The following is a 144,179-nucleotide window of genomic DNA, read 5'->3' on the forward strand; positions in this document are numbered from 1 at the left end:
GACAGTGTATGTCAAAGCAAAAACCAAGCCATGAGGTTGAAGGAATTGTATGTAGAGCTCTGAGACAGGATTGTGTGGAGGCACAGGTCTGGGGAAGGATACCAAAAAATGTCTGCAGCATTGAAGGTCCCCAAGAACATAATTTCCTCCATCATTCTTAAATGGAAGAAGTTTAGAACCACCAAGACTCTTCCTAGAGCTGGCTGCCCTGACAAACTGAGCAATCGGTGGAGAAGAGCCTTGGTCAGGGAGATGACCAAGAACCCCATTGTAACTCTGACAGAGATCCAGACTTCCTCATCCATCCAGAATGAAGCACTCTGCAGCACTCCACCAATCAGGCCTTTACGGTAGAGTGGCCAGACGGAAGCCACTCCTCAGTAAAAGGCACATGACAGCCCGCTTTGAGTTAGCCAAAAGGAACTTAAAGGACTCTCAGACCATGATAAACAAGATTCTCAGGTCTGATAAAACCAAGATTGAACTCTTTGGCATGAATGTCAAGCGTCACATCTGGAGGAAACCTGGCACCATCCCTATGGTGAAGCATGGGGGTGGCAGCATCATGCTGTGGGGATGTTTTTCAGCGGGCAGGGACTGGGAGACTAGTCAGGATTAATGGAAAGATGAACGGAGCAAAGTACAGAGTGATCCTTGATGAAAGCCTGCTCCAGAACGCTTTGGACCTCAGAATGGGGGCGAAGGTTCACCTTCCAACAGGACAACGACCCTAAACACACAGCCAAGACAACGCAGGGGTGACTTCGGGTCTCTGAATGTCCTTGAGTGGCCCAGCTAGAGCCTGGACTTGAAAATGATCTAACATCTCTGGAGAGACCTGTGCAGCGACACTCCCCATCAGACCTGACAGAGCTTGAGAAAATCTGTAGGGAGAAGAATGGGAGAAACTTACCAAATACAGGTGTGCCAAGCTTGTAGCCTCATACCCAAGAAGACTCAAGGCTGTAATCGCTACCAAAAGGTGCTTCAACAAGTAAAGGGTCTGAATACTTATGTAAATGTGATATTTCAGTTTTTAAAAACCTGTTTTTGCTTTGTCATTATGGGGTATTGTGTGTAGATTGATGAGGAAAAACAACTATTTAATCAATTTTATTATAAGGCTGTAAAGTAACAAAATGTGGAAAATGTCAAGGGGTCTGAATACTTTCTGAAGGCATTGTATAGTATAGTTCTGAAAGTTATGTAAGCGCTTTAAGTTATAAATAAGTTGAGCTGTGAGAGATAGGACAGAACTAGAACACCTTGTTCCCTTTCTCCTTCCAGCGCACTGCCTACGATCTGCAGTACAGTACTGGGCCTTATTATCTTCTGCATAGCCACGAAGAAGATCTTACTGCACCATCGTCACATGGTTGAGTCTCAGTCTCAGATAAGATTAAACTTGTACACCTATACCTTTCCTGTTTTGTAGGCTACTCCTACTGCAGTTTCACCACAGTTGTGAGTAAGGATCAGAATAATTCAAGCAGCTCGAGGCAAAAGCAACGGAACATCTGCTTAGTGCCACGCAATATATATCCTCTGTTTCATTGTTCTTAACTCAACTTACTATTGAGAGTTAGAATAGTAGAATACACCAGGTACAATTTAGAAAATGTAGTTGTGCATCATTCAGTCACTGAATTAGTCACCCAATTCGCCATGTCATCGAACAATAATCACGGCTGCATAACGATTTGGGCATGCTGGGCACATGCCCAGGGCCCTGACCTCAAGGGGGATGCTATTGATTTTGTTAGTCTTTCTTACTTCGATGTCATATTAACAGGGCATAAGTCGTGGCAAAATGGATTGAATTACAGGAAAATACTTGTAAAACTGCATATTTCTTTTCTCTGACCCAAGGCAGAATTTATAGAATTTCATGAAATTTGTTATAAAATTGCTCCATTTTCTCTCTGACCAATGCCAAAATGTGTATCATTGCATAAAACTTGATTTAAAATGGCAACATGTTCTCTGCACCCCATATTAAAATGTGTAGAATTGATGGAACTTTAAAACGTTTTTTTATTTTATTTCTGCTGTTAAGGGGGGGGGCTTGCCGCAAGGTGGAGGGGCCCATCCCAAAATATTGCTTAGGGACCCCAAAATGCTAGAGCCGGCCCTGGTTTCAAGGAGGACCCAGGTGCACACTGTTCAAGGACAGTAACTCACTTACCTAACTAGCTCATAGTGTGAAGTGTAGGAGTTACGTGTGGCCATTAGATTGGTCAACATTTGATTATTTTTTTTTGACTTTTATTTAACCAGGCAAGTCAGTTAAGAACAAATTCTTATTTGGCCTGGGAACAGTGCAGTTCAGGGGCAGAACGACAGATTTGTACCTTGTCAGTTCGGGGGTTTGAACTCTCAACCTTCTGGTTACTAGTCCAACACTCTAACCACTAGGCTACACTGCCGCCCAAATGGCAAACTATTTCCAGAGATGTAGACTACAGCTATTCCAAGAAGTACAAAATCAGGAAAGTCTCATTTTCTGCAATTGTGTTTAGGAGACTTTTAAATAAACTGTCCAGTGTTTCCAGAAATATTATATATAATAAATTACAATATGAGTGAAATAGTTCTCCTTAAAAAAAAAAGTAATTAAATATGTTTTCAAACAGCTTTTCTGTGTTTGAATGGTATGGCCATATCACAACAACAGAATGGTCTGGGCATATACTGGTCAATAAAAGTATTACTGACAAGTAAACAGCTGATTGGGCAGCTCAGCCAATGAGACGTCTCACACAAAAACATGACGTCATCCGCTATGAGGAAATAGAAAGCAAGTTTGAGGTGGGATTTTTGAAGTGTTTTTTTTCCCTCTCATTTATGCTTTTGTCATAAATACAAGTATAGGACGAGTCAACCACATTTTGGGGTATGAGTAACATATTATGAGCTTTTAAAAGTGAGATTTTCTTTGCACAAGATGATGTGCCAAAAGGAAAGAGATCCATAACCCCAAGCATGAACTGATGACATATGAAACATTTGTATCTTGAGAATGACATAGTATTACCTCCTGTGACTTTTCATATGCGGTGCATAAGAACTATAGGCCTAAACCGAGAAGACACGGACGGTGCGTATTTGGCTTATCAAAATCATGGGAGTTTAGCAGAGCTTTACTCACAGGTAATAACAACCAATAGGAAGGCAAGCGAGTGTTCGAACACGCTCACTCACGAGAGAGGCGGTCGCTACGCAGTCCCAACATATCACACCTTGTGGTTTGATGAAGTGCTGACTGCAGTAGGATCTATTGGGCAATAGAGTTGTCTTCGAAAAGGAATCCGGCGGTACAGCTCCAATTGTCGGCTCGCAGAAGAGGAGGCAGGTGACCGTCTAGCAGGCAGAGCCACCTCCGCTTGGCAGTCTGAACGCAAGGCACATCGGTGGAAAACGACTGTATATTAGACCTTTATTGTCGCAATAGATGTTCCATATTTAACTACATGCCTTTTAATTTAATTGTTTAGTTAGTCTGTTCTCCCTCCGAGATGGATAGCGCGCACACGAAATCCGCATCTGAAGTTTTAGAGAACTTCAGTGTGAACGAAAACACTGGACTCACACTTGAACAAGTGAAATCTAATTTTGAAAAATATGGACCGAATGGTGAGTAACATGTTTACTGTTATTCAGTTTACCTGGTTGATTGGTAAATGCCATTTTTCCACAGTCACGGATATAATTGAACGGTTTAGGGAAGTTGTAATTTTACCACGGTCACGGATTTCATTGAGTAGTTTAGGGAAATTGGTTAAATTATTTCCCCGCGCCTTATTGAAAAACACGAATATCTGTCGCATACATCCTGCAAATGTTCCTTCCACCCGACATCTTTTGACTGATCTTATGTTTGACGCTACTGTCCGTTAATTTTTTTTTTATCACACTTCACTGAGCTACATAGAGTTTCTCGCTTTAAACAAAGTTGTGTGTAAGTGGGGAAACAACGCACTGAACCCGAACGCTCCTTATCACGGATACCTTTTACAACCTTCAACCAGATTCATAGAATATGCTACTATTGTAACACCTGTATTTAGGCTGGACGTCTATCGCATCGGGTTTGTAATGCATGCATGTATTTATTTATATATATATTTTTTGGGGGGGGGGGGTAGACTAGTATTATGTCACGTTCATCAACGACATTTATTAATTAAGAATAAGTGCAATACTGTAACAATTTAATTTGGGGATATAGTCAACAATAGGAATAGCCTTTACACATGACGGTACCATCTTGCTTATTGATCATGACTCAGTTCCATTACATTACACATTGTTCCTTAGTCCAATGACTTTCTATACGGGGGTTTGTTCGATGCTCGGGTCTGGACATTAACATGCATCGCTTGCAATAGAAGCAAACGTACCTTATATTTTCATATCAGCGATACATAATTCTATATATTTTTAAAAGGTAAAAGTGAACCATACCTTTTCTATAGGGTTAGGGTCCCACGTAGCCATATTTCCACGTTACAGCGCTTTTCTACGGAAAACACTCAGAGGACCGTGGACTACCTGTGCAAATGAGCTTTCTGGCTCTTCCGAACACCTGTGTGTAAACGAAAGATGGACGCCACAAACGTGTTGTCACTGAAAAATACTGTCGTCTGCAACCTACGTTAAAACAGTGTACATACAGTAAGTGTGCGTTTTTGCATTAAAAAATCATTTTAATGTGATATTAAAAGTACAGGGATTTATGTGTCTAGACCCGTACCTCATTTGGTAATCGATTCCCGTTTATAGAGGGGCGTATTTGGATATTTTCACTTCCGGAGCCAATTCGCTCTTTTAAACAGAACATATAAGGTCCTTGGACTAAGGAGTAACTTTAGTCTTGAGCTAATTGGAGAACAACTATTCAGCCTTTCATTTAAAGATAAATAAATAACATATTATTACATGTCATTCCTGCTATAGACAGTCTACTATTTCATGTGAATGGATATTTCACATGAGAGGCGGTCAATCATGTTGATAAGGAGGAAGTGTTTCTGTGGGATATTCTGTAACACAACTGATAGAGAGAACTTGATTTACCTGTTTCCATTTCAACCCCATTAGTTGTAATACGCATGGTTAATACTCTAGGTTTGAAGTTACACACTCATGCCATGGTAGGCTACTGGATCAGTAGGCTACTGGATGACACTATGGCACCACCATTAATTCCACTGTGGCACCACCATTAATTCCACTGTGGCACCACCATTAATTCCACTGTGGCACCACCATTAATTCCACTGTGGCACCACCATTAATTCCACTGTGGCACCACCATTAATTCCACTATGGCACCACCATTAATTCCACTATGGCACCACCATTAATTCCACTGTGGCACCACCATTAATTCCACTGTGGCACCACCATTAATTCCACTATGGCACCACCATTAATTCCACTATGTCATCCCCATTAATTCTGGATTCCACTATGGCACCCCCATTAATTCCACTATGGCATCACCATTAATTCCACTATGGCACCACCATTAATGCTGGATTCCACTGTGGCACCACCATTAATTCCACTGTGGCACCACCATTAATTCCACTGTGGCACCACCATTAATTCCACTATGGCACCACCATTAATTCCACTATGGCACCACCATTAATTCCACTGTGGCACCACCATTAATTCCACTATGGCACCCCCATTAATTCCACTGTGGCACCACCATTAATTCCACTATGGCACCCCCATTAATTCTGGATGCCACTATGGCACCACCATTAATTCCACTGTGGCATCACCATTAATTCCACTGTGGCACCACCATTAATTCCACTATGGCACCACCATTAATTCCACTATGGCACCACCATTAATTCTGGATTCCACTATGGCACCCCCATTAATTCCACTATGGCACCCCCATTAATTCTGGATGCCACTATGGCACCACCATTAATTCCACTATGGCATCACCATTAATTCCACTATGGCACCACCATTAATTCTGGATTCCACTGTGGCACCACCATTAATTCCACTATGGCACCACCATTAATTCCACTATGGCACCCCCATTAATTCTGGATTCCACTATGGCACCCCCATTAATTCCACTGTGGCACCCCCATTAATTCTGGATTCCACTGTGGCACCACCATTAATTCCACTATGGCACCCCCATTAATTCTGGATGCCACTGGCACCACCATTAATTCCACTATGGCACCACCATTAATTCCACTATGGCACCACCATTAATTCCACTATGGCACCCCCATTAATTCCACTATGGCACCCCCATTAATTCCACTATGGCACCCCCATTAATTCCACTATGGCACCCCCATTAATTCCACTGTGGCACCACCATTAATTCCACTATGGCACCCCCATTAATTCTGGATGCCACTATGGCACCCCCATTAATTCTGGATTCCACTATGGCACCCCCATTAATTCCACTGTGACACCCCCATTAATTCTGGATTCCACTGTGGCACCACCATTAATTCCACTATGGCACCACCATTAATTCCACTATGGCACCCCCATTAATTCTGGATGCCACTGGCACCACCATTAATTCCACTATGGCACCACCATTAATTCCACTATGGCACCACCATTAATTCCACTATGGCACCCCCATTAATTCCACTATGGCACCCCCATTAATTCCACTATGGCACCCCATTAATTCCACTATGGCACCCCCATTAATTCCACTATGGCACCCCCATTAATTCCACTATGGCACCCCCATTAATTCCACTATGGCACCACCATTAATTCCACTATGGCACCCCCATTAACTCTGGATTCTACTATGACACCCCCATTAATTCCACTATGGCACCCCCATTAATTCCACTATGGCACCACCATTAATTCCACTATGGCACCACCATTAATTCTGGATGCCACTATGGCACCACCATTAATTCCACTGTGGCACCACCATTAATTCCACTATGGCACCCCCATTAATTCCACTATGGCACCCCCATTAATTCCACTATGGCACCCCCATTAATTCCACTATGGCACCACCATTAATTCCACTATGGCACCACCATTAATTCTGGATTCCACTGTGGCACCCCCATTAATTCCACTATGGCACCCCCATTAATTCCACTATGGCACCACCATTAATTCCACTATGGCACCACCATTAATTCCACTATGGCACCGCCATTAATTCTGGATGCCACTGGCACCACCATTAATTCTGGATTCCACTGTGGCACCCCCATTAATTCCACTATGGCACCCCCATTAATTCCACTATGGCACCCCCATTAATTCTGGATTCCACTGTGGCACCCCCATTAATTCCACTATGGCACCCCCATTAATTCCACTATGGCACCCCCATTAATTCCACTATGGCACCCCCATTAATTCCACTATGGCACCCCCATTAATTCCACTATGGCACCACCATTAATTCCACTATGGCACCACCATTAATTCTGGATTCCACTGTGGCACCCCCATTAATTCCACTATGGCACCCCCATTAATTCCACTATGGCACCACCATTAATTCCACTATGGCACCACCATTAATTCCACTATGGCACCACCATTAATTCTGGATGCCACTGGCACCACCATTAATTCTGGATTCCACTGTGGCACCCCCATTAATTCCACTATGGCACCCCCATTAATTCCACCATAACCCCTATTAATTCCACTATGGCACCCCCATTAATTCCACTATGGCACCCCCATTAATTCCACTATGGCACCCCCATTAATTCCACTATGGCACCCCCATTAATTCCACTATGGCACCCCATTAATTCCACTATGGCACCCCGTTAATTCCACTGTGCACCCCCATTAATTCCACTATGGCACCCCCATTAATTCCACTATGGCACCCCCATTAATTCCACTATGGCACCCCCATTAATTCCACTATGGCACCACCATTAATTCTGGATTCCACTGTGGCACCCCCATTAATTCCACTATGGCACCCCCATTAATTCCACTATGGCACCACCATTAATTCCACTATGGCACCACCATTAATTCCACTATGGCACCACCATTAATTCTGGATGCCACTGGCACCACCATTAATTCTGGATTCCACTGTGGCACCCCCATTAATTCCACTATGGCACCCCCATTAATTCCACTATGGCACCCCCATTAATTCCACTATGGCACCCCCATTAATTCCACTATGGCACCCCCATTAATTCCACTATGGCACCCCCATTAATTCCACTGTGGCACCCCATTAATTCCACTATGGCACCCCATTAATTCCACTGTGGCACCCCATTAATTCCACTGTGGCACCCCCATTAATTCCACTGTGGCACCCCCATTAATTCCACTGTGGCACCCCCATTAATTCCACTATGGCACCCCCATTAATTCCACTTTGGCACCCCCATTAATTCCACTATGGCACCCCCATTAATTCCACTATGGCACCCCCATTAATTCCACTATGGCACCACCATTAATTCTGGATGCCACTGGCACCACCATTAATTCTGGATTCCACTGTGGCACCACCATTAATTCTGGATTCCATAGTGGAATGATAACATTCATAAGTTGAGGAAACTCTTTTCATCTACTTCTGGGAGGAAGGGGAACAACAGCGCTGACTTGTGTGAAATCTGCACTGAGAACAAATATCCAGGACCATCCCTCAATGTGCTCAAAGGGGTGTTTTCTATAGGCTACAACCTGTTGATGATGCAGTATAATGGTTCACGTCTTTTCCTCTGTGGACTTATTGGATCAAAGCCTTCCGCTGAATCCTCAATCAGATGTAGATGTGATGCTGCTTAATGGATCTTTTACTAAACTTGGCACTTTTACAATGGTCCTGAGTCTTTGGCCTGATTTATTTTTTGCATGGTGGCTGGAGCCTTTTTGCTATAGAGGAGGGCTGCTGTGCTGTATCATTAGAGAGAACCAGCAGTCCTTTGTTGCACAGAGCGAAACCTACCCAGAGATCTGTGTGTTGCTGTGACGACTTCATGGAAAAAGAAACATCTGGTTACACATCTTTCGTTGCTAGTTGTGAACTGACTTCCTGTGTGTGCGCTCGTAGATATGTTTGCTTAAGGGAATACCCTTTCCTCTCTTGGCTGTAAACCAGGGTTGCGTTCAGTAGGGCACAACGTTGTGGAATGTTCAGATATAAATATATTCTGTGGAACAAACATACCTCTCGGACATGTAGAAGAAGCAATCTTGTCAGTTCTGTTCATGAAATGTCTATCTGCAAAGTTCAACTGTGTATTTCCTGCTGAACGTGACCAACGTCCCGCTCTCTAATTCCTCACAGCCAACAACACAAGGAAAAGGAAGTGTTATTTTAAGTTTTAATAGCTACATCAGCTGAGTGGTGTATGTGGCACACTGAACGGCTCATTCCGCTCTGAAGACAAACCCACAACAGCCTGCCTTTTGTAGTTGACAGCAACGACTCATGGTACTTGGATTACCAAGTTGGTTACAACGACTCACGCCAATGAGTTCGGTGATGGTTGCAGGGAGGGAGCCGCTGTTCAAAGTGTGTAGGTGGCATGCTTTTCTGTTACAAACTAGAGGTCGACGATTAATCGGAATGGCCGATTTAATTAGGGCCGATTTCAAGTTTTCATAACAATCGGAAATCGGTATTTTTGGGCGCCAACTTTTTTTTGTTTGTGGTATTTTATTCTTTTAAAAATGTTTTATACCTTTTATCTAACTAGGTAAGTCAGTTAAGAACACATTCTTATTTTCAATGACACCCTAGGAACGGTGGGTTAACTGCCTCGTTCAGGGGCAGAACGACAGATTTTCACCTTGTCAGCTCAGGGGAACTAATCTTGTAACCTTACAGTTAACTAGTCCAACGCAATAATGACCTGCCTCTCTCTCTCGTTGCACTCCACAAGGACACTGTCTGTTACGCCAATGCAGTAAGCCAAGGTAAGTTGCTAGCTAGCATTAAACTTATCTTATAAAAAACAATCAATCATAATCACTAGTTAACTACACATGGTTGATGATATTACTAGATATTATCTAGCGTGTCCTGCGTTGCATATAATCTGACGAAGCATACAATTATCTAAGTATCTGACTGAGCGGTGGTATGCAGAAGCAGGCGCGTAAACATTAATTCAAACAGCACTGTCGGGCATTTTGCCAGCAGCTCTTCCTTGTGCGTCAAGCATTGCACTGTTTATGACTTCAAGCCTATCAACTCCAGAGATGAGGCTGAAGTGAGATGAAGTGAAATGGCTGGCTAGTTAGCGTTCGCTAATAACGTTTCAAACGTCACTCGCTCTGAGCATTCTAGTAGTTGTTCCCCTTGCTCTTCATGGGTAACGCTGCTTCGATGGTGGCTGTTGTAATTGTGTTGCTGGGTCGAGCTCAGGGTGGAGCGAGGAGAGGGACGGAAGCTATACTGTTACACTGGCAATACTAAAGTGCCTATAAGAACATCCTATAATAACTACAACCTAAAACTTCTTACCTGGGAATATTGAAGACTCATGTTAAAAGGAACCACCAGCTTTCATATGTTCTCATGTTCTGAGCAAGGAACTTAAACGTTAGCTTTCTTACATGGCACATATTGCACTTTTACTTTCTTCTCCAACACTTTGTTTTTGCATTATTTAAACCAAATTTAACATGTTTCATTATTTACTTGAGGCTAAATTGATTTTATTGATGTATTATATTAAGTTAAAATAAGTGTTCATTCAGTATTGTTGTAATTGTCATTATTACAAAAAAAAAAAAAAAATTGTCCGATTAATCGGTATCGGCTTTTTTGGTCCTGCAATAATCGGTATCGGCGTTGAAAGAAATCATAATCGGTCGACCTCTAGTACAAACCCTCCATGATTACTTCTTGTTCTCTGACACCGAGATGGATTGTTTTCATAGGGAGAATACAGGAGCTGTTCTGTAGTTCGTTTATTATTATTATTATACCTGTAGACAACATGACCACAAACAAACAAGTCCTGCAAACTAATCTGTTACTGGTGAACACAAACAGGACTAGGTAGGCTATTGCTGTATGGCAGTACTTTTGGGCTCAGGGAACTCGTAAGGCCATAAGCCTAATTATCAAAGAGAATATGTTCTCAGTCAGTTTACCTGTTAAAAAAAGGTGAATAAATAATCTGCTGTGCATGAGGGCAATATTTCTGAATAGTTATAATGTATTTTAGGAGTAACTAAAAAAAAAAGAAAAAAAAGGTTACGAACTAGGGAAGCCCCTTGTTCCTTCAAGTGATCTGCTCGGCTGTAGCAGGTACTGGCAACATTCCAGGGGAAGATATATATCGGCCAGTTTCTTAGACACAGACATAACATTCCTACGCCAGTACAGGATGCGAGGCCTGTTTCACACTTTGTCTGGCTCTGGAACTCCTGGATGGAGGGTTCGTTTGGCACTGAATGGAAACCTAAAGTGGACTATCTGGATTTATAGTTGTTTTCTATTGGAAAATATATATTTTTTTCTACGGTATTCTCAGATCACGACCATAGGCAATGTAAGGGAGACTCCTCCGTTTTAGATGATACATTGTCCCCGTTGGTAGTGTCAGAGGGGCGTTGTGCCTTGGTGTTACTGTTATCCTAGCATAGCACACACATTCAGTGGCCAACCCACATAGCCTGGTTCCTCTCTAGGTTTCTTCCTAGGTTTTGGCCTTTCTAGGGAGTTTTTCCTAACCACCGTGCATCTACACCTGCATTGCTTGCTGTTTGGGGTTTTAGGCTGGGTTTCTGTACAGCACTTTGAGATATCAGCTGATGTACGAAGGGCTATATAAATAAATTTGATTTGATTCAGTAAGGCCTGTCTTACCCCCTAGTCAAAACCTGTGGTGTCATTATGGAAGCCATGTCTCCTTTTATTCTGAAACTGATGGGAGGGGGGGGGGACATTTTGTTTTATGACCGCAAAATTTTTAACCCTGTGTTTTACATATTTGGGTGGGTTGATGACATTTAACATGGTCAAAAACATTAGTTGTCACTTAATGAGTTGGTTTTAATTGTTACAAACATTGACAAACACTAGCACGCAGAGTGTTTTTCAGTTCTTTCCTTCATGTTAAGAGGACCTTCTGTCCACACAGACCATTGGGACTCGTGCTTAGTGTCCTTGCTGCTTCAGGACACACCACACGCACCCACACCCATCCGGTAATATGTAGTGTGTCATTCACAAGAATATTTACAACTTCTCTTTTTGTCTGCTGGTGTTACTTGTGAAGACCGCGACTCTGAGCGTGTGTGTAGTGAAAGACAGATGGGCCCCTCTGCACGCTGAACGTACTATGACAAAGGATGTTGCTTTGAGAACGCGTGTGAGTGGTGACTTGTATTTTCAGCTCGCACCCCCACCCACATGGAGGGTGGTTTCAAAAAGGCTTTTTTTGTACCCCTGTGTTTGTGTAAGAGAGATGGGCACGCTGACTCTGTCGTCTGGCTGGGGCTTCTGACTTAATGTTTGTAGAGCACAGACCCTAACGCTATGTTAAACACAGACCCTACTACTACGCTATGTTAAACACAGACCCTACCACTACCCTACGTAGAACACAGACCCTAACGCTACGTTAAACACAGACCCTACCCTACGTTAAACACTGACCCTAACACTACCCTACGTTAAACACAGACCCTAACGCTACGTTAAACACAGACCCTACCCTACGTTAAACACAGACCCTACCACTACCCTACGTAGAACACAGACCCTAACGCTACGTTAAACACAGACCCTAACCCTACCCTACGTAAAACACAGACCCTAACCCTACCCTATGTAAAACACAGACCCTAACTCTACCCTACGTTAAACACCGACCCTAACCCTACCCTAGGTAAAACACCGACCCTAACCCTACCCTAGGTAAAACACAGACCCTAACCCTACCCTAGGTAAAACACAGACCCTAACCCTACCCTAGGTAAAACACAGACCCTAACCCTACCCTAGGTAAAACAGACCCTAACACTACCCTACGTAAAACAGACCCTAACACTACCCTACGTAAGACACAGACCCTAACACTACCCTACGTAAATCACAGACCCTACCCCTACATAAAACACAGACCCTAACACCACCCTACGTAAAACACAGACCCTAACCCTACCCTAGGTAAAACACAGACCCTAACCCTACCCTACGTAAAACAAGACCCTACCCCTACGTAAAACACAGACCCTAACCCTACCCCTACGTAAGACACAGACCCTAACACTACCCTACATAAAACAAAGACCCTAACACTACCCTACGTAAAACAGACCCTAACACTACCCTACGTAAGACACAGACCCTAACACTACCCTACGTAAATCACAGACCCTACCCCTACGTAAAACACAGACCTTAACACCACCCTACGTAAAACACAGACCCTAACCCTACCCTAGGTAAAACACAGACCCTAACCCTACCCTAGGTAAAACACAGACCCTAACCGTACCCTACGTAAAACACAGACCCTAACCCTACCCTAGGTAAAAACACAGACCCTAGGTAAAACACAGACCCTAACCCTAGGTAAAACACAGACCCTAACCCTACCCTAGGTAAAACACAGACCCTAACCCTACCCTAGGTAAAACACAGACCCTAACCCTACCCTAGGTAAAACACAGTAAAACACAGACCCTAACCCTACCCTAGGTAAAACACAGACCCTAACCCTACCCTAGGTAAAACACAGACCCTAACCCTACCCTAGGTAAAACACAGACCCTAACCCTACCCTAGGTAAAACACAGACCCTAAAACAGACCCTAACCCTAAAAACACAGACCCTAACACCACCCAACGTAAAACACAGACCCTAATCCTACCCTCGGTAAAACACAGACCCTAACCCTACCCCTAAAACACAGACCCTAAAACACAGACCCTAACCCTACCCTCGTAAAACACAGTAAAACACAGACCCTAACCCTACCCTAGGTAAAACACAGACCCTAACCCTACCCTAGGTAAAACACAGACCCTAACCCTACCCTAGGTAAAACACAGACCCTAACCCTACCCTAGGTAAAACACAGACCCTAACCCTACCCTAGGTAAAACACAAAACACAGACCCTAACCATACCCTAGGTAAAACACAGACCCTAACCCTACCCTAGGTAAAACACAGACCCTAACCCTACCCTAGGTAAAACACAGACCCTAACCCTACCCTAGGTAAAACACAGACCCTAACCCTACCCTAGGTAAAACACAGACCCTAACGCTACGTAAAAACACAGACCCTAACACCACCCAACGTAATACACAGACCCTACCCTCGGTAAAACACAGACCCTAACCCTACCCTCGGTAAAACACAGACCCTAACCCTACCCCTAAAACACAGACCCTAAAAACACAGACCCTAACCCTACCCTCGGTAAAACACAGACCCTAACCCTACCCTCGGTAAAACACAGACCCTAACCCTACCCTCGGTAAAACACAGACCCTAACCCTACCCTCGGTAAAACACAGACCCTAACCCTACCCTAGGTAAAACACAGACCCTAACCCTACCCTAGGTAAAACACAGACCCTAACCCTACCCTAGGTAAAACACAGACCCTAAAAACAGACCCTAACCCTACCCTAGGTAAAACACAGACCCTAACAGACCCTACCCTAGGTAAAACACAGACCCTAACCCTACCCTAGGTAAAACACAGACCCTAACCCTACCCTAGGTAAAACACAGACCCTAACCCTACCCTAGGTAAAACACAGACCCTAAAACACAGACCCTAACCCCCTAGGTAAAACACAGACCCTAACCCTACCCTAGGTAAAACACAGACCCTAACCCTACCCTAGGTAAAACACAGACCCTAATCCTACCCTACGAAAAAACACAGACCCTAACGCTACATAAAAACACAGACCCTAACACCACCCAACGTAATACACAGACCCTAATCCTACCCTCGGTAAAACACAGACCCTAACCCTACCCTCGGTAAAACACAGACCCTAATCCTACCCTCGGTAAAACACAGACCCTAAAACACAACCCTAACCCTACCCGGTAAAACACAGACCCTAACCCTACCCTCGGTAAAACACAGACCCTAACCCTACCCTACGTAAAACACAGACCCTAACCCACTAAAACACAGACCCTACCCGTAAAACACAGACCCTAACCCTACCCTAGGTAAAACACAGACCCTAAAACACAGACCCTAACACTACCCTACGTAAGACACAGACCCTAACACTACCCTACGTAAATCACAGACCCTACCCCTACGTAAAACACAGACCCTAACACCACCCTAGGTAAAACACAGACCCTAACCCTACCCTAGGTAAAACACAGACCCTAACCCTACCCTAGGTAAAACACAGACCCTAACCCTACCCTAGGTAAAACACAGACCCTAACCCTACCCTAGGTAAAACACAGACCCTAACCCTACCCTAGGTAAAAACACAGACCCTAACCCTACCCTAGGTAAAACACAGACCCTAACCCTACCCTAGGTAAAACACAGACCCTAACCCTACCCTAGGTAAAACACAGACCCTAACCCTACCCTAGGTAAAACACAGACCCTAACCCTACCCTAGGTAAAACACAGACCCTAACCCTACCCTAGGTAAAACACAGACCCTAACCCAGACCCTAACCCTACCCTAGGTAAAACACAGACCCTAACCCTACCCTAGGTAAAACACAGAAAACACAGACCCTAACCCTACCCTAGGTAAAACACAGACCCTAACCCTACCCTAGGTAAAACACAGACCCTAACCCTACCCTAGGTAAAACACAGACCCTAACCCTACCCTAGGTAAAACACAGACCCTAATCCTACCCTACGAAAAAACACAGACCCTAACGCTACGTAAAAACACAGACCCTAACACCACCCAACGTAATACACAGACCCTACCCTCGGTAAAACACAGACCCTAACCCTACCCTCGGTAAAACACAGACCCTAACCCTACCCTACGTAAAACACAGACCCTAACCCTACGTAAAACAAGACCCTACGTAAAACACTACCCTACGTAAAACAAGACCCTACCCCTACGTAAAACACAGACCCTAACCCTACCCCTACGTAAGACACAGACCCTAACACTACCCTACGTAAAACACAGACCCTAACACTACCCTGCGTAAAACAGACCCTAACACTACCCTACGTAAGACACAGACCCTAACACTACCCTACGTAAGACACAGACCCTACCCCTACGTAAAACACAGACCCTAAAACACAGACCCTAACCCTACGTAAAACACAGACCCTAACCCTACCCTACGTAAAACACAGACCCTAACCCTACCCTAGGTAAAACACAGACCCTAACCCTACCCTACGTTAAACACAGACCCTAACCCTACCCTAAAACACAGGTAAAACACAGACCCTAACCCTACCCTACGTAAAACACAGACCATACGTAAATCACAGACCCTACGTAGAACACAGACCCGTAGAACACAGACCCTATCCCTACGTAAAACACAGACCCTAACCCCCTACGTAAAACACAGACCCTAACCCCCCTACGTAGTAAAACACAGACCCTAACCCCCCTACAGACCCTAACCCTACCCTAGGTAAAACACAGACCCTAACCCCCTACGTAGGGTAAAACACAGACCCTACCCCTACGTAAAACACAGACCCTACCCCCTACGTAAAACACAGACCCTAACCCCTACGTAGAACACAGACCCTAACCCTACCCCTACGTAAAACACAGACCCTACCCCTACGTAAAACACAGACCCTACCCCTACGTAAAACACAGACCCTAACACTACCCTACGTAAAACAAAACACAGACCCTAACCCCTACGTAAAACACAGACCTAACACCCCTACGTAAAACACAGACCCTACCCCTACGTAGAACACAGACCCTAACCTACCCTACGTAAACACAGACCCTAACCCCTACGTAAATCACAGACCCTACCCCTACGTAAAACACAGACCCTAACCCTACCCTACGTAAAACACAGACCCTAACCCTACCCTACGTAAAACACAGAACACCTAGACACAGACCCTACGTAAACACAGACCCTAACCCCCCTACGTAAAACACAGACCCTACCCCTACGTAAAACACAGACCCTACCCCTACGTAAATCACAGACCCTACTAACCCTACGTAAGAACACAGACCCTACCCTACGTAAAACACAGACCCTACCCTAACCCTAGTAAAACACAGACCCTACCCCTACGTAAACACAGACCCTAACACTACCCTACGTACGTAAAACACAGACCCTAACCTACCCTACGTAAGACACAGACCCTAACACTACCCTACGTAAGACACAGACCCTACCCCTACGTAAAACACAGACCCTAACACCACCCTACGTAAAACACAGACCCTAACCCTACCCTACGTAAAACACAGACCCTAATCCTACCCTACGTAAATCACAGACCCTAACCCTACCCTACGTTAAACACAGACCCTAACCCTACCCTAGGTAAAACACAGACCCTAACCCTACCCTACGTAGACCATACGTAAATCACAGACCCTACGTAGAACACAGACCCTACCCTACGTAGAACACAGACCCTATCCCTACGTAGAACACAGACCCTACCCCTACGTAGAACACAGACCCTACCCCTACGTAGAACACAGACCCTACCCCTACGTAGAACACAGACCCTACCCCTACGTAGAACACAGACCCTACCCCTACGTAGAACACAGACAGACCCTACCCCTACGTAGAACACAGACCCTACCCCTACGTAGAACACAGACCCTACCCCTACGTAAACACAGACCCCTACGTAGAACACAGACCCTACCCCTACGTAGAACACAGACCCTACCCCTACGTAGAACACAGACCCTACCCCTACTTAAATCACAGACCCTACCCCTACGTAAATCACAGACCCTACCCCTACGTAAATCACAGAACCTACCCCTACGTAGAACACAGACCCTACCCTACGTAGAACACAGACCCTACCCCTACGTAAATCACAGACCCTACCCCTACGTAGAACACAGACCCTACCCCTACGTAGAACACAGACCCTACCCCTACGTAGAACACAGACCCTACCCCTACGTAAATCACAGACCCTACCCCTACGTAAATCACAGACCCTACCCCTACGTAAATCACAGACCCTACCCCTACGTAAATCACAGACCCTACCCCTACGTAGAACACAGACCCTACCCTACGTAGAACACAGACCCTACCCCTACGTAAGACACAGACCCTAACACTACCCTACGTAAGACACAGACCCTAACACTACCCTACGTAAGACACAGACCCTAAAACACAACCTACCCTACAGTAAGTAAACACAGACCCTAAACACAGACCCTAACTACCCTACGTAAATCACAGACCAAGTAAACACAGACCCTACGTAGAACACAGACCCTACCCTACGTAAGACACAGACCCTACCCCTACGTAAATCACAGACCCTACCCCTACGTAGAACACAGACCCTACCCTACGTAGAACACAGACCCTACCCCTACGTAAAACACAGACCCTACCCCTACGTAAATCACAGACCCTACCCCTACGTAAATCACAGACCCTACCCCTACGTAAATCACAGACCCTACCCCTACGTAGAACACAGACCCTACCCTACGTAGAACACAGACCCTACCCCTACGTAAATCACAGACCCTACCCCTACGTAGAACACAGACCCTACCCCTACGTAAAACACAGGGTTGAAAGGGTTGAAAGGCGGGAAAGGCGGACCCTGGTTACCAAGATTTACAACCCAAAACTACTGCCTTTTCCGAGTATAAATAACTGAGAAGCTGGTAAATTATAATAAATTATTTATAAACTCAGCAAAAAAATAAACGTCCTCTCACTGTCCACTGCGTTTATCTTCAGCAAACTTAACGTGTAAATATTTGTATGAACATAACAAGATTCAACAACTGAGACGTAAACTGAACACGTTCCACAGACATGTGACTAACAGAAATGGAATAATGTGTCCCTGAACATAGGGGGGGTTCAAAATCAAAACTTTCAGTATCTGGTGTGGCCACCAGCTGCATTAAGTACTGCAGTGCATCTCCTCCTCATGGACTGCACCAGATTTGCCAGTTCTTGCTTTGAGATGTTACCCCACTCTTCCACCAAGGCACCTGCAAGTTCCCAGTCTTGCAGGAAATCACGCACAGAACGAGCAGTATGACGAGCATGATGGCATTGTCATGCTGGAGGGTCATGTCAGCATGAGCCTTCCTGCAGGCTCATGCTGACATGACCCTCCAGCATGACAGGAAGGGTAGCACATGAGGGAGGAGGATGCCTTCCCTGTAACGCACAGCATTGAGATTGCCTTCAATGAGAACAAGCTCAGTCCGATGATGCTGTGACACACCGCCCCAGACCATGATGGACCCTCCACGTCCAATTCGATCCCGCTCCAGAGTACAGGCCTCGGTGTAATGCTCATTCCTTCGACCATAAACGCAAATCCGACCATCACCCCTGGTGAGACACAACTGCGACTCGTCAGTGAAGAGCACTTTTTGCCAGCCCTGTTTGGTCCAGCGACTGTGGGTTTGTGCCCATAGGCGACGTTGTTGCCGGTGGTGTCTGGTGAGGACCTGCCTTACAACAGGCCTACAAGCCCTCAGTCCAGCCTCTCTCAGCCTATTGTGGACAGTCTGAGCACTGATGGAGGAATTTTGTGTTCCTGGTGTAACTTGGGCAATTGTTATTGCCATCCTGTACCTGTCCCGCAGGTGTGATATTCAGATGTACCAATCCTGTGCAGGTGTTGTTACACATGGTCTGCCACTGCGAGGACAATCAGCTGTCTGTCCTGTCTCCCTGTAGCGCTGTCTTAGGCGTCTCACAGTACGGACATTGCAATTTATTGCCCAGGCCACATCTGCAGTCCTCATGCCTCCTTGCAGCATGCCTAAGGCAATTTCACACAGATGAGCAGGGACCCTGGGCATCCTTCTTTTAGTGTTTTTCAGAGTCAGTAGAAATGCCTCTTTAGTGTCCTAAGTTTTCATAACTGTGACCTTAATTGTCTACCGTCTGTAAGCTCTTAGTGTCTTAACGACCGTTCCACAGGTGCATGTTAATTAATTGTTTATGGTTCATTGATCAAGCATGGGAAACAGTGTTTAAAACCTTTACAATGAAGATCTGTGAAGTTATTTGGATTTTCAATTATCTTTGAAAGACAGGGTCCTGAAAAAGGGACATTTCTTTTTTTGAGTTTATGAATGGAATAGAACTGTTAAATGATATTTGATGTCTAAATGTAGCTTCTCTATTGCCTTGTCTCTGCATGATGAATCACCAATGTTCAGGGTGGGGACAGACCGCCCGTCTCAAAATGGAGCACAGACCTCAGCTATAAGGCCGTAGACCTATCATCTCATGGTAACTTTTTTTCTTTTGACAGGCAGGTAGGCCTGCAAGGGGGCGGAGTTGCAATCTACTGCAGCGTTCTGTCATGCTATCCAGGTCTGTGCCCAAACAATTTGAGCTTCTACTTTTAAAAATCCACCTTTCCAGAAACAAGTCTCTCACTGTTGCCGCTTGCTATAAACCACCTTCTGCCCCCAGCTGTGCCCTGGACACCATATGTGAATTGATTGCCCCCCATCTATCTTCAGAGCTTTTGCTGTTAGGTGACCTAAACTGGGACATGCTTAACACCCCGACCATCCTACAATTTAAGTTTAATGCACTCAATCTCACACAAATTATCAATTAACCTACCAGGTACAACCCCAAATCCGTAACCATGGGCACCCTCTTAGATAGCATCCTGACCAACTTGCCCTCCAAATACACCTCTGCTGTCTTCAACCAGGATGACAGCGATCACTGCCTCATTGCTTGCGTCCATAATGGGTCTGCGTTCAAACAACCACCCTTCATCACTGTCAAAACACTCCCTAAAACACTTCAGCGAGCAGGCATTTCTAAACGACCTGGCCTGGGTATCCTGGAATGATATTGACCTCATTCTGTCAGTAGAGGATGTCTGGGTATTCTTTTAAAAGTCATTTTCTCACAATATTAAATAAGCATGCCCCATTCAAAGAAATGTAGAACCAGGAACAGATATAGCCCGTGGTTCACTCCAGACCTGACTGCCCTTGACCAGCACAAAAACATCCTGTGGTGTGCTGCATTAGCATCGAATAGCCCCCACGTTATGCAACTTTTCATGGAAGTTAGGAACCAATATACACAGGCAGTTAGGAAAGCAAAGGCTAGCTTTTTCAAACAGAAATTTGCATCCTGCAGCACAAACTCCAAAATGTTCTGAGACACTGTAAAGTCCATGGAGAATAAGAACACCTCCTCCCACTGCACTGAGGCTAGGAAGCACTGTCACCACCGATAAATCCACTATAATTAAGAAATTCAATAAGCATTATTCTACGACTGGCCATGCTTTCCACCTTGCTACCCCTACCCCGGTCAACAACCCTGCTCCCCCTACAGAAACCCAAGCCTCTCCCATTTCTCCTTCACCCAAATCCAGATAGCTGATGTTCTGAAAGAGCTGCAACATCTGGACCCCTACAAATCAGCAGGGCGAGACAATCTGGACCCTCTCTTTCTACAATGATCTGCCGCAATTGTTGCAACCACTATTTCTAGCCTGTTCAACCTCTTCCGTATCGTCTGAGATCCCTAAAGATTGGAAAGCTGCCACAGTCATCCCCCCCTATTTAAAGGTAGAGACACTCTCTAGACCCAAACTGCTACAGACCTATATATATCCTGCCCTGCCTTTCTAAAATATTCGAAATGCCAAGTTAACAAACAGATCACCGTCCATTTCAAAATCCCACTATGCAATCTGGCTTCCGAGCTGGTCATGGGTGCACCTCAGCCACGCTCAAGGTCCTAAACGATATCATAACCTCCATCGATAAGGGACAATATTGTGCATTCATAGACCTGGCCAAGGATTTCAACACTGTCAATCACCACATTCTTATCGGCAGACTCAACAGCCTTGGTTTCTCAAATGACTGCCTAGCCTGGTTCATCAACTAATTTTCACATGGAGATCAGTGTGTCAAACCGGAGGGCCTGTTGCCCGGACCTCTGGCAGTCTCTATGGGGGTGCCACAGGGTTCAATTCTCGGGCCGACTCTTTTCTCTGTATATATCAATGATATCGCTCTTGCTGCTGGTGATTCTCTGATCCACCTCTACGCAGACGACACCATTCTGTATACTTCTGGCCCTTCTTTGGACACTGTGCTAACTATCCTCTAGATGAGCTTCAATGCCATACAACTCTCCTTCTGTTGCCTCCAACTGCTCTTAAATGCAAGTAAAGCTAAATGCATGCTCTTCAACCGATCAATACCAACACCTGCCTGCCGGTCCAGCATCACTACTCGGGATGGCTCTGACTTAGAATTTGTGGACATCTACAAATACCTAGGTGTCTCTCCTTCCAGACTCACATTAAGCATCTCCAATCCAAAATCAAATTCCTATTTTGCAACAAAGCCTCCTTCAGTCACCAAACACCCTTGTAAAACTATCCTACTGATCCTTGACTTCGGCGACGTCATTTACAAAATAGCCTCAACACTCTACTCAGCAAATTGGATGCAGTCTATCACAGTGCCATCTGTTTTGTCACCAAAGCCCCATATACTTCCCACCACTGCGACCTGTATGCTCTTGTTGGCTGGCCCTCACTTCATATTCTTCGCCAAACCCACTGGCTCCAGGTCATCTATAAGTCTTTGCTAGGTAAAACCCCACCTTATCACAGCTCACTGGTCACCATAGCAGCACCCACCTGTAGCATGCGCTCCAACAGGTATATTTTACTGGTCACCCTCAAAGCCAATTCCTCCTTTGGCCGCCTCGCCTTCCAGTTCCCTGCTGCCAATGACTGGAACGAATTGCAAAAATCACTGAAGCTGGAGACTCATATCTCCCTTCACTAACTTTAAGCTCCAGCTGTCAGAGCAGCTCACAGTTCACTGCACCTGTACATAGCCCATCTGTAAATAGCCCATCCAACTACCTCATCCCTATATTGTTATTTTTTGTTGTTGTTGCTCCTTTGCACCTCAATAGCTCTACTTGCACATTCATCTTCTGCACATCTATCACTCCAGTATTTAATTACTAAATTGTAATTACTTCGCCACTCTGTAATTACTTCGCCACTCTGTTTTTGTCGCTTTGCTTTATCTTAGCCAGGTCGCGGTTGTAAATGAGAACTTGTTCTCAACTGGCTTACCTGGTTAAATAAAGGTTAAATAAGTCGGTCACACTCAGAGGCCTTCTGGAGATGGATGTTGAGTCACTGAGCTAAGCAGAGGCAGCATTGAGCTACACACAGACCCTTCTACTATCTGTCAGTGCTGCTCAGTCTTCGCTGAATTAGACTTGATAATGTGGTTGGTTCTTACTGCTGTCTTGTTGAGAGGCCTGATGGTATCCCAGGTGGTAGTTGGTTGGCTCTGGTGAAGCAGCTCAACTGTGTGTGTGTATGTGTGTACCGTATTTTACTACACACACCACCCAGCCCTAGAGAACCCCCACATGCCTGAGGTACTGATGCTTTATTTGGTTAATTTGTTCAGCACATTTGTGTAGTTGTTACTTTAGATACTATTAATAGAGAAATACATCCACATCTTGAGTTTAACAACCCAAAATGGCCGCTTCTCATGCCAAGAGGAGTAGTGCGAGCCACAGTTGGACCAGGTAGGCTCTCCCAGTCCACTCACCACAACTCTAGTAACGTAACATCGCTCCAGGCCACGGGTGAGCTCTCTGCCAAATCCTCTGCCGTGTCTCTCTCTCACGCACAAAAACGAAGAGACAGGCACTCACACACACACACACACACACACACACACACACACACACACACACACACACACACACACACACACACACACAAAGACGGGGAGGGAGACAGACCCAAATACCCTTAAACACTTAGTCAGCCTCCAGCCTCTCCTGGGAAGGAAGGTGCACTCTCCGTTTATATTAAATGAGTGACATCCACTGAGTAGATACGATCATAGACTGCCCGTCAATGATACGTCTGCCACTTACCATTCACATCTAATACGTCATCTGGTTAATGTATGTCGATGTACAGGTAGAGGAAGGTGGAGCGGGTCACCAGAGTACACCTTTGTGTCATTTCTAGACCTGACCTGTTTTCACAGACCTTAGCCACAGTCAGTCCTGCTGCAAGGTCTTTAACTATGAGAGCGACCGAGAGAGAGAGAGAGTTGGAGTGCTTGCTGACTGCTCTGCTCTCTCTGGCCTTTTGCCACAGCCGCTGACTGGCTGCTATTTCTTTGACTAACTCTGGCTGTTTTTTTGAATGCAGCAGTAGGCCAACGGAGGGCATCTCCTGACCACCTGCTTATTACCCCACTATAAAAGCCAGTACCAGTTCCCTCTGTTTCAGAGATGAGCTTTTTAACTATTTAGTCTATGGGGTTACTATGCTGCACTTGCTGTTAGATGCCTAGAGAGCCAGTGCGCATCCCAACTGACCCCCTATTAGGGCTTCCGAGTGGCGGAGCGGTCTAAGGCACTGCATCTCAGTGCTAGAGGTGTCGCTACAGACCATGGTTCGATTCCAGGCTGTATCACAACCGGCAGTGATTGGGAGTCCCATAGGGCGGAGCACGATTGGCCCAGCGTCGCCCGGGTTAGGGTTTGGCCTGGGGTAGGCAGTCATTGTCAAGTAAGAATTTGTTCTTAACTGACTTGCCTAGTTAAAAAATATATAATTAATTTGTGAACCACATTTTGACCTATTCCCTTAATGTTGCTCTGGTCAAATGTAACTTTTTAACTATTTAGTCTATGGGGTTACTCTGCTGGTCAAAAAGTGCACTATATTGAGAATAGGGTGCAATTTTGATGCAGACCCAGTGTGTAGTGTCGGAATGTATCAAGGTCCTAAAATGCGTTGCTTAACAGTTATTTTGTGTTATTTTCAGCAGGCGTTGGCGACGTTACCCAATGAAACACTGTTTTCCAGTAGTTTCCACAAGCCAAGTAGTCATGGCAACTGTTTTGAAAACGTCCACCTAGTTTTAGTCTGAAACCGTTACAGCTATAAATCATTAGGCAGAGGAGAAATTTAAAGGTGTGTGTGTGTGTGTGTGTGTGTGTGTGTGTGTGTGTGTGTGTGTTAGGAAGTTATAGTGAAAGCTACTGACTCAGCACATCCCATGTCCTATTGGTGATGGATGTTATGTTTCCTGGTGCTTCTCCTGGCTGTCTGCTACTGGCCATCAGACCTGGGTTCAAATACTATTTGAAGTCTTTCAAATACTTTAAGCATTTTCAGGGTTTCCACTTTTGCAACTATTCCATTGTGCCAGGCTTGATCAAGCCCAGCTAATTTATTTCAAATTATTTCAAATACTACCTAAGCTCAGGTTTGCTGGCCATATACTTGGACATGGAACCTCTTTGTTCTGTTGGCTACTGTAACCAGGAAGTGGTTCCTCTCTGGTTGGACTGGTAGTGTATAAACAGGCTGGCTTTTGTTTTCATTGTCTCATAGCCAGGGGGAGAGCACATGATTGGTAGGGGGGGGGGGGCAGAAAATGAGAAGCTGAGAGCCTGAGAGAGAGAAACAGAGAAAGGGAGTGGAGAAGAATAGAGGCATGGTGAAGTCAGTTGGAATGTTTCAGAACAGGCTGAGGCTGACGCAACCCAGACGACTACAGTGAGGAGGAAATCCCTGGCACAGAGAGGGCTGGGGAACCCCGTTCAACCCCCCCCCAGTCCTCCCTCCCTCTTTCCCTTCCAGCTAGCAAGCCTCTCTTCCCAGCTCAGACCAGCAGAACTAGGAACTGCAGCCAGCCTGTCTGCCATAAAAACAATAGTCTGCGTCCCCACTTGTCTAGCCGGGAAAGGGGCTTTTGTCAGACTGGCAGAGCAGGGGAAAGGTTTCTGGATCTTCGGACACAGTACACAGTTGTCAAAGGGTTTTCCCATGTTCAGCTCAGAGCTCCGACAGGAACCAGCGCCTCCATACGCATGTTGCTGAAATCCTTTATTCTCATTAAACAATGAATCATCGTTGCAATACAGATTACGGTGTGTGAGGATGAGGCAAGAATGATGATGATGATGATGATGATGAGATAATTGGTTAAGAACTAAGAAGGAATAGAAAGCTGTAGGGCTATGACTGAAATGCATTCGCTGGTTGATATTTATAGGCCAGTTTGACAACGACCGTTATATCCCTGCTTCATCTTGCCTTTTTTAACATTTTATTTTACCTTTATTTAACTAGGCAAGTCAGTTAAGAACAAATTCTTACTTTCAATGATTGCCTAGGAGCAGTGGGTTAACTACCTGTTCAACTACCCTCCCACTTCCTGCTTCTTCTTGCCCTTACTCTCCTGCTTCTTCTTGCCCTTAATCTCCTGCTCATCCCACTTCCATCCCACTCTCCTGCTTCATCTTGCCCTTACTCTCCCACTTCCTGCTTCTTCTTGCCCTTACTCTCCTGCTTCTTCTTGCCCTTAATCTCCTGTTTCATCTTGCCCTTACGCTCCCACTTCCTGCTTCTTCTTGCCCTTACTCTCCTGCTTCATCCCGCCCTTACTCTCCCACTTCCTGCTTCTTCTTGCCCTTACTCTCCTGCTTCTTCTTGCCCTTACTCTCCTGCTTCATCTTGTCCTTACTGTCCTGCTTCTTCTTGCCCTTACTCTCCTGCTTCTTCTTGTCCTTACTCTCCCACTTCCTGCTTCTTCTTACCCTTACTCTCCTGCTTCTTCTTGTCCTTACTCTCCTGCTTCATCTTGTCCTTACTCTCCTGCTTCATCTTGCCCTTACTCTCCTGCTTCCTGCTTCTTCTTGCCCTTACTCTCCCACTTCCTGCTTCTTCTTGTCCTTACTCTCCTGCTTCATCTTGCCCTTACTCTCCCACTTCCTGCTTCTTCTTGCCCTTACTCTCCCGCTTCCTGCTTCTTCTTGCCCTTACTCTCCTGCTTCATCCCGCCCTTACTCTCCTGCTTCCTGCTTCTTCTTGTCCTTACTCTCCTGCTTCATCCCGCCCTTACTCTCCTGTTTCATCTTGCCCTTACTCTCCTGCTTCTTCTTGCCCTTACTCTCCCACTTCCTGCTTCTTCTTGCCCTTACTCTCCTGCTTCCTGCTTCTTCTTGCCCTTACTCTCCTGCTTCCTGCTTCTTCTTGCCCTTACTCTCCTGCTTCATCCCGCCCTTACTCTCCCACTTCCTGCTTCTTCTTGCCCTTACTCTCCCGCTTCCTGCTTCTTCTTGTCCTTACTCTCCTGCTTCATCTTACCTCCTGCTTCCTGCTTCTTCTTGTCCTTACTCTCCTGCTTCAACTTGCCCTTACTCTCCCACTTCCTGCTTCTTCTTGCCCTTACTCTCCTGCTTCATCCCGCCCTTACTCTCCTGCTTCATCCCGCCCTTACTCTCCTGCTTCATCTGCCCTTTCTCCTGCTTTGCCCTTACTGCTTCCTGCTTCTTCTTCATCTCCTGCTTCATCCCGCCCTTACTCTCCCACTTCCTGCTTCTTCTTGCCCTTACTCTCCTGCTTCATCCCGCCCTTACTCTCCCACTTCCTGCTTCTTCTTGCCCTTACTCTCCTGCTTCATCCCGCCCTTACTCTCCCACTTCCTGCTTCTTCTTGCCCTTACTCTCCTGCTTCATCCCGCCCTTACTCTCCTGCTTCATCTTGCGCTTACTCTCCTGCTTCATCTTGCGCTTACTCTCCTGCTTCATCTTGCGCTTACTCTCCTGCTTCATCTTGCGCTTACTCTCCTGCTTCTTCTTGCCCTTACTCTCCTGCTTCTTCTTGCCCTTACTCTCCTGCTTCTTCTTGCCCTTACTCTCCTGCTTCCTGCTTCTTCTTGCCCTTACTCTCCTGCTTCCTGCTTCTTCTTGTCCTTACTCTCCTGCTTCATCCCGCCCTTACTCTCCCACTTCTTCTTGTCCTTCTCCTGCTTCATCCCGCCCCTACTCTCCTGCTTCATCTTGCCCTTACTCTCCCACTTCCTGCTTCTTCTTGTCCTTACTCTCCTGCTTCATCCCGCCCTTACTCTCCCGCTTCCTGCTTCTTCTTGTCCTTACTCTCCTGCTTCATCCCGCCCCTACTCTCCTGCTTCATCTTGCCCTTACTCTCCCACTTCCTGCTTCTTCTTGCCCTTACTCTCCTGCTTCATCTTGCCCTTACTCTCCCACTTCTTGCTTGGATAACATGATCAGTGGAAACAGTGTTCTTCAAAGCACAATAACCCCTCTTTGTACTCTACATTATTCATGTACTCTACCGTGTCAATAAAAAGCGATTTCATTAAGTTATATTTTAACCTCAAATCAAATCAAATCAAATTTATTTCATCAGCTGATATCTCAAAGTGCTGTACAGAAACCCAGCCTAAAACCCCAAACAGCAAGCAATGCAGGTTAGAAGCACGGTTAGGAAAAACTCCCTAGAAAAGCCAAAACCTAGGAAGAAACCTAGAGAGGAACCAGGCTGGGGTGGCCAGTCCTCTTCTGGCTGTGCCGGGTAGAGATTATAACAGAACATGGCCAAGATGTTCAAATGTTATGACCAGCATTAATAATAACCAGTTTTAGAGCAGCAAGCACGGCCTGGACTGGGGACAGCAAGGAGTCATCATGTCAAGTAGTCCTGGGGCATGGTCCTAGGGCTCAGGTCAGTTCTTGAAACTGGAGCAGCAGCACGGCCAGGTGGACTGGGGACAGCAAGGAGTCATCATGTCAGGTAGTCCTGGGGCATGGTCCTGGGCTCAGGTCCTCCGAGAGAGAGAAGGAGAGAATTAGAGAACGCACACTTAGATTCACACAGGACACCTGGACAGGAGAAGTACTCCAGATATAACAAACTGACCCCAGCCCCCGAACATAAACTACTGCAGCATAAATACTGGAGGCTGAGACAGGAGGGGTCAGGAGACACTGTGGCCCCCACCCGAGGACACCCCCGGACAGGGCCAAACAGGAAGGATATAACCCCACCCACTTTGCCAAAGCACAGCCCCCCACCACTGGAGGGATATCTTCAACCACCAACTTACCATCCTGAGACAAAGCTGAGTATAGCCCGCAAAGATCTCCGCCACGGCACAACCCAAGGGGGGGCGCCAACCCAGACAGGATGACCACATCAGTGAATCAACCCACTCAGGTGACGCACCCCTCCAGGGACGGCATGAGAGAGCCCCAGCAAGCCAGTGACTCAGCCCCTGTAACAGGGTTAGAGGCAGAGAATCCCAGTGGAAAGAGGGGAACCGGCCAGGCAGAGACAGCAAGGGTGGTTCTGCTCCAGAGCCTTTCCGTTCACCCTCCCACTCCTGGGCCAGACTACACTCAATCATATGACCCACTGAAGAGATGAGTCTTCAGTAAAGACTTAAAGGTTGAGACCGAGTTTGCGTCTCTGACATGGGTAGGCAGACCGTTCCATAAAAATGGAGCTCTATAGGAGAAAGCCCTGCCTCCAGCTGTTTGCTTAGAAATTCTAGGGACAATTAGGAGGCCTGCGTCTTGTGACCGTAGCGTACGTGTAGGTATGTACGGCAGGACCAAATCAGAGAGATAGGTAGGAGCAAGCCCATGCAATGCTTTGTAAAACCAGTAAAACCTTGAAATCAGCCCTTGCTTTGACAGGAAGCCAGTGTAGGGAGGCTAGCACTGGAGTAATATGATCAAATTTTTGGTTCTAGTCAGGATTCTAGCAGCCGTATTTAGCACTAACTGAAGTTTATTTAGTGCTTTATTTAGCCGGAAAGTAGAGCATTGCAGTAGTCCAACCTAGAAGCGACAAAAGCATGGATTAATTTTTCTGCATCATTTTTGGACAGAAAGTTTCTGATTTTTGCAATGTTACGTAGATGGAAAAAAGCTGTCCTTGAAATGGTCTTGATATGTTCTTCAAAAGAGAGATCAGGGTCCAGAGTAACGCCGAGGTCCTTTACAGTTTTATTTGAGATGACTGTACAACCATTAAGATTAATTGTCAGATTCAACAGAAGATCTCTTTGTTTCTTGGGACCTAGAACAAGCATCTCTGTTTTATCCGAGTTTAAAAGTAGAAAGTTTGCTGCCATCCACTTCCTTATGTCTGAAACACATGCTTCTAGCGAGGGCAATTTTGGGGCTTCACCATGTTTCATTGAAATGTACAGCTGTGTATCATCCGCATAGCAGTGAAAGTTAACATTATGTTTTCGAATAACATCCCCAAGAGGTAAAATATATAGTGAAAACAACAGCGGTCCTAAAACGGAACCTTGAGGAACACCGAAATTTACAGTTGATTTGTCAGAGGACAAACCATCCACAGAGACAAACTGATATCTTTCCGACAGATAAGATCTAAACCAGGCCAGAACTTGTCCGTGTAGACCAATTTGGGTTTCCAATCTCTCCAAAGAATGTGGTGATCGATGGTATCAAAAGCAGCACTAAGGTCTAGGAGCACGAGGACAGATGCAGAGCCTCGGTCCGATGCCATTAAAATGTCATTTACCACCTTCACAAGTGCCGTCTCAGTGCTATGATGGGGTCTAAAACCAGACTGAAGCATTTCATATACATTGTTTGTCTTCAGGAAGGCAGTGAGTTGCTGAGCAACAGCCTTTTCTAAGATTTTTGAGAGGAATGGAAGATTCGATATCCGATAGTTTTTTATATTTTCTAGGTCAAGGTTTGGCTTTTTCAAGAGAGGCTTTATTACTGCCACTTTTAGTGAGTTTGGTACACATCCGTGGATAGAGAGCCGTTTATTATGTTCAACATAGGAGGGCCAAGCACAGGAAGCAGCTCTTTCAGTAGTTTAGTTGGAATAGGGTCCAGTAAGCAGCTTGAAGGTTTAGAGGCCATGATTATTTTCATCATTGTGTCAAGAGATATAGTACTAAAACACTTGAGCGTCTCTCTTGATCCTAGGTCCACGCAGAGTTGTGCAGACTCAGGACAACTGAGCTTTGAAGGAATACACAGATTTAAAGAGGAGTCTGTAATTTGCTTTCTAATAATCATAATTTTTTCCTCAAAGAAGTTCATGAATTTATCACTGCTAAAGTGAAAGTCATCCTCTCTTGGGGAATGCTGCTTTTTAGTTAGCTTTGCGACCGTATCAAAAAGGAATTTTGGATTGTTCTTATTGTCCTCAATTAAGTTAGAAAAATAGGATGATCGAGCAGCAGTAAGGGCTCTTCGGTACTGCACGGTACTGTCTTTCCAAGCTAGAAATCATCAGACTCTTTTTCTTTTGGTTAATTAATCAAAGTTGGTAGGATTCAAAAGCTCCTGATTAACTCTGTGTAATTCTAGTGGTCCTGAAATAAAATAAATGTAATTTCCCGGTGTGCGGGTGTGTGTCTTTCTTGGATATGTTTTTGGAAGGGCTCTCCTCCGTGCAAGTCACGTCATGGTTCCTCTACTTTTCGGCCCTCTGAGTGGGATCACATTTGATGACCATGTAAAACCTTCAATGCCTTAGTCATACTGTAGTTTGTTTCCAAACATGTCCATCCTGCTTTTATATTTCAATATTTCAATCATGACTTTAGAGTAAGACTGGAAATTGCAGCTATTGAGAACTTTCTGTGTTAGCAAATATGAATGTTTTGCCCTGATCTCAGTACGGTTATATAGACCAGTCTTACAGGAGGTCCTAGTTTGACAGGGGAGTGTATTGCTATAGCATGTTCAGCACTTCATTATATAATTATATATATATATAATATACACACACACAATTTAGCAGGTGCTTTTATCCAATGTGACTTAGTCATGTGTTTTACGTACGGATGGTCCCAGGAATTGAACACACTATCCTGTAAGGCCCATGCTTTACCAACCAAGCTACACAGATCATCACATTACCTGAGCTGTGACTTAGTGTTGTGCTGACCAGTATAGATGGACATGTGGTGCTGTAAAGAGGTTCTCATCACTGTGGTGGGTGTTGTACTGCCTGTCCCTCACCCCGAGTCACCCCGACTCCCCTCCCTCCACACCTCCCCCTCCCTCCACACCTTCCACTCTTCCCCCTCTCTCCACACCTCCCCCTCTCTCCACTCCTCCCCCTCTCTCCACTCCGCACCTCCCCCCACACCTCCTCCTCCCTCCCCCTCCCTCCGCACCTCCTTCCCCCTCCCTCCGCACCTCCCTCCCTCCACACCTCTCCCTCCCTCCCTCCCTCCACTCCCTCCCCCTCCTCCCTCCCTCCCCTCCCTCCCTCCCCCTCCGTCTCCTCCTCCCTCCCCCCTCCCCTCCCTCCCTCCCTCCCTCCCCCTCCCTCCCTCCCTCCCTCCCTCTCCCTCCCTCCCCTCCCTCCCCCCTCCCCCCCTCCCCCTCCACCCTCCTCCACTCCTCCCCCTCCTCCCTCCGCACCTCCCTCCACACCTCCTCCTCCTCCCCCTCCCCCCCCTCCGCACCTCCTCTTCCTCCGCACCTCTCCCTCCCTCCCTCTCCTCCCTCCCTCCTCCTCCCTCCCTCCCTCCCTCCCTCCCTCCCTCCCCCCTCCCTCCCTCCCTCCCTCCCTCCCTCCCTCCCTCCCCCCTCCCACACAGATCTGATAATGGTGAGAGCTGAAGGATAACATTTGTTTTAAATCATCAGAGTTGTTACAACACACTAATCCTTTAGTTCAGAAACACTGTCATGAGAAGCCTTCCTTTATTTCATATGTAATCATACATTTAAACTCAACTGCTCCAGGATGTAGTGGAAATGTTGACACATGTCAAAAGCATCTCAAAGCCTGTTCTAAATGAATCTGTTAATCATTAACATGTCTATGTGCTGTTCCTCCTCTCTCTCGCTGTCCCCCTCCCTCTCTCGCTGTCCCCCCTCCCTCTCTCGCTGTTCTTCATCCATCTCCCCCTTCCATTCCTCCATGGACGGCGTGATGGTCGTGTGACACTGACAGAGCTTCCGGCTGATGAAGGTAAATATTGATATTTCCAGTGAGATTCTAGAGCCCCCTCCTCTACAATGATGATTAGCCTTTTAGCCTAGGATCGTGTGTGTGTGTCCTCAGAGTACACACTGACTTGAAGCACCACCCATATAGATACACTGTCAGTAGAAGAGGGATTAATGACTGGCTGAACAGAAGTATAGACCTATAGAAGTCCCATATTATCAACGGCTGGGTAGTGCTGTTTTACTGTGGTTCCAATTCTCATGATGTACTTTCAGGCCTGGACTAAGAGTTTTTATAGGTACAGTATCTGTGACAAGATGATGTATAGCCGGACAGCCTTATATGTACAGGGCCTTCAGAAAGTAGTCACAAAAAGTAGTCACACGTCTTGTCTTTCTCCACATATTTGTTGTTACAGACAGAATTTTAAATGTATTACATTTAGATTTTGTGTCACTGCCCTACACACACTACCCCATAATGTCAAAGTGGAATTGTTTAGACGTTTTATTATAATTTTGTAAAAACAAAAATTGTACAAATTAATACAAAATGAAAAGCTAAAATGTCTTGAGTCATTAAGTATGCAACCCCTTTGTTATGGCAAGCCTAAATAAGTCCAGGAGTAAGAATTTGCTTAAGTCACGTCAGTTGCAATAATTTTACAATAATAGTGTTTAACATGATTTTTGAATGACTACCTCATCTCTGTACCCCACACATACAATTATCCGTAAGGTCACCCAGTCGAGCAGTGAATTTCAACCACAAAGACCAGGGAGGTTTTCCAACGCCTCACAAAGAAGGGCACCCATTGGTAGATGGGTAAAAAAAATATTAAAAAGCAGACATTGAAAATCCCTTTGAGCTCGGTGAAGTTATTAGTTATACTTTATAGTTCTACTTACCCAGTCACTACAAAGATACAGGCGTCCTTACGGACTCCGTTGCCAGAGTGAAAGGAAACCGCTCAGGGATTTCACCATGAGGCCAATGGTGACTTTAAAACGGCTACAGAGTTGAATGGCTGTGATAGGAGAAAACTGAGGATGGATCTACAACATTATAGTTACTCCACAATACTAACCTAAATGACAGAGTGAAAAGAAGGAAGCCTGTACAGATTAAAAACGTGCATCCTGTTTGCACTAAGGCACTAAAGTAAAACTGAAATGAACATGTTTGATTTATAAAGGGTTATATTTGGGGCAAACACGACACATCACTGAGTACCACTTTTCATATTTTAAAGCATGGTGGTGGCTGCATCATGTTATGGGGGATGCTTCTCATCGGTAAGGACTGGAGTTTTTAGGATAAAAAGAAACTGAATAAAGCCAAGCACAGGAAAAATCCAAGAGGAAAACCTGACATTCACCTTTCAGCAGGACAATAAGCTAAAACGCAAGGCCAAATTTACACTGGAGTTGCTTAACAAGACAACATTGTATGTTCCTGAGTGGCCTCGTTACAGTTTTGACTTAACTCTTCTTGAAAATCTATGGCAAGCCTCTAATGGCTGTCTAGCAATGATCAACTACTGTCATCAACTTGACAGAGCTTGAAGAATTCAGGTGTGGAAAGCTCTTAGCGGCTTACACAGAACGACTAACAGCTGTAATCACTACCAACAGTGATTCTAACATGTATTGACTCAAGGGTGTAAATACTTATGCAAGTTAGATATTTATGTATTTATTTTTCAGTAAATTTGGCAAAAGTTCTAAACATGTTCTCACTTTTGTTATTATGGGGTGTTGTGTGTAGGTGGGTGAGAACCTAAATGTAATCCATTTTTAAATTCAGGCTGTAACACCACATGTGGAATAAGTCAAGGGGTGTGAATACTTTCTGAAGACTGTGTGTGTGTGTGTGTGTGTGTGTGTGTGTGTGTGTGTTGTAGGCAAGTCCCTATGGGAGCTGGTGGTGGAGCAGTTTGAAGACCTCCTGGTCAGAATCCTGTTGTTAGCTGCCTGCGTCTCCTTTGTAAGTAACTGTTGAACCCAATACCCTGCTGCTCATCACATTCTCCTTAGTAACTGTTGAACCCAATACCCTGCTGCTCATCACATTCTCCTTAGTAACTGTTGAACCCAATACCCTGCTGCTCATCACCTTCTCCTTAGTAACTGTTGAACCCAATACCCTGCTGCTCATCACATTCTCCTTAGTAACTATTGAAACCAATACCCTGCTGCTCATCACATTCTCCTTAGTAACTATTGAACCCAATACCCTGCTGCTCATCACATTCTCCTTAGTAACTATTGAACCCAATACCCTGCTGCTCATCACATTCTCCTTAGTAACTATTGAAACCAATACCCTGCTGCTCATCACATTCTCCTTAGTAACTATTGAACCCAATACCCTGCTGCTCATCACATTCTCCTTAGTAACTATTGAACCCAATACCCTGCTGCTCATCACATTCTCCTTAGTAACTATTGAAACCAATACCCTGCTGCTCATCACATTCTCCTTAGTAACTATTGAAACCAATACCCTGCTGCTCATCACATTCTCCTTAGTAACTATTGAACCCAATACCCTGCTGCTCATCACATTCTCCTTAGTAACTATTGAACCCAATACCCTGCTGCTCATCACATTCTCCTGAGTAACTATTGAAACCAATACCCTGCTGCTCATCACATTCTCCTTAGTAACTATTGAACCCAATACCCTGCTGCTCATCACATTCTCCTTAGTAAATATTGAACCCAATACCCTGCTGCTCATCACATTCTCCTGAGTAACTATTGAACCCAATACCCTGCTGCTCATCACATTCTCCTTAGTAACTATTGAAACCAATACCCTGCTGCTCATCACATTCTCTAAGTTAGTAACTATTGAACCCAATACCCTGCTGCTCATCACATTCTCCTTAGTAACTATTGAAACCAATACCCTGCTGCTCATCACATTCTCCTTAGTAACTATTGAACCCAATACCCTGCTGCTCATCACATTCTCCTAAGTTAGTAACTATTGAACCCAATACCCTGCTGCTCATCACATTCTCCTGAGTAACTATTGAACCCAATACCCTGCTGCTCATCACATTCTCCTTAGTAACTATTGAAACCAATACCCTGCTGCTCATCACATTCTCCTTAGTAACTATTGAACCCAATACCCTGCTGCTCATCACATTCTCCTTAGTAACTATTGAAACCAATACCCTGCTGCTCATCATATTCTCCTTAGTAACTATTGAACCCAATACCCTGCTGCTCATCACATTCTCCTTAGTAACTTACCCTGCTGCTCATCAACTTATAACTGAACCCAATACCCTGCTGCTCATCACATTCTCCTAAGTAAGTAACTATTGAATCCAATACCCTGCTGCTCTTCACATTCTCCTTTGTTCACTTCTCTCCACTCATTCATATGAGTCCTTTGTTTTGTCCTTTTTCTACAGTGGCTTGAAAGTTTTATGTCTATCTTTGCAGCTTCGCCCACTAGTGACAACAAGGCTTCTCTGCCCAGACAGTGGACAGAATGTGTCTGTGATAATCTGCCCTGACAGTGGACAGAATGTGTCTGTGATAATCTGCCCTGACAGTGGACAGAATGTGTCTGTGATACTCTGTCTGCAGGCATTGCTTTGCATACCACCTCCGTGTTTTCAATAATACTGGCCTGCCGATGATGGAAGGTTCAGACTCTTGACTCCCTAGATTTTCCACTCAAAGCATTTCTCTTTACTTCAGTATTTCCAATACTCTGACGCATACAATTCCTTAAATAGTGACCCTGTTTTTGGGCCAGGTGGTAGGGTGGAGTATGTGTCACGGCCAGGGGAACCCTGTCTGGATAACGATTGTATTTCCATCTATTACAGGGCTATTCTGGGCAGTGGAAAATAATTATTAAAATGTATACGATACAAATATATCTACACTAATTGCCTTTGTGTTGATCCTGATGTTTCTAAGTGGGAGGCTGTTTGTTTTTCCTAATGTAAATTAGGCTGACCGTACTTGTAATTTAAACGTGTTAGCACTGTAACAAGACCCTGTTTTGTTCCACTGATTTACAGCTCCCACAACCTTTACTATACACCAAGCAGACTGAGCTACCTAGGCTGGTTTAACCTCCCCCACATCCTTTACTATACACCAAGCAGACTAAGCTACCTTGGCTGCTTTAACCTCCCCCACATCCTTTACTATACACCAAGCAGACTGAGCTACCTAGGCTGGTTTAACCTCCCCCACATCCTTTACTATACACCAAACAGACTAAGCTACCTAGGCTGGTTTAACCTCCCCCACATCCTTTACTATACACCAAGCAGACTGAGCTACCTTGGCTGGTTTAACCTCCCCCACATCCTTTACTATACACCAAGCAGACTGAGCTACCTAGGCTGGTTTAACCTCCCCACATCCTTTACTATACACCAAGCAGACTGAGCTACCTAGGCTGGTTTAACTCCCCGCACATCCTTTACTATACACCAAGCAGACTGAGCTACCTAGGCTGGTTTAACCTCCCCCACATCCTTTACTATACACCAAGCAGACTGAGCTACCTTGGCTGGTTTAACCTCCCCCACATCCTTTACTATACACCAAGCAGACTAAGCTACCTAGGCTGGTTTAACCTCCCGCACATCCTTTACTATACACCAAGCAGACTGAGCTACCTTGGCTGGTTTAACCTCCCGCACATCCTTTGAGACTTGATGCTGATGTATTCCTTATGGGTCAGTCGGTGCTACTGTGCATTGGTGTTCCCGAGTGGCGCAGTGGTCTAAGACACTGCATCTCAGCGCTTGAGGCGTCACTACAGACACGATGGTGAGTCCCATAGGGCGGCGCACAATTGGCCCAGCGTTGTCCGGGTTTGGCCTGTGTAGGAAGTCATTGTAAATAATAATTTGTTCTTAATTGACTTGCCTTGTTAAACAAAGGTAAAATAAAAAAGTGACATCAAATGGATTTAGTTAGTTAAATAAACACTTTTTATTATTTTTATTAAAACAATTCAGTTTTAGTGACCAACGTTGCTGCTTTAATGAATTACAGCAACATGTGCTCAGCCTACTGATGCTGGAAGAGGTGGTGAAAGTGACCATTCAGAAGTATCCGAAAGAAAGGCAATGCTAACCTATAAGGGCCAAACCTCAATGGGGGAATTACTAATTTGTGTGCCTATTTGAATAATATGTAAATGAAGACATTGAGCTGCTCTGACTCTGCATGACATGAGAATAGAGCCTTGTAACCAGGCAACAAGAGAGGAACACAGGACAAAGCTGTTGATTTTAAAGCCGTCTCCGATATAATCATTACACATGACTATTTATGGATGGAAGTCGTAGAGGAGAAGGAATGCTCAGGTCTACCACTACAGCCTCTAACTGTTACTGGGCACAATGCTTACTGTCATTTATCATATTGTAGGCAACTTTTTTTACTATTTAATTCGATCATCTTTTTACTAAGATTTGTTGTGTAGTTGAGACAACTTGATCACTCCCATCCATCTATGAGAATAGGGGTTATAGACCGGGCCATACCAAGTCAGGCTGACCCATGACACCAACCGATGACAACTGGCAACACCTGAAACAATGAATACACTTCCTAATTATGAAATAAACACTTCCTCCATTTTATTCTGTGGAAGGAGGAAAGGTTGGCTTCCTTTATTTCATTCTCCACAGCATTATGTGAGAGGTGGAGTATAGGTCAAGGTTTTGGTTTGTGCAGGAAGGGAGTGAAAAAGTCAAGTGGCCATTGAATTGGGCCCTGATGCTTTGCTTGTTGTCGTGCATGTCTTCGTGAACATTATTTTAATACGTTTTTTTATTTAAAAAATGTAGTTTTTCCTTCCATTTGTTCAAGCTGTGTTTTGGTTTTAACGTGATGTTGGAACTGTGGCCATTCAGTCCCAATAAGCCATCTGTCTGGAAGTGAAGCGTAACTCCTGTCTCCTCTCAAGGGTCTCCAAACTTTTCTAGCATGAGAACAACTTTTTAAAAGAAATGCTGTGAGCTACTCTCTTTATAGCTTTCAAAAAGGCACATTCTCTTCTCTGCAACTCTTCCCCAGGTCCTTCGTGCACTACTTTCTCTTGTACACTTTGTATTCTGTCAATATGCCTGGTAAAATAATGTTTCATAAAAACTCTGAGGGGGGAGGGACCCTACAAAATCAATTTTGTTTCCCAAATTCTGTTTGAGATTTTCCTGGTTTTCACTTTTTTTGGGGGGGGGGGGGGGGGTTCACTCTGAATTACAATTGTTGATAGAGAAACAACTAAATTGGATGTTCTGAGTCGATGTCAATGTTTTAAACGTATCAGAAAAACATTTTTTTTGGTGGGGGTCTGGTGGTTTGGTGGTCTGGAAGAAAGCATTTTTTAAAATATATATTTTGGTAGCTCGCGATCGACCTGTTGGAAATCCCTGCTCTAATTCCCGTCTACTAAAACTAAGAACACTCGCTAATTGTCAGAAATACCACAGAAGTGTGTCAGTCACAAGTACAGCCTCTGGTGGCCTCCGGTACATTGTAACGCCTTCACTTCATCTGAAATATACAGCAAATTTATGGAATATTTTATCATGTTTACCTCTGAACTTTTTGTTGTTGGTATTGTGCAGAAAGATATGACTTTGCAACTAAAATTACTGAGCATGTATGAATTGGGTGTATTGTTTTGGATATGGTGGGGCCTAAGGGTGGGCAATTCCAGTCCTCGAGGGCCTGATTGGTGTCACAGTTTTGCCCCAGCTAACACATCTTTGGTTCAGAATGCAATTTGATTAATCAGCTGGAGAAAGTGTGACAACAATCAGGCCCTCGACGACTGGAGTTGCCCCCCCCCTATGTGATCAGAACTATTGTCAATAGCAACGCGACGTTGCAGAGTACACAAGTTCAGCTTTCCCAACTTTGGTCCAGCCCTGGTTTACTCTTCCCTCGGCTATGCTTCGCTTTCCTCCGTGGGAAATGAATCGGACCTCGTTTCATCACAACATGCTAGATGGATTTCTGCTGAAAGTGGCAGACGCGTTCATCTTTTTTTTATTCGAACTGAACACTGAATAACAAAGAGAACAACCAAAAACAGTTCTGTCTGGTGCAGACAGAAAAACAGAAAGCAACTACCCACAAAAACCCAGTGGGAAAAGGCTACCTAAGTATGGTTCTCAATCAGAGACAACGATAGACAGCTGCCTCTGATTGAGAACCACACCCGCCAAACAACAAAGAAATATAAAACCTAGAAAATGAACATAGAATACCCACCCTTGCCACACCCTGGCTTAACCAAAATAGAGAATAAAAACCTCTCTATGGCCAGGGCGTGCCATCCATTTTAGTGTCTGGATTCGGTGAGGGCCCAAATGATCAAACTTTGACCAGAATGAGGCTCTCTACTACCTGTTCCTGCAGTAATGATTCTTATCAAATATTTTCATAATTTATTGGTAGATAATTGGCAAAAAGCCGAGGTCTACCAGTAGTCTATGCAAATTAGGGAGCCAAATGAAGGGCTCTCACTGATGCGATTCGGTTACACTGACTGACGAGGTGAGTTACTCACCGTCTGGCAAGCCCCGACATCCTAGGGAAGGGATGCCTAGAAAATCCTTTGGTTTATTTGTCCCGATGCGATTCCATGGTCATATAACAACGTTGCATGACTTATGATTGATTGACTTTATTCAGTCACTTCAACACATTTTACAAACTTGCTGTTCAGTTGTCAATTAAAGCACAGTAAATAGCCTACTGTGAGATTTGACTGCAACCAACCGCAGTGCACACATGTTGTATCGACCAAATTGTGCCGACAGATGGCCATAACAAACAGGTTCCCTGTCATCGCTGGCTTTGTGACTGACGGGCGCCTATCCTATCAATAGATTGCTAGAAGATGCATATCATTCATTCTTGTGGTAGAGAGCTCGATGGACTTGCGAATTGATACTTTTACATGAAAAGTAGTCATGTTTAAAAAAATAAATATATATATATATATATACACACACACACACACACACACACACACACACACACAGTGGGGCAAAAAAGTATTTAGTCAGTCACCAATTGTGCAAGTTCTCCCACTTAAAAAGATGAGAGGCCTGTAATTTTCATGATAGGTACACTTCAACTATGACAGACAAAAATGAGAAAAAAATCACGTTGTAGGATTTTTAATTTATTTGCAAATTATGATGGAAAATAATTATTTGGTCAATGCCAAAAGTTTCTCAATACTTTGCTATATACCCCTTTGTTGGCAATGACAGAGGTCAAACGTTTTCTGTAAGTCTTCACAAGGTTTTCACACACTGTTACTGGTATTTTGGCCCATTCCTCCATGCAGATCTCCTCTAGAGCAGTGATGTTTTGGAGCTGTTGCTGGGCAACACGGACTTTCAACTCCCTCCAAAGATTTTCTATGGGGTTGAGATCTGGAGACTGGCTAGGCCACTCCAAGACCTTAAAATGCTTCTTACGAAGCCACTCCTTCGTTGCCCGGGCAGTGTGTTTGGGATCATTGTCATGCTGAAAGACCCAGCCACGTTTCATCTTCAAAACCTTGCTGATGGAAGGAGGTTTTCACTCAAAATCTCACGATACATGGCCCCATTCATTCTTTCCTTTACACGGATCAGTCGTCCTGGTCCCTTTGCAGAAAAACAACCCCAAAGCATGATGTTTCCACCCCCATGTTTAGTAGGTATGGTGTTCTTTGGATGCAACTCAGCCTTCTTTGTCCTCCAAACATGAGTTGAGTTTATACCAAAACGTTATATTTTGGTTTCATCTGACTATATGACATTCTCCCAATCTTCTTCTGGATCATCCAAATGCTCTCAAGCAAACTTCAGAAGGGCCTGGACATGTACTGGCTTAAGCAGGGGGGCACATCTGGCACTGCAGGATTTGAGTCTCTGGCGGCGTAGTGTGTTACTAATGGTAGGCTTTGTTACTTTGGTCCCAGCTCTCTGCAGGTCATTCACTAGGTCCCAATGTGATTTTCTGGATTTTTTTTTAAAATTCATTTTGTGTGTCATAGTTGAAGTGTACCTATGATGAAAATTACAGGCCTCTCTCATCTTTTTAAGTGGGAGAACTTGCACAATTTGTGGCTGACAAAATTCATTTTTGCCCCACTGTATTTAAAAAATATATGAAGTGGAAGAAGTAGTTGGCTGAAAATTAGTCTGTAACCTGCCGATTAGCCAACAGACGGCGCTAATGGAAAACCGTGTCAACTGGCTAGCTAGGCTGAATGAAAGGAAAGGACCGATCAGAACGAGTTGCTCTCCTTCAATATTCTCTACACAGAGCGGAGTGGAGTGAAGGGTAGATTTGCGGGACCCAAACGGTCGTGAATGATGAGCTATCGACCGAGGCTTGAGCCGCCGACCTGCTCCGATCCTCTTCACTGCTCACTAGTCACTGTAGAGGAAAAAACACTTTTACTAGAATCTGTTATGTTAACTCTGTATTATATGCCCCTCCCCCTCCAGGTGCTGGCTCTGTTTGAGGAGGGGGAGGAGACCATCACAGCCTTCGTGGAACCTATCGTCATCCTGCTTATCCTCATCGCTAACGCTGTGATCGGAGTCTGGCAGGTGAGTGTCTCTATCTCGTGTGTGTTCACCTGATCATGTGTCAGGAGATGGTGCTGACATGCAGGATATTATATGGTGTGTCACCTTAGGGCGAAGACATTATGTAACGAGTCATCTATACAGAACCATAACTTGTGTTCTGCTTTTGACCTTCATACTTCCCAGCAGGGCTTTTATTGATGGGTAGGATAGTAAAGCCATATTCAATTGAAACATAGAATCCATGGAGACAAGGCCAAGCTTTTAAATTGCCCGGTGTATATACACGTGGCAATGTACATGGTGCTTCTAGAGGCGCTAGTAAAACAAGCCATTGATGATATAAATGCTAGTTCTGTAGGTATTTCACTCAGAGCGATCACTTACTGTCTTTGTTCATTTCACTCTGTAGACCTGCAGACAGAAATGAGTCAGTGTTAATTGAAGACCATGAACTGCAGCCTAATCAGAATTGGCCTCTGAATAGAGCACTTTGTCTTTGGAGGGATGGGTAGAAGGAGGAGGGATGGGTAGAAGGAGGAGGGATGGGTAGAAGGAGGAGGGATGGGTAGAAGGAGGAGGGATGGGTAGAAGGAGGAGGGATGGGTAGAAGGAGGAGGGATGGGTAGAAGGAGGAGGGATGGGTAGAAGGAGGAGGGATGGGTAGAATGAGGAGGGATGGGTAGAATGAGGAGAGATGGGTAGAATGAGGAGAGATGGGTAGAATGAGGAGAGATGGGTAGAATGAGGAGAGATGGGTAGAATGAGGAGAGATGGGTAGAAGGAGGAGGGATGGGTAGAAGGAGGAGGGATGGGTAGAAGGAGGAGGGATGGGTAGCATGGGGAGGGATGGGTAGCATGGGGAGGGATGGGTAGCATGGGGAGGGATGGGTAGCATGGGGAGGGCTGGGTAGCATGAGGAGGGCTGGGTAGCATGAGGAGGGCTGGGTAGCATGAGGAGGGCTGGGTAGCATGAGGAGGGATGGGTAGCATGAGGAGGAGGGATAGATAGAGCACATGTGATTAAAGTGGCGTTCGGAGGACACATTGACAGCTGAGTGAGCGAGCACTGGGTAAGGTCAGTCTATGGGTTGAATGTTCAGTTTATAGCCATTGCCTTTCTAGTAGGGGTTCATTCCAAAGTGACAGAAAGGAACAAACACTTTAGCGTGGTACGAAATGGGGCTGTTGGTACTGAACCTGCCTCTGTCTCTCCGTGTGGTCCAGGAGAGGAATGCGGAGAACGCCATTGAGGCGCTGAAGGAGTACGAGCCAGAGATAGCCAAGGTGTACCGTATGAATCGCAAGGCTGTCCAGAGGGTCAAGGCTCGGGAAATCGTGCCTGGGGATGTTGTAGAGATTGCCGGTGAGTACAGGGTGAAGGACAGACAGGTTCTTTTTCAGTGTGAAAGTATTTTTCTTTGTTCACCCTGCATTCTGGCCACACACACACACGCCAACACACACACACGCCAACACACACACACGCCAACACACACACACGCCAACACACACACACGCCAACACACACACACCAACACACACACACCAACACACACACACCAACACACCAACACACCAACACATCAACGCACACACACCAACACATCAACGCACACACACCAACACATCAACGCACACACACCAACACATCAACGCACACACACCAACACACACCAACACACACACGCAAACGCAAACACACACACACACCAACACACACACGCCAACACACCAGCACACCAACACATCAACGCACACACACCAACACACCAACACATCAACGCACACACACCAACACACACCCACACACCAACACACACCAACACCAACACACACCAACACCAACACACACCAACACCAACACATCAACACCAACACACATCAACACCAACACACATCAACACCAACACACATCAACACCAACACAAACACACATCAACACCAACACACACCAACACACACCAACACACACCAACACACGCCAACACACGCCAACACACACACACACACCAACACCAACACCAACACACCAACACCAACACCAACACACCAACACCAACACACCAACACACACCAACACCAACACCAACCAACACCAACCAACACCAACACCAACCAACACCAACACCAACCAACACCAACCAAAACCAACACCAACACCAACCAACACCAACACCAACCAACACCAACCAACACCAACCAACACCAACACCAACCAACACCAACACCAACCAACACCAACACCAACACACCAACACCAACACACACCAACACCAACACACACCAACACCAACACCAACCAACACACACCAACACCAACACCAACCAACACACACCAACACACACACCAACACCAACACACACACCAACACCAACACACACACATGAACACCAACACACATCAACATCAACACACACCAACACACACCAACACACACCAACACACGCCAACACACGCCAACACACACCAACACACCAACACCAACACCAACAAACACCAACACCAACCAACAAACACCAACACAACAACCAACAACCAACACCAACACACACCAACACACACCACACACACACCAACACCAACACACACCAACACACACCAACACACACCAACACACACCAACACACACCAACACCAACACCAACACACACCAACACCAACACACACACACACCAACACACACACAGTGCCTTCAGAAAGTGTTCACACCCCCTTTTCCCCACATTTTGTTGTATTACAGCCTGAATTTGAAATGGATTAAATGTTGTAGTTTTTGTCACTGACCTACACACAATACTCAAGTAATATCTTGAGTCAATACGTAACTGATCAACCCCCTTTTGTTATGACAAACTTAAATAAGTTCAGGAGTAAAACTGCTGAACGAGTCCCATAATAACGTTGCATGGACTCACTCTGTGTACAGTAATAGTGTTTAACATGATTTTTGAACGACTACCTCATCTCTGTACCCCACACATATACAGTACCAGTCAAAAGCTTGGACACACCTACTCATTCAAGGGTTTTTCTTTATTTGTATTATTTTCTACATTGTAGAATAATAATGAAGACATCAAAATAACACATATGGAATCATGTAGTAACCAAAAAAGTGTTAAACAAATCAAAATATATTTTAGATTCTTCAAAGTAGCCATCCTTTGCCTTGAAGACAGCTTTGCACACTTAGAATGCTGACAGCAGGACTGTCCACCAGAGCAGTTGCCAGATAATTGAATGTTAATTTCTAGACCTAGGCTATTTGGCTACTATCTACAGATACATTTTGAAAACCGTCTGAAGAATCATTACTGCAAGAACAACAGGAAGTGGAGAGCCTCGTTCTGGCGGCTGAGGAGTATTTCTGTCTGTAATAAAGTCCTTTTGTGGGGAAAGACTCTTTTTGATTGGCTGGGCTTTGGCTCCCCACTGGGTGGGCCCATGCCCTCCCAGGCCCACCTATGGCTGCGCCCCTGCCCAGTCATGTGAAACCCATAGATTAGGGTCTAATGAATTTATTTCAATTTACTGGTTTTCTTTATATGAACTGTAGCTCAGCAAAATCTTTGAATTTGTTGCGTTTATGATATCGTACATACACTTAAACAGGCATTCTGGTATCACTCGTAGGCACTAAGGGGCTATATGATGATTTTTCCCCCTTGTTTCTATAATGTTGTTGCCTTCATTTTTTTGGGGGGGGGGGTCTCTATTGATTAATGAGATGCAAATTGTATATTTATTTTTGTGCTGTATTTTGCCATTTACCTTGAAACACATTATTATTTGTTTATTATTGTCTCAATGAGCCACTAGGTTATAAATAAGAACTAAGTGCAATGGTCACTGACGTTAGTTTGACGTAGAAACGTCAGTCACCTGTTCGCATCTTGGTCAGTGAATTAAAGTTAGAATCTCTGACTTGTTTTGGGTGTTCCAACTCCATTGTACCTTGAATTAGTCCTTTTGGAAGTGTTTCCTTGGTAAGTCATTCATGTGATTTGTCATTTTGTTGTTGATCACCCCTTTTTCTTTGTATGCTGAAGAACGACCACCTGAACTCATCCCTTTGAACATTGTGAAGTTATCAATTATGCTTTGGATGGTGTATCAATACACCCAGTAACGTCAAAGATCTTTCCTAACTCAGTTGTCGCAAAGGAAGGAAACCGCTCAGGGATTTCACCATAAGGCCAATGGTAACTTTTTTTTAAACCAAGTTTAATGGCTGTGATAGGAGACAACTGAGGATGGATCAACAACCTTGTAGTTACTCCACAATGCTAATCTAAATGACAGAGTGAAAGGAAGGAAGTACAGAGCAAAAAATATTCCAAAACAGGCATCCTGTTGGCAACAAGGCTCTCGAGTAATACTGCAAAACATGCACCCTGTTGGCAACAAGGCTCTCGAGTAATACTGCAAAACATGCATCCTGTTGGCAACAAGGCTCTCGAGTAATACTGCAAAACAGGCATCCTGTTGGCAACAAATACTGCAAAACATGCACCCTGTTGGCAACAAGGCTCTCGAGTAATACTGCAAAACAGGCATCCTGTTGGCAACAAGGCTCTCGAGTAATACTGCAAAACATGCATCCTGTTGGCAACAAGGCTCTCGAGTAATACTGCAAAACATGCATCCTGTTGGCAACAAGGCTCTCGAGTAATACTGCAAAACATGCATCCTGTTGGCAACAAGGCTCTCGAGTAATACTGCAAAAAAAATTGGCAAAGCAATTCACTTCTTGTCCTGAATCGAAAGTATTATATTTGGGGCAAATCCAATACAACACATCACTGAGTACCACTCTTCATATTGTCAAGCAGAGGAGGCTGCATCATGTTATGGGTATGCTTGTAATCATTAAGGACTGGGGAGGTTTTCAGGATAAAAAAAAGAAACAGAATGGAGCTAAGCACAGGCAAACTCCTAGAGGAAAACCTGGTTCAGTCTGCTTTCCACCAGACTCTGGGAGATTAAATCATCTTTCCACAGGACAATAACTTAAAACGTTTGGCAAAATCTACACTGGAGTTGCTTACCAAGAAGACTTTGAATGTTCCTGAGTCGCCGAGGTACAGTTTTTAATTAAATCTACTTCAATCTATGGCAAGACCTGAAAATGGTTGACTAGCAATGATCAACAACCAATTTAACATCATTTTGAAAAGTATCATGGGCTGATGTTGCACAATCCAGCTGTGGAAAGACTGCCAAAGATTGCTTCTACAAAGTATTGACTCACGAGTGTGAATAATTATGTAAATGAGATTTTTGTATATAATTTTCAATAAATTCTAAAAACATGTTTTCACTTTGTGATTATGGGGTATAGTGTGTAGATGGGTGAGAGATGTAACACATTTTGAATTTAGGCTGTAACACAACAAAACGTAGAATACGTAGAGGGGTATGAATACCTTGTGAAGGCATTGTAATAGCATTTCTACTGGGCCCACAGGTGCCAGCCAGGACCACGTGTGTGTGTGTGAGAGAAGTGGCTGCGGTCGTCCCTGTATTTAGGGGACTTTAAATTTCCAAAGCGTTTCCCTTGCTCTCAGTCTCACCACCTGGTTATTGCTGCTGTGTATTCTGAGCCAGGCGTGCTGCCCTGTTCTGAGCCAGGCGTGCTGCCCTGTTCTGAGCCAGGCGTGCTGCCCTGTTCTGAGCCAGGCGTGCTGCCCTGTTCTGAGCCAGGCGTGCTGCCCTGTCCTGAGCCAGGCGTGCTGCCCTGTCCTTGCTGCCCTGTCCTGAGCCAGCCGTGCTGCCCTGTCTTGAGCCAGCCGTGCTGCCCTGTTCTGAGCCAATTGCAATTTTCCAAGGTCCCTCTTTGTGGCACCTGACCACACGACTGAACAGTAGTCCAGGTGTGACAAAACTAGAGCCTGGAGGACCTGCCTTGTTGATAGTGTTGTTAAGAAGGCAGAGCAGAGCTTTATTATAGACAGACTTCTCCCCATCTTAGCTACTACTGCATCAATATGTTTTGAACATGACAATTAACAATCCAGGGTTACTCCAGGCAGTTTAGTCACTTCAACTTGCTCAATTGCCACATTTTTTTTCATTACAATATATAGTGAATGATTTTGTCCCAAATACAATGCTTTTAGTTTTTTAAATTTTTCTAACTTATTCCTTGCCGCCCATTCTGAAACTAACTGCTGCTCTTTGTTAAGTGTTGCAGCCGTTTCAGTTGATTGGAAGATTGAACAACAACACTGCCAGTCAGGGGGGGTGGGGTGGGGTGGTGGGGGGGCTACCCACCCAAACAGCCTGTCTCTATGGCAACCATCCTCAGACTAGCTCCACCTCTACTGAAGCACAGAAATGTTGAGGTTCAACAGCACCTCTTAGTGCTGCTTCTTCTCAGTGTTATATCAGGTGTCCTACTTGAGTGTTAAGGTTGAGGGTCTACACCAGAAGTTAATGGGTATCTGTAGGAGGAAGGTAAATGGTGGGGGTCAATTAAGCTTGGAATGTACATTTACATTTAAGTCATTTAGCAGACGCTCTTATCCAGAGCGACTTACAAATTGGTGAATTCACCTTCTGACATCCAGTGGAACAGCCACTTTACAATAGTGCATCTAAATCATTAAGGGGGTGGTGAGAAGGATTACTTATCCTATCCTAGGTATTCCTTGAAGAGGTGGGGTTTCAGGTGTAGGGAAAATGATCATATGTGGCAGGCATTGAAAAGGGGGGAGAGAGTCATGGATTGGTGATGAAGTGGGTGGAGGTCAGGTCACGTTAAGGGAAAATGGACCGTTTATTTTGCACGTATCACTTAGTTTCCTGCCTAGCAATAAAGATACAATATTTAGCGAGAAGGAGGAGACTCCACCCAAAGTGGGGTACATATACCACCACTATGGTAACCATGTATTCCAGTCTGTTCAGCTGTTCGATCCTTTAGGGAAGAATAAACTTGGTTTAAAGATTTCATTGTGTCCGTTGAGTTCTTACTCTGATAATTAGAACCTAACACTATCTGGGATATATAATACAACCCCAGCCTGACACTACTAGAAGCACAAGCATTTCGCTACACTCGCATTAACATCTGCTAACCATGTGTATGTGTGACAAATAAAATTTGATTTGATTTGTATATGAGGAACCAATGAGATCTAGCCACTCCAATCCTCTTTATTGTCTCTTTGCGATCTGGCATCTTTGAGCTGAGGTGGAGAGGGGAGTGTTTTCTGTTGAAATTAAATGGGACGTGACACCCCCCCCCCCCCCCCCCCCATATCTGTAATCAGGGTCTTCTCTGTGGAAGGTGAGTCCGAGTTTCACTGCTCTCTGTCAGCAGCTCTATATAAATTAATGGGGTTTTGTTAGTCTAGCCCACCTAGTATCTGCTGAGTGGAGGGCAGAGGACCCACAGACAGAGAAAAGATGCAAGTCTGTCAGGATGTGAGTGGCCCACATAGGAAAGATGCCATTTCCTACCATAGCAGATACTGGGTAGAGAGGCTTCTAGCTTGGCATAGTGTTCTGTATGTACAGTATTCCCTGAGCAGATGAATATCTCTCTGTGACTTCATCTGGTTGCTTAGTGCTATTTAACACTAGTAAACACTCATCAGGTAAAACCGCAGTTGTTTTTTTTCTCTCTCAGAAAGTGTCTAAAAGCATGTTCAGAATGGGTGACAAGGCAAACACTCCTTTTTAATTATTATTATTTATTGTTTTACTTACATTTCTTCTCCAAAAACATTTGTTTGTGTCAAGAGTCTTCTCTCCTGTATTTTGGATTAGTGTCGGTTCAAGTTTCCATGGGAACTAGCGATCTGAAAGGAATGGAAATGGACACTCAACTACAGTGCCTTTTTGACGAGAGCTAAAATACATCAATGCAGTATATTTACACAAGTTTCCACCCTCCTCTCTGCTGCCTGCCTGGCTGGTTTCACATTGTCCCCAGTGCCAGCGTTACGCCACAGTTATGGGTGTGGAACATTCCCTGTTTTTAAAAATGATTTTCTTCACAGATAGAAACTGTCTGTACACTTGAGACAGACAGGGTTGTTGGAACTACGAACACATACAGGCTTAGATGGCCTGAAGAAATTGAACCCTGGGAAGACCTCCGAGCGGAACAGGAAGGGAGTGAAGATCGTCCCATACAGGAATGGGTTCCATGAAGCCAGTTCACTAATAAACATGATGGGTTCCATTCTCATGAATATCCAATGCCTAAGCTCCTCGGTTAGGGAACTAGAGATGGATTTAGGTGGTAATACGATCTGAGTTGAAGAAGCTATGCAGTCGTGTATTTGACTGCTGTCTATCTTCAGGAGAACTGGGACTGTGAACCTAGCAGTAGTATGATCTTAAGAGCACAAGCAGCTCTGTCAGTGTGGTACTTGCTGTGGCATGATTCAATTAAATCAGCAATCTCAGACCATCACAAATCACATCAACCAGTGCTTGGTCTGATAGCTCCTAAGTTCCAGGAATGAATATCAGACCATCACATCAACTAGAGTTTGGTCTGATGGATACTAAGTTCCAGCCAGGGGTGAACGTTAAGTTAAGCACACACTACTGGATGATTCTCCAAAGGTTCCCTCCAAGACAGTTGACAGTTTGCACTCAGTAATGGCGTAGGCTGCATTATGTTAAGGTAAGTATTCACTGTCAAATAGAACTCACTGATCCCAAGCTCCTAGTATTAGCATTTAGATGGGAGAGGAGCGAGCGAGACTCAGTCTGTGGGAGGTGATTGGAGACGTGATGGGTGAGTTGGAGGCGATAGGGCTACAGTAGGTGAGCAGGATGCTGGGAGTGGGAGTTTCAAAAGCCTCTTTTTTGCAGTTCCCACACATACACCTCCCTTTCTTTCCTCGCTCCATCTCTTTCTGGTTGTTGCAGAAGAGAGGAGGAGTGGATTGTCAGATATAATGTGAGAGATTGAGTACTCGTGATAAAGTAGGAAAATGAGAACTCTAAGGGCAATGCAGGAAAATGACATGATAGGGGTGGGGGGTGGAACACAGGAGGTTTTCTGAAATCATCAAACTAGCAGTTTGCCATAGTTCTACCAATGAATGTGATGGAAGGTTTAAAATCAATACCTTAAGTTTGGTCAGTGGTTCACTTCCTGATTAGAGTTGGAGGGGAGACCAAATAATGCGCCCACACACACTAGGTCATGGCAAATAGCTAATCACTGTCAGTTTGCCTTGCGTAATAATGATCATTCTGCACCACCAGATAAGGCAATAGACAATACACACTTTTCATGAGGGATCACCTTGAAAAGCCTAATTGGTGCATTCTGTTACTAGCCTTGTTTTAGTGAATAGCAGTGGATTAGGCTGATGTCTGAGGACAGGGTTGGACCCGTCTGGATAGCAGTGGATTATGTAGGCTGATGTCTGAGGACAGGGTTGGACCCGTCTGGATAGCAGTGGATTAGGCTGATGTCTGTGGACAGGGTTGGACCCGTCTGGATAGCAGTGGATTAGGCTGATGTCTGTGGACAGGGTTGGACCCGTCTGGATAGCAGTGGATTAGGCTGATGTCTGTGGACAGGGTTGGACCCGTCTGGATAGCAGTGGATTATGCTGATGTCTGAGGACAGGGTTGACCAATCTGGATAACATGTAGCACAGAACTGTGTTGATGTAAGTATTTACCTCTGTAAACCATGCAACTTCAAACCATTACAGAATAGCGTATTGGTTGTGTGGTTGTCAACATCAGTTGCATCATAGCTTTCAGTTAGGATATGTGCTTCATGTCTTATGTCTTGTAAACATCTTACCTTAATGATATCTTCATATTCTAGAAGTTTTTACTTAAAAAAAAAAAAACGTTTTTGTCTGGTGCTGGGATGAAGCAATTCCAGCATCACTGTCCTGGTGTGACCCACCAACATGCCCCAAAACTGTTGAATGTGAAGCTGTGACAAATATGTGCAGTGGAGCATAGTTCAAAGGACATTAAGTGCCACATGCCCACGACTCCTAAACCCTGTCATGAAATATGACTTTAATATACAGCCAGAGAGGAGAGAAATAGATGAGCGGTATTAATCCAAGCTGCTTGTTTATGGGTTCATCCCTCTGTGATGAGGGAGCTGAGTGCTTTCTCAGGTGCCCGAGCGCGAGTGTGGAATCCATTTTATAGGGATGGCAATCGTGACTCGATCAGAGTTGCATCAAGGTAGTTTTTTTTCTTTTTTTTTTGTATACGGTTGGCTGCATGTTGTTGACTTGCAAGGCTAAGCCAGGGCTCGCTGGCTGAAGTTACTTTGCTAAAGGCTTTGTTTTTTTAATGCTGCGATTCAATAGGTTGCAATTGAGTGTTTACCTGGGGAACGTGGGTGGTTGCCGGCAGTTTCACAGCTCGTCTTCCATCTTCTCATTTCCTTCGTGATTACACCTCCTGGCCCGCTGGACTCGTCACAGGTCACTACAGAGGGCTAAGATCCTCATTTTAAAATCCCACACACCTTTCTCTCATCTCAAATTCAATTTAAAGGCTCTATTGGCATGTGAAACATATGTTAACATTGCCAAAGCAAGTGAAGTAGATGATTAACAAAAGTGAAATAAACAAAAATTGACATTATACATTACACTCACAGAAGTTACAAAAGAATAAAGAAATGTCAAATGTCATAATTTCTATATACAGTGTTGTAACGATGTGCAAATAGTTAAAGTACAAAAGGGAAAATAAATAAACATATTTACATTGGGTTTGTTCTTCACTGATTCACAACAGGTCACAAATCTTATACTGTATGTACAGTTGTTTTTGTGCTATTCCCAATGGCGTCACGTGTACGCCAAATAAAAATGTGACTCAAATTTTTGAACTGTCCATTTAGATTTTCCAACAGCATTTGGGTGATGTTTTTTCCCCATTCCTGAGTATCTAGTGTTCAGCGAAATAACAATACAATGTCAAATACAGGTAGCCAAAAAGTCAAATAATTAACATCCAATTTGAAAAATACCCCACAGGAATTTTTGGAGAGAGAATTAAGATGACTTTCGAGTAGTAAGACATGTATAAAAGCAACAGATACCATTAATAAGAAGGGGCTAGAAGAGTCTTATATGGTGAGCCCCAAAAACTATACGGACAATGTCTTCATCAAACACTGTTTCACGATTCATCCGTGACATGGCAGGAGATGTTTTGAAACAATTACTGCTTCGCATACAAGCCAGTGAATTCTATGCTTTACAGCTGGATGAGTCAACAGACGTGGTGGGCCTGGCACAGCTCCTGGTATATGATGCGGCAGGTATCCTAGTAGTTAGAGTGTTGGGCCAGTAACCGAAATGTTGTGAGATCGAATCCTCGAGCTGACAAGGTAAAAATCTGTCGTTCTGCCCCCGAACAAGGCAGTTAAACCACTGTTCCAAGGCCGTCATTTTAAATAAGAATTTGTTCTTAACTGACTTGCCTAGTTAACGGACAAATTTAGTTTTATGGGGGTCAATTTAAGGAAGAAATCCTCTTCTGTAAACCACTGTAATCCAGGACAACAGGAGAGGATATTTAAAAGTCCTGGACAGCTAGTGGCTCAACGGTCTAAGGCAGTGGTTCTCGATTCTGGTCCTGGACACCCAAAGGGGTGTACATTTGAGTTTTTGCCCTGATTTCAAATGATCAACTCATCAAAAAGCTTTGATTTGCATCAGCTGTGTAGTGCCAGGACTCTCTCCAATACAACCCAACATTGCAGAGTTATGCGTATCCTTTCAAGCACACCCTTCTCATTAACCTGTGGTGATTTTGATTTGTGACTTGTCGATGAACAAATAAGGTTTTATATGTATGATGGCTAAATAAAGAGCAAAAGTATTGATTATTTGTACCCTGGTCCTATAAGAGCTCTTTGTCACAACCCGGCTTGTGGGAAGTGACAAACTCACACTCATTCTTTGTGTGTGTGTAGCATGCTTACAATGATGGCAAATGAAACGTTTGAGTGCACTGACCCTTGTGCTAGAGACAGTATGCAGCTGGAGGTTGAATTTTATTTAACCAGGTAATTTGACTGAGAACACATTCTCATTTACAGAAAGGACCTGGGGAATAGTTACAGGGGGAATGAATTAGCCAATTGTAAGCTGGGGATGATTAGATGGCCATATTGGGAATTTAGCCAGGACACCTCTCCTCTTACAATAAGCGACATGGGATCTTGAGTGACCATAGTAACGACACCCATTTAACATCACATCCAAATGACAGTACCCTACACAGGGCAATGTCCCCAATCACTGCCCTGAGGCATTTTTTTAGAGCAGAGGAAAGAGTGCCTCCTACTGGCCCTCCAACACCACTTCCAGCAGCATCTAGTCTCCCATCCAGGGACTGACCAGGACCAACCTTGCTTAGCTTCAGAAGCAAGCCAGCAGTGGGATGCAGGGTGGTATGCTGCTGACATGTTTGGGAACCGCTGCTGTAGGACAACAAATTCCATCGAATGTCTAGTTTGTAATTTGAAACACCATTATTTTTGTCTTACTGCTATTTACTGTTATTTACTGTCAGTGCCCAGGTCTGAGAGAATCTGTGCAGAAGATCTAGGTGCTGCTGTAGACCCTCCTTGGTTGGTGACAGAAGCACCAGATCATCAGCAAACAGTAGACATGGTCTCTTCCTCCCTCTCTCTTCTTCTTTCTCCCTCTGTAGAATGTTAACCCAATACTTTCGTCAAAGGACAGTTTTAAACAAACCCTCTGTCTGCTCTTCTAACCTGTTTTTGTCTAGTTGGTGACAAGGTCCCTGCTGACATCAGGATCACCTCCATTAAGTCTACCACCCTAAGAGTGGACCAGTCTATTCTCACAGGTAGGCTACAACGCTACATACTGACTGGTTAGCTGGTTGACTTTGGCTGGGTTGGGTTGGTTGGTTAGCTGGTTGACTTGGCTGGGTTGGCTGGCTGGCTGAGATTAAACCTCTGTTCCTCTTAATGTTACCTACAACATGCTCATAGTGTTACCTACAACATGCTCGTACCTATGACGTGCTCATACTGTTACCTACAACATGCTCATAGTGTTACCTACAACCATGCTCGTACCTATGACGTGCTCATACTGTTACCTACGACATGCACTTACGTACAACAGCCTCTTACCTTTACCGACAACATGCTCGTATTGTTACCGACAACATGCTCGTATTGTTACCGACAACATGCTCGTATTGTTACCGACAACATGCTCGTACTGTTACCGACAACATGCTCGTACTGTTACCGACAACATGCTCGTACTGTTACCGACAACATGCTCGTACTGTTACCGACAACATGCTCGTACTGTTACCGACAACATGCTCGTACTGTTACCTACAACATGCTCGTACTGTTACCTACAACATGCTCGTACTGTTACCTACAACATGCTCGCACTGTTACCTACAACATGCTCGTACCTACAACATGCTCGTATTGTTACCAACAACATGCTCGTACCTACAGAATGCTCATATTGTTACCGACAACATGCTCGTACTGTTACCGACAACATGCTCGCACTGTTACCTACAACATGCTCGCACTGTTACCTACAACATGCTCGCACTGTTACCTACAACATGCTCGTACTGTTACCTACAACATGCTCATACTGTTACCCACAACATGCTCGTACCTTCCACAGAACTGTTACCTACAACATGCTCGTACCTACAGAATGCTTACTGTTACCAACATGCTCGCACTGTTACCTACAACATGCTCGCACTGTTACCTACAACAAGCTCGCACTGTTAACTACAACATGCTCGTATTGTTACCTACAACATGCTCGTATTGTTACCTACAACATGCTCGTATTGTTACCTACAACATGCTCGTATTGTTACCTACAACATGCTCGTATTGTTACCTACAACATGCTCGTATTGTTACCCACAACATGCTCGCACTGTTGCCTACCACATGCTTGTATTGTTACCTACCACATGCTCGTATTGTTACCTACCACATGCTCGTATTGTTGCCTACCACATGCTCGTATTGTTGCCTACCACATGCTCGTATTGTTACCTACAACATGCTCGCACTGTTACCTACAACATGCTCGCATTGTTACCGACAACATGCTCGTATTGTTAACGACAACATGCTCGCACTGTTACCTACAACATGCTCGTATTGTTACCCACAACATGCTCGTATTGTTACCACCAACATGCTCGTATTGTTACCTACAACATGTTTGTATTGTTACCGACAACATGCTCGTATTGTTACCTACAACATGCTCGTATTGTTCCCTACAACATGCTCGTATTGTTCCCCTACAACATGCTTGTACTGTTCCCCTACAACATGCTCGTACTGTTCCCTACAACATGCTCGCACTGTTCCCGACAACATGCTCGCACTGTTACCTACAACATGCTCGCACTGTTACCTACAACATGCTCGCAATGTTACCTACAACATGCTCGCACTGTTACCCACAACATGCTCGCACTGTTACCCACAACATGCTCGCACTGTTACCCACAACATGCTCGCACTGTTACCCACAACATGCTCGCACTGTTACCCACAACATGCTCGCACTGTTACCCACAACATGCTCGCACTGTTACCCACAACATGCTCGCACTGTTACCCACAACATGCTCGCACTGTTACCCACAACATGCTCGCACTGTTACCCACAACATGCTCGCACTGTTACCCACAAGATGCTCGCACTGTTACCCACAACATGCTTGTATTGTTACCGACAACATGCTCGCACTATTACCGACAACATGCTTGTATTGTTACCTACAACATCCTTTTTTTTACCCCTCCCCCACCCCCTCTTCGGAGGACAAATATCTTTGTTTTTAATAGCTTTTTTGCTACATACATACATACATGCATACATGCATACGTACGTACCATACATACAGTGGGGCAAAAAAGTATTTAGTCAGCCACCAATTGTGCAAGTTCCCCCACTTAAAAAGATGAGAGAGGCCTGTAATTTTCATCATAGGTACACTTCAACTATGACAGACAAAATGAGGGGGAAAATCCAGAAAATCACATTGTAGGATTTTTAATGAATTTATTTGCAAATTATGGTGGAAAATAAGTATTTGGTCACCTACAAACAAGCAAGATTTCTGGCTTTCACAGACCTGTAACTTCTTCAAGAGGCTCCTCTGTCCTCCACTCGTTACCTGTATTGATGGCACCTGTTTGACCTTGTTATCAGTATAAAAGACACCTGTCCACAACCTCAAACAGTCACATTCCAAACTCCACTATGGCCAAGACCAAAGAGCTGTCAAAGGACACCAGAAACAAAATTGTACACCTGCCCTAGGCTGGGAAGACTGAATCTGCAATAGGTAAGCAGCTTGGTTTGAAGAAATCAACTGTGGGAGCAATTATTAGGAAATGGAAGACATACAAGACCACTGATAATCTCCCTCAAACTGGGGCTCCACGCAAGATCTCACCCCGTGGGGTCAAAAAGATCACAAGAAAGGTGAGCAAAAATCCCAGAACCACACTGGGGGACCTAGTGAATGACCTGCAGAGAGCTGGGACCAAAGTAACAAAGCCTACCATCAGTAACACACTACGCCGCCTGGGACTCAAATCCTGCAGTGCCAGATGTGTCCCCCTGCTTAAGCCAGTACATGTCCAGGCCCATCTGAAGTTTGCTAGAGAGCATTTGGATGATCCAGAAGAATATTGGGAGAATGTCATATGGTCAGATGAAGCCAAAATATAACTTTTTGGTAAAAACTCAACTCGTCGTGTTTGGAGGACAAAGAATGCTGAGTTGCATCCAAAGAACACCATACCTACTGTGAAGCATGGGGGTGGAAACATCATGCTTTGGGGCTGTTTTTCTGCAAAGGGACCAGGACGACTGATCCGTGTAAAGGAAAGAATGACCTCAGCTCTTTAATCCCACCTCTCAGCCCATCCCACCTATCACCATAGACCTCAGCTCCTCAGACTTCTTCTTCCTGAGTGGTATGACGGCTACGTGGTCCCATGGTGTTTATTCTTGCGTACTATTGTTTGTACAGGTGAACATGGTACCGTCAGGCGTTTGCAAATTGCTCCCAAGGATGAACCAGACTTGTGGAGGTCTACAATTTTTGTTTCTGAGGTCTTGGCTGATTTATTTCGTTTTTACCATGATGTCAAGCAAATAGGCACTGAGTTTGAAGGTAGGCCTTGAAATACATCCACAGGTACACCTCCAATTGACTCAAATTACGTCAATTATTCTATCAGAAGCTTCTAAAGCCATGACATAATTTTCTGAAATATTCCAAGCTGTTTAAAGGCACAGTCAACTTAGTGTATGTAAACTTCTGACCCACTGGAATTGTGATAAGGTGAATAAGTGAAATAATTTGTCTGTAGGGAATTGTTGGAAAAATTACTTGTGTCATGCACAAAGTAGATGTCCTAACCAACTTGCCAAAACTATAGTTTGTTAACAAGAAATTATTGGAGTTGTTGAAAACAAGTTTTAATGACTCCAACCTAAGTGTATGTAAACTTCTGACTTCAACTGTAAATATAATAAAACAAAATGTTTATTTTTTCCATAAACATTTTTTTATTAATCAGTTTAATTTGAGTTTAATTTAATAAACATAATATTTGTTCTGTCTTTTCTGGATGATAAAACTAAAATTGTAGCTTTGTATGGCTTGTTTAAGAAAGGGCGATACTTTAATAAACAAATTTTAATTTTCAATTACTCGGAAATGAGAAGTTAATCTGTATAAAGGCAAAAAGGCCATTTTTGAACGAAGGAAGAGCCATTCTTAATTTTGGGTTCAAGTATAACTTATGTATGAGTGAAGCTTTTAGTGAGTGGTTTAAAGCTTTAATATTTCATCATTTTAGCCCCCCAAACTCATATTAATTATATAAATACGCACGTTTTAATTTTGTCTGGCTTAGCATTCCAAATAAAAAATAAAAAATAAAAATTGCTCTTGATTTTAAGAAATGAATCATTTGGAGGCAATGCCATTAGTAAATAAACCAAAGAGTTAATCAATGTGATTTGTTTTCTTCCATAAATAGACAAGCATTTACCTCTCCATGGTTGCAGAATCTTGTCTATTAAAACTTTATTGAAATGAATTGTGGTAAATTGATTTATATTTTTTGAGATGTGAATACGTCTACTTCAACATTCACCCATTTTTATACGGTACACTTGTCATAATACGGTTTTAATCCAGAGAGGCTAGAAAAGTGATCAGTGTCTTCTCCGCAGGGATCCAGATTGCGGCCTTGAGAAAAAAATTGCGTCATCGCCATACATTGACACTGTTTTTATCCCCTGGATTTCTAACTCCTAATTTTATTAGCTTGCATTTCTATTGCCATAATAAATAGATATGGAGACAACGGACAACCTTGTTTTCCTCATCTTAAAAGCTCAATACTTTTTATTTGACTAGGCAAGTCAGTTAAGAACAAATTCTTATTTTCAATGACAGCCTAGGAACAGGTTAACTGCCTGTTCAGGGGCAGAACGACAGATTTGTACCTTGTCAGCTCAGGGGTTTGAACTTGCAACCTTTCGGTTACTAGTCCAACGCTCTAACCACTAGGCTACCCTGCCACACTTTGAGAAGTACCAAATATATCTACTATTTTACATCTGGAGTTGCTGTACATAATTTTAACCCATTGTGAAGGAGATTCACCAAAATTAGAGTAATCCAGGCAATTATTTATACATTCTAATTGTACTATAATCAAACGCCTTTTCAAAATCTGCTATGAAGACCTACAACATCCTCGTAGTGTTAATGGCTTGTAGGATCTTATGTAAGTGTGTACTAATCCGTCTCTACAGGCGAATCTGTGTCAGTGATCAAACACACCGACCCCGTCCCTGACCCCAGAGCTGTCAATCAAGACAAGAAGAACATGCTGTTTTCTGTAAGAACTATACTTCCTGTTTGGCGCCAGCTCTGCTTGCACGTCTTACTCTCACACAGATACACACATGGCTCAGTTCTGGTCTCAGCCTGCTGCATCCCTCCGGGGGGGGGGGGGGGTGAAGCTCTTACACTAAAAGGGCATTATTATAATTTTCTCAATTTCACAGTATTATTCCAACCTCAGTGTATAAATGTATAGAAAGCACAGGAAAATCACATTTCTGACTGCACTGGGCCTTTAAAATGTTATAATCTGGGTGACTGCAGACCTACTCAAACCTGAACAAGAGTTAGTTGAAAGTAGCAATTGCTGGTCATATATGGATGCAAAATGCATGGTTTGAATTCAATATTAACCCTGCACTGACCTCTCCCTCATACTCTTGCTCCTCCTCCTCAGGGCACCAACATCGCTGCAGGGCGAGCCATCGGCATCGTGGTCTCCACTGGTGTATCCACAGAGATCGGTAAGATCAGGAACCAGATGGCAGCCACGGAGCAGGAGAAGACCCCCCTGCAGCAGAAACTGGACGAGTTCGGGGAGCAGCTCTCCAAGGTGGGTTTTAGGATGATGATAATTGAAATGTATTTATTTATGCTTTGTGCTATCGTATCTATACAGTTTTCTGTTAGTGTTTTGTTCTGTCTGTTTTCTGTTTTTGGTGTGTTCTGTGTTCTGTGTATGAGCCATATGACTGCAAGCCCAAAAAACGAACAAAAACGTTTTGAACTTTGAACATTCCAAGGTCATCTCCCTGATCTGCGTGGCCGTCTGGATCATTAACATCGGCCATTTTAGTGACCCGGTCCACGGGGGGTCCTGGATGCGGGGGGCCATCTACTACTTCAAGATTGCTGTGGCCCTGGCTGTGGCTGCCATCCCCGAGGGTATGTGGGAGCAGTTTTATCCATCCCTCTGCCACTCTCTCACTCACTCCAAATTCCATATCAACAATATAATGAATGATCCTAATGCTGTTCATGTCTCTCCACCTGATCCAATCCTGCCTCTCTTTACTACAACTGTCGTCCTCAGGTCTACCTGCTGTGATCACCACTTGCCTGGCGCTGGGAACCCGCCGCATGGCCAAGAAGAACGCCATCGTCCGCAGCCTGCCCTCGGTGGAGACCCTGGGCTGTACCTCCGTCATCTGCTCCGACAAGACCGGCACCCTCACCACTAACCAGATGTCTGTCTGCAAGGTAACCTGGAAATGTCTGGGAATGGTTTCCTGTGGACTGTAATATTAGTGTGACTGACGGCTGTGCACATACATCAATAAGAAGGTGAAGGGTTAAGAGTCTTTCTCAAGGGCACAAAAGCAGGAGATGGCACATGGGATACCCACACTTTTTTTTCCCTGTCGGTCTTTGGATTCGAGCCAACAACTCTTTGGTTGCAGACATATCTAACCTCTAGGCTACATGTCGTTATAGTGGATGTTGTGTCCGTTTTTGTTGTTGTCAGCCCAGTATATTTAGTTCCAGTCCAGAAAGAACCCAAAGCATTGTACTGTACCTTCATATCGTCATACAGGATTGACACTTCCTTCATACTGGGAGTTTCCTTGGAAAGCCTCCAGTCACACACACAGAGACACACGTGTATATGTATGCACACACACACACACACACACACACACAAACTGACAGAGATTTTGGACGGAGAACAGGTGGGGTTAGTCGTAATGGAAAATCCCTGTGGTGTTGTAATGTTTCCAGTCCTCAGCCAGCCTTTTGAGAGCTAGCCAGGGCAGGTTGGCAGCACCACTCTGAGCTGTAGACAACAGTTGTACATGGCCCTCTCGCTCATCCTGAGAGAGCCAGGCACAGACAGCCGGCATGCAGGCAGGAAGCTGCTGCTGAATACCCCTTAGACACCTTTACGTACAGAAACTAAGAACACACACTGACACCCATATTGCCACTCTTTTGGAATCCTCCAGCCCATCGCGTTCCCCTCCACACAATCTCTGTGTCTGTGTGTGTGTGTGTGTGTGTGTGTGTGTGTGTGTGTGTGTGTGTGCTCCACCATAGAGGAAATGCCAGGATCAATGTTTGTCTTGGCTTCCATTTAGCTTCTGGAGCAGGATCTGGCTGACACCCTACCTAACACACACACTCTTACGCTCACACCTGACCTTTCAACTCTGAGAAGGGCCAAACTGTGTTTCTCATTTAACCTTTTTGAACATCAACTGCACATGCTGGCCAGAGGTCATTGGCAAGATTAGCAAATTTAGGCATGACATGCCAGAAACAAACGCCTACACTGCACATACAAATGTAACTGATCAAATTATGAAAGACGTGTATTGTATTTTTGATTTCCATAAAGTGAGTGTGGAAGAAGTGAAAAAAATGTGTCTATCAACATTGACAAGCCACTGGGGACTGACTACTTGTGTGGAAAATGACTTGGATGGAAAATGACTGAGGATAATAATATCAGATGATATTACCACTCCTATGTCTGCCCCCAGAGCTAAGGGAAGCAAAGTCATTCTGCCACCCAAGAATAGTAAAGCCCCCTTTACTGACTCAAATAGCCGACCAATCAGCCAAACTTGTGGAAAAAAAGATTTTACTGTAAACAAATTGACAAGACTTTCAGCACGCTTTTAGGGAAGGACATTCAACAAGCACGACACTTACACAAATGACTGATTGGCTGAGAGAAATTGATGATGAATAGATTGTGGGAGCTGTTTTGTTAGACTTCAGTGCGGCTTTTGACATGATTGATCATAGACCGCTGATGGAAAAACATATGTGTTATGGCTTTACACTCCTTGCTATATTGTGGATCAAGAGTCTAACATAACACAGAGGGTGTTCTTTAATGGAAGCCTCTCCAACATAATCCAGGTAGAATCAGGAATTCCCCAGGGCAGATGTCCAGGCCCCTTTCTTCAATCTTTACCTACCATTGGCCTTGAGTAAAACCAGTGTGTCTATGTATGTGGATGACTCAACACTATACACATCAGCTACTACAGCGAGTGATATCACTGCAGCACTTAACAAAGAGCTGCAGTTAGTTTCAGAATGGGTGGCAAGGAATAAGTTAGTCCTAAATATTTGAAAAACTAAAAGCATTGTATTTGGCACAAATCATTCACTAAACCTCAACTAAATCTTGTAATGAATAATGTGGTTATTTAGTAAGTAAAAATTGTTTTATTTGTAAATCGCTCATGGCTTAAAGTAGAGGAGAGATTGACCTCATCACTACTTGTTTTTGATAGAAGTATTGAAATGCTGTTTACATAGTGTACCAACTGTCATCATCAGCAGCATGGAACGAGAGAGGGAGTTCCCTCCTGTCCTGTGAGTGTATATCAGAACAGGGTAATCTCCCTGAGCTGAGCTAATAGCTATCCCTGGTCCCTACCTGCCTGCCTGGGAACATGGCTGCCTGGATGCTGGTTGGATCCCAAATGGCTCCCTATATAGTGCACTACTTTTTTTGACCCTATTTGCTCTTATCAAAAGCAGTGCACTATATATCGATCCATTTGGGACTCAACTCTACTCTGCTCTCTCTGGTAAATATTTACTCTCTGGGCCCAGGCTATATTTGCTTAGTGCAGCTGGGAGATACAGGGAAACACCAAGGGAAACACAGAGTAGAGCTCCTCACGGGTCCAAAAAGGACCCGTTTCGAAATGGACCTTGGGCTTTCCCACTCGGACCCGATATGCATATTTTGTTTAAATATAGAGACCTGTTCCGAACGGACCTGGGGACAACTAGAGCTTTTCCGAGTGAGGGAGGCGGCACAAAAGTAATTTTAAGTTAATGTACTTTATTAAGCTGATCATTTTCTACATTGTAGAATAAAAGTCATCAAAACTATGAAATAACACATGGAAGTGTTTAAAAATATCAAAATATATTTTAGATTCTTCAAAGTACCCACCCTTTGCCTTGATGACAGCTTTGCACACTCTTTGGCATTCTTTCAACCAGCTTCCCCTGGAATGCTTTTCCAACAGCCTTGAAGGAGTTCCCACGTATCCTGAGCACTTGTTGGCTGCTTTTCCTTTAGTCTGCGGTCCAACACATCCATCTCAATTGGGTTGAGGTCGGACGATTGTGGAGGCCAGGTCATCTGATGCAGCACCTTCACTCTCTTTCTTCGTCAAAAACCCTTACATAGCTTGGAGGTGTGTTTTGGGTCATTGTTCTGTTGAAAACAAATGATAGTCCCAATAAGCACAAACTAGATGGGATGGTGTATCGTTGCAGAATGTTGTGGTAGCCATGCTGGTTAAGTGTGCCTTGAATTCTAGATAAATCACCAGCAAAGCATCACCACACCATCACACCACCTCCTCCATGCTTCACGGTGGGCATCACACATGCATAGATTTTCTGTTCACAAAGACACGGCAGTTGAAACCAAAAATCTCAAATTTGGACTCCTCAGACCAAAGGACAGATTTCCACCTGCGTAATGTCCAATGCTCGTTTCTTGGCCCAAGCAAGTCTTGACCCAAGCAGCTGAGCTTTCACAGGTGTGCCCCATCAGCACTGACGACCCTTCCGCCCACCCCTCCTACTCCGCCCACCAATCTCCTGCAGGAAGTAAGCACAGCAAAACCTAGTAGACCGTCACGGTGTCTTTTGGTAGTGGTTTCTTTGTAGCAATTTGTCCATAAAGGGTTGATTCACACAGTCGCTGAACAGTTGATTTGTGTCTGCTACTTGAACTCTGTGAAGCATTTATTTGGGCTGCAATTTCTGAGGCTGGTAACTCTAACTTATCCTCTGCAGCAGAGGTAACTCTGGTTCTTCCTTTCTTGTGGCGGTCCTCATGAGAGCCAGTTTCATCATAGCGCTTGATGGTTTTTGCAACTGAATATGAAGAAACTTTCAAAGTTCTTGAAATGTTCCTTAAATCAATGATGGACTGTCATTTCTCTTTGCTTATCTGAGCTGTTCTTGCCATAATATGGATTTGGTCTTTTACCTAGTAGGGCTATCTTCTGTATACCAGCCCTACCTTGTCACAACACAACTGATTGGCTCAAACGAATTAAGAAGGAAATAAATTCCACCATTTAACAAGGCACACCTGTTAATTGAAATGCAGGTGACTACCTCATGAAGCTGGTTGAGAGAATGCCAAGAGTGTGCAAAGCTGTCATCAAGACAAAGGGTGGCTACTTTGAAGAATCTCAAATTATATTTTGATTTGTTTAACACTTTATTTTTGGTTACTACATGATTCCATATGTGTTATTTCATAGTTTTAATGGCTTCACTATTATTCTACAATGTAGAAAATAGTAAAAATAAAGAAAAACCCTAGAATGAGTAGGCGTGTCCAAGCTTTGACAGGTACTGTATGATTGGCCAACATCAACAACAAGCTACGCTCCACTCTCATGAAAAGCAAGCGCAGCAGCATACATAATAATATTTTTCTCACTCTGTACGGCCCTTCTGGATAATTCTGTTAAAATCACACATACCCAAGACCCGTGACAATCGGATCTGACCCAGACTTGTGACTTAATTTAGAATTCTGGATCTGGAGCCGCTCAGATTGGGTCTTGGGTATTAGTGTAGAGGTGGATCTGTGAAGACCTCTAACAAAGAGCCGCTCTCCCTCCTCAGTCCTCACCGTGGGGCAGGGTTTTCCCATTGTAGTTTTGGAATGATAGAAAACACCAGGGGAACCCTGACTTACTGCTGCCATTCTGTACAAGTCTCTCTTGCGAAAGAGATTTGATCTCGGTGAGACTGACCTGTATAAATGAAGTTGTATCTGAAATAAATGAAAGCCATTCTCTCTTCTCAGTTCTTGCAGTTGGCCAGGGGGGATTTTCCATTGTGTTTTGGAGTGATGGGACCTTATAAGGTCATTGCAGTCCGAGTGGCAAGGATCAGACATGGAATAGTAGAGCTTTAGTTTGCAAAATGTTTGCCTTTTCTATTTCAGTCTACTTAATCATACTCCCATTTTCCTTGGCTTGTTAGTTATCTGTGTGTGGCAGCACACATGTAATCATCAATTCAGAGCAAAGCTGTATGCAACCTGATCGTTAATGCCCATGGTAAAATTGGTTTGACTTTGGATATCCCTATGGGGCTTGCTGGGGACCATCAATGAACATGACAATATTAAAAAATGTTAATGGCTTCCAATTTTTGGACGTGTACCTGTGGATGTATTTCAAGGCCTACCTTCAAACTCAGTGCCTATTTGCTTGACATCATGGTAAAATCAAAATATATCAGCCAAGACCTCAGAAAAGAATTATAGACCTCCACAAGTCTGGTTCATCCTTGGGAGCAATTTCCAAATGTCTGAAGGTACCACGTCCATCTGTACAAACAATAGTACCCAAGTATAAACACCATGGGACTACGCAGCCATCAAACCGCTCAGGAAGGAGATGCGTTCTGTCTTCTAGAGATGAACGTATTTTGGTGCGAAAAGTGCAAATCAATCCCAGAACAACAGCAAAGGACCTTGTGAAGATGCTGGAGGAAACAGGTACAAAACTATCTATATCCGTTGGAAACCTGTCCTATATCGACATAACCTGAAAGGCCGCCCAGCAAGGTAGAAGCCACTTCTCCAAAACCGGCATAAAAAAGCCAGACTACGGTTTGCAACTGCACATGAGGACAAAGATAATAATTTTTAGCGAAATGTCCTCTGCTCTGAAGAAACAAAAATATAAATGTTTGGCCATAATGACCATCGTTATGTTTGGGGGAAAAGCCAAACACCATCCCAACCGTGAAGCACGGGGGTGGCAGCATCATGTTGTGGGGGTGCTTTGCTGCAGGATGGACTGGTGCACTTCACAAAATAGATGGCATCATGAGGACAGAAAATGGTGTGGATATATTGAAGCAACATCTCAAGACATTAGTCAGGAAGTTAATGCTTGGTCGCAAATGGGTCTTCCAAATGGACAATGACCCCAAACATGCTTCCAAAGTTGTGGCAAAAATGCTTAAGGACAATAAAGTCAAGGTATTGGAGTGACCCTTACTAAGCCCTGACCCCAATCCTATAGAAAAATTGTGGGCGGAACTGAAAGTGTGTGCGAGCAAGGAGGCCTACAAACCTGACTCAGTTACACCAGCTCTTGTCAGAAGGAATAGGCCAAAATTCACCCAACATATTGTGGGGAAGCTTGTGGAGGGTCAAATGTTTCAGGTAGCCTAAGTTAAACCATTTAAAGTCAATGCTACCAAATACTAATTGAGTGTATGCAAACTTCCACTGAGAATGTGATGAAATAAATAAAATCTGAAATAAATAATTCTCTATACTATTGTTCTGATTTCAATTTCTTAAAATAAAGTGGTGATCCTAATTTATCTAAACAGGGAATTTTTACTGGGATTAAATGTCAGGAATTGTGAAAAACTGTGTTTAAATGTATTTGGCTCAAGTTAATCTATATATACCCATTGATTCTTGAAAAGTATAACTAATAAATACCTCATGAGCTTAGTTTAGCTGTCGTACCCAATCAGAATCCAATATATAAACTTGTTTTACTCCAATGTTTGTTAACCAAGGAAATGTAAACGAACACTATATATCTTTACCATTGTTAGAACTGTAGTTCTGATATCATGGATGGTTAGTCCACATTCAAATATCTCTGTCTATAAATTTGAGTGGTTACATTAATTCTCCAGCCTAATCCCTCAGCCGGGGGAGGGATTAGGCTTTGTTTGCTGAAACCAGGGCAGGGAGCACTCATTTGCAATATGTTAGACATTTTGTTACATAAGTTTTAGTCATACTCACATTTTTCCTTTTGCTTCTTAGTTATGTGTATGAGTATCAAATTGTATTGGTCACATACACATTGTTAGCGTATGTAAATGCAAGTGTAGCGCAATGCTTGTAAACGTGTGTTTCTGTGACAGGCGATCTGTCCCTATTTCTTAACCTTGAGATGAGTCTAGCTACTCACTATGGTTCTGATAAGAACATCCATGTCCACTAGCCCAGTCATATCCTGCTTTCCCAGCCTAGGGGATATCCCAGGGTGCGGTCAAACACTCACAGAGGAGGGAATTCCCCCTCTGACGTCATACCATTGCACTTCCATTACACACAGTGCGGAGGCACACCCTCACTATGTTACTGCGGCCATCACATCATAATAGCCACAGTCCCTCAAAAATGAGAAACCACCTGGAATTGACAACTTAGACCCGGTATTGACAAGATGGGGGGGGGGGGGGTTGACAAATGAACAACATACTTTCAGCATGCTTATAGAGAAGGGCACTCAACATGTACTGCACTGACACAAAGGACTGATGACTGGTTGAAATAAATGGATAATACGAATATTGTGGGATCTATACTGTTAGATTTCAGTGCAGCCTTTGATATTATTGGCCATAACCTGTTGAAAAAAAACATATGTGTTATGGCTTTTCAACATCTGCCATATCTTGGATGCAGAGCTATCCATCGAAACTCAGCAAAAAGAGAAATGTCCTCTCACTGTCAACTGTGTTTATTTTCAGCAAACTTAACATGTGTAAATATTTGTATGAACATAAGATTCAACAACTGAGACATAAACTGAACAGGTTCCACAGACATGTGACTAACAGAAATGGAATAATGTGTCCCTGAACAAAGGGGGGGATCAAAATCAAAAGTAACAGTCAGTGTCGGGTGTGGCCACCAGCTGCATTAAGTTCTGAGGTGCATCTCCTCCTCATGGACTGCATCGGATTTGCCAGTTCTTGCTGTGAGATGTTACCCCACTCTTCCACCAAGGCACCTGCAAGTTCCCGGACATTTCTGGGGAGAATGGCCCTAGCCCTCACCCTCCGATCTAACAGGTCCAAGATGTGCTCAATCGGATTGAGATCCGGGCTCTTCACTGGCCATGGCAGAACACTGACATTCCTGTCTTGCAAGAAATCACGCACAGAACGAGCAGTATGGCTGGTGGCATTGTCATGCTGGAGGGTCATGTCAGGATGAGCCTGCAGGAAGGGTACCACATGAGGGAGGAGGATGTCTTGTCTTCCCTGTAACGCACAGCGTTGAGATTGCCTGCTGTGACACACCACCCCAGACCATGATGGACCCTCCACCTCCAAATGAATCCCGCTCCAGAGTACAGGCCTTGGTGTAGCGCTCATTCCTTCGACGATAAACGCAAATCTGACAATCACCCCTGGTGAGACAAAACCGCAACTCGTCAGTGAAGAGCACTTTTTGCCAGTCCTGTCTGGTCCAGCGTTGGTGGGTTCGTGCCCATAGGTGACGTTGTTGCCGGTGATGTCTGGTGAGGACCTACCTTACAACAGGCCTACAAGTCCTCAGTCCAGCCTTTCTCAGCCTATTGCGGACAGTCTGAGCACTGATGGAGGGATTGTGCGTTCCTGGTGTAACTCAGGCATTTGCTGTTGCCATCCTGTACCTGTCCCGGAGGTGTGATGTTCGGATGTACCAATCCTGTGCAGGTGTTACACGTGGTCTGCCACTGCGAGGACGATCAGCTGTCCGTCCTATCTCCCTGTAGCGTTGTCTTAGGGGTCTCACAGTTCGGACATTTCAGTGTATTGCCCTGGCCACATCTGCAGTCCTCATGCCTAAGGCACGTTCACACAGATGAGCAGGGACCCTGGGCATCTTTCTTTTGGTTATTTTCAGAGTCAGTAGAAAGGCCTCTTTAGTGTCCTACGTCTTCCTAACTATGACCTTAATTGTCTACCGTCTGTAAGCCTTTAGTGTCTTAACGACCGTTCCACAGGTGCATGTTCATTAATTGTTTATGGTTCATTGAACCAGCATGGAAACAGTGTTTAAAACCTTTACAATGAAGATCTGTGAAGTTATTTGGATTTTTCGAATTATCTTTGAAAGACAGGGTCCTGAAAAAGGATGTTAATTTTTTTTGCTGAGTTTATAACGTTAAACATGTGTGGGGTACCACAGTTGTCATATTGATTCAATGGTTGTAAAGATAGGTAGAGGGCTGTACTTGATAAAGAGATGCTCTGCTGTTTTTGACACCATACTCCACAAAGCAAGTCCTGTAGGCTCTATGTTTAGCTCATCTTGATTATTGCCCAGTCATTTGGTCAGGTGCTACAAAGGACCTAGAAAAACCGCAGCTGTCTAAGTGGCACATCTTGCTCTTCACTGTAACTGACTGCATCACTTCTTCTTCTTATAAGAAACATATGTTGATAATTCCAAATGTATTTGCATAGTCAATTTACACAGCCCTGACACACACTTACCAGAGGTGCAGCCAGGAGTCTTTTCACAGTCCCCAAATTCAAGAAAATGTACAGTATTATAGAGTCATGACTACATGGACCTCTATCTCAGATTGGTCAAGTGAACAACAAACATGGTTATTTAAAAAAATTAAACGATAAAGAAACACCTCACGACACACTGCCTCTCTCCTATTTGACCTGGATATTTTGTGAATATTGAGCATCTATTAATGTTGTATTGTCGTTCTGCAATTTGGTTATGTAATAACTAAATGCAGACGTTCTGTACATTACCTTGTAAATAATGGACGATGCAGCAGGACAAGGCAGAGTCCATTTTCGGAGTTCATTTTTCCTAGGTAATGTACACAAAGGAGGTGTTTACCACAGTTGCCAAAGAAAACAATACTAATGCACACATTTACATATATACATTTTTTTATAAGAGAATTCATACTTTCTCATCTTTTGGTTGCTGGAGACGTGAGCCATTTGTACCATTAGTTCGATATTTATGGACGCGACCCATTTGTTCTACAAAGTTCCGTTGCCATGGCTGCTGCTGGCTGCCAATGTTCTTGTCCTTTGCTTGCTAGCTAGCCAACTAGTTACAGCTAACACAGTCACAACCACCGCAGCCAGAATAACAGCAAAATAGCTGCATATGCATTTGTTGTTTCCATTGACATTCATTTACATAGATCCATAAAAATGAGCTGATGATGCCCGATTTTGCCTGGCATAGCTAGAAATGTTTGCCTAGTCAGGACCCAACACTTTTCATTAGGAGGAGATCACATTGCATATCAAACACTAGGCTCGAAGCTCGCTAAATAGTTTGTTGCTAGCAAACCTGCCAATATGAAAACTGAATTAAAAATTGCCAGTTGCTGGTCAAACTACAAACATGTGGGAGGATTTGACAGCATAGTGTCACTTGCATCATGACTGCAGCATGGAGGGACGGGAGAAGAGCCATGTTCCTCACTCACCACCACGTTAGGTCATCAGATGCGCCCCCAAAAAACAAGTCTCTGCAAAAATAAATCTGTTAGTTATGTTTCTTTTCTCATTGGACCCCCATTTTTTACAATGTATCCAATTTCTGTTTGTGTGGTTGTTGGTTTAGCTTCCTGTCACTTTGTAGTAAGTACAGGTAGCCTAGTGGGCGGCAGGTAGAGCATTGGGCCAGTAACCGAAAGGTTGCTAGATCGAATCCCGAGCTGACAAGGTAAAAATCTGTTTTTCTGCCCCTGAACAAGGCAGTTAACCCATTGTTCCTAGGCAGTCATTGTAAATAAGATTTTTTTTTGTTAACTGACTTGCCTAGTTAAATATAGGTAAAAACAAAATACAGGCTGCTTAAAAACAAAATACAGGCTGCTTGTGTAGGTGTGTATTGTGTCATTATAGCAAACTGTCCCGTTATCTGGTTTTGATGGCCATTCTAGAATGCCCTTCTAACCAAGTATTCAACGTATGTGTGTGTGTGTGTGTGTGTGTGTGTGTGTGTGTGTGTGTGTGTGTGTGTGTGTGTGTGTGTGTGTGTGTGTGTGTGTGTGTGTGTGTGTGTGTGTGTGTGTGTGTGTGTGTGTGTGTGTGTGTGTGTGCGCTCAAACACACATGCATGTGGGGGTCTGGGAGAGGAATGTGTCCATCTAATGAATGGGCATGTGCCTGAAATCAATTGTATACACTAATTGTAGTCTCACCCATTAATTTCTAATGACCGGTCATTTTTGACCTAGAAAACTAAATGTAAATGAAAATCATCTATGTAATTTTGTGTGTTCAGATGCCCTGTGGAACCTCATGACAATCAGATTAAATGAACTACATTTCAGAAAGAGAACTTGTAAATCGTTCCAATTCGACCAGAACACAGCAGGAGGGTTAACCTCTTATCGTTCTCTGTTCTGAAGAATATTGCACCGAAGTAGGGCTTTGACTACTCAATACCCTGGGTCCTGTGTGGCTCAGTCGGTAGAGCATGGCGCTTGCAACGGCAAGCGTCGTGGGTTCGATTCCCGCTGGGGCCACCCATATGTAAAAGTAGTGGCCCCAGCCGACTTGTAAGTCGCTTTGGACAAAAGCGTCTGCTAAATGGGATATATATTATTATATTATATTAAATGGTGAACAGGTCAATTACATTAACCCTTAGTACTTTGCATCCTCGCCATATTATCCTAGTGTTCTGAACAGCTTGTTCTTCTCCAGACCCCCATCTATCCCTAGTGTTCCAATTCAGTGTGAATTGAACAGACCCCCTCCTGTGGTGAACCAATAATAGTTCTGAGCACAGGGAAGGACAGACTGACGTCAACACGACTTGGGCAACAACTAGGCCCATATACTCATCCACTACAGTGTGTATATATACAAGCTCCGTCTATCTGTCTGTTGGTCTGTCTGTCTCAGCAAGAGTATGATTTATAGTGTTTCTGTCTGTCTCTGTCGGCATGGTTAACATTATTTACATTGCCAAAGCAAGTTAAATAGAACATCAACAATCTCTCATTAAACATTAAACTGTGACATGAAGCCAGTGATTGGCTGTATGTGGTGGGAAATCCCTGTGTTTTGTGGGTTAGGCAGTGCGGTAGGGTGTGTGTGTTCCCCTCTGCGTCAGTGGCCGTTGGGCCACATTCACCTCTCCCATGGCCATGTAGAGAACCCTGGGAAACCCTGGGACTCCCACTGAAAGCACTGTAAGAGCTTTGCTGATAGCCTAGTCTATTCTACCCTGCTTTTCTGATAGCCTAGTCTACTCTACCCTGCTCTGCTGATAGCGTAGTCTACTCTACCCTGGGGCTTTGCTGATAGCCTAGCCTACTCTACCCTGCTTTTCTGATAGCCTAGTCTACTCCTACCCTGCTTTTCTGATAGCCTAGTCTACTCTACCCTTGGGCTTTGCTGATAGCCTAGTCTACTCTACCCTGAGGCTTTTCTGATAGCCTAGTCTACTCTACCCTGGGGCTTTGCTGATAGCCTAGCCTACTCTACCCTGGGGCTTTGCTGATAGCCTAGCCTACTCTACCCTGGGGCTTTGCTGATAGCCTAGCCTACTCTACCCTGGGGCTTTGCTGATAGCCTAGCCTACTCTACCCTGGGGCTTTTCTGATAGCCTAGTCTACTCTACCCTGGGGCTTTGCTGATAGCCTAGTCTACTCTACCCTGCTTTTCTGATAGCCTAGTCTACTCTACCCTGGGGCTTTGCTGATAGCCTAGTCTACTCTACCCTGAGGCTTTGCTGATAGCCTAGTCTACTCTACCCTGCTCTGCTGATAGCCTAGTCTACTCTACCCTGGGGCTTTGCTGATAGCCTAGTCTACTCTACCCTGGGGCTTTGCTGATAGCCTAGCCTACTCTACCCTGAGGCTTTGCTGATAGGCTAGCCTACTCTACCCTGGGGCTTTGCTGATAGCCTAGCCTACTCTACCCTGGGGCTTTGCTGATAGCCTAGCCTACTCTACCCTGGGGCGTTGCTGATAGCCTAGCCTACTCTACCCTGGGGCTTTGCTGATAGCCTAGTCTACTCTACCCTGGGGCTTTGCTGATAGCCTAGTCTACTCTACCCTGGGGCTTTGCTGATAGCCTAGTCTACTCTACCCTGGGGCTTTGCTGATAGTCTAGTCTACTCTACCCTGGGGCTTTTCTGATAGCCTAGCCTACTCTACCCTGGGGCTTTGGTGATAGCCTATTCTACTCCTAACCTGGGGCTTTGCTGATAGCCTAGTCTACTCTACCCTGCTCTGCTGATAGCCTAGTCTACTCTACCCTGGGGCTTTGCTGATAGCCTATTCTACTCTACCCTGCTTTAACTATCCCAACTCTTTTTCTCTTCCCTCTCCAGATGTTTGTGGTGGAGAAGGTGGAGGATTCCAGCTGTGCTGTCCATGAGTTCTCTATAACTGGCTCAACCTACGCCCCTGAAGGACAAGTGTGAGTGTCCCATCCTACCACCTTACTGTTAGCTCCATGTCAGAGCTGTTTGTCAGACCATGAGACATCCCGAAAATTGGTATTCTCACTAAAATATCTGTAGAATCCGAACAGTTTAGGGACTCATCTGAAGGTAACCTGGTACTGGGTGAGAGGAATGAATGAATGAAAGTGAATAGAGCATTTCCATGTCAAAGGTATACGGATAATTCCATGGTAAAACATATATGACATTTTTTATTTATTTAAAAAAAATTGCTTTCTTGTATCTCTCGGATACAGTACATATGCTTCAAAACTTGACTATCTCTTTTTTCCAATGTATGAATCTGTTATTCAATGCATTTCTATAGGCTTATAGCAGTAAGGCCAAATTCAATGTTTTATCAAATCATTGTTGTATATATTTTTGATACCTAAAGGGGTCCTACAATTCTGCATCAAATAGCTAAATGTTCCTTGGTATGACCTTCTTAAAACAATCACATATGTTAGCTTAGTAAAAACCCAGCTCTGGACCTTTAGACTCAAGGGGGTTAATCTACAGAGTGCAAATTAAGTGTGATTTCAGGTTACAATTCGTAGTTTCTCTGACTGTGGAATCACAGTGTGAAACACACTTAAGTTTATCTCCCCCACCTCCCTGTAAGTCTTGTGTTGTGTTGAGCGTGGTCCATAGTGTTAACACACTGACCATCCTCAGAGGAAAGTAATGGCCAGCCATTGTGTTAACCTTCCCTGGCTCCAGACAGACACAACTATTTTTACAGGCGGCAGTGGAAAAGCCTTGGTCACACCACCACTCTCCAGCGGCCGGCCGGCTGTTAAAAGCCCCCTAACCTCCTTTTTCCCCGCATTTGTTACAAAGTGTTTATTTGAAGTCTCTTTCCTTACCCCCCCCCCAAAAAAAGTTTTACTCTGTTATCCACTGTGGTTAATGGCTCTTGGGAAGTTTAGAAAGAATGGCAATTATGTTTTCCTGAAGCATGTGAACTTCTTCCATGATAACACATAGCACAGAGAGGACAGGGAGGAAAGAACACGAATGTGACAACAACTAAAATAGTCTTACTGTGGAGAATTCCTCAAGGAATAAATAGGAGGGCGAGCGAACAAAAGTATGTGGACAACCCTTCAAATGAGTGGATTCTGATTTTTCAGCAACGCCCATTGCTGACAGATGTATAAAAATTGAACACACAGCCATGCAATCTCCATAGACAAACATTGGCACTAGAATGGCTTTACTGAAGAGCTCAGTGACTTTCAACGTGGCACCGTCATAGAATGCCAGCTTCCCAACAAGTTAGTTTGTCAAATTTCTGCCTTGCTAGACTTTTAGTGCTGTTATTGTGAAGTGGAAAAGTCTAGGCGCAACAATGGCTCAGCCGCGAAGTGGTAGGCCACACAAGCTCACAGAACGGGACTGTCGAGTGCTGAAGCACGTAAATATTGTCTGTCCTTGGTTGCAACACTCACTACCGAGCTCCAGACTTCCTCTGGAAGCAACGTCAGCACCATAACTGTTCGATAGGAGCTTCATGAAATGGGTTTCCATGGCCGAGGAGCCGCACACAATCCTAAGATCACCATACGCAATGCCAAGCGTCGGATGGTGTGGTGTAAAGCTCACTACCATTGGACTCTGGAGCAGTGGAAATGCGTTCTCTGTAGTGATGAATCACGCTTCACCCTCTGGCAGCACGACAGACGAATCTGGGTTTGACGGATGCCAGGAGAACGATACCTGCAACCAATGCATAGTGCAAACTGTAAAGTTTGGTGGCGAAGGAATAATGGTCTGGGGATGTTTTTCATGGTACGGGCCCCTTAGTTCCAGTGAAGGGAAATCTTAACACTACAGGATACAATGATGTTCTAGACGATTCGGTGCTTCCGACTTTGTGGCATTAAATTGGGGAAGGTCCTTTCCTGCATGACAATGCCCCCGTGCACAAAGCGAGGTTCATACAGAAATGGTTTGTCGATCGGTGTGGGAGAACCTGCCTGGCCTGCACAGAGCCCCGACCGCAAACCCAATCGAACACCTTTGGGACGAATTGTAACACCGACTGCGAGCCAGGCCTAATCGCCCAACATCAGTGTCCGACCTCACTAATGCTCTTGTAGCTGAATGGAAGAAAGTACCCGCAGCAATGTTCCAACATCTAGTGGAAAGCCTTCCCAGAAGAGTGGAGGCTGTTATAGCAGCAAAGTGGTGACCAACTCCATTTTAATGCCCATGATTTTATAATGAGATGTTCAAGCAGGTGTCCACATACCTTTGATCATGTACTGTAGCTTGGCCAAAGTCCTGATGTCCCAGTTCTGGACCTATAGTAGCGTGGATAGGACCTGCAGTAGAGCTGTTCTTTCTGTCAGTATAACCTGGTTGACCTCATCTCTTGCTCTCTGGAGTGCCCAATCTAGTCTAAGGCCTCAAATGACTACCTGCTCGGCCAGAAGCAGACCCAGATCTGTTACAGCATAGCTGCCGAGCCAGAGGCAGACCCAGATCTGTTACAGCATAGCTGCCTAGCCAGAGGCAGACCCAGATCTGTTACAGCATACCTTCCTAGCCAGAGGCAGACCCAGATCTGTTACAGCATATCTGCCTAGCCAGAGGCAGACCCAGATGTGTTACAACATACCTTCCTAGCCAGAGGCAGATCAAGATCTGTTACAGCAGGGGTATTCAACTCTGACCCTACGAGGCCTGCTGGTTTTCTGTTCTACCTGATAATTAATTTCATTTTAAATCAGTCCCTAATTTAGAGGGGATCCATTTTTTAAAGGCAGTGGAACTGGCTTCAAGGTCCAGAGTTGAGTTTGAGGGTGCTACAGTATACGGTCCGTTCCATAAGTATTTAGACAGTGACACAATTTGCATCATTTTGGCTCTGAACGTCACCACAATGAATTTGAAAGAAAACAACCAAAATGTGCTTAAAGTGTAAACGAAGTGTTTTATCAAAAATATTTTAAGAACTGTGTATGAATTACAACAATTTATACATAGCCCTCCAATTTTAGGGTCTCAAAAGTAATTGGACAAAACTAACGATCATACATTTAAATTGTGAGTTTTAATACTTCAATGACTGCCTGAAGTCTGGAACCCATAGACATCACCAGATCCTGAGAGACCCAGATCTGTTACAGCATCCTGCTCATTGCCAGAGCGTGTCTCTGGCAGACTTGTTTTCGAGATGCTGTGCGTTTTGTTGCCAACCTATTTGCTACCTGACAACTTTACGGTTTTTAGTTTTTAATTACAGTTTATATATTGTTTTTTTCCTCAACTTTTTCACTCCGGACGCTTTATCTGGACACGGTTCGTCAGGACCTCCAACAGCCGAAGCTAAGTAGTAACATTAACATGATGCTTTATCTGGACACGGTTCGTCAGGACCTCCAACAGCCGAAGCTAAGTAGTAACATTAACATGATGCCTTCTGATTGCAGTCGCTGTACTCATAATATACAGGAGAACGATCGCCTTACGGGGAGGACAGCTGTGCTGCAAGCCCAGCTTCAGACGCAATCGTTAGGCAGGGTCATTTCAGTGTAGGAAAGGATGAAACAGCGTCTGTGCCACCAGTAAGTACAGATAGTAGTATAAATCCCCTGGCACAGTCCCCGCAGCCGGACAAAAAAAATAATTACCAAAAAAAAATGACGTTTTCGTCTTTTGAGCTTCTCGTCATGAAATCTATGCAGCCTACTCAATCAATTTTTATAGCTACTGTTTACAGGCCTCCTGGGCCAATACAGCGTTCCTCACTGAGTTCCCTGAATTCCTATCGGACCTTGTAGTCATAGCAGATAATATTCTAATCTTTGGTGACTTTAATATTCACATGGAAAAGTCCACAGACCCACTCCAAAAGGCTTTCGGAGCCATCATCGACTCAGTGGGTTTTGTCCAACATGTCTCTGGACCCAATCACTGTCACAGTCATACTCTGGACCTAGTTTTGTCCCATGGAATAAATGTTGTGGATCTTAATGTTTTTCCTCATAAATTCTGGACTATCGGACCACCATTTTATTACGTTTGCAATTGCAACAAATAATCTGCTCAGACCCCAACCAAGGAACATAAAAAGTTGTGCTATAAATTCACAGACAACACAAAGATTCCTTGATGTCCTTCCAGATTCCCTCTGTCTACCCAAGGACGCCAGAGGACAAAAATCAGTTAACCACCTAACTGAGGAACTCAATTTAACCTTGCACAATACCCTAGATGCAGTTGCACCCCTAAAAACTAAAAACATTTATCATAAGAAACTAGCTCCCTGGTACACAGAAAATATCCGAGCTCTGAAGCAAGCTTCCAGAAAATTGGAACGGAAATGGCGCCACACCAAACTGGAAGTCTTCCGACTAGCCCTTACTGCTGCTCGATCATCCTATTTTTCTTACTTAATTGAGGAAAATAAGAACAATCCGAAATTCCTTTTTGATACTGTCGCAAAGCTAACTAAAAAGCAGCATTCCCCAAGAGAATGACTTTCACTTTAGCAGTGATAAATTCATGAACTTCTTTGAGGAAAAGATTATGATTATTAGAAAGCAAATTACGGACTCCTCTTTAAATCTGCGTATTCCTTCAAAGCTCAGTTGTCCTGAGTCTGCACAACTCTCAGGACCTAGGATCAAGAGAGACACTCAAGTGTTTTAGTATTATATCTCTTGACACAATGATGAAAATAATCATGGCCTCTAAACCTTCAAGCTGCATACTGGACCCTATTCCAACTAAACTACTGAAAGAGCTGCTTCCTGTGCTTGGCCCTCCTATGTTGAACATAATAAACGGCTCTCTATCCACCAGGTGTGGACCAAACTCACTAAAAGTGGCAGTAATAAAGCCTCTCTTGAAAAAGCCAAACCTTGACCCAGAAAATATAAAAAACTATCGGCCTATATCGAATCTTCCATTCCTCTCAACATTTTTAGAAAAGGCTGTTGCGCAGCAACTCACTGACGACAAAGAATGTATACGAAATGCTTCAGTCTGGTTTTAGACCCCATCATAGCACTGAGACGGCACTTGTGAAGGTGGTAAATGACATTTTAATGGCATCGGACCGAGGCTCTGCATCTGTCCTCGTGCTCCTAGACCTTAGTGCTGCTTTTGATACCATCGATCACCACATTCTTTTTGAGAGATTGGAAACCGAAATTGGTCTACACGTACAAGTTCTGGCCTGGTTTAGATCTTATCTGTCGGAAAGATATCAGTTTGTCTCTGTGAATGGTTTGTCCTCTGACAAATCAATTGTAAATTTCGGTGTTCCTCAAGGTTCGGTTTTAGGACCACTATTGTTTTCACTATATATTTTACCTCTTGGGGATGTTATTCGAAAACATAATGTTAACTTTCACTGCTATGCGGATGACACACAGCTGTACATTTCAATGAAACATGGTGAAGCCCCAAAATTGCCCTTGCTAGAAGCATGTGTTTCAGACATAAGGAAGTGGATGGCTGCAAACTTTCTACTTTTAAACTCGGACAAAACAGAGATGCTTGTTTTTGGTCCCAAGAAACAAAGAGATCTTCTGTTGAATCTGACAATTAATCTTAATGGTTGTACAGTCGTCTCAAATAAAACTGTGAAGGACCACGGCATTACTCTGGACCCTGATCTTTCTTTTGAAGAACATATCAAGGCCATTTCAAGGACAGCTTTTTTCCATCTATGTAACATTGCAAAAATCAGAAACTTTCTGTCCAAAAATGATGCAGAAAAATTAATCCATGCTTTTGTCACTTCTAGGTTAGACTACTGCAATGCTCTACTTTCCGGCTACCCGGATAAAGCACTAAATAAACTTCAGTTAGTGCTAAATACGGCTGCTAGAATCCTGACTAGAACCAAAACATTTGATCATATTACTTCAGTGCTAGCCTCTCTACACTGGCTTCCTGTCAAAGCTGATTTCAAGGTTTTACTGCTAACTTACAAAGCATTACATGGGCTTGCACCTACCTATCTCTCTGATTTGGTCCTGCCGTACATACCTACACGTACGCTACGGTCACAAGACGCAGGCCTTCTAATTGTCCCTAGAATTTCTAAGCGAACAGCTGGAGACAGGGCTTTCTCCTATAGAGCTCCATTTTTATGGAACGGTCTGCCTACCCATGTCAGAGACGCAAACTCGGTCTCAACCTTTAAGTCTTTACTGAAGACTCATCTCTTCAGTGGGTCATATGATTGAGTGTAGTCTGGCCCAGGAGTGGGAAGGTGAACGGAAAGGCTCTGGAGCAACGAACCGCCCTTGCTGTCTCTGCCTGGCCGGTTCCCCTCTTTCCACTGGGATTCTCTGCCTCTAACCCTATTACAGGGGCTGAGTCACTGGCTTACTGGGGCTCTCTCATGCAGTCCCTGGAAGGGGTGCGTCACCTGAGTGGGTTGATTCACTGATGTGGTCATCCTCTCTGGGTTGGCACCCCCCCTTGGGTTGTGCCATGGTGGAGATCTTTGTGGGCAATACTCAGCCTTGTCTCAGGATGGTAAGTTGGTGGTTGAAGTTATCCCTCTAGTGGTGTGGGGGCTGTGCTTTGGCAAAGTGGGTGGGGTTATATCCTTCCTGTTTGGCCCTGTCCGGGGGTGTCCTTGGATGGGGCCACAGTGTCTCCTGACCCCTCCTGTCTCAGCCTCCAGTATTTATGCTGCAGTAGTTTATGTGACGGAGGGCAAGGGTCAGTTTGTTATATCTGGAGTACTTCTCCTGTCCAATTCGGTGTCCTGTGTGAATCTAAGTGTGCGTTCTCTAATTCTCTCCTTCTCTCTTTCTTTCTCTCTCTCGGAGGACCTGAGCCCTAGGACCATGCCCCAGGACTACCTGACATGATGACTGCTTGCTGTCTCCAGTCCACCTGACCGTGCTGCTCCAGTTTCAACTGTTCTGCCTTATTACTATTCGACCATGCTGGTCATTTATGAACATTTGAACATCTTGGCCATGTTCTGTTATAATCTCCACCTGGCACAGCCAGTAGAGGACTGGCCACCCCACATAGCCTGGTTCCTCTCTTGGTTTCTTCCTAGGTTTTGGCCTTTCTAGGGAGTTTTTCCTAGCCACCGTGCTTCTACACCTGCATTGCTTGCTGTTTGGGGTTTTAGGCTGGGTTTCTGTACAGCACTTTGAGATGTCAGCTGATGTACGAAGGGCTATATAAATAAATTTGATTTGATTTGAGTGCTCAAGTGCTTCATGCTCAATTGGATTCAGGTCAGGTGATTTAATTTGCCATTGCATAACATTCCACTTCTTTGCCTTAAAGTGTTGGGTTGCTTTCGCAGTATGCTTCGGGTCATTGTCCAACTTTCACTGTGAAGTGCTGTCCAATGAGTTTTGAAACATTTGGCTGAATCTGAGCAGTCAATATAGCCCTAAATGCTTCAGAATCCACCCTGCTTGCTTTTGTCAGCAAATACAAGGGAACCAGTTCCATTGGCAGCCATACATGCCCACGCCATAACGCCACCTCCTCCATGCTTCACAGATGAGGTGGTAAGCTCTGATGATGAGCATCATTCTTGTACAAGTTGATCTTTGTCTCGTCTGTCCGCATTATTTTCCAGAACTGGACAGGCTTTTCTTAAACGAGTTTTTTGGCAAACCTCTCATCTGGTCTTCCTGTTTTTGAGGCTTACCAATGGTTTACATCCTGTGGTAAACCGTCTGTATTTACTCTGGTGAAGTCTTCTCTTGAATGTTGACTTTGACACAGATACACCTACCTCCTGGAGGGCGTTCTTGGTCTCGCCAACTGTTGTGAAAAGAGGTTTTTCTTCACCAGGGAAAGAATTCTTCTGTCATCCACCGCAGTTGTTTTCCGTGTTCTTCCGGGCATTTTGGTGTTCCTGAGCTCACCAGTGCGTTCTTTCTTTTTAAGAATGTAGCAAAGAGTTGATTTGGCCACACCTAATGTTTTTCCTCTCTCTCTGATGGGTTTGTTCAGGGGGGCCACATGTAAAACGTGCTGTAATTCTTACACCGTTCCCCCGATTTGGATGTAAATACCTTCAAATTAAAGCTCCAATTCTGCACTTTCAGCTCATATTCATTATTTAATTTCAACTCCAATATGCTGTGCTAGACAGCTAAAATAATACAAATTAGGTCAATGTCCAAATATTTATGGACCTGACTGTACCTGCCCAGACTGGGGCAGACCCAGATCTATTACAGTACACCTGCCCAGACTGGGGTAGACCCAGATCTATTACAGTACACCTGCCCAGACTGGGGTAGACCCAGATCTATTACAGTACACCTGCCCAGACTGGGGTAGACCCAGATCTATTACAGTACACCTGCCCAGACTGGGGTAGACCCAGATCTATTACAGTACACCTGCCCAGACTGGGGTAGACCCAGATCTATTACAGTACACCTGCCCAGACTGGGGTAGACCCAGATCTATTACAGTACACCTGCCCAGGCTGGGGCAGACCCAGATCTATTACAGTACACCTGCCCAGGCTGGGGTAGACCCAGATCTATTACAGTACACCTGCCCAGACTGGGGTAGACCCAGATCTATTACAGTACACCTGCCCAGACTGGGGCAGACCCAGATCTATTACAGTACACCTGCCCAGACTGGGGCAGATCCAGATCTATTACAGTACACCTGCCCAGACTGGGGTAGACCCAGATCTATTACAGTACACCTGCCCAGACTGGGGTAGACCCAGATCTATTACAGTACACCTGCCCAGACTGGGGCAGACCCAGATCTATTACAGTACACCTGCCCAGACTGGGGTAGACCCAGATCTATTACAGTACACCTGCCCAGACTGGGGCAGACCCAGATCTATTACAGTACACCTGCCCAGACTGGGGCAGACCCAGATCTATTACAGTACACCTGCCCAGATTGGGGTAGACCCAGATCTATTACAGTACACCTGCCCAGACTGGGGTAGACCCAGATCTATTACAGTACACCTGCCCAGACTGGGGTAGACCCAGATCTATTACAGTACACCTGCCCAGACTGGGGCAGACCCAGATCTATTACAGTACACCTGCCCAGACTGGGGTAGACCCAGATCTATTACAGTACACCTGCCCAGACTGGGGTAGACCCAGATCTATTACAGTACACCTGCCCAGACTGGGGTAGACCCAGATCTATTACAGTACACCTGCCCAGACTGGGGCAGACCCAGATCTATTACAGTACACCTGCCCAGACTGGGGTAGACCCAGATCTATTACAGTACACCTGCCCAGACTGGGGTAGACCCAGATCTATTACAGTACACCTGCCCAGACTGGGGTAGACCCAGATCTATTACAGTACACCTGCCCAGACTGGGGTAGACCCAGATCTATTACAGTACACCTGCCCAGACTGGGGTAGACCCAGATCTATTACAGTACACCTGCCCAGACTGGGGTAGACCCAGATCTATTACAGTACACCTGCCCAGACTGGGGCAGACCCAGATCTATTACAGTACACCTGCCCAGACTGGGGTAGACCCAGATCTATTACAGTACACCTGCCCAGACTGGGGTAGACCCAGATCTATTACAGTACACCTGCCCAGACTGGGGCAGACCCAGATCTATTACAGTACACCTGCCCAGACTGGGGTAGACCCAGATCTATTACAGTACACCTGCCCAGACTGGGGTAGACCCAGATCTATTACAGTACACCTGCCCAGACTGGGGTAGACCCAGATCTATTACAGTACACCTGCCCAGACTGGGGTAGACCCAGATCTATTACAGTACACCTGCCCAGACTGGGGCAGACCCAGATCTTCCACAGTGTTGTTCTCCTTTGAGGAAAAGTGCCCTAGTCTCTTTGCATTGCCATTGACTTGTCAATAACAACCTGTGTCGTGATATCGAAAGGCTGAGTTATTTATTGTTAACGACAATGCTCTCATGATGTCTTACTGTTCCCCTTCAGTCAGCTCAGTACCATACAAGATTAGGCTCATAGATTTTCCCTACTGAAGTTGATGAAAACCTGATCATTATATCCAATGTAATACCAAGTGATGATGTTGTGTTAATCACTATTCAGGGCTCGTATCCACAAAGCATCTCAGAGTAAGAGTGCCACACACACGACGACTGCCCCATGAGCACTGAGCTCCCACACACAACACACTGACTGACAACTTCTCCAACCTGCCAGCTGTATTGAATGTTGTGAACATTTGTTTATGAGACCTCTTAAGACACTAGTTGTGACACATAGACTTGTGTGTGTGTGTGTGTGTGTGTTTTACAGGAAAAACAGTGGCAGTATTCCATAATTTGTTATGAGAGTGAATTACGCCACTCGAGATGATGAGGATAAAAGTCCAGTCCAAGTAGGGTCTCCCGAGTGGCTCAGCGGCCTAAAGCACTGCATCTCAGTGCAAGAGGCGCCACTACAGTCCGTAGTTCGATTCCAGGCTGTTTCACAACCTGTCGTGATTGCGAGTCCCATAGGGCAGCGCACAATTGGCCCAGCATCGTCCCGGTTTGGCCGGGGTAGGCTGTTATTTTAAAAAGAGTGTGTTCTTAACTGACTTGCCTAGTTAAAACAAATTGTGTGTGTGTGTGTGTGTGTTCGCTCTTCCAGGCTGAAAGGGGACAAGGTGGTGCAGTGTGGAGATTATGATGGACTTCTGGAGCTGGCCACTGTCTGTTCCATGTGCAACGATTCTTCACTGGACTACAACGAGGTCCGTACTGACAACACACACACTATGGTCTTGTAAGTCATTAAGGGACCTTTCTGTCACTTCAGCCTGATCCTCTCTGTCCCTATCCTTTTAATCCTGTTTTCCTCAGCAATAAAAAGCCTTCCCTTTTTTTAAGCAGGTAGCCTAGCGGTTAGAGCGTTGGGCCATGAACCGAAAGCAAGTTGGAATCCTGACCAAGTGAAAAATCTGCTCCAGGGTCGTCGTCAATAATGGCTGATCTCTGGTCGTGGCCCCTCTCTGAGGGTGTTAGGGTGGCCCCACTCTCTGAGGGTGTCAGGGTGGCCCCCCTCTCTGAGGGTGTCAGGGTGGCCCCCCTCTCTGAGGGTGTCAGGGTGGCCCCCGTCTCTGAGGGTGTCAGGGTGGCCCCCCTCTCTGAGGGTGTCAGGGTGGCCCCCCTCTCTGAGGGTGTCAGGGTGGCCCCCCTCTCTGAGGGTGTCAGGGTGGCCCCACTCTCTGAGGGTGTCAGGGTGGCCCCACTCTCTGAGGGTGTCAGGGTGGCCCCACTCTCTGAGGGTGTCTCAGGGGGAGTGGGATATGGTGGCCCCACTCTCTGAGGGTGTCTCAGGGGGAGTGGGATATGGTGAACCCACTCTCTGAGGGTGTCTCAGGGGGAGTGGGATATGGTGGCCCCACTCTGAGGGTGTCAGGGTGGCCCCACTCTCTGAGGGTGTCAGGGTGGCCCCACTCTCTGAGGGTGTCTCAGGGGGAGTTGGGATATGGTGGCCCCACTCTCTGAGGGTGTCTCAGGGGGAGTGGGATATGGTGACCCTGGTTGTGGCCCCACTCTCTGAGGGTGTCAGGGTGGCCCCACTCTCTGAGGGTGTCTCAGGGGGAGTTGGGATATGTTGGCCCCACTCTCTGAGGGTGTCTCAGGGGGAGTTGGGATATGTTGGCCCCACTCTCTGAGGGTGTCTCAGGCGGAGTTGGGATATGGTGACCCTGGTCGTGGCCCCACTCTCTGAGGGTGTCTCAGGGCGAGTTGGGATATGCAAATGAAACACATTTCCAATACACAATTGTACAGGTTACACAGTTGTAGATGAGTGAAACAGGACAAATATAAGCATCCCCTATTTACTATTTACGTGCACACACACACACACACACACACACACACTGACTGATGTCGTCATCAAAGTGGAGTTGGACTAACAAATGAGTGTGGTTGCTAAGCAAATCAGACTCGTCTCTTAGAGATGGGGCTTTGTGCAAGTAAGACAAGCTGGCAAATGTCTTCATGGACTTAGCTATGTATACAAACCACCTATTACATTGCCCTGAATGCATGAATCATGACCAAGGCACGCACACACAAACACACATACAGGAAACTTCTACAATTGCCAATCCAATTTTACTCTGATATGCAATTCTGTTTTCTCACCTCTGTCATCACCATGGTGCTATGGTAACCATGCTGCGTGTAAAGGGAAGCTGAAGACATGGCATGGTCTAATTGGAAGAAACTCAAATGCTGAGAAGATTCCTAGTATAACGGAATTTGTATGTAATGCCATTTTGTGACAGTTAAGCAGTAGAATGAAACCCTGGCTTTCCCAACTAGACATGATGGAGAAAGAGCAGCTCTGTGGAGAGGGAGAGTGGTAGACCCTGATGTCGGAGGTGGAGGAGTCTGGGGGTTTTATAAACTCAGCAAAAAAAAGAAACGTCCCTTTGTCAGAACTCTTGTCTTTCAAAGATAGTTGGTAAAAATCCAAATAACTTCACAGATCTTCATTGTAAAGGGTTTAAACACTGTTTCCCATGCTTGTTCAATGAACCATAAACAATTAATGAACATGCACCTGTGGAATGGTCGTTAAAACAGTAACAGCTTACAGATGGTAGGCAATTAAGGTCACAGTTATGAAGACTTAGGACACTAAAGGGGCCTTTCTACTGACTCTGAAAAACACCAAAAGAAAGATGCCCAGGGTCCCTGCTCATCTGCGTAAACGTGCCTTAGGCATGCTGCAAGGAGGCATGAGGACTGCAGATGTGGCCAGGGCAATAAATTGCAATGTCCATACTGTGAGACGCCTAAGACAGAGCTACAGGGGGACAGGACAGACAGTTGATCATCCTCACAGTGGCAGACCACGTATAACAACACCTGCACGTGATCGGTGCATATGAACATCACACCTGCGAGACAGGTAAAGGATGGCAACAACACCTGCCCGAGTTACACCAGGAACGCACAATCCCTCCATCAGTGCTCAGACTGTCCGCAATAGGCAGAGAGAGGCTGGACTGGGGGCTTGTAGGCCCGTTGTAAGACAGGTCCTCACCAGACATCACTGGCAACAACATCGCCTATGGGCACAAACCCACCGTCACTGGACCAGACAGGACTGGCAAAAAGTGCTCTTCATTGACGAGTTCCAGTTTTGCCTCCCCAGGGGTGATGGTCGGATTCGCGTTAATCGTTGAAGGAATGAGCGTTACACCGAAGACCTGTAATTCTGGAGCGGGATTCATTTGGAGGTGGAGAGTCCATCATGGTCTGGGGCGGCGTGTCACATAATCATTGGATTGAGTTTGTTGTCATTGCAGGCAATCTCAACACTGTGCGTTAGAGGGAAGACATGTGGTACCTCCCTCATGTGGTACCCTTCCTGCAGGCTCTTCCTGACATGACCCTCCAGCATGACAATGCCACCAGCCATATTGCTCGTTTTGTGTGTGATTTCCTGCAAGACAGGAATGTCAGTGTTCTACCATGGCCAGCGAAGAGCCTGGATCTCAATCCCATTGAGCACGTCTGGGACCTGTTGGATCGGAAGGTGAGGGCTAGGGCCATTCCCCCCAGAAATGTCCGGGAACTTGCAGGTACCTTGGTGGAAGAGTGAGGTAACATCTCACAGCAAGAACTGGCAAATCTGGTGCAGTCCAAGAGGAGGAGATGCACTGCAGAACGTAATGCAGCTGGTGGCCACACCAGATACTGACAGTTACTTTTCTTTCGCCCCCCCCCCCCCCTTGTTCAGGGACACATTTATTAAATTTCTGTTAGACACATGTCTGTGGAACCTGTTCAGTTTATGTCTCAGTTGTTGAGTCTTATGTTCATACAAATATTTACACATGTTAAGTTTTCTGAAAATAAATGCAGTTGACAGTGAGAGGACGTTTATTTTTTTGCTGAGTTTACATCGTGGTGTGGTTAAGCTGGGTGGACAGACAGATGGTGTGGGCAGAGATATGCCCTATGAAAACCCAGTGGACTTCTCGCATCATAATTCCCTCTCTCCCTCTCTCAATTCAATTTAAGGGCTTTATTGGCATGGTAAACATATTTTAACATTGCCAAAGCAAGTGAACTATATAATAAATAATAAAAATGAACAGTAAACATTACACTCACAAAAGTTCCAAAATAATAGACATCACAAATGTCATATTATGTGCAAATAGTTAAAAGTACAAAAGGGAAAAATAAATAAACATAAATATGGGTTGTATTTACAATGGTGTTTGTACTTCACTGGTTGACCTTTTCTTTTTGTCTCTGTCATTCTGAATGCCGGTGTGTTTCGACTTTCCTCTCTCCTGTCCCAGGTCAAAGGAGTGTATGAGAAGGTGGGTGAGGCGACAGAGACGGCCCTCACTACACTGGTGGAGAAGATGAACGTGTTCAAGACTGACGTGTCAGGCCTCAGCAAGGTGGAGCGCGCCGGCGCCTGCAACTCAGTAAGCAACGAGGGGGAAACACTGAGGGGATGGAACGTATACAACTGTCCGTGGATGTCCAGGGTGTATCAGACAAACAACATACTGCTTGCATATTCAGAAACACTATTTAACGACAGTGTGATTTAAACAACTGGACAAGTTCAAAGAAAGTATGGTAGCTGGTACCTATTGGCTTTTAACGCATGGGACAATCTCCACCTAGATTACCTCAACCTTCTATGGTGTGATACACTCTATTGTCCCCGAGGGGAAGTTTGACATGGACAATGGAGAGTGCTGCTGCTTCCACATAGATGCATAAAGAGGAAGGCCCCGCAAAAAATGGTCAGACTCCAGTCTCCCGAGTCATAGACTGTTCTCTCTGCTACCGCACGGCAAGCTGTACCGGAGCACCAAGTCTAGTCATAGACTGTTCTCTCTGCTACCGCACAGCAAGCGGTACCGGAGCACCAAGTCTAGTCATAGACTGTTCTCTCTGCTACCGCACGGCAAGCGGTACCGGAGCACCAAGTCTAGTCATAGACTGTTCTCTCTGCTACCGCACGGCAAGCGGTACCGGAGCACCAAGTCTAGTCATAGACTGTTCTCTCTGCTACCGCACGGCAAGCTGTACCGGAGCACCAAGTCTAGTCATAGACTGTTCTCTCTGCTACCGCACGGCAAGCGGTACCGGAACACCAAGTCTTGGTTCAAAAGGCTCCTTAACAGCTTAACAAGCCCCGCACAATGAGAAGTGGTGTGTCTTTCCTTCTCTCTGTGCATGACCAATGACACTGTGACAGGAAGACATGAGAGAGAGAGACTAACTCCTTGTGTGCTTGTCAATGACCTGCGTTTTCAAGTTTTTCCACTGAACTCCATTCATATCCCTAACAGTCCCACAATGAGAAGGAAAAAAACCCTTTCACAAGTCCTCAGAGGCTAGAGAGGATAATATTTAGATAAGCCGGGGGTTTATGAAGAGGTCAGCTAAACTTTCCAGCTCTCTGTTAGGGCTTTCAACAGGAGGAAGAGGATTCCTACTAATGCACTAGTTGACGGTGAAGGATTTTTGAGGTGAAAGTGTAACTATGTTCTGCCGTCACTAGATCGACTTGTGCTCATGTTCCACGTCTTTTGTTTTTGTGATGGGACGAAGAGGAATTTTGGCTCAGCGGCTGTCTTTCTGTGAGGACATCTGTCAAGTGTCTGAGTCCCCTGGCATCATGTCTCCTGGACATAACTGTCTGAGCTGAGAGGGAGGATCGGAGGGAGGGGAGAGAAGGGGAGAGGAGAAGGGAGGGATGGGGAGAGAGAGAGAAGGGAGGGAGGGAGGCTAGGGAGAAGGGATGTTGGGAGGGAGGCTGTGGGGGAAGGGTGGGAGGGGGAGAGGAGAAGGTAGGGATGAAGTGGGAGGGAGAGAGGTGACGGTATGGGATGAAGGGAAGGGAAGGGAATGGGAAACAGGGAGATGGAGACGCTGGGTGAGGAGCAGTGGATGATATTGTTTCTAACTGACTACCAGCCTGATAACTCACATAGCTGTGTAACTGAAGCCTAGGTGACCCCTACTGTTAATATCAGAAGCCACTACACCATACAGCCATTTAAGATCCTATTTAGACTAACCTGCTATATTCTCATGTATTTATAGCGGTTGTTATTTGGCAGATTTTGAAGGGTGTGAAAGCAGCGCTGTGTTCCCTGGTAACTATACACTTCACTACAAGCTTAATTAAAGCCAAGTTGAGTTGTACCTTTTTCAAGGGTGTGTTTACACAGGCAGCCTAATTCTGATATCTATTTTTCTGAACTAATTGGTCTTTTGACCAATCGGATCAGCTCTTTTGCCAATAATTGGGCTACTTTTGTAAAGCCTAAGTGGTGTCAGTGTAACGGATGTGAAACGGCTAGCTAGTTCGCGGTGGTGCACGCTATAAATAGCGTTTCAATCGGTGACGTCACTTGCTCTGAGACCTTGAAGTAGTGGTTCCCCTTTGCTCTGCAGGGGCCGCAGCTTTTGTGGAGCGATGGGTAACGATGCTTCGTGGGTGACTGTTGTTGATGTGTGCAAAGGGTCCCTGGTTCGCCCCCGGGTATGGGCGAGGGGACGATCTAAAGTTATACTGTTACATCAGAGGACCTTTATCTCTGAATCATCTGTTGTCACTGGAGCTTCACAGACAGAGGGTGCTGTCTGGCCCACATTGATTCATATGTACACACTTGGCCAATTGTCTGTCTGGTGCCATTGGCTGACTTTTCAGACAGGATGTTAGAGCACCATCAGGGTGTTTTCATTACGAACCAAACAGGGAAGTGCCTTAATTTGCTGCAAATTGTTTTCTGTTGCGAGGCAGTTAGCTACGGTGTAGAATAATGATTATACCCCAGGTGTCAACAACAAACCTCCCAGTCCTAGTCCCCCCACCTGGTCTGAAAGACCCCTCCCTCCCTCCATCACAACAACACAGTCAAACCTCCCAGTCCTAGTCCCCCCACCTGGTCTGAAAGACCCCTCCCTCCCTCCATCACAACAACACAGTCAAACCACCCAGTCAAGAGTAGACATGGTGTTTGGTGTCTCATCCTTTATGGGTAGGTTCAGTTGGCTACATTGCGTGACGTTTCCCCCCAAAATGGTGTACACCGTTCTTCAACAGCCTTTGTGGTACATGTGCTCCTGTTTGGTGGGTGTGGCCTGAGCAATGTGGGTGTGGCCTGACCAATGTGGGTGTGGCCTGACCAATGTGGGTGTGGCCTGAGCAATGTGTGTGTGGCCTGAGCAATATGGGTGTGGCCTGATCCATGTGGGTGTGACTGTCTGAAATTGCAAAACTCATACAGCCACGCCATATGGTAATTGCCCTCTTGTGCCATCATAATCAAGTTTTTCAACTGGTCGTTCAATACAGTACTGTTTTCCGTTGAATTCAACGCTGCACGCCATTCTGTCATACTGAACCGCAGCTCATGTGTCAGCAGCCCAGCCAAGACTCCCTCCCCCGGACATCACCCTCTTATTGAGCACTATCCATTAGGTGTCAGCAGCCAGAGAAACCTCCCACTCTGTCTCCAACCTGGCCCATAAGAGCCCCCTTTATCACAACAACACAGCCAAGCCAGAGTCAAGCCCCCCACTCCCCCACAGGTGCCCACTAACATGCCTGTCTGGAATATACATCTTGGGCACCGACTTACACTGACAGGTCCACAAACAAGCCCACTTAACCCTCTCTCTTGCCCTCCATCTCATCCGCCCCTCTCTCTCGCCCGCCATCTCATCTGCCCCTCTCTCTCGCCCTCCATCTCATCCGCCCCTCTCTCTCGTCCTCCATCTCACCTGCCCCTCTCTCTCGTCCTCCATCTCACCTGCCCCTCTCTCTCGCCCTCCATCTCACCTGCCCCTCTTTCTCGTCCCCTCCATCTCACCTGCCCCTCTCTGCCCCTCGTCCATCTCCATCTCACGCCCTCCATCTCACCTGCCCCTCTCTCTCGCCCTCCATCTCACCTGCCCCTCTGTCTCGCCCTCCATCTCACCTGCCCCTCTGTCTCGCCCTCCATCTCACCTGCCCCTCTCTCTCGCCCTCCATCTCACCTGCCCCTCTCTCTCGCCCTGCATCTCACCTGCCCCTCTCTCTCGCCCTCCATCTCACCTGCCCCTCTCTCTCGCCCTGCATCTCACCTGCCCCTCTCTCTCGCCCTCCATCTCACCTGCCCCTCTCTCTCGCCCTGCATCTCACCTGCCCCTCTCTCTCGCCCTCCATTTCACCTGCCCCTCTCTCTCGCCCTCCATTTCACCTGCCCCTCTCTCTCGCCCTCCATCTCACCTGCCCCTCTCTCTCATCCTTCATCTCATCTGCCCCTCTCTCACCTCCCTCTTTCTCTCTCCCACCAGGTGATCAGACAGCTGATGAAGAAAGAGTTTACTCTGGAGTTCTCTCGGGACCGCAAATCCATGTCTGTGTACTGTACCCCCACCAACAAAACAGGCTCTGGGTGCAAGATGTTCATCAAGGTACACACAGACAGACACACAGACAGACACACAGACACACAGACACACAGACACACAGAGACAGACAGACAGACAGACAGACAGACAGACAGACAGACACCTCAATCAACAGATCAACCGAGTGCGACTCCAGAGTGGGAGAGGAGCTTGGATGGCCATTGTGACCTTTTGACCCCTCTAATACAGACACACACACACATACAGACACACACATACATACAGACAGACACACATACTGACACACACATGCACACACTAAATATATATCTATATCCCGCCCACCCCTCCACTCCCACAGGGTGCCCCAGAGAGTGTGATGGAGCGTTGCCAGTACCTGCGTGTTGGCACAGGGAAGGTGGCGCTGACCATGCCCCTGAGAGAGCAGCTCACCTCTCTGATCAGGGACTGGGGCACGGGCAGGGACACGCTGAGATGCCTGGGCATGGCCACACGGGACACGCCACCTAGACAACAGGACATGGATCTGGAGAACTCCACCAAGTTTGCTGAGTATGAGGTCAGTCAGAGACGAACAGGAAGCTGGGTGAATGCCAGACTTGTGGGCGACTAGGCAAGGAGATTTACTCACTCAAAAAAGCGAAGAATGTTGTTGTGTTTAAAAAAAAAAGTTGAACTGGTTCCTGTTGGGAAAGACCATCCACATTGAAAGAATTGATAACGATCATCATATTTGAAATGGTTTAGTTCTACGGTGACGCCGGTCACCGACCCTTCGCTCCATCCAGGTTGTATTGGAATGCTTGACTGGGTGTTTGACGTTTATCCATCTTGTGCTTACTGGTTCATTCTACTGTCTTTCCCCTCTACCCTTCCCTCCTCCGCTCTTGCTCTCTCGCTCCTCCCCGTCCTCCTCTGTCTCTCGCTCCTCCTCGTCCTCCTCTGTCTCTCGCTCCTCCTCGTCCTCCTCTGTCTCTCGCTCCTCCTCGTCCTCCTCTGTCTCTCGCTCCTCCTCGTCCTCCTCTGTCTCTCGCTCCTCCTCTGTCTCTCTCTCTACCTCTCTTCCCAGACGGGCCTAACGTTTGTTGGCTGCGTGGGTATGCTGGACCCACCCAGGAAGGAGGTGATTGGTTCCATCCAGCTGTGCGCCGAGGCGGGCATCCGTGTTATCATGATCACCGGGGACAACAAGGGCACGGCCGTGGCCATCTGCCGACGCATCGGTATCTTCGGCGAGGATGAGGATGTGGTGGGCAAGGCCTACACGGGCCGAGAGTTTGATGACCTGCCCATAGAGTCCCAGAGAGACGCTGTAAAGCGGGCACGGTGCTTTGCCCGCGTGGAGCCTGCCCACAAGTCTAAGATTGTGGGCTTCCTGCAGTCGTTTGATGAGATCACTGCCATGGTGAGAAGAGGGTTGACACACAGCTCCTCCCCTAGTCCTTTAACTGCATGGCTGTGGGAGCTCAGCGCCTCATTCCATTATAATCCTGACTTGATCTAGATTAATATTGACTTTATTTCATTATAATCCTGACTTGATCTAGATTAATATTGACTTTATTTCATTATAATCCTGACTTGATCTAGATTAATATTGACTTTATTGCATTATAATCCTGACTTGATCTAGATTAATATTGACCTTATTTCATTATAATCCTGACTTGATCTAGATTAATATTGACCTTATTGCATTATAATCCTGACTTGATCTAGATTAATATTGACTTTATTTCATTATAATCCTGACTTGATCTAGATTAATATTGACTTTATTGCATTATAATCCTGACTTGATCTAGATTAATATTGACCTTATTTCATTATAATCCTGACTTGATCTAGATTAATATTGACTTTATTTCATTATAATCCTGACTTGATCTAGATTAATATTGACCTTATTTCATTATAATCCTGACTTGATCTAGATTAATATTGACCTTATTTCATTATAATCCTGACTTGATCTAGATTAATATTGACCTTATTTCATTATAATCCTGACTTGATCTAGATTAATATTGACTTTATTTCATTATAATCCTGACTTGATCTAGATTAATATTGACCTTATTTCATTATAATCCTGACTTGATCTAGATTAATATTGACTTTATTTCATTATAATCCTGACTTGATCTAGATTAATATTGACCTTATTTCATTATAATCCTGACTTGATCTAGATTAATATTGACCTTATTTCATTATAATCCTGACTTGATCTAGATTAATATTGACCTTATTTCATTATAATCCTGACTTGATCTAGATTAATATTGACCTTATTTCATTATAATCCTGACTTGATCTAGATTAATATTGACTTTATTTCATTATAATCCTGACTTGATCTAGATTAATATTGACTTTATTGCATTATAATCCTGACTTGATCTAGATTAATATTGACTTTATTTCATTATAATCCTGACTTGATCTAGATTAATATTGACCTTATTTCATTGGTGTGCAAATGAATAAATGAATCCATCGATATGTTCGAGCTAATTCTTTGGATAAGTCACTTCTAATTCTGACTTGCCTTGACAATGAAAGAGTTCTGTGATAGGTCAACTTTCCCATCTCATGTCTGTATAACATCTTATTAACCCATAAGAGTCTAACCCTATTAAATAAAGAAATTATTCAATATTCCTCCTTCTCTCCACAGACTGGTGATGGGGTGAACGATGCGCCAGCCCTGAAGAAGGCAGAGATTGGTATTGCCATGGGCTCGGGCACGGCTGTGGCGAAGTCCGCATCTGAGATGGTTCTGTCTGACGATAACTTCTCTACCATCGTGGCGGCTGTGGAGGAGGGCAGGGCCATCTACAACAACATGAAGCAGTTCATACGATACCTCATCTCCTCCAACGTGGGAGAGGTCGTCTGGTAAGTCACACACACACACACACACACACACACACACACACACACACACACACACACACACACACACACACACACACACAGAGCGTTTACTATCCTTATGGGGACCTAAAATTGATTTCCATTCAAAATGCTATTTCCCCTAACATTAACCATGCAGTGTTGTCTCTTGTTGCGATGTGTGTTTTTTTTTTTTTGTCCTATATTTATATTGTATTTATTTATTTTTTGGAATTATCCCAGGCCCCCGTCCCCGCAGGAGGCCTTTTGCCTTTTGGTAGGACGTCATTGTAAATAAGAATTTGTTCTTAACTGACTTGCCTAGTTAAATAAAATGGACATTTTACCCTGAACCTAGCCCCTAAAATAGCCGTTTGTCCTCGTGAGGACCTGGGAAATGTCCTTGTTTTACTCTCCTTGTTGGGTCTGGGGGATTTCCGGTATCCATGACGATAGTAATGCAAGCCCACCACATCAGACAGACACACATACGTTGTCCAGTCTCCTAACCAGAGTTCTCAAGAATACTGACTCTGGTCTTTATGTCTTTCTGATGTTTTTTCCCGCCCCCCTCGCTGTCTGAAAGCATCTTCTTGACTGCCATCTTGGGTCTTCCTGAGGCTCTGATCCCGGTCCAGTTGCTGTGGGTTAACCTGGTGACAGATGGTCTCCCTGCGACTGCCCTGGGCTTCAACCCCCCAGACCTGGACATCATGGACAAGCCGCCCCGCAACCCCAAGGAGCCCCTCATCTCTGGGTGGCTGTTCTTCAGATACCTGGCCATCGGAGGTGAGACACTGTCTGGTCTACTGGACACTGGTTAGAATACAACAGGAAGTTACCCATCGGCAGCTCATTCAGACTCTCTTGTATCCGTAATGTATTCTTGTGAGCTATAATCATAAATGTCATGCTAGCTACTTAAAGAGTATCCATTGGGGATTAAATCATGATGGACTTGGATCTCCCTGTTGCTGGGTCTCTGTCTGACTGAGTGTCCTTGCAGGGTATGTTGGTCTGGGCACGGTGGGTGCTGCCACCTGGTGGTACTTGTTTGATGATGAAGGTCCTCACGTGTCCTTCTACCAGCTGGTGAGTGGAAACAAACACACCATTACAAGGACTTCATTAGGGCGTTATTCATTAGACACCAAGTGGAAGAAAACAGACTGAAACAGGGAGGGACTGTCCAATAAGAAACTGGTTTGCTACAGTGTGTCCTAATGAGCACAGTAAGACCTAGTATTGAATATGTATTAGGATCCCCATTAGTCTTCCTAAGGTCCAAACGGGGTAAAAACCACGACATCGCAACAAAACAACAGCCTACATACATAAAAACATAACATTATAAAGTTATTATTACATTATAACTCTATTACAATGTAACAATATAACTGTGTGTGTGTGTGTGTGTGTGTGTGTGTGTGTGTGTGTGTGTGTGTGTGTGTGTGTGTGTGTGTGTGTGTGTGTGTGTGTGTGTGTGTGTGTGTGTGTGTGTGTGTGTCACTCTTCACGGTCCGCGTTATACCGTTTATCTGTTGTTGTTTTTTTTAAATCTGATTTTACTGGTAGTTTGAGTTAATTGATATGGAAGAGTTCCATGAGGTCATGGCTCTCTGAGTTACTGTACAGGCCACCCTTTATCTCTGCTGCCCCTAGAAACGTTCTGGTGGAAATCACGTGTGTGTGTGTTTTCAGACCATAGTGCTTTATCACGTAGGACTGATCTGGACTGGATTTGGCTGTTCTTATGGTCAGCCCCAGGTTACCCCATCAGCTGTTTGCCGTGACTACGGTCTCTAGGGGTCATACAAACAGAGCAATAGAATTGGAGGAGAATGAGACATGTGGTCTGAGAGAAGGAAGAAGAATGTCAGAGAAACAGGAAGAAGAATGTCAGAGAAACAGGAAGAAGAATGTCAGAGAAACAGGAAGAAGAATGTCAGAGAAACAGGAAGAAGAATGTCAGAGAAACAGGAAGAAGAATGTTAGAGAAACAGGAAGAAGAATGTTAGAGAAACAGGAAGAAGAATGTCAGAGAAACAGGAAGAAGAATGTCAGAGAAACAGGAAGAAGAATGTTAGAGAAACAGGAAGAAGAATGTTAGAGAAACAGGAAGAAGAATGTTAGAGAAACAGGAAGAAGAATGTTAGAGAAACAGGAAGAAGAATGTTAGAGAAACAGGAAGAAGAATGTTAGAGAAACAGGAAGAAGAATGTTAGAGAAACAGGAAGAAGAATGTCAGAGAAACAGGAAGAAGAATGTTATAGAAACAGGAGGGAACAGGAAAGGAGGAGGAGAGGAACTGAGTCCAAGGGTCTCCTGCAGCTGCTGTGGGGTTCTGATCTGATCTGGGACCCAACACAGCCTGTCTCAGGGGGGTTAGGTCACTTCCTGTGGACACAGCACACATTCACACACACTGTGTTCTCCGAATGTTCTGATCATTTACTTGTGGGAAGTCAGTCAAGTTCATCTAAGACCATGTAAGAAGCTTTGGAATAATACTCAAAAGTGTAATTCATGAAAAGTATTCAGACTCCTTGACTTTTTCCACATTTTGTTAAAATTTCCCCCCCTCAATCGACACACAATACTCCATAATGACAAAGCAAAAACATTTTTTGAGAAATTTTAGCAAATGTTTAAAAAATATATATATAAAAAAAATCAGCGGAAATATGACATTTACATAATTATTCAGAACCTTTACTCAATACTTTGTTGAAGCACCTTTGGCAGTGATTACAACCTTGAGTCTTCTTGGATATGACGCTACAAGCTTGGCACATCTGTATTTGGGGAGTTTCTCCCATTCTTCTCTGCAGATCCTCTCAAGCTCTGTCAGGTTGGGTGGAGAATGTCGCTGCACAGCTATTTTCAGGTCTCTCCAGAGATGTTCGATTAGGTTCAAGTCCGGGCTCTGGTGTAACTGAGTCAGGTTTGTATGCTTGGGGTCATTGTCCATTTGGAAGACCCATTTGCGAACAAGCTTTAACTTCCTGACTGATGTCTTGAGATGGGCCACTCAAAGACATTCAAATACTTGTCCAGAAGCCACTCCTGCGTTGTCTTGGCTGTGTGCTTCGGGTCGTTGTCCTGTTGGAAGGTGAACCTTTGCCCCAGTCTGAGGTCATTAGTACTCTGGAGCAGGTTTTCATCAAGGATCTCTCTGTACTTTGCTCCATTCATCTTTCCCTCGATCCTGACTAGTATCCCAGTCTCTGCCACTGAAATGCATCCCCACAGCATGATGCTGTCACCGCCATGCTTCACCGTAGGGATGGTGACAAGTTTCCTCCAGACGTGACACTTGTCATTCAGGCCAAAGACTTCAATCTTGGTTTCATCAGAACAGAGAATCTTGTTTCTCATGGTCTGATAGTCTTTCAGGTGCCTTTTGGCAAACTCCAAGTGGGCTTTCATGTGCCTTTTACTGAGGAGTGGCTTCTGTATGGCCACTACCATAAAGGCCTAAATTGGTGGAATGCTGCAGAGATGGTTGTCCTTCTGGAAGGTTCTCCCATCTCCACTGAGGTACTCTAGCGCTCATTGAGTGACCATCAGATTCTTGGCCAGTTTGGCCAAGAGGCCACTGTGTTCTTGGACCTTCACTGCTGCAGACTTGTTTTGGTACCCTTCCCCAGATCTGTGCCTCGACACAATCCTGTCTCGGAGCTCTACGGACAATTCCTTCGACCTCATGGCTTGGTTTTTGCTCTGACATGCACTGTCAACTGTGGGACCTTGTATAGACTGGTGTGTTGCCTTTCCAAATCATGTCCAATCAATTACATTTTACCACAGGAGGACTCCGAGTTGTAGAAACATCTCAAGGATGATCAATGGAAACAGGATGCACCAGAGCTCAATTTCGAGTTTCATAGCAAAGGGTCTGAATACTTGTGTAAATAAGGTATGTCTGCGTTTTATTTATATATATATATATATATATATATTTGCAAGAATTTCTAAAAACCTATTTTCACTTTGTCATTATGGGATATTGATGAGGAACGTGTTTTAATTGAATCCATTTTAGGATGACAAAATGTGTGGGGGGGAATCAAGAGGTCTGAATACTATCCGAATGCACTGTATATGGGACGGTAGGTAGTCTAGTGGTTAGAGTGTAGGGACGGTAGGTAGTCTAGTGGTTAGAGTGTAGGGGCAGTAGGTAGCCTAGTGGTTAGAGTGTAGGGGCGGCAGGTAGCCTAGTGGTTAGAGTGTAGGGGCGGTAGGTAGCCTAGTGGTTAGAGTGTAGGCGGCAGGTAGCCTAGTGGTTAGAGTGTAGCCTAGTGGTTAGAGTGTAGAGGAGGCAGGGTAGCCTAGTGGTTAGAGTGTAGGGGCGGCAGGTAGCCTAGTGGTTAGAGTGTGTAGGGCTAGTGGTTAGAGTGTAGGGGCGGCAGGTAGCCTAGTGGTTAGAGTGTAGGGGCGGTAGGTAGCCTAGTGGTTAGAGTGTAGGGGCGGCAGGATAGCCTAGTGGTTAGAGTGTAGGGATGGCAGGTAGCCTAGTGGTTAGAGTGTACAGTCGGCAGGTAGCCTAGTGGTTAGAGTGTAGGGGCGGTAGGTGGCCTAGTGGTTAGAGTGTAGGGGCGGCAGGTAGCCTAGTGGTTAGAGTGTAGAGGAGGCAGGGTAGCCTAGTGGTTAGAGTGTAGGGGCGGTAGGTAGCCTAGTGGTTAGAGTGTAGAGATGAGGCGGCAGGTAGCCTAGTGGCTGGTAGCCTAGTGGTTAGAGTGTAGGGACGGTAGGTAGTCTAGTGGTTAGAGTGTAGGGACGGCAGGGTAGTCTAGTGGTTAGAGTGTAGGGGCGGCAGGGTAGCCTAGTGGTTAGAGTGTAGGGACGGCAGGGTAGCCTAGTGGTTAGAGTGTAGGAGGCAGGGTAGCCTAGTGGTTAGAGTGTAGGGGCGGCAGGTAGTCTAGTGGTTAGAGTGTAGGGGCGGCAGGTAGCCTAGTGGTTAGAGTGTAGGGGCGGTAGGTAGCCTAGTGGTTAGAGTGTAGGGGCGGCAGGTAGCCTAGTGGTTAGAGTGTAGAGGAGGCAGGGTAGCCTAGTGGTTAGAGTGTAGGGGCGGCAGGTAGTCTAGTGGTTAGAGTGTAGGGACGGCAGGGTAGCCTAGTGGTTAGAGTGTAGGGACGGCAGGGTAGCCTAGTGGTTAGGGTGTAGGGACGGCAGGGTAGCCTAGTGGTTAGAGTGTAGGGACGGCAGGGTAGCCTAGTGGTTAGAGTGTAGGGGCAATAGGTAGCCTAGTGGTTAGAGTGTAGGGGCGGCAGGGTAGCCTAGTGGTTAGAGTGTAGGGACGGCAGGGTAGTCTAGTGGTTAGAGTGTAGGGGCGGTAGGTAGCCTAGTGGTTTGAGTGTTGGACTAGTAACCGGAAAGTCAAACCCCCGAGCTGACAAGGTACAAATCTGTCGTTCTGCCCCTGAACAGGCAGTTAACCCACTGTTCCTAGGCCGTCATTGAAAATAAGAATTTCTTCTTAACTGACTTGCCTGGTTAAATAAAGGTAAAATTATATATTTTTTTAAATATAGAATTGAAGAGAATGAATTTGAACGGTGCAGCACAAAGCCCATTCTACTGTGCTGTCGTATGTTTCCGTTGTCTATATGCTGTGAAACCCGATCACATTTGTCCTCTCTCTCCTCACAGAGGCACTTTATGCAGTGCTCGGAGGACAACCTCATGTTCCAGGGCATCGACTGTGAAGTGTTTGAGTCTCGTTTCCCCACCACCATGGCCCTCTCCGTGCTGGTCACCATAGAGATGTTCAACTCCCTCAACAGGTCAATCAGCAGCCTCTCCTACTTAGAGGGAACATCGCTATATGATTGTATGTACAGTTGATGTCGGAAGTTTACCTACACTTAGGTTGGAGTCATTTAAAACTCGTTTTTAAACCACTCCACAAATGTCTTGATAACAAACTATAGTTTGTTAACAAGAAAATATTGGAGTGGCTGAGAAACGAGTTTTAAATGACTCCAACCTAAGTGTAGGTAAACTTCCGAGTTCAACTTTATAAGCCTTTTATAAGTACAGTTTATTCTATTTGCTTTAATGACCTACAGTCACATCCATGTTACTATGGGTATGACTGTTTTCCCACAGCGTCAGCGTGTTATTTCTGGGTAGTTGGAAGGCATCAGGCCTATTTCCACATCTCGAACATGGAGAGACGTCATCGTGGTGTTTTGTGATGGAGGGAGGTTGGGAAAAGTCTGACTCTCTCTCTCTGCCAGGGTTTCCTATGGAGTAGCCCTGTCAGAAGCTACCCACAAACCCATAGGCCTCATTCTCATTTCCTGCCCACGGTATCTCTCTCCCTCATTCCCCCCCCTCCCTCCCCCCCTCTGTCTCTCTCTCTCTCCCTCATGCTCCCCCTCCTCCCTCTCTGCTCCCCCCCTCCTCCCCCCCTCTCTCTCTCTCTCTCCCTCATGCTCCCCCTCCCCCCCCCCTCTCTCTCTCTCTCCCTCATGCTCCCTCCCCCCCTCTCTCTCTCTCTCCCTCATGCCCCCCCCCCCCTCCTCTCCCTCCTCCCCCCCCCCCCCCCCTCTCTCTCTCTCTCTCTCTCTCTCTCTCTCATGAGTAGGAAACATTTCTTTGGGAAGGAAATATTATTATTAATAGGTCTCGGGTCAGTAAAAAAAAAAGAAGTAAATTGTGGTTCATTTCTCCAAGCCAAAACGAGACGCTGTCGACGTTGGACCTGGAAGCCTGTTTTCACTCGGTTTTGACCTCCATCCATATGATGTACAGTGCCTTGCGAAATTATTCGGCCCCCTTGAACTTTGCGACCTTTTGCCACATTTCAGGCTTCAAACGTAAAGATATAAAACTGTATTTTTTTTGTGAAGAATCAACAACAAGTGGGACACAATCATGAAGTGGAACGACATTTATTGGATATTTCAAACTTTTTTTGACAAATCAAAAACTGAAAAATTGGCCGTGCAAAATTATTCAGCCCCTTTACTTTCAGTGCAGCAAACTCTCTCCAGAAGTTCAGTGAGGATCTCTGAATGATCCAATGTTGACCTAAATGACTAATGATGATAAATACAATCCACCTGTGTGTAATCAAGTCTCCGTATAAATGCACCTGCACTGTGACAAATCTGTTGTTCTGCCCCTGAACAGGCTGTTAACCCACTGTTCCTAGGCCATCATTGAAAATAAGAATTTGTTCTTAATTGACTTGCCTAGTTAAATAAAGGTAAAATAAATTCATGTGTTGCTCTTCTAACTACAGTAATATTATTTATTTATTATTTAATATTTACCATTTAGCAGATTTACTCAAAGTGACAGTTAATGAGTTAATAATTAATTAATTACGTGCGTTCATTTTTACATTTGATCCCTGGAATTGAATCCTGGCGTTGCTAGTGCCATGCTCGACCAACTGGGCCACACGGGACCAGCATATCAGACCTGGTACATCTGTAGTGTCCTGTAGACCATGTTTTGCCAGGTCTGGGATCAGTAGTTGTTGTAATGTGACTCCTCCTCCTCTGGACCCTAGTCTGTCAGAGAACCAGTCCATGATCAGGATGCCTCCGTGGGTAAACTTCTGGCTGCTGGGAGCAATCTTCCTCTCCATGTCCCTCCACTTCCTCATCCTCTACGTTGAGCCGTTGCCTGTGAGTACAGTGTGTGTGTATATATACAGTCTCTGTCCATCGGGTTGGCTGTCTCTGTCTGTCGGCAAGAGTATGATTTATTGTGTATCCTTCTCTCTTTCTGTCTCTGACCTCTCTCTCTCTCTCTGAGCTCTCTCTCTGAGCTCTCTCTCTGTCTCTCTCTCTGTCTCTCTCTCTCTCTCTCTCTGTCTCTCTCTCTGTCTCTCTCTCTCTCTCTCTGACATCTCTCTCTCTCTCTCTCTCTGACATCTCTCTCTGTCTCTCTCTCTCTCTCTCTGACCTCTCTCTCTCTCTCTGACATCTCTCTCTCTCTCTGACATCTCTCTCTCTCTGACATCTCTCTCTCCCTCTCTCTCTCTCTCTGACCTCTCTCTCTCTCTCTGACATCTCTCTCTCTCTCTGATCTCTCACTCTCTCTCACTCTCTCTCTCTGATCTCTCTCTCTCTGATCTCTCTCTCTGACACCTCTCTCTCTCTGATCTCTCCCTCTCTCTCTCTGATCTCTCCCTCTCTCTCGCTCTCTCCCTCTCTCTGATCTTTCTCTCTCTCTGATCTCTCTCTGATCTCTCTCTCTCTATGACCTCTCTCTCTCTCTGACCTCTCTCTATCTAGCTGATCTTCCAGGTGATCCCTCTGACCTGGTGCCAGTGGATCGTGGTCCTAAAGATATCATTTCCTGTCATCCTATTGGACGAGGCCCTCAAGTACATCTCCCGCAACCACTTAGACGGTACAACTCACAGTGTCTAAAATGAGCTTCCTGTAGAGGAATGTGATTGTTTGGTTTCCATAGAGACTGTAACGGGGCTTTGGTGAGACAACAGAGTTAAGGATAGCTTCTCTTCTCGGGTTTACTGGAAAAATCCCCCGAAGTGACTATTTCTTACTTACCCCTCTTTTTCTGCATTCTTTATTCAGCCTAAACTCTCTCCTCTCTTCTTCTAGAAAATATATTCTTTCCTTTGTCTTTTCTTCCCCTCTTCTTCCTCCTTCCACCTCTCGGAACGTACATATTTAGCTAACACCTGCTCGGTTTTGGACTTAGCTATATATTTGTTGTTAGTTTCCATGAGTTTTTCTGGCTCCGGGTTAAGCCCTATGCATGGACACATCCAAGTACTGTAGACGTTCATGTGGTATTATTATTATTGATGTTGTGTTTCTTCTCCCCAACAGACAACGATGACAAGAAGTACAGGAACAGGCAGCTAAAATATTAAGACTCTCTCTCACACACACACACACACACACACACACACACACACACACACACACACACACACACACACACACACACACACACACACACACACACACACACACACACACACACACACACACACACACACACATGTTCATGTAGGCCCAGGAAAGCATGATGAAAACTACAAAACGCACCCAGGACTTAAAAACTTTCCACTCATCGCTTTTGACTCTGTACAGTAACATAGTGGTGCAATAGGTAGACCATGGAGAGAGAGAGAGATGGGTAGGAGGAGAGCGGAGAATTGTGATGTCTACACAGAGAGAGAGAGAGAGAGAGAGGAGCATAACCTGGAGGCTACAGACAGACTTGATGGTACCAACAAGAGACTGGCATGCAGGAGAAGATGCTACCAACGGGCAGTAAGAGGAACCACGCTGCTCGGCCTGAGGTGTCGGCCCATGCCAGATGTCTGTGGCAGACTGTTCTGGGTGTATCCAGTACTCATGTGTCCATCCCACCCCAAATGAACCCCTCGGTCTGCCAAGGCTTCTGTCATTCAGATCCACAGTATTGTCAGTGGTCTGTGCTGCTCTGCCAGGGTCATGGTAGTCAGACCAACACACTGTAACTACTCTCTTTTAACTGGATCACCACATTCCTCTCTTCCTCCTTTTCCTTTCCTCCCTCTTTCTCTTCCTCTACATCCTTCCCTCCCTCTTTCTCTTCCTCTACATCCTTCCCTCCCTCTTTCTCTTCCTCTACATCCTTCCCTCCCTCTTTCTCTTCCTCTACATCCTTCCCTCCCTCTTTCTCTTCCTCTACATCCTTCCCTCCCTCTTTCTCTTCCTCTACATCCTTCCATCCCCCTTTCTCTTCCTCTACATCCTTCCCTCCCTCTTTCTCTTCCTCTACATCCTTCCCTCCCTCTTTCTCTTCCTCTACATCCTTCCCTCCCTCTTTCTCTTCCTCTACATCCTTCCATCCCCCTTTCTCTTCCTCTACATCCTTCCATCCCCCTTTCTCTTCCTCTACTCCTTTCTCTTCCTCTACATCTTTCTCTTCCTCTAACATCCTTCCCTCTTTCTCTTCCTCTACATCCTTCCCTCCCTCTTTCTCTTCCTCTACATCCTTCCCTCCCTCTTTCTCTTCCTATACATCCTTCCCTCCCTCTTTCTCTCCATATGGACATCTGCTTGCTGTATATTGAGCTGATTTCTGCTGTTTGGCTCTTCTCTCCCTTTCTCCCTTCTCTCTGTTGAAGAGGCAGGCAGGCATCTTTGGGCCTGAGTTGTGACTCATTTAGCCTTGGGCAGTGTAGTGTAGGCCTCTATCTCCTGAATGTGTGAATAGCTTTCTGCTGCTTAGCTGCTACTGGGTGAGCCGGGGTCAGCCCAGAGACAAGCCAACCAAGGTGAAATGATTTCTCCACCCACTGAGTTCAAACCCACTCTGGCCAGACTATTGTGACAAGCCTATCCAGCCTCACAGCCAACCTTCAGCCCTCTTCCCATGTCCATTCCAGAAGAACTCTGTTCCTTAATCACAGCTGTAGCTGTAGAGTGCTACTCGTACGGCTGTAGCTGTAGAGTGCTACTCGTACGGCTGTAGCTGTAGAGTGCTACTCGTACGGCTGTAGCTGTAGAGTGCTACTCGTACGGCTGTAGCTGTAGAGAGTGCTGTAGCTGTAGAGTGCTACTCGTACCGCTGTAGCTGTAGAGTGTAGCTGTAGCTGTAGAGTGCTACTACCGCTGTAGCTGTAGAGTGCTGTACCGCTGTAACTAGAGTGCTACTCGTACCGATGTAGCTGTAGAGCTACCGCTGTAGCTGTAGAGTGCTACTCGTACCGCTGTAGCTGTAGAGTGCTACTCGTACCGCTGTAGCTGTAGAGTGCTACTCGTACCGCTGTAGCTGCTACTAAGCGCTACCGTACCGCTGTAGAGTGCTACGCACCGCTGTAGCTGTAGAGCCGATGTAGCTGTAGAGTGCTACTCGTACCGCTGTAGCTGCAGAGCGCTACTCGACCGCTGTAGCTGTGCTACTCGTACCGCTGTAGCTGTAGAGCGCTACTCGTACCGCTGTAGCTGTAGAGCGTAGCTGTAGCTGAGTGCTACTCGTACGGCTGTAGCCGCTGTAGCTGTAGAGTGCTACTCTGCTAGAGTGCTACTGGCCAACGTACCGCTGTAGCTGTAGCGCTACGTACCGCTGTAGCTGTAGAGTGCTACTCGTACCGCTGTAGCTGTAGAGTGCTACTCGTACCGCTGTAGCTGTAGAGTGCTACTCGTACGCTGTAGCTGTAGAGCGCTACTCGTACCGCTGTAGCTGTAGAGCGCTACTCGTACCGCTGTAGCTGTGCTACTCGTACCGCTGTAGCGCTGTAGCTGTAGAGTGCTGTAGACTCGTCGCTACTCGTACGGCTGTAGCTGTAGAGTAGAGTGCTAGCTGTAGAGTCGGCTGTAGCTGTAGAGTGCTACTCGTACGGCTGTAGCTGTAGAGTGCTACTCGTACCGCTGTAGAGCTGTACGGCTGTAGCTGTAGAGTGCTACTCGTACGGCTGTAGCTGTAGAGTGCTGTACCGCTGTAGCTGTAGAGTGTACTCTACGCTGTAGCTGTAGAGTGCTCGTACCGCTGTAGCTGTAGAGTGCTACTCGTACCGCTGTAGCTGTAGAGTGCTACTCGTACCGCTGTAGCTGAGAGTGCTACGTACCGCTGTAGCTGTAGAGTGCTACTCGTACCGCTGTAGCTGTAGAGTGCTACTCGTACCGCTGTAGCTGTAGAGTGCTACTCGTACCGCTGTAGCTGTAGAGTGCTACTCGTACCGCTGGCTGTACTCGTACCGCTGTAGCTGTAGAGCGCTCGTGGCTGTAGCTGTGCACGGCCGAGCGCTACTCGTACCGCTGTAGCTGTAGAGTGCTACTCGTACCGCTGTAGCTGTAGAGTGCTACTCGCTGTACCGCTGTAGCTGTAGAGTGCTGTAGCTGTAGAGTGCTACTCGTACGGCTGTAGCTGTAGAGTGCTACTCGTACGGCTGTAGCTGTAGAGTGCTACTCGTACGGCTGTAGCTGTAGAGCGTCGTACGGCTGTAGCTGTAGAGTGCTAGAGTGCTACTCGTACGGCTGTAGCTGTAGAGTGCTACTGCGTACTGCTGTAGCTGTAGAGTGCTACGCGCTGAGTGCTACTCGTACTGCTGTAGCTGTAGAGTGCTACTCGTACGGCTGTAGCTGTAGAGTGCTATGGCTGTAGCTGTAGAGTGCTACTCGTACGGCTAGCTGTAGAGTGCTACTCACGGCTGTAGCTGTAGCTGTAGAGTGCTACTCGTACGGCTGTAGCTGTAGAGTGTACTGCTGTAGCTGTAGAGTGCTACTGTACGGCTGAGCTGTGCTACTCGTACGGCTGTAGCTGTAGAGTGCTACTCGTATGGCTAGCTGTAGAGTGCTACTCGACCGCTGTAGCTGTGCTACTCTGTAGCTGTAGAGTGCTACTGTAGCTGCTGTAGAGTGCTACTCGTACTGCTGTAGCTGTAGCTGTACGGCTGTAGCTGTAGAGTGCTACTCGTACGGCTGTGGCTGTAGCTGTAGCTGAGTGCTACTTCTGCTTCCAGGCAGTGCTTCACTCTACGGCTGCTTCCAGCCCCATCACTCCCCCAGGCCCCTCATCAGTGCTCCAGCCCCCCCATCACTCCCGCTGTACTCTACTTCTAGCTGTAGAGGCTTCCCCACTCACCCCTGTAGCCCCAAACACTTCCCACTTCCCAATCAACTTCCAGGCTTCCAGCCCCCATCACTCCCACTTAGTTTCACTGACAGCTTAACACGACCGCTGTAAGAAAAACTCCCAGCCAGGCGTCAGTATCCTTAAAGAATGTCCAGTACTCTACTTCCAGGCAAGTTGACTCCAGCTCATCTGCCTGATCTACTTCCAGGCTGTCCAGCCCCATCACTGCTACTGCTTCCAGGCTTCCAGCCCCCCCATCACTCCCATCCAGGCTTTTTGCACTTTCCAGGCAGGTTACCTATTTCCCACTGTAGGCTGTTTTTAAAGCCCCCCCCCCCCCCCCCATCACTCCCACTGTACTTCCAGGCTTCCAGCCCCCCCATCACCAGTAATAATGGTCTATTTAACTGAATGAATCTAGGAGGTTTTAGATTGTGTTTTTAGCTCTTGGTTCCAGCCCCCATCACTGGTGGTGGTGGGCTTCCAGCCCCCCCATCACTCCCACTACTGGAAGCCCCCCCCCGTGCTCCCACTGTGGGCTGAGGCCAGTGGGATAGCTGGAGCCCCCATCCCCCCCCCATCACTCCCACTCTACTTCCAGGCTTCCAGGGAAGGCTTCATCACTACTCTACTTCCAGGTGCCCCCCCCCCCCATCACTCCCACTCTACTTCCAGGCTTCTTCCCACTCTACTTCCAGGCTTCCAGCCCCCCCATCACTCCCATACTTCCAGGCTTCCAGCCCCCCCATCACTCCCACTGTACTTCAGGCTTCCAGCCCCCCCATCACTCCCACTCACTTCCAGGCTTCCAGCCCCCCCCCCCCATCACTCCCACTTACTTCCAGGCTTCCAGCCCCCCCCCATCACTCCCCATCTACTTCCAGGCTTCCAGCCCCCCCCCCCCATCACTCCCACTCTACTTCCAGGCTTCCAGCCCCCCCATCACTCCCACTCTACTTCCAGGCTTCCAGCCCCCCCCCATCACTCCCACTCTACTTCCAGGCTTCCAGGACTTCCAGGGCCCCCCCCCCCCATCACTCCCACTCTACTTCCAGGCTTCCAGTCCTTCCAGCCCCCCCATCACTCCCACTTCCAGGCTTCCAGCCCCCCCCCCCCCCATCACTCCCACTCTCCTTCCAGCCCCCCCCCATCCCCCCACTGTACTTCCAGGCTTCCAGCCCCCATCACTCCCACTCTACTTCCAGGCTTCCAGCCCCCCCCCCCCATCACTCCCACTCTACTTCCAGGCTTCCAGCCCCCCCCCATCACTCCCACTCTACTTCCAGGCTTCCAGCCCCCCCCATCACTTGCTTCCAGACTGCTTCCAGCCCCCCCCCATCTCCCACTCTACTTCCAGGCTTCCAGCCCCCCCATCACTCCCATCCAGGCTTGGTCTACTTCCAGGCTTCAGCCCCCCCCCATCACTCCCACTCTACTTCCAGGCTTGGTCTTGGCTTCCAGTCAGGCTTCCAGCCCCCCCCCCCCCCCCATCACTCCCACTCTACTTCCAGGCTTCCAGCCCCCATCACTCCCACTCTACTTCCAGGCTTCCAGCCCCCCCCCATCACTCCCACTCTACTTCCAGGCTTCCAGTCCCACTCTACTTCCAGGCTCCATCCACTGGTCTTGGGCCCCCCCAGGTTCCTATTTGTGTATTGTTTTTAAAAACCAGTAATGGTGTATTTAACTGAATGAATCTAGGAGGTTTTATTGTGTTTCCACTGCTTCCAACCCCCCCATAGGCTGAGGCCTTGGGTCAGTCTTGTCCATCTGACTCCTATCCACTTCCAGCCCCCATAGGACTACTGGACTTGGGCCCAGTCCTATCACTCCCAGGTCATCCTTGGCTTCCTAGGACTACTGGACCACTGCTTGGTCAGTCTTCCAGGCTTCCAGGTCAGTCCTATCCACTGGTCTTGGGTCAGTCCTATCACTCCAGATCAGACTCACTTCCGAGTTCTGAGCACGTTAGTTTCCGTTTCATCAAAGAACAGCGTAGCCTACAGTTGTAACAGTTGCAAAGAAAGACCGTCTCTTAAAGGTGAGACAACCAGTTAACCCGTTACCCACAACACAGCTTTGAGCTTAGTGTAGAGAGCCAAGATCTAGAACCCTGTAGCCATGCTTGGTTTCATCAAGGAAATGTATACCAAGGTGATGCAGAAGCTCTCTCTAGTGTATCTATTGGCTATCAGTGGCAGAAGGCTTCAGGACCGCTGGTGTGCTTCCTAGCTGGTCCTCAGCCCCAGATCATGATGGTACTCAGGCTGTCCAGCAGTGATGTGGGTTTGTACAGTACCTTGTTATTTACTACTGAATCCCTGAACTTTGTACAGCAAAACGAGAAAGAACGATCGCATGGATACTTTGTTACTGTAATTAATAACCTATACTGTATATTATGACTTTTTCTGATGGATACTTTGTTACTGTAATTAATAACCAACTTTTTCTGATAACTTACATACATGACATCAATGAAACTTACTTACTTACCAACAGCAAGAAACTATTTCAGTTTTACTTTCAGCTCATCTAAGCATCTCCATTTTTCTTGTCGACGAGAAGAAGGTTGTTTGATTTATCATTGCTGTTGTTTTTTTACGGTTGCTAGGAGAGAAGAAAATGACTCAAATAAACAAATAATCATCATAATGACCATGAGAATAATAATTTCGATGATTAAATAATTAATTTCAGTGATAGTAATCTGGTTTAAGAATGTTTGATGAGCGCTTCTAACTTAATTATGTCTTTACACAGGGTGATGAGCAGGGATGAATATTGGGTAATGAAGCGGTATGTGCGTTGAAAGGCTTGGTGTGACTACAGGCTCCAGAGACTCCCCCTCCGTTTGTCATTTGGGTCACAGTTAGGAAGGTGGTCCTCTTCTAACCATGGTACGCTTGGATAGCCTGGTCCTAGATCTGTTTGTGCTGTCTTGCCAAGTTTCCAATTGACAACGACCATAACAGTTGACTTGACCGTAGAAGCAGATCTGGGACCGTCAGGCTAATAACCACCCCATGTGCGCATTATCAATCAGGTAGTCACCAATCTAGAGTTGGCTCTGCTCCCATTGGACCATTCTCCCTGTCAACCAATAGGAAACATTGACAAGCCTCTGGAGCCTGAATCGCACCACTCAGAAATAAAGGATTATCTTAATTGCCTTGTTAATATTAAATGTGGACATAATTTTATATGTGACAAATAATAATGGAAATAAAGATGATTTATCTTATTTATTCAGAGGTTTGTTTCCTTTTGCAATACTATATGTTCAATGGGTTTGGTTGTTTAAAGAACATTTCATGGGGAGACGAACAAGATCTGTACTCTATCTGTTCAGTATAAGTTTGGTTCTTCGATATTACGTGTGTACGGCAAAGTGATCGTGCCTGAATTAAATCTTACCAGTAGAGGGAGGGATTGTATCATTTTGCCATCGGTGAAGATGTCTGTGACTCGCATCACTTCACGAGAGGAGCCAAATGTCTGTGACGCGTCGCTAGAAGAGCCGATGAAACCATACAGGGGCGGTAGGTAGTCTAGTGGTTAGAGTGTAGAGGGGGTAGGTAGTCTAGTGGTTAGAGTGTAGAGGCGGTAGGTAGTCTAGTGGTTAGAGTGTAGAGGGGGTAGGTAGTCTAGTGGTTAGAGTGTAGAGGCGGTAGGTAGTCTAGTGGTTAGAGTGTAGAGGCGGTAGGGTAGTCTAGTGGTTAGAGTATAGAGGCGGTAGGTAGTCTAGTGGTTATAGTGTAGTGGGGGAGGTAGTTAATCTAGTGGTTAGAGTGTAGAGGCGGTAGGTAGCCTAGTGGTTAGAGTGTAGAGGGTGGTAGAGGTAGCCTAGTGGTTAGAGTGTAGGGCGGTAGGGTAGTCTAGTGGTTAGAGTATAGAGGCGGTAGGTAGTCTAGTGGTTAGAGTGTAGAGGGGGTAGGTAGCCTAGTGGTTAGAGTGTAGGGGCGGTAGGTAGTCTAGTGGTTAGAGTGTAGAGGCGGCAGGGTAGTCTAGTGGTTAGAGTGTAGAGGGGGTAGGTAGCCTAGTGGTTAGAGTGTAGGGGCGGTAGGTAGTCTAGTGGTTAGAGTGTAGAGGCGGTAGGTAGTCTAGTGGTTAGAGTGTAGGGGCGGTAGGTAGTCTAGTGGTTAGAGTATAGAGGCGGTAGGTAGTCTAGTGGTTAGAGTGTAGGGGCGGTAGGTAGCCTAGTGGTTAGAGTGTAGGGGCGGCAGGGTAGTCTAGTGGTTAGAGTGTAGAGGGGGTAGGTAGCCTAGTGGTTAGAGTGTAGGGGCGGTAGGTAGTCTAGTGGTTAGAGTGTAGAGGGGGTAGGTAGTCTAGTGGTTAGAGTGTAGGGGCGGTAGGTAGTCTAGTGGTTAGAGTGTAGAGGCGGTAGGTAGCCTAGTGGTTAGAGTGTAGGGGCGGCAGGGTAGCCTCGTGGTTAGAGTGTTGGACTAGTAACCGAAATGGTTGCAAGTGCAAATCCCCGAGCTGACAAGGTACAAATCTGTCGTTTTGCCCCTGAACAGGCAGTTATTCCACTGTTCCTAGGCCGTCATTGAAAATAAGAATTTGTTATTAACTGACTTGCCGAGTAAAATAAAGGTAAAAAAGTAAATATACTTGTTAAGGTCATATCTGGTGTTTTATAATGAGGAGAACAGAGAGTGTTGAGTGGAAGATGAATCACTACCTGAGCCGTCTCCTTGAGGACCTGATTGGAAGGTAGCCACACACACACTTAGCATGACGTGTGGTATTGAGCCTGAGTATTACTCAGACAGCGTGCACCTGTAAGTCCTACTATGAATGATCTATGATGATCTGACTGAGCGATGATAAATGACATCCCAGAGGTCAGAGGTCAGATCATTAATCAGAGATAATACATTTGACACACAACTAGATTCAGTTGCACTTTAATGTGCTCAGGCTGGTCGACAATTACTATGTTGTGTCACAGCATTAAGTTTAACATTTTGAAAACCACTAAATAGCTTAACATTCTATTCCCTCTCTGAGTATTGAGTGGAGGCCCACATCTTTAGGCAATTTTTAAAATTGTATTCTCATCACCCCCATCCCCCCCCATTATAACGTTTCATATGCTAGGCTGCCTCAAGTCACACAGAAGAGGATAATGGGACATTACTGAAAGGCTCAACTGAGACTTGTGTGATTATTCTGGAGAAACATTGAAATGTGTCTCTTTGGGTTTGATAAGGTAATTCCACTACACAGTCAATCAGCCACTTGTACTTATTTCATTTACATTTGTAATTAACGCTTAATATCTCGCTTTCACAAAGACAAGTTCCATGAGAACTGGCTACACAGTCAATGATAAATCTCTCAATAATAAAACAGTATTTTGTTTATGCCGTCATTATTTAATAGACTTTCTTGTTAAAGAACAAACGTCTTTAATAAGTCAACATTTACCATGGAAAAAGTTCATAACTGTGCATAACTCAGTTCAGCTAAAAAAAATAAAGGTAAAATCATCTGTCCTCGGTTGCCAACCCTTCAAATTAGTGGATTCTGATTTTTCAGCAACACCCATTGCTGACAGGTGTATAAAAATTGAACACACAGCCATGCAATCTCCATAGACAAACATTGGCACTAGAATGGCTTTACTGAAGAGCTCAGTGACTTTCAACGTGGCACCGTCATAGGATGCCAGCTTCCCAACAAATTTCTGCCTTGCTAGAGCTGCCCCGGTCAACTTTTAGTGCTGTTATTGTGAAGTTGAAAAGTCTAGGCGCAACAACGGCTCAGCCGCGAAGTGGTAGGCCTCACAAGCTCACAGAACGGGACCGTCGAGTGCTGAAGCACGTAAATATCGTCTGTCCTTGGTTGCAACACTCACTACCGAGCTCCAGACTGCCTCTGGAAGCAACGTCAGCACCATAACTGCTCGATAGGAGCTTCATGAAAAGGGTTTCCATGACCGAGCAGCCGCACACAAGCCTAAGATCACCATACGCAATGCCAAGTGTCAGCTGGAATGGTGTAAAGCTCACCCCCATTGGACTCTGGAGCAGTAGAAACATGTTCTCTAGAGTGATGAATCACGCTTCACCATCTGGCAGTCCAGAAATACGTTCTCTGGAGTGATGAAGCCGACAGACGAATCTGGAAACGCCACCTGCCCATATGCATAGTGCCAACTGTAAAGTTTGGTGGAGGAGGAGGAATGGTCTGAGGCTATTTTTCATTGTTCGGGCTAGGCCCCTTTGTTCCAGTGAAGGGAAATCTTAAAGCTACAGCATATAATGACATTCTAGATGATTCTGTGCTTCCAACTTTGTGGCAACAGTTTGGGGAAGGCCATTTCCTGTTTCAACATGACAATGCCCCATGCACAAAGCGAGGTCCATACTGAAATAGTTTGTCGAGATCGGTGTGGAATAATTTGACTGGCCTGCACAGAGCCCTGACCTCAACCCCATCGAACACCTTTGGGATGAATTGGAACGCAGACCTCGAACCAGGCCTAATCAGCTCCTGATGTCACTAATACCCTGACGACACCGCTACACTGCTCGCTTGTGCCAATGAGTGTCTGCGTTGCCAAGGGTTAAAATAGAAGTTAGTTCTATTTGTGACGCAGATCACGCTGCAAGTCCTGCCTCTCCCATGTCCTCATTGGTTATACCCACGTGGGTGACTGAAAGACGAACGAGGTTGGTGGAGTAATGCACCTAATTTATGAAAGTTTCCAATCGCAATATAAAGTCCAGGGAAGGCAAAGCCTGGAAGGAGGAGAGATAACTAGAAACTATTTGGTTTACTGTTTTATGTGTGGATTAATTGTCAGAGTAGAGGACATTGTGCATTTAAGGTAAAATAACTCATTGTTTATATCCAAGGACAAATTAGCTAGCAACAGCAAGCTAGCAAAATAGGACAAATTAGCTAGCAAGTGCAAGCTAGCTAGCTAAATTACCATAAATGTTTAATGCTTTTTGACATGTCCCCGAACTAATGTAATTGGTTGATGTCAACAGCCGTCTTCTAATATTAAAATAATGAGATGTATCTACCAATCAAAAGAAAGGACTGGTAGGAGCTAGACAAACCGCAGTGCCGCTTTGTGGATGACTCCCATTTTTAGGGCGCAGAGATGTGTATCTTGTCAGTATATCCATAACCTTTGGTTTCTATCAACAGACCTTGTGGGTGTGTTTCATAGAGATAGATGACTCGCCTTTATAGCGTCTGTGAAGCATGGCAAGCACCATTGAGGCAATCTCCATTTTGAAGTAGTCCATTTTCTTCATCACGATAGGCTGAGTCCTCCTGATGACCCGGTTGGACAGGAGGGATCAGCCAATGAAGTAAGTCCCGCCCGGTTGACTACATTAAAATGGTTGTAGCCCTTAATGGTGCTGCCCATGCTAAATGGCCTTTTGGCCACTAGAGGCTTCTATTATTCTGTATGGTGTGTCTCTACATTTCCCCCCTGGTCACCACTAATAGCTTTCCCCTGAGAAACACGAATGCAAAACATAGTTCCTACGCTGTCAATTATGAGTTAAATTAGCAAGTTCAGGTTCAGATTTTTATTTTTGTTGCCCCAAACTACAAAATGTATAACAGAAAATAAAACAATCTAAAGCTGCTTTTACAAAGACCCCCCGCAAGAAAACCCCTCGATTATTTGCCAATTTGAATGTATGGTGTCTTTAGAAAATGATCATTGCGCTACATTGAGGAAAGGGGACTCATTATGATAGAGGAGCCACTTCTGCCTCCACTAGAGAGACGACAGTGAGTACAGTACATGAAGTACTTCACTGAAGCATTACTCGTTTCATTCACATGCACTTCAACTGAAAGTGCATCTTTCCGTTAGTAAAAAAAAAAAAAAACTTTTCTGTTTTACACTCTCCTCCATTAGCCTTGGATGTGATGTGGCCAAAGCCACATTCCTGCTTTGTGTGTGAGCAGCTATTATCTTACCATAGTATATACACACAAACAAAATAAGGAAGGCTTTTCAAACTATACAGGAGCTTCTCATCTAAACCATATGGCACACAATATTGCATACTTGATTAATGCAACAATTCACTAATGTTGGGACATTTAAAAAAAAAAGGCTATAATTTTCCATTTGGCTAACGACCATAATGCTGTCCAGCGGTATTAGGGTAATTAAGGTCGTTCTTACAGGGGGCATGTGGTGTCAGAGAGCCATTGTCTTTAGACTGGGGGTGTCAAACTCATTCCATGGACGACCTAGCGTCTGCTGGTTTTTGTTTTTTCCTTTCAATTAAGACCTAGAGAACCAAGTGAGAGGTGTTCTTTACGAATCAGTGGAGAACGGCGCCCGGAAGGGATGGCTGCCGTTTTACGGGCTCCAATTGTACTATTTTGTGTGTTTTTTCACATTGTTTGTAACGTATTTTGTACTTAATGTTGCTGCTACCGTCTCTTATGACCGAAAAGAGCTTCTGGATATCAGAACAGCGATTACTCACCTCAAACTGGACAAAGATTTTTAATCTAATGACTCTGACACAAAGGATATAATGCTGCTCCCGGACTAGGCCCAAATCCCCGTCATTCGCATGAAGAAAAGAAGGAAATACAGGGGGGAAGATCAGGGTGCATTGTGAGAATTCGTTGTCGAGTGGGTAACCCGCCTGGTGGGTAACCCGCCTCTACCATCCATTCTGTTGGCCAACGTGCAATCACTAGAGAATAAACTGGATGAGCTCCGTTCAAGACTATCCTACTAAAAACTGTAATATCTTATGTTTCACCGAGTCGTGGCTGAACGATGACACAGATAATATACAGTTGGCTGGGTTGTCTGTGCATCGGCACGACAGGAGATCTACATCTGGTAAGACATGGGGTGGGGTGTGTGTCTCTTTGTCAATAACGGCTGGTGCGCCGATGTCTAATATTAAGGTCTTTTCAAGGTATTGCTCACCTGAGGTAGAATACCTCATGATAAGCTGTAGATCACACTATCTACCAAGAGAATTATCATGTGTATTATTCGTAGCTGTCTATTTACCACCACAAACTTGCACTAAGACTGCACTCAATGAACTGTATAAGGCCATAAGAAAACAAGAAAATGCTCATCCAGAAGCTGTGCTCCTAGTGGCCGGGGCAAAGCTAAATCTATTTTACCTAATTTCTACCAGCGTTTCGCATGTTAAACTAGAGGAGTAAAAAACTCTAGACCACCTTTACTCCACACACAGAGACATGTACAAAGCTCTCCCTCACCCTCCATTTGGCAAATCTGACCACAATTATATCCTCCTGATTCCTGTTTACAAGCAAAAACTAAAGCAGGAAGTACCAGTGAAGAAAATAAGGAAAGTCAGGGGGGCAGAAATCCTGCTATGCCCCTAGATTAACCATTCAACAGGAAAACCAGCAATACAGGACTAAGATTGAATCCTACAACACCGGCTCTGACGCTCGTCGGATGTGGCAGGGCTTGAAAACTATTACGGACTACAAAGAGAAACCCAGCCGCGAGCTGCCCAGTGAAGCGAGCCAACCAGATGGGCTAAATGCCTTTTATGCTTGCTTCGAGGCAAGCAACACTGAAGCATGCATGAGAGCACCAGCTGTTCCGGACAACTGTGTGATCACGCTCTCGGTAGCCGATGTGAGCAAAACCTTTAAACAGGTCAATATTCACAAGGCCGTGGGCCAGATGGATTACCAGGACGTGTACTCGGAGCGGACCAACTGAGTGTCTTCACTGACATTTTTTAACCTCTCCCTGTCTGAGTCTGTAATACCAACATGTTTCAAGCAGACCACCATAGTCCCTGTATAGTCCCTGTCTAAATGACAACCGCCCTGTAGCACTCACGTCGGTAGCCATGAAGTGCTTTGAAAGGCTGGTCATGGTTCACATCAACACCATCATCCCAGAAACCCTAGACCCACTCCAATTCGCATACTGCTCCAATAGATCCACAGATGATGCAATCGCACTCCACACTGCCCTTTCCCACCTGAACAAAAGGAACACCGATGTGAGAATGCTGTTCATTGACTACAGCTTAGTGTTCAACACCATAGTGCCCACAAAGCTCATCACTAAGCTAAGAACCCTTGGATTAAACACATCCCTCTGCAACTGGATCCTGGACTTCATGATGGGCCGCCCCCAGGTGGCAACACATCTGCCTCGCTGATCCTCAACATGGGGGCCTCTCAGGGGTGCGTACATAGTCTCCTCCTGTACTCCTTGTTCACCCAGAACTGTGTGGCCAAGAACGACTCCAACACCATCATTAAGCTCCCCCCCCCTTTTACATTATCTCAGTACTAATACCCCCTGTATATAGCCTCACTATTGTTATTTTATTGTGTTACTTATTTTTTTTAAATCTTATTTTAGTTTATTTAGTAAATATTTTCTTAACTCTATTTTCTGAACTGCATTGTTGGTTAAAGACTTATAGGTAAGCATTTCACGGTATGTTGTATTCGGCGCATGTGATGTTGATTTAATTTAATTAAACAATCAAGTACAAGGGAGGACAAGGGAGGAGCCAAAACACGCAGATGCTCGGCCCTCTGTGGATTGAATTTGACACGTACTTTACACTAGACCAATCAGAGGGGAGTACAGTATGTGGTAGAAGTGTCCTAAGAGGTTTACACAACAAAAACAACAACAAATGTGTGCTGGAACTAGTTTAGTGTAAAGAGAGGCTCTTATGCTTGGTATAGACAAGGACAGGGATGTCTGTATGCTTTATCTCTCATCACAGTTTGTGTACTTTCACTTGATGGCTCTTTTCAGTTACTTCATCTGAACGTGCATCATCTGATATTATTTAGAAGAAGCTGAGGCTGTCTGTGTGTTTCATGGTGGCTGTCTGTGTGTTTCATGGTGGCTGTCTGTGTGTTTAATGGTGGCTGTCTGTGTGTTTCATGGTGGCTGTCTGAGTGTTTCATGGTGGCTGTCTGTGTGTTTCATGGCGGCTGTCTGTGTGTTTCATGGTGGCTGTCTGAGTGTTTCATGGTGGCTGTCTGTGTGTTTCATGGCGGCTGTCTGTGTGTTTCATGGCGGCTGTCTGTGTGTTTCATGGCGGCTGTCTGTGTGTTTCATGGCGGCTGTCTGTGTGTTTCATGGTGGCTGTCTGTGTGTTTCATGGTGGCTGTCTGTGTGTTTCATGGTGGCTGTCTGTGTGTTTCATGGTGGCTGTCTGTGTGTTTCATGGATGCTGTCTGTGTGTTTCATGGTGGCTGTCTGTGTGTTTCATGGTGGCTGTCTGTGTGTTTCATGGTGGCTGTCTGTGTGTTTCATGGTGGCTGTCTGTGTGTTTCATGGTGGCTGTCTGTGTGTTTCATGGTGGCTGTCTGTGTGTTTCATGGTGTCTGTCTGTGTGTTTCATGGTGGCTGTCTGTGTGTTTCATGGTGGCTGTCTGTGTGTTTCATGGTGGCTGTCTGTGTGTTTCATGGTGTCTGTCTGTGTGTTTCATGGTGGCTGTCTGGCTTTATTAATGTGGTGTAAATCCTCTCTCGTCTCCGTTTGTTGACTACTCTCTTCATCCCATTATTTGCATGTGATATGTTTGAGACTCCCTCCCCATGGCAACGTGTCTTCGCCCTCCCCATGGCAACATGTCTTCCCCCTCCCCATGGCAACGTGTCTTCCCCCTCCCCATTGCAACGTGTCTTCCCCCTCCCCATGGCAACGTGTCTTCCCCCTCCCCATGGCAACGTGTCTTCCCCCTCCCCATGGCAACGTGTCTTCCCCCCCCATGGCAACGTGTCTTCCCCCTCCCCATGGCAACGTGTCTTCCCCCTCCCCATGGCAACGTGTCTTCCCCCTCCCCATGGCAACGTGTCTTCCCCCTCCCCATGGCAACGTGTCTTCCCCCACCCCATGGCAACGTGTCTTCCCCCCATGGCAACGTGTCTTCCCCCTCCCCATGGCAACGTGTCTTCCCCCTCCCCATGGCAACGTGTCTTCCCCCTCCCCATGGCAACGTGTCTTCCCCCTCCCCATGGCAACGTGTCTTCCCCCCCCATGGCAACGTGTCTTCCCCCTCCCCATGGCAACGTGTCTTCCCCCTCCCCATGGCAACGTGTCTTCCCCCTCCCCATGGCAACGTGTCTTCCCCCTCCCCATTGCAACGTGTCTTCCCCCTCCCCATGGCAACGTGTCTTCCCCCCATGGCAACGTGTCTTCCCCTCCCCATGGCAATGTGTCTTCCCCCTCCCCATGGCAACGTGTCTTCCCCCTCCCCATGGCAACGTGTCTTCCCCCTCCCCATGGCAACGTGTCTTCCCCCTCCCCATGGCAACGTGTCTTCCCCCTCCCCATGGCAACGTGTCTTCCCCCTCCCCATTGCAACGTGTCTTCCCCCTCAGTGCTCGGTCTAATAAACACTTCCAAGTTCAAGGACTGGTGGATATTTATACCATACCTGCTGCAGCGGCCAAGAACTTAAATGCTGCTCATATAAAGTGACTGATATGATGCTGTGCGTTTAGGCTTATGGCTCCAATTGTGTTTTTTCATGTAAACTTCATGTAAAACGTCTTTCAGATTTGGTAGGAAATAACTTTTTTGACGTGTGTGTATGTGTGCGTGCATATGCTCTGTCATGCCGTGTCAAAAACACATCACACACCACCATCCCAGGGTATTACTAATCCAATCCCAATGCACAGCCGGCATCACTGTTCCTGGGGAGGGAGGAAGTGGGTCCCTTATTCATCAGGACCAGTGTGAGGTAGTTAGTTCCACCCAGGACTCCAGTGGGTTCCAGGCTCCCCCAGTACTTTGATCAATGGAAAATAGTTGTGTTTATCATGGAAGTGGTATGGACAGTTTTATTGGTCGGAGTACTGTTCAACAAGGGACGCTGTTGTTTGTAGACATTTCCTGGGGGCCACTATGGAAGGTTCATTTGTTAGAGACGGATAGAGAGTAGCCTATTACTTTCTTAACCCCAACTTGGGAAATTGTTTTATCCCAGCATGCATCATCAATTATTACACTGACAGGACACGCAACAACCAACACCTGATACAAACAGTTTTTTTAAACGCATTGACACAAATATCACAGTATCCCTAAAAAAATATTAGTCTGATTCAAGTGTTTGTTTTTTCTATCCGACTCTGAGGAAAACAGGCAACAACATTTTCCAAAGGAAAGATCTCATAAAACAGTCAATGAATTACACTCATTAAAAAGCCTCCTGTCTGTGGCTAAATGTGATCGTCTAAACCTCTCTGTGGAACATCTGGGCAGCATGAACCTGCTACTGAAGCTACTCCTGTGTTTCATCAAAGTACTGTGAATGGGTGTGTTTCATTAGAGCCCTGTGGAGTGGTTGTTTTGTCATCAGAGTACTGTGGAGTGAGTGTTTTGTCATCAGAGTACTGTGGAATGGGTGTTTTGTCATCAGAGTACTGTAGAGTGGGTGTTTTTCATCAGAGTACTGTGGAGTGGGTGTTTTGTCATCAGAGTACTGTGGAGTGGGTGTTTTGTCATCAGAGTACTGTGGAGTGGGTGTTTTGTCATCAGAGTACTGTGGAGTGGGTGTTTTGTCATCAGAGTACTGTGGAATGGGTGTTTTGTCATCAGAGTACTGTGGAGTGGGTGTTTTGTCATCAGAGTACTGTGGAGTGGGTGTTTTGTCATGATCCCTGTAGAGTGGGTGTTTTGTCATCAGAGTACTGTGGAGTGGGTGTTTTGTCATCAGAGTACTGTGGAATGGGTGTTTTGTCATCAGAGTACTGTGGAATGGGTGTTTTGTCATCAGAGTACTGTGGAGTGGGTGTTTTGTCATCAGAGTACTGTAGAGTGGGTGTTTTGTCATCAGAGTACTGTGGAGTGGGTGTTTTGTCATCAGAGTACTGTGGAGTGGGCGTTTTGTCATCAGAGTACTGTGGAGTGGGTGTTTTTCATCAGAGCCCTGTGGAGTGGGTGTGTGTCATCAGAGTACTGTGGAATGGGTGTTTTGTCATCAGAGTACTGTGGAGTGGGTGTTTTGTCATCAGAGTACTGTGGAGTGGGTGTTTTGTCATTAGAGCCCTGTGGAGTGGGTGTTTTGTCATTAGAGCCCTGTGGAGTGGGTGTTTTTCATCAGAGTACTGTGGAGTGGGTGTGTTTCATCAGAGTACTGTGGAGTGTGTGTTTTTCATCAGAGTACTGTGGAGTGGGTGTTTTTCATCAGAGTACTGTGGAGTGGGTGTGTTTCATCAGAGTACTGTGGAGTGGGTGTTTTGTCATCAGAGTACTGTGGAGTGGGTGTTTTGTCATCAGAGTACTGTGGAATGGGTGTTTTGTCATCAGAGTACTGTGGAATGGGTGTTTTGTCATCAGAGTACTGTGGAATGGGTGTTTTGTCATCAGAGTACTGTGGAGTGGGTGTTTTGTCATCAGAGTACTGTGGAATGGGTGTTTTGTCATCAGAGTACTGTAGAGTGGGTGTTTTGTCATCAGAGTACTGTGGAATGGGTGTTTTGTCATCAGAGTACTGTAGAGTGGGTGTTTTTCATCAGAGTACTGTGGAGTGGGTGTTTTGTCATCAGAGTACTGTAGAGTGGGTGTTTTGTCATCAGAGTACTGTGGAGTGGGTGTTTTGTCATCAGAGTACTGTGGAGTGGGTGTTTTGTCATTAGAGCCCTGTGGAGTGGGTGTGTGTCATCAGAGTACTGTGGAATGGGTGTTTTGTCATCAGAGTACTGTGGAGTGGGTGTTTTGTCATCAGAGTACTGTGGAGTGGGTGTTTTGTCATTAGAGCCCTGTGGAGTGGGTGTTTTGTCATCAGAGTACTGTGGAGTGGGTGTTTTGTCATTAGAGCCCTGTGGAGTGGGTGTTTTGTCATTAGAGCCCTGTGGAGTGGGTGTTTTTCATCAGAGTACTGTGGAGTGGGTGTGTTTCATCAGAGTACTGTGGAGTGTGTGTTTTTCATCAGAGTACTGTGGAGTGGGTGTGTTTCATCAGAGTACTGTGGAGTGGGTGTTTTGTCATCAGAGTACTGTGGAGTGGGTGTTTTGTCATCAGAGTACTGTGGAATGGGTGTTTTGTCATCAGAGTACTGTGGAGTGGGTGTTTTTCATCAGAGTACTGTGGAATGGGTGTTTTGTCATCAGAGTACTGTGGAGTGGGTGTTTTGTCATCAAAGTACTGTGGAATGGGTGTTTTGTCATCAGAGTACTGTGGAGTGGGTGTTTTGTCATCAGAGTACTGTGGAATGGGTGTTTTGTCATCAGAGCCCTGTGGAGTGGGTGTTTTTCATCAGAGCCCTGTGGAGTGGGTGTTTTGTCATCAGAGTACTGTGGAATGGGTGTGTTGTCATCAGAGTACTGTAGAGTGGGTGTTTTGTCATCAGAGTACTGTAGAGTGTGTGTTTTTCATCAGAGTACTGTGGAGTGGGTGTGTTTCATCAGAGTACTGTGGAGTGGGTGTTTTGTCATCAGAGTACTGTGGAGTGGGTGTTTTGTCATCAGAGTACTGTGGAGTGGTTGTTTTGTCATCAGAGTACTGTGGAGTGGGTGTTTTGTCATCAGAGTACTGTGGAATGGGTGTTTTGTCATCAGAGTACTGTGGAGTGGTTGTTTTGTCATCAGAGTACTGTGGAATGGGTGTTTTGTCATCAGAGTACTGTGGAGTGGGTGTTTTGTCATCAGAGTACTGTGGAGTGGGTGTTTTGTCATTAGAGCCCTGTGGAGTGGGTGTTTTGTCATTAGAGCCCTGTGGTGTGGGTGTTTTTCATCAGAGTACTGTGGAGTGGGTGTGTTTCATCAGAGTACTGTGGAGTGTGTGTTTTTCATCAGAGTACTGTGGAGTGTGTGTTTTTCATCAGAGTACTGTGGAGTGGGTGTTTTTCATCAGAGTACTGTGGAGTGTGTGTTTTGTCATCAGAGTACTGTGGAGTGGGTGTGTTTCATCAGAGTACTGTGGAGTGGGTGTTTTGTCATCAGAGTACTGTGGAGTGGGTGTTTTGTCATCAGAGCCCTGTGGAGTGGGTGTTTTGTCATCAGAGTACTGTGGAGTGGGTGTTTTGTCATCAGAGTACTGTGGAGTGGGTGTTTTGTCATCAGAGTACTGTGGAATGGGTGTTTTGTCATCAGAGTACTGTAGAGTGGGTGTTTTGTCATCAGAGTACTGTGGAATGGGTGTTTTGTCATCAGAGTACTGTGGAGTGGGTGTTTTGTCATCAGAGTACTGTGGAATGGGTGTTTTGTCATCAAAGTACTGTGGAGTGGGTGTTTTGTCATCAAAGTACTGTAGAGTGGGTGTTTTGTCATCAGAGCCCTGTGGAGTGGGTGTTTTTCATGAGAGTACTGTAGAGTGGGTGTTTCTCATTAGAGCCCTGTGGAGTGGGTGTGTTTCATTAGAGCCCTGTGGAGTGTGTGTTTCTCATTAGAACCCTGTGGAGTGGGTGTGTTTCATTAGAGCCCTGTGGAGTGTGTGTTTCATTAGAGCCCTGTGGAGTGTGTGTTTCTCATTAGAACCCTGTGGAGTGGGTGTGTTTCATTAGAGCCCTGTGGAGTGGGTATGTGTCATTAGAGCCCTGTGGAGTGGGTGTGTGTCATCAGAGCCCAGTGGAGTGGGTGTGTTTCATTAGAGCCCTGTGGAGTGGGTGTTTCTCATCAAAAAGAATTTGTTCTTAACTGACTTGCCTAATAAATAAATAAAATTAGAGCGGGTACCCTCAAGGTTTTCATCACTGGTGATGTCAAATCCACTGGGCCTAAAGTCTTTCATTGCAGTCCCTTCCTGCAGTCGTTGAGATGGACACAATGCATGATGTTTTCCGTTTTGTTGGAATATCTGACAGTATTGTGATAAGTTGAAAATATCCACACACCTCGAGTCCTCTGGCTTTAACCCCATCAGGCCCTGCTGACTTACTGGGATTGATCCTCTTCGGCTGCTTCACCACATGAAAAATAAGGGGTCGGGTTGTAGAGAATCGAAGGACCATGAATATAATAAGAAACCTTAGGTGCTGGCTTGAGGCCCATAGTAACCGCTATGAGGCAGATGTCCAGGTTAAGTGCTGGCTTGAGGCCCGTAGTAACCACTATGAGGCAGATGTCCAGGTTAAGTGCTGGCTTGAGGCCCGTAGTAACCTATATGAGGCAGATGTCCAGGTTAAGTGTCGGCTTGAGGCCCGTAGTAACCTCTATGAGGCAGATGTCCAAGTTAAGTGCTGGCTTGAGACCCGTAGTAACCGCTATGAGGCAGATGTCCAGGTTAAGTGCTGGCTTGAGGCCCGTAGTAACCGCTATGAGGCAGATGTCCAGGTTAAGTGCTGGCTTGAGGCCCGTAGTAACCTCTATGAGGCAGATTTCCAGGTTAAGTGCTGGCTTGAGGCCCGTAGTAACCTCTATGAGGCAGATGTCCAGGTTAAGTGCTGGCTTGAGGCCCGTAGTAACCGCTATGAGGCAGATGTCCAGGTTAAGTGCTGGCTTGAGGCCCGTAGTAACCGCTATGAGGCAGATGTCCAGGTTAAGTGCTGGCTTGAGGCCCGTAGTAAACGCTATGAGGCAGATGTCCAGGTTAAGTGCTGGCTTGAGGCCCGTAGTAACCGCTATGAGGCAGATGTCCAGGTTAAGTGCTGGCTTGAGGCCCGTAGTAACCGCTATGAGGCAGATGTCCAGGTTAAGTGCTGGCTTGAGGCCCGTAGTAACCGCTATGAGGCAGATGTCCAGGTTAAGTGCTGGCTTGAGGCCCGTAGTAATGAGGCAGATGTCCAGGTTAAGTGCTGGCTTGAGGCCCGTAGTAACCGATGTCCAGATGTCCAGGTTAAGTGCTGGCTTGAGGCCCGTAGTAATGAGGCAGATGTCCAGGTTAAGTGCTGGCTTGAGGCCCGTAGTAGTGAGGCAGATGTCCAGGTTAAGTGCTGGCTTGAGGCCCGTAGTAACCACTATGAGGCAGATGTCCAGGTTAAGTGCTGGCTTGAGGCCCGTAGTAATGAGGCAGATGTCCAGGTTAAGTGCTGGCTTGAGGCCCGTAGTAACCGCTATGAGACAGATGTCCAGGTTAAGTGCTGGCTTGAGGCCCGTAGTAACCGCTATGAGACAGATGTCCAGGTTAAGTGCTGGCTTGAGGCCCGTAGTAACCACTATGAGGCAGATGTCCAGGTTAAGTGCTGGCTTGAGGCCCGTAGTAACCACTATGAGGCAGATGTCCAGGTTAAGTGCTGGCTTGAGGCCCGTAGTAATGAGGCAGATGTCCAGGTTAAGTGCTGGCTTGAGGCCCGTAGTAACCGCTATGAGGCAGATGTCCAGGTTAAGTGCTGGCTTGAGGCCCGTAGTAACCGCTATGAGGCAGATGTCCAGGTTAAGATGGAAGATATCCACACACACACACCTGACCACACACCTGGTTCAAGATCACGGAGAATCATGTCCATTGAAAACTGACATTAACTCTGTGGTTCTGGAAGGAAAGAGGAGAAAGAACTTTAGGCTATGGCACTGAATTAATATGAATGACGTGGCTGTATAAGCTAGCACAGGTAAGTCTATAACAGCAAGGGCTTTACACTACGGCAGACATTAGCCCTAGACACATGGCTGTCAGGATTTGGCAAGGGTTGTTCCGGTTTTTGGTCACTAGATGCCCCCATTGTGCTTTTTGACCTTTTGCTTTCCCTTGTTCCCCATTATTATTTGCACCTGTGCCTCGTTTACCCTGATTGTATTTAAACCCTTAGTTTCCCTCAGTTCTTTGCTCTGTGTTTGTATGTTAGCACCCAGCCCTAGTATTCTGTGTACTCTTGTTGATCCCGGTGGACGCTCTTGTGGAATTCTGTTTTTTGTTCTTGTTTATTTATTTTTGAGTATCTTTTGAGGCTTTTTATGCTTTACCTACCACCTTGTGGATTTACCTTTTTGTCTTGGAGGATTACCTTGTGGATTACCTTGTTCTTGTGGAATTCCTTTTGAGGTTGTGGAGTTACATGTTTTCCTGAAGGACTTCACTTTTTACTTTATTAAATACACCGTCTCAAGTACTGCTGTGTCTGCCTCATCTTCTGGGTTCTGCTGACTTTTCATGGCTCAGTTGGTTAAGTGACTGTTTCTCACTCCGGAGACCCGGGCTCGTAACCGGGTCCTGACACATGGCAATAGACTAAACAGCTTGTTGGACTTGTACATATGACACTCGGGCAAATGTGCTCAAATAAACATTACAGTAATGTTGAAATGCACACATAATATAAATACAATGAAGGGTATACAGTACCAGTCAAAGGTTTGGACCCACATACTCATTCAAGAGTTTATTTGTAATATTTTCTACATTGTAGGATAATAGTGAAGACATCAACACTATGAATTAGCACATATGGATTCATGTAGTAACCACCCCCCCAAAAAATGTGTCAAAATATATTTTTAGAGTCTTCAAAGTAGCCACCCTTTGCCTTGATGACAGCTTTGCACACTCTTGGCATTCTCTCAACCAGCTTCAACTGGAATGCTTTTCCAACAGTGTTGACGGAGTTCCCTCATTTGCTGAGCACTTGTTAGCTGCTTATCCTTCACACTGCGGTCCAACTCATCCCAAACCGTTGAGGTCGTGCTAAAATGTTAATGCCAATGCAAAATGCTAACGGTAGTGCTAACACTAGCCGGAGCGCGAGCTAGCTAACACGCTCATGGGCTCAGTGCTTCCCAGATCAGAGTCCAGCACCTCTCCTATCTGCTATTGCTCTGCAGAGAAATCGTATTATTGAATCTGGTAGACTGGTTCAACTCTGCAGCTCTGCCCCTTGCCTCATCACTCTGTCCGCTGGTGCTGTTATCTTCTTCATATCATCCCGGACATCCTTCATGTCATTCGTTTGCAGCTTACGTTCTCGCTTCAGTTTCTATTCATGCTTGCCTTTCCAGATCAGCCCTTTAATCTCATTCTATACCACTCTCAACTTATCCCATATCCATTTTCAAACGCCTTCTTCCTGTTCAGTGCCTCCTTGATTTATTTTGTGTTCCATGGCTTACTGTTTGCATAGCATTTCACCGTTTTGCTTGGCACCATATCGTCAGTGCAGACGTTAACACAGTCCGTTATACGTTCAGGAAGAACATGATGATCCTCCCATTAACCTTCCTGTTGTGTTCGTTTCATGTTAATTCATTCTGTGTTCCCGGTCCAAAATGACCGCCCTTGTAGATGATTATAAATCCGTAATAATACATATATTATCATCTAATGTTGTGTTAGATCGTTTTATCAACTTACGTTCTTGTGAACATTACAACTTTTATTTGCTATTTATGGCCTGTAGGCCTCATTGACCTGAGCTCATACGACTTGTTTTTGAGTTTAAAAAAAGCATAATGTATGGATTATATTGACTATAACAAATACTCAGATGAAACATCTTGTGCTATTTATCACAGACTACATGCGTCAAAGTTCAACAAGGAATCTCTGTCACGCCCTGATCTGTTTTCACCTGTCCTTGTTATTGTCTCCACCCCCTCCAGGTGTCGCTTATTTTCACCAGTGTATTTATCCCTGTGTTTCCTGTCTCTCTGTGCCAGTGTATTTATCCCTGTGTTCCCTGTCTCTCTGTACCAGTGTATTTATCCCTGTGTTTCCTGTCTCTCTGTGCCAGTGTATTTATCCCTGTGTTTCCTGTCTCTCTGTACCAGTGTATTTATCCCTGTGTTTCCTGTCTCTCTGTGCCAGTGTATTTATCCCTGTGTTTCCTGTCTCTCTGTGCCAGTGTATTTATCCCTGTGTTTCCTGTCTCTCTGTGCCAGTGTATTTATCCCTGTGTTTCCTGTCTCTCTGTGCCAGTGTATTTATCCCTGTGTTTCCTATCTCTCTGTGCCAGTTCATCTGTCTGTTTCAAGTCAACCAGCCTGCTTTCCTCTGTGCCTGCTTTTGCTATTCTCTCTTTTGGTAGTCCTCCCAGTTTTGACCCTTGCCTGTTTTCTGGACTCTGTACCCGCCTGCCTGACCAGTCTGCCTGCCCTGACCTCGAGCCTGCCTGACCAGTCTGCCTGCCCTGACCTCGAGCCTGCCTGACCAGTCTGCCTGCCCTGACCTCGAGCCTGCCTGACCAGTCTGCCTGCCCTGACCTCGAGCCTGCCTGACCAGTCTGCCTGCCCTGACCTCGAGCCTGCCTGACCAGTCTGCCTGCCCTGACCTCGAGCCTGTCTCACCAGTCTGCCTGCCCTGACCTCGAGCCTGCCTGACCAGTCTGCCTGCCCTGACCTCGAGCCTGCCTCACCAGTCTGCCTGCCCTGACCTCGAGCCTGCCCTGACCAGTCAGCCTGCCCTGACCAGGAGCCTGCCTGACCAGTCTGCCTGACACTTTGTACCCCCTGGACTCTGATCTGGTTTTGGCCTTTTGCCTGTCCACGACTATTCTCTTACCTACTGCTTTTGGTACTTAGAAATATCAAACACTCAAACCAGCTGCCTCTCGTGTTTGCATCTGGGTCTGGCCCTGAGGCCTTATACTCTCTCCTCCTCACCAGTGTCATGATCAAAGATATGATCAAGAGCCTCACATACGGTATATAGTTTGGTCATTGTGCTGCCACAGAATGAATCGTGAGAAAGGCCTCAAAAAAGCTCTATATACCAGAGCTGCGAGAAAAGTTCTAAGTATTATTGGAACAATGTTGCGATTGTTTGTGAGAATGCCAACTGGTGTGGATCCTGTGGGGGAAAGATTCTATTGGGGAAAGGTTCCCGTGGGGGTTGCCATGGAAGCCAAGAAGGAGAGTGGTGTGTGTGTGTGTCTGTGTGTGTGTGTGTGTGTGTGTGTGTGTGTGTGTGTGTGTGTGTGTGTGTGTGTGTGTGTGTGTGTGTGTGTGTGTGTGTGTGTGTGTGTGTGTGTGTGTGTGTGTGTGTGTGTGTGTGTGTGTGTGTGTGCGTGTGTGTGTGTGTGTGTGTGTGTGTGTGTGTGTGTGTGCTTTCAAACACACATGCATGTGGGGGTCTGGGAGAGGAAGTGTGTCCATCTGATGAATGGGCATAAACACTAATTGTAGTCTCACCCATCCCTTATTGAAGTTTTGGACAGCTGGCATTTTCCCTAACATCAATAGACTTCTAAGGGCCATCATCACCCTCCCTATGACTTCATGTAGTGTTGACAGATTCTTCTCCACTACAGTCCATATGAAAAAACATCCATCCAATCTTACATGTCGACTCAACAATCTCAACAATCTATCCTGCTGTCCTTTGAAAGGGTACTCACTGACTTGGTGGACTATAATGAAATAATCTTCATCTTCAACACCAAATGTAGGAGTGTCTACTATGCCCTGTGCTGTAAAACGAGAAACACACAAGGAAAGTAAGCCTGAATACGGTTTATTTATGATTTAGCTGGGGGGGGGGGGTCTGATTGGCTGTGCCTGGCTCCACAGTGGGTGAGCCTGGCTTCCATGTGGGTGGACCTATGCCCTCCCCATCCCATCCATGTCTGCGCCCTGCCCAGTCAAGTGAATTCCATAGATTAGGACCTAATGAATTTATTTCAATTGACTGATTTCCTTCTATGTATCTCAGTAAAAATCTTTCAAATTGTTGCATTTTACGTTCATATTTTTGTTCAGGTGTATAACGACGTTATGTTTTAATGTCTGAATGCCTATATACGTTTGATTATTCAAAGTGAGCTATTCATTTCATACCAGCAGTTCAAGGCATAGGCCTAAAGTGTTTGCATTGTATTGTGTGTGGCTGTTTTCATATAGCAAAATGTGTCCACTTATAGGCTTAATGAAATCACTTTCAGTAATTTCTATTCTTCCTGGCTTCTTTTTGCAATAGTGCAATAAACTGTTTCCTGCATATTCCAATCCATTGCCGAGCCGGTGTCCGGCAAATGCGCTGACCGTGGACCTAAATCGACCTGTTGTCGATTGTAATTGTATCGCTCTTTTGAGTTGGAGTGGTCAAGCTGATGCGATAATATGTTGATTAATTCATAAAGGTTGGTCTGTCATCCATTATATGTATTTTGTGACGGTATTTTTCTTTCTTTTTTATCACTGCACTTGTCTGCTGCTGTTAGAATCTCTCTTTCTCTTTTGATCTGTCGGAATATTGGTTGCTAGGTGATAGACATTGTGTATTTCATTATGTTTGTTTACTGTTTGACTTGGACAGTCTTCCTACTTGTTGTCAGCGTTGTTTTTAAGCAGTTGTGTAGTCGCCCTCTTGCGTTGCCTACTTGGTAATAATAACAATGTAAATCTGTTGTGTTTTAGTCACATTTATCCTGCGTTATGTGTTAAAATGATACAATACGATTGCACTACTCTTTACTTAAATATTTCTGGTAGTGGTGCAGTGGAGGTTAAACACTTTTTTCAGTGAGCATTGCATAAACTCACTTCTTAATCCCCACTGATGCGTATCAAAGTAGTGCAGTGGAGGTAGACGGCCGTATCAGTTATATAGGACAATAGAAATCATGCACAAACTAGCGTACACAAACACACAGCTGGCGCTGGCTAAACCCGGGGAAAGTCGGGATCAAAGATTTCAGCACCGGACAGCTCCGCTCTGTTCGCTGACTCCTGATATACAAGGAGAATTGTGGATTTTTTCAGGTCTGGTGAGTTCTACAGTTTAGCATATCGTCTTTGTTTTGTTTCTCGACAGAAGAGCTTTATGGACAGGTTATGAGGTTTAGGCCCTGCCTCGATCCGGTAGCGATCACCATTTCCCCTATAGACGATATAGCCTAGGCCTACATGTGGCAAAGTCTACAGCCTAGAAAAATTATACAAGAATAGTAATTTTAGGGTAAAAGTGTGTGGAAACCATGGTGCAACCCATACATCTCCTCTAGCAAAACGCACAATATAGAGATGAATAAGCAGCGAATAACTGCTGTGAAGTGTAGGAAATCCTCGCTATCCTGTTGTCATTTAACGCAACACCACATAAAGCTGTTCCATTTCTTACCTCCGAGCTTATCTGGTCTCTTAGCCTAACATATCAGGCCTGTTATTTAATTCTGGACATCATGGTGGATGTCATTCGCATTGCCATGATTTTAGGTCATTCAGAGTAGCCTACTTGCGGAGGTAGGTAGCCTAGTGGTTAGAACGTTGGGCCAGTAACCGAAAGGTTGCTGGATTGAATCCCGGAGCTGACAAGGTAAAAATATGTCGTTCTGCCCCTGAACAGGGCAGTTAACCCACTGTTCCCCTGTAGGCTGTCATTGTAAAACATAATTTGTTCTTAACTGACTTGCATAGTTAAATAAAGAAATGTAAAATGACATCTATTTCTCATATAATTTTTCACACAGGGCACTTTTCATTCGCCAGGTAATCAGTTCGGCTAAATTAGACTGTACCCACTTCGCCATGCACCAGGACTGCACCACTGATATCTAGGTATTTTTGCTTGAAAATGTCCCAGTCATTGTTATTCAGGCCCAGCCACACTGTAATTTCTGCCTAGACCTCCGCCTCAGACTTTAGGCAGTACAGAGGAAGCTGTGAAGTAAATTATTGACGCGATGACTCACATAAGTAAACAGGCTATTTCTAGGCCCACTGTGTAGGACTTGGGCCTGTGTGTGGAGGCCAGTTTCCAAAGACACGTTGACGGATCCAAAGACACACTGACAGTTGAAGTTCTCCAGCTCTGTGTGAAAGACTGTGTGGGTGCATGGCATGTGTGCGTCAGTGTGCACGGATGTGTGTTTGTGTGTGTTCTTGGGTGGGAGATACAAATCTCTTGCTACAAGGAGGGCATGTCAGTTTTCCCTCCATCCAACCCATGATGCCAGTCCTCGAGCTGTGTTCTCTGAAGCCAGGGTTGTTGCCAAGGAATCAAGATGAACTCTGTATGAACTTCCCTCATGGCGATGGTCGGCAACGACAGAGAAAGTTCTGACCAACAACAAACTTACGTACTGCACTTTCTGACTTCTGTGTGTGTGTGTGTGTGTGTGTGTGTGTGTGTGTGTGTGTGTGTGTGTGTGTGTGTGTGTGTGTGTGTGTGTGTGTGTGTGTGTGTGTGTGTGTGTGTGTGTGTGCTCACTGTGTCCGGCCAAACACGTTATTCAGACTGATGAACAAAGAAATGCACCTGTGACTCAAGCTGCTGAGGTAACATCCTATTGATGGAGAAGAGCAGAGGGGGCAGCTAGATCTCTTTCATAATAACACAGTCTCTGCATGTCATTCAATGCTACCTGATTTATCCCAATAGATTAGCTGAATCGTGTAGCCAGCTACAAACTCATGGCCCTGGGCGATGTTCAATCAAACACAGTATACAGACGTTTCAAAGCAGGTGATGCCAGCAAGGTTATTCTTCCCACACTGACAGTTTAAATAAGTACTAAAGGCCCAGTGCAGTCAAACACATGATTTACCTGTGTTACACACACACACACACACACACACACACACACACACACACACACACACACACACACACACACACACACACACACATATATATATATATATATATATCCACAATGTTGTTGGAATAATACTGTGAAAATTTGAAAATTATGATAATGCCCTTTTAGTGTAAGAGCTATTGGAAAAGAACACCTGAAATTTCAGCTTGTTTTAGTGGGTGGAGTTTTGGCTGGCCTGGTGACATCACCAGGTGGTAAATTAGTTAATAGACCAATAAGATTAGAGTTCCAAACCTTTCTGCCAATAACAGACAGTTTTCAGTTTCCCCCTCCCCACTCAGACCACTCCCAGACAGTGGAAGGGAAATTCTAGCTTGAAACATTCAGCTCTTTTTGTTTCTTTTTGACCATTTTAATTTAAAACCAATCACAGGAAGGTACTTCATTGTTATCCAGAAATGATTTGATATTGAGATGAAAACGGCAGCATTGGACTTTTGATTTTTGACTAGCCTACTACTTTACACATCACAATTCAACTAAGTTACTGTCTTACATATCTGGAAAGTCCATTTTCAGGTTTTGATTGAATAGAGCCATAGAAGCCGAATAAATTATTTATATCCAAAATCCTTTAGATGTCAGACATTTAACCTACTATTTGTGATATTGCAAATGGAGCATTCTTTTCCACAATTCCCGAAAGCATTTGGACACATAATGCTTCTCTATGTTGATAGCTTATAAAAACCTATAGAAACAGCTGTTTAGGTCTGATACAATGTGAACGAATAGACTACACATACCGTAATAGGACGGTTCGTAGGACCCAACATGACAATTATCCTACAGAAATATTTTGACGAATCATAGAAGTTCGTTGTATTATCTCTATATGTGTAGACTACTGTTGACATGCGAACCGCGTTATGAAGGTCAACAATTTTCCTATAGGTGCTTAAGACTGTTCTAAAGACTCCATACGCTAACAAAAAATATTTGTAGGATAGCCTACTGTAGGTTATTTGTACAGTGCCACTTTAAAGTGAAAGCAAGTGGAAGGAAGCGCTGTCGCCAATGTGTAGCCTACTACAGTATATTGCGGAAGAGAGGGTGTGAACGATGGGACACATTTCAGCGCACTGTAGATCGCTAGGGACAAGGCGTGTTTATGGAATGATGCGGGTGTGTTTCAGGTTGGCTTTATAAAAGGGGTTGTCCGACAGAGAGTACTTGTCAGTTGTTGTATTATTATTCTGTGCTTAATGTAGTGATTGAACGCTGTGACAGTGACATTATTTTCCACGGTTCCACCCGGGACATCAATCTAGTGCTCGCGGGCTCTCCAAAACATTGGTCCAGGCAGACTTCCTATTCCGGTGAGTGAAACTTTTTAAAATACCATTGGACATATTTTTTCACCCACAATGTTATGTCAAAGCATTCTTACTCTTTTTGCGGGCTTAGGTTTGGACACATGTGTAGTGCAGCATTTGGAACAAAAGAACCTGGATCATCATTCATTATCATTAGGCTACCTATACCATGTGCTCATGCACTGTACCGGTTACCTATGCTGCAGTCTGTTCTTGACACATTTATTCTTTGTCTGAAATGTCAAAACAACGTTTATAGGCGGACGAACATGCCGGCCCTTTGTTAAAATGTACGGTAGTAGCGCCTTGACAGTCAATTGAGATTTATGCTACGATCTGTGATGTGCGATCATTGCAATACATACGCCCGTTATTAGATTGCTCTCACAATTTTGGCATATCAAGATAAGATAATGTTATTCAGTATGCTGAAGGAGCATAATCCCCCAATGCATTGTCTGTCCGTGTCCATGCTCACACAGTGATGTAGCTGGTATTATGTGCACTTTGTGCAGTAGCCTAGCCTATAATGATCCAACATAGATGGACTCTGGTTGTGACTAGATGGGGTACAGCTAAGCAGGGTTGCCAGGGTTTACTGACATTTCTAGCCGATTGACCACTCTAAACCCGCACAAAAGGCCTTAAAACTAGCCCTTTTTTCGAAAAAAAAAAGATTAAAATTTTTAAATTTTAGAAGCTAAATTCGGTTTTTCATCAACATACTTATTGTGAGCTATGACACGACATAATGAAGGAATGTGAATATGTCGCAGGAGAAAAGATAATTCGCCCTCATTAAACTCGCCAGACAATTTTCCATCAATGGATGTCAATTTAACTCGTTTTACTGGTATGATTAAGCAATAAGGCACACGGGCGTATGGTATATGGTCGATTTACCACGGACAAGGGCTGTTTTTAAGCATGACACAACACAATGTGCCTGGATACAGCTGTTAGCCGTGGTATATAGGCCATATACCACAAACCCCCAGTATGCAAACCCCCAGTATTGCTATAGTCTGATATACCACGGCTAATAGCCAATCAGCATTCAGGGGCTCAAACCAGGTTTACAATTGTAAATAAATCCCCTCTGGGCATGTGCATAACTAGATAAATCCGACAGGAGAGTTTGAGCGATGAAAGTTGGACAGAGGATCTCGAAATCTCTGAGCAAGAAACACTTGGACGAGCATAAACTAATGTCAGGTTATTTTCTGGTAAATGTGTTGTTATTATGCGCCAGATGTTAATAAATACAAACTGTTGTAAATTAATAAATACAAACTGTTATAATTTAATAAATACAAACCGTTATAAAGGGCTCATTTGTGAGATGGACTTGTCATTTCAATAGGCTACAGACTAAAATCTGGGTTTATTATTGTAATTCAACTCTGTCATGGTTTACGTAGATAAAGGCAGATAGTCTATAGCTCCTGACAAGCATACATATCATTTCAGATGGTTTACAGTAGCCTAGACAAGATGTAGAATTAAATATATTAAATATTAATTACCTGAAGCCTAATATGACTATTTTTTACAGTCAATCTAATGCGTTCTAACAACTCATCGGCAATTGCGATAGAGCTTTGACAACTTCCAATTTAATTAACGAAACATGTCCATTAATAATTGCATTATAACAGAAGGCTACAACAACAATAAACTGAAGTCAATAAATATTTATTATTTTCCAGCTCCAGGTAGGCTACACATTCATTTGCAACGACTCCAGCAATATCATCATTTCAACATATGTATTGTATCAAATGGTAGCCTACCATGGCATATAAATTAATAGGGTATTTGATGGCCAACAGAGGCAATTGTATCATTCTCCACATTTAATGCCAGTTTCATTGAGGACTTTTCCCCCATAAAAAGAACCAAGCGAGAGTAGTTCCATAACTTCCATTTCAAATGTATAAAGCAAAAAGCACTTTTCTTGATATCATTTTCTTTAAGCAAAGTCAAAAACCACCTCTGAGTTAATTCAGGTGGCAGGGTAGTCTAGTGGTTAGAGTGTTGGACTAGTAACGGGAATGGTTGCAAGTTCAAACCCCCCAACTGACAAGGTACAAATCTGTCGTTCTGCCCCTGAACAGGCAGTTAACCCACTCCGAGGCTGTCATTGAAAATAAGAATTTGTTCTTAACTGACTTGCCTAGTTAAATAAAGGTAAAAAAAAAATGTCATTTGCTCTAGTGTGCCCAAAGTTGTTTGCCAGTGCTCTGTCTCCATTATATCTTGATGTGTGTCAGTTCCAGAATATTAATATGTTTTACGGAAGAAAGGGTTGGGAACAGGTGTCTCCATAATGACACACACACACACACACTCCGGTCCTCCCCACCACTCACTCAGTAGTAGCCTGCCTCACTGCCTCACAGTCAGCAGCAGGTCACAGTGACACATATATATTTTAAGGGAAATGCCATGGCGTGGTGCAACTTAGAAATAGCCCAAAAACCCACAACCAGCGACCGATACATTTTTACCTGTGACATCGTTTTCAAAGCAGCCCAATTTGGCAGGAAAACTACAAACATGGCAACACTGCAGCTAAGACTGGAAGTTACTTTTAGTAGCAGATTCAGAGAGCATTTTAGCTAACCCTAACCATTTTAGCTAACCCTAACCATTTTAGCTAACCCTAACCACTTTAGCTAACCCTAACCATTTTAGCTAACCTTAACCATTTTAGCTAACCCTAACCATTTTAGCTAACCCTAACCATTTTAGCTAAACCTAACCATTTTAGCTAACACTAACCATTTTAGCTCACCCTAACCATTTTAGCTAAACCTAACCATTTTAGCTAAACCTAACCATTTTAGCTAACACTAACCATTTTAGCTAAGCCTAAACATTTTAGCTAACCCTAACCATTTTAGCTAAACCTAACCATTTTAGCTAACCCTAACCTTATTTTCCTAACCTGCTACATTAATTATCCTACCCTGCTACATTAATTATCCTAACCTGCTGCATTAATTATCCTAACCTGCTACATTAATTATCCTAACCTGCTACATTAATTATCCTAACCTGCTGCATACGTTCTCCTAACCTGCTATGAAAAAGTCCCTTCCGGTCGTAGCTGGGAGCCTATACCACCTAGTCAAAACCCTGTCTTCATAGACAATATTTTCAATATTCATTCATGGTAACAGATGCTTATAAATGACACTGTAGTGTATTTACAAAGCATTTATAAAGCGTCTGTAAAGCATCTCATATGGACCTGTTGAGCGATGTCGTTATTTGAAGTCAGTAATGAGTCCTTCATTCACTATGTTGAGTCTCTTTGATAAAGGTGTTGTGCTAGTTGTCTTCAGTGCTAGTTGTCTACGCTGCTAGTTGTCTACAGTGCTAGTTGTCTATAGTGCTAGTTGTCTACAGTGCTAGTTGTCTACAGTGCTAGTTGTCTACAGTGCTAGTTGTCTATAGTGCTAGTTGTCTACGCTGCTAGTTGTCTACAGTGCTAGTTGTCTATAGTGCTAGTTGTCTATAGTGCTAGTTGTCTACAGTGCTAGTTGTCTACAGTGCTAGTTGTCTATAGTGCTAGTTGTCTACAGTGCTAGTTGCCTACAGTGCTAGTTGTCTATAGTGCTAGTTGTCTACAGTGCTAGTTGTCTACAGTGCTAGTTGTCTACAGTGCTAGTTGTCTATAGTGCTAGTTGTCTACAGTGCTAGTTGTCTACAGTGCTAGTTGTCTACAGTGCTAGTTGTCTATAGTGCTAGTTGTCTACGCTGCTAGTTGTCTACAGTGCTAGTTGTCAGTGCTATAGTGCTAGTTGTCTACAGTGCTAGTTGTCTACAGTGCTAGTTGTCTACAGTGCTAGTTGTCTACAGTGCTAGTTGTCTATAGTGCTAGTTGTCTAGTGCTAGTGCTAGTTGTCTACAGTGCTAGTTGTCTACAGTGCTAGTTGTCTACAGTGCTAGTTGTCTATAGTGCTAGTTGTCTACAGTGCTAGTTGCCTACAGTGCTAGTTGTCTATAGTGCTAGTTGTCTACAGTGCTAGTTGTCTACAGTGCTAGTTGTCTATAGTGCTAGTTGTCTACAGTGCTAGTTGTCTACAGTGCTAGTTGTCTACAGTGCTAGTTGTCTACAGTGCTAGTTGTCTATAGTGCTAGTTGTCTACAGTGCTAGTTGTCTACAGTGCTAGTTGTCTACAGTGCTAGTTGTCTACGCTGCTAGTTGTCTACAGTTCTAGTTGTCTACAGTGCTAGTTGTCTATAGTGCTAGTTGTCTACAGTGCTAGTTGTCTACAGTGCTAGTTGTCTACAGTGCTAGTTGTCTATAGTGCTAGTTGTCTACAGTGCTAGTTGTCTATAGTGCTAGTTGTCTATGCTGCTAGTTGTCTATAGTGCTAGTTGTCTACAGTGCTAGTTGTCTACAGTGCTAGTTGTCTACGCTGCTAGTTGTCTACAGTGCTAGTTGTCTACAGTGCTAGTTGTCTACAGTGCTAGTTGTCTATAGTGCTAGTTGTCTACGCTGCTAGTTGTCTACAGTGCTAGTTGTCTACAGTGCTAGTTGTCTACAGTGCTAGTTGTCTATAGTGCTAGTTGTCTATAGTGCTAGTTGTCTACAGTGCTAGTTGTCTACAGTGCTAGTTGTCTACAGTGCTAGTTGTCTACGCTGCTAGTTGTCTACAGTGCTAGTTGTCTACAGTGCTAGTTGTCTACAGTGCTAGTTGTCTATAGTGCTAGTTGTCTACAGTGCTAGTTGTCTACAGTGCTAGTTGTCTACAGTGCTAGTTGTCTACGCTGCTAGTTGTCTACAGTGCTAGTTGTCTACAGTGCTAGTTGTCTACAGTGCTAGTTGTCTACGCTGCTAGTTGTCTACAGTGCTAGTTGTCTATAGTGCTAGTTGTCTATAGTGCTAGTTGTCTATAGTGCTAGTTGTCTACAGTGCTTGTTGTCTACGCTGCTAGTTGTCTACGCTGCTAGTTGTCTACAGTGCTAGTTGTCTACAGTGCTAGTTGTCTACGCTGCTAGTTGTCTACAGTGCTAGTTGTCTACAGTGCTAGTTGTCTACAGTACTAGTTGTCTACAGTGCTAGCCAACACTTACATTTTCTGGTTAGTGAAAAGTCACTGGAGTGGTCGTGCACTTGGCAGAGCATTCATCATTGAGACAGTATTTCAACATGTTGTGGAATATTGTCTAACTGATGAATGGGGTAACCAGCACAACACCACACCACCATACAAGATCACACAACACAACAACACCACACAACACCACACCACCATACAACACCACACAACACAACAACACCACCACACCACACACCACCACACAACACCACCACCACACACCACCACCCCACCACACCACACCACCACACAACACAACAACACCACACCACCACACAACACACCACACACCACCACACAACACCACACAACACCACACACCACACAACACCACACACACAACACCACACACCACACCACACCACATAAAAAGCCTAACTATTGTGCTGTTGCTTATGAAACCTTATTACCAGTATAGTCCTGTTATTGTGTTGCAGGGAGAGCAGTGTGTGATATAGCTCATTACAATGACTGTCATCCGTGTGGGTGATGTGATGTGTAGACAGCAGCAGTGCAGGTTCAGTGGTGAGTTAACAACAACGGTACGCACATAACAGTCAGTTTCTAAGCTCGTCTTATTCAAATCTCAAAAGCGCCCTGTAATTTGCATGCCATTTAAAATGTATCTCTCTCTCTATCTCTCTCTATCTCTCTCTCCCTCTCTCTCCCTCTCTCTCTCTCTCTCTCTCTCTCTCTCTCTCTCTCTCTCTCTCTCTCTCTCTCTCTCTCTCTCTCTCTCTCTCTCTCTCCCTCTCTCTCTCTCTCTCTCTCTCTCGCTCTCTCTCTCTCTCTCTCTCTCTCTCTCTCTCTCTCTCTCTCTCTCTCTCTCTCTCTCTCTCTCTCTCTCTCTCTCTCTCTCTCTCTCTCTCTCTCTCTCTCTCTCTCTCTCTCTCCCTCCCCCCTGTATTGGTAGCTCAGTATTAGCCACTTCGAGATCCTCATTTCCAAATGAACCGTTTGTGTTCATTGGTGGTGTGTATTTCAGGAAGCTGTTTGCCAAACAATGCGTCAGCAGTGCTGTTGTTTCTCTTCTACATTTACTTCCTGTACTGCTGACTGTGCAGATTAGTGATGCGTGGGTTGACTCATAGCACGCAGTCCCCGCAGATACAGTTGAAGTCGGAAGTTTACATACCCCTTAGCCAATAGTAGAGAGAATTATTTCTTTGGCATCATGTTGTGGGGGTGCTTTGCTGCAGGAGGGACTGGTGCACTTCACAAAATAGATGGCATCATGAGGCAGGAAAATTATGGGGATATATTACATCTCAAGACATCAGTCAGGAAGTTGAAGCTTGGTCGCAAATGGGTCTTCCAAATGGACAATGACCCCAAACATACTTCCAAAGTTGTGGAAAAATGGCTTAATGACAACAAAGTCAAGGTATTGGAGTAGCCATCACAAAGCCCTGACCTCAATCATATAGAACATGTGTGGGTAGAACTGAAAAAGTGTGTGCGAGCAAGGAGGCCTACAAACCTGACTCAGTTACACCAGCTCTGTCAGGAGGAATGAGCCAAAACCAGCCACCCAGTCAGCCACCCAGTCAGTCAACCACCCAGTCAGCCACCCAGTCAACCAGCCAGTCAGTCACCCAGTCAGCCACCCAGTCAGCCACCCAGTCAGCCACCCAGTCAGCCACCCAGTCAGTCAACCACCCAGTCAGCCACCCAGTCAGCCACTCAGTCAGTCACCCAGTCAGCCACCCAGTCAGTCAACCACCCAGTCAGCCACCCAGTCAGCCAGTCAGTCAGTCACCCAGTCAGCCACCCAGTCAGCCACCCAGTCAGTCAGTTACCCAGTCAGCCACCCAGTCAGCCACCCAGTCAGCCACCCAGTCAGCCAGTCAGTCAGTCACCCAGTCAGCCACCCAGTCAGTCACCCAGTCAGTCAACCACCCAGTCAGCCACTCAGTCAGTCAACCAGCCAGTCAGTCACCCAGTCAGCCACCCAGTCAGCCACCCAGTCAGCCACCCAGTCAGCCACCCAGTCAACCACCCATTCAGCCACCCAGTCAGCCACCCAGTCAACCACCCAGTCAGCCACCCAGTCAGCCACCCAGTCAACCACCCAGTCAGCCATCCAGTCAGTCACCCAGTCAGTCAGCCATCCAGTCAGCCATCCAGTCAGCCAGTCAGTCAGTCACCCAGTCAGCCACCCAGTCAACCACCCAGTCAGCCATCCAGTCAGTCAACCAGCCAGCCAGCCAGCCACCCAGTCAGTCAGTCAACTACCCAGTCAACTACCCAGTCAGCCGCCCACCCAGTCAGTCAGTCAGTCAGTCAGCCAGCCACCCAGTCAGTCAGTCAATCAACTACCCAGTCAGCCAGCCAGCCACCCAGTCAGTCAGTCAGTCAGCCAGCCAGCCACCCAGTCAGTCAACCACCCAGTCAGCCACCCAGTCAACCAGACAGTCAGTCACCCAGTCAGCCACCCAGTCAGCCACTCAGTCAGTCACCCAGTCAGCCACCCAGTCAGTCAACCACCCAGTCAACCACCCAGTCAACCACCCAGTCAGCCACCCAGTCAGCCACCCAGTCAGCCACCCAGTCAGTCAACCACCCAGTCAGCCACCCAGTCAGCCACCCAGTCAGCCACCCAGTCAACCACCCATTCAGCCACCCAGTCAGCCACCCAGTCAACCACCCAGTCAACCACCCAGTCAGCCACCCAGTCAGCCACCCAGTCAACCACCCAGTCAGCCATCCAGTCAGTCACCCAGTCAGTCAGCCATCCAGTCAGCCATCCAGTCAGCCAGTCAGTCAGTCACCCAGTCAGCCACCCAGTCAACCACCCAGTCAGCCATCCAGTCAGTCAACCAGCCAGCCAGCCAGCCACCCAGTCAGTCAGTCAACTACCCAGTCAACTACCCAGTCAGCCACCCACCCAGTCAGTCAGTCAGTCAGTCAGCCAGCCAGCCACCCAGTCAGTCAGTCCACTACCCAGTCAACTACCCAGTCAGCCGCCCACCCAGTCAGTCAGTCAGTCAGTCAGTCAGCCAGCCACCCAGTCAGTCAGTCAATCAACTACCCAGTCAGCCAGCCAGCCACCCAGTCAGTCAGTCAGTCAGCCAGCCAGCCACCCAGTCAGTCAACCACCCAGTCAGCCACCCAGTCAACCAGACAGTCAGTCACCCAGTCAGCCACCCAGTCAGCCACTCAGTCAGTCACCCAGTCAGCCACCCAGTCAGTCAACCACCCAGTCAACCACCCAGTCAACCACCCAGTCAGCCACCCAGTCAGCCACTCAGTCAGTCACCCAGTCAGCCACCCAGTCAGTCAACCACCCAGTCAGCCACCCAGTCAATCAGCCAGTCAGTCAGTCACCCAGTCAGCCACCCAGTCAGCCACCCAGTCAGCCACCCAGTCAGTCAACCACCCAGTCAGCCACTCAGTCAGTCAACCAGCCAGTCAGCCACCCAGTCAGCCACCCAGTCAGCCACCCAGTCAGCCACCCAGTCAGCCACCCAGTCAACCACCCAGTCAGCCACCCAGTCAGCCACCCAGTCAGCCACCCAGTCAACCACCCATTCAGCCACCCAGTCAGCCACCCAGTCAACCACCCAGTCAGCCAGTCAGTCAACCACCCAGTCAGCCATCCAGTCAGTCAACCAGCCAGCCAGTCAGCCAGTCAACCACCCAGTCAACTACCCAGTCAGCCGCCCACCCAGTCAGTCAGTCAGTCAGTCAGCCAGCCACCCAGTCAGTCAGTCAATCAACTACCCAGTCAGCCAGCCAGCCAGTCAGTCAGTCAGTCAGTCAGCCAGCCAGCCACCCAGTCAGTCAACC

At 45.5% G+C, this 144,179-nt stretch overlaps 2 protein-coding genes across 2 annotated transcripts in view; both read left to right on the forward strand.

The window, feature by feature from the left end:
- Positions 1-2,881: 2,881 nt before the first annotated feature.
- LOC135551033 (sarcoplasmic/endoplasmic reticulum calcium ATPase 1-like) lies at positions 2,882-105,175 on the forward strand. Its single transcript, XM_064982409.1, has 23 exons — positions 2,882-3,633; positions 32,991-33,008; positions 34,891-34,973; positions 42,502-42,606; positions 43,813-43,951; positions 55,346-55,426; positions 60,439-60,524; positions 60,927-61,082; positions 61,273-61,414; positions 61,563-61,729; positions 74,622-74,710; positions 85,332-85,434; positions 89,017-89,148; positions 93,029-93,148; positions 93,447-93,665; positions 94,176-94,511; positions 95,787-96,007; positions 96,591-96,793; positions 97,011-97,096; positions 101,657-101,790; positions 103,530-103,647; positions 104,260-104,377; positions 104,824-105,175. Exons 1-23 carry the CDS (start codon positions 3,516-3,518, stop codon positions 104,865-104,867), a joined length of 3,018 nt encoding a protein of 1,005 aa, XP_064838481.1. The 5' UTR covers positions 2,882-3,515; the 3' UTR covers positions 104,868-105,175.
- A 29,635-nt stretch (positions 105,176-134,810) lies between these two features.
- Positions 134,811-144,179, forward strand: part of LOC135551036 (calcium/calmodulin-dependent protein kinase kinase 1-like) — a 94,128-nt gene continuing 84,759 nt past the window's right edge. Inside the window, exon 1 of the mRNA XM_064982412.1 lies at positions 134,811-135,279. The gene's annotated coding sequence lies outside the window, so the exon portion shown is untranslated. The remainder of the gene's footprint in view (positions 135,280-144,179) is intronic.

This window comes from Oncorhynchus masou, chromosome 12, assembly GCF_036934945.1.
Source record: "Oncorhynchus masou masou isolate Uvic2021 chromosome 12, UVic_Omas_1.1, whole genome shotgun sequence".
Classification (NCBI taxonomy): domain Eukaryota; kingdom Metazoa; phylum Chordata; class Actinopteri; order Salmoniformes; family Salmonidae; genus Oncorhynchus; species Oncorhynchus masou.

Coding starts and splice junctions, on each gene's coding strand:
- LOC135551033 (XM_064982409.1), top strand. CDS start 3,516: ATGGATAGCGCGCACACGAAATCCGCATCTGAAGTTTTAGAGAACTTC. Junction 60,525..60,926: donor AGAAGAACATGCTGTTTTCT/GTAAGAACTATA, acceptor CCTCCTCCTCAG/GGCACCAACATCGCTGCAGG. Junction 97,097..101,656: donor ACGTGTCCTTCTACCAGCTG/GTGAGTGGAAAC, acceptor CTCTCCTCACAG/AGGCACTTTATGCAGTGCTC.